The sequence below is a fragment of the Mesoplodon bidens genome (genome assembly GCF_964165515.1).
Source record: "Mesoplodon bidens genome assembly, chromosome: 2".
Classification (NCBI taxonomy): domain Eukaryota; kingdom Metazoa; phylum Chordata; class Mammalia; order Artiodactyla; family Ziphiidae; genus Mesoplodon; species Mesoplodon bidens.
Window position 1 is genome coordinate 90,635,972 of NC_138177.1, and position 144,179 is coordinate 90,780,150.

Consider the following 144,179-nt stretch of genomic DNA (forward strand, 5'->3'; position numbering starts at 1 on the left):
TGGAGCTCACAGGCTGTTGGGTGGGGTCAGGTCTCAGTGCCAAAATGGTGACCTCTAGGAGAGCTCACGCCAATGAATATTCCCAGGGGACTCCACCACCAGGGTGTTTGCTCCCACAGTGAGCCACAGCTAACACATGCCTCCCCAGGAGACCCTCCAAGGCCCACGGGTAGGTCTGGCCCAGGTTCCTATAGAGTCACTTCTTTTCCCTGAGTTCCAGTGCACGTGAAACCTTGTGTGCACCCTCCGAGAGTGGAGTCTCTGTTTCCCTGAGTCCTCTGGAGGAGCTCATGCACTCAAGCCCCACTGGCCTTCAAAGCCAGATGCTCTGCAAGCTCCTCCTCCTGATGCCAGACTCCCAGGCTGGGGAGCCTGACATGGGGCTCAGAACTCTCATTCCTGTGGGAGAACCTCTGTGATATAATTATTTTCTAGTTTGTGGCTTGCCCAACTGGTGGGTATGGTATCTGATTATATTGTGAAGGCTTCTTGTTTGTCTTTAGATGTAGAATATCTTTTTTGGTAGGTTCCACTCTTTTCCGTCAATGATTTTTCAGCAGTCGGCTGAGATTTTGGTGTTTTTGTGAGAGGAGGTGAGCTCAAGCCCTTCTACTCTGCCATCTTGTCTCCTCCGGCCCTCAAGTTTTATTCTTTAAGAAGTACATTTCATAAAGTTATAGCTGCCATAGATGGTGATTCCTCTGATGGATCTGACAAAAGTAAATTGAAAACCTTCTGGAAAGGATTCACCATTCTAGATGCCATTAAGAACATTTGTGATTCATGGAAAGAGGGCAAAATATCAATATTAAGGAGAATTTGGAAGAAGTTCATTCCAATGCTCATGGATAACTTTGAGAGGTCCAAAACTTCAGTGGAGGAAATGACTGCAGATGTGGTGGAAATAGCAAGAGAACTAGAATTAGAAATGGACCCTGAAGATGTGACTGAACTGCTGCAATCTCATGATAAAACTTGAACAGATGAGGAGTTGCTTCCTATGGATGAGCAAAGAAAGTGGTTTCTTGAGAAGGAATCTACTCCTGGTGAAGATGCTGTGAAGATTGTTGAAGTGACAACAAAGGATTTAGAATATTATATAAATTTAGTTGTTAAAACAGCAACAGGTATGAGAGGATTGACTCCAATTTTGAAAAAAGTCCGATTGTGGGTAAGACGGTATCAAACAGGCTTGCATGCTACAGAGTAATTGTTCATGAAAGGTGGAGTCAATCTATGTGGCAAACTTCTTTGTTGTCTTATTTTAAGAAATTGTGACAGCCACCTCAGCCTTCAACAAACACCACCCTGATAAGTCAGAAGCCATTAAGATAGAGGCAAGACCATCCACCAGTAAAAATATTATGACTTGCTGAACGCACAGATGATGGTTAACATTTTTTTAAGCAGTAAAGTATTTTTAATTAAGATATGTACATTTTTAAAGAAATAATGCTACTGCATACTTAATAGACTACAGTATAGTGTAAACATAACTTTTATATGCACTGGAAAACCAAAAGACTTCTGTGACTTGCTTTATTTCAATACTTGTTTTATCATGGTTGTCTGGAACTGAACCCACAATATCTCCAAGGTATGCCTGTAATACCTTAGTCTAAATGCTGAGCATATTCATCTTTGTTAACCATAGTTGAAGGAGATGGAAATTTCTGGATTAGAAGTCCCAGTGGGGTTGGTAGGGGAGGCCAAGGTAACTTTTCAAGTTTCATAGCTCAGGGGAACAACTTAAAATACCTGCCTTTGTATAGTCATATCTCCTCTTGCTCTCAGAAACCAGCTTAGTTTAGGACCCCTGGGCTTCCACACATTCTTTATAGGTTTCCATCACCAGGAAACAAGGTAATCACCTTCCAAGATGCTGCACTCACTTTTAGAAATTTTGGTGTGTGGGAACTTTGTGAGATCTGCCCCTTCAGAGCCTCAGTCCACCAGCATTTTCTGAGCATTCTCTCTTCACCTCTCCCCCTGGTGTCCTATCTAGTTTCAGTCTTGCTCACAATAGTTTATTCTACACATAGGGCCCTCTCTTAGAATACAACGTTTTGTGGAGATTTCTGATATCTCCTACTGCTGAGTCCTCTCTTCTTCCCTAGGACATGTGTTATAAACACCTACGCCAACTTCTTAGGGAGCTTAGGGCAGCACTCATGCCCATTTTTGAGTTTTCAGATTTTTGCTATCTCCTATTTCACTGAAATGTATTTAAGGGATTTTATTTCCTCTTCCTTCTCCTCGGGTTTCTAGGAGAAGTAGGACAACTAAAAACTTAGTATCTACCTCATTCCAATGGAATCCAGAACTCCAAATAAGACAAAATATATTCAGTTGAACATTTAGACAAATTTTCCTTGTATTTGGCATTTGAAATAAAGGAAAAATAAGCATATTTGTATACATACATAGAATCCCTCTCCCTCCTGTGCAAATGTGATAACAACAGATGCACAGTAACACAGAGATGTTGCTTTGGCAGCTCAAATACCACAAGCAGTGCTACCATCAGTGACATTATTTTCCAAAATGGTAAACATTGCTTGGTAACATTCTGAACAAAAGAAGTATAATTTTTCCTTAATTTACATGATAGTTACATTCTTGAAATGTTTAATGAAAATTATAACTGTAGAAATAGATAATAAACAGGTTTTACTTGAATAGATGGTCAGTGGGACATTTAAAAGTCATATATGCAATATTTTGTGAGAATTGTGCATTGCATTTCAGGACATTTAGCATTCCTGAGTCCTTCCTTGTAAATGTCAGAGCCACCCTTACAAACATTATGACAATCAAAAGTGCCACCACAAGTCTGTTAAGACTAAAGAAAAAAGGAACTGCACATGAGGACAATATTATAGTTGATGACAGTTGCTTCCCACAGGGGTACAGTTTAACAATTCTGAAACCACTATACCTGTATACTGAAATTTAACAGTTAAGTAAATGATGGCAGATGGTGGGAGCCATCTTTGTCACTGTTGGAGTGAGAGGTTACAGATAAACAAGGGCAGAAGGCCTTGTACTGTGCAGTAAGGACTACTGCTGGAGACATCAGTAAGAACTCATGTTTATCTTAATATAGATAGAGATAGTTACATATAGGGAACATTTGTAGTTAGGTGTATTTACACAGGTCAACATACACATGTATATTTCTTTGCATTGTCAGCTGAAATGGCCTCAAAGAAACAACACCCCAGTAGCAATCAGCACACCTTATGCCCAAATCTTGGTTTCTAATACCATTCTCCAATAAAGGAAGCAGGACTCCTTGTGGAATTAACTGATACTAGGACTGGAGAAGTAAATACCTATGATTATCCTGAAGTGTCTTGTAGTGCCAGAAAGTAAAGTGCTCACAAATCCAAATAAAACAAAAAACCCACCCCCCCCACACACATTGAAGGAGATATGTCAAAGGGGCACAAGAGCCCATAGAAAGTGTTCCAAATCACCAAAGCTGGAAAAATTTGAGCAACAAAATGAAGTAGTATTGGATTCTAACCCAATATAAGATATTCATGAGTCCATACTAATGTAAATTAATGATTGAATAAATCAATAAATGGAGGAGAATAGGCAAATCTCCTTTGCAGAAGAATTCCACATAATTTATGTAGATACTTCTCCCTCAACTCCCCACTCATTAAGTGTGGGCTATGCATAGTGTGTTCCAAGGAGAGTAATATGGAAAGGGGGAAAAAGTTACTTAGCTTTATTGGAGAACTCTGACAAACATTGCCTCAGCCAGGTAATCAAAGTCAACATAGACTAAGTTATATTAATACGATGTACTACTGATACCATGTGATGAGAATGGCACTTTACCTCTGTGTCTTCCTTCCAAAAATCCCATAATTATGAGAAAAACATCAGAGAAATCCCAATTGAGAGGCAGTTTGCAAAATTCTTGTTTAGTACTCCACAAAACTGTCAAGGTCATCAAAAACATGGAAAGTCTGAGAACTCTCACAGCTAAGCCAAGAGAAAGTTAAGGAGACATGATGACTGAATAGAATGTGGTATCTTGGGTGGGATCCTGGAAACTAAAAAGGACAGCAGGTTAAAAACTAAAGAAATGTGAATAAAGTATGGGTTTTAGTTGATAGTAATTTATCAGTATTTCTTCTCTGTGACACATGTACCTTACTAATTGCAAATGCTAATAATAGGGGGAAACTGGGCTTGGGGTACCTGGGTATTCTCTGTATTATCTTCACAACTTTCCTGTAAATGAAATACTATTCTAAAGTTAATATTTTATTAAAAAATAATTTAAAAATTCTCTCACAAATTTCCAAGTTGCTTCCTAGGAGCTGGTATTACTCTTATTGAACAGCTACTGAGTTAGTCCCATGCTTTAAGCTCTGATGTCTTCCCTCTCTGTGCTCACTTAGAAAAATTGAAGGTAAGATGGAATGCATACACATTTTTTAAAGGAATATCTAAGGACACTGTTTCACTTGCCATGGGGTTTGTGTGAAATATTTTTACTAGATAATTTGATTTTCTGCCCAGTACATAATTGTAATGATGATGATACTAATTATATTAATAATATTGATGATGGGATATTAATAACAAACTACAGAGTGAGGTAGGGAGCAACTCCTGAATAGTTGAGAGTAATACACTTGGGGTAGGATTCTCAGACCTATTACTGGAAAGACAAGGGAAAACTGTCATTGGTGTGATTTTCCTGTAAGCAATTAGTGTAGTTGACTTTCCTTGCTGTCTAGAGTAGAAACTGAGCTTTAAGAAAAGTAAAATTGTTCTGTTAGAGTACATACTGATGCCAGCCCCAGCAGATTTTTTTTCTTAGCAAAGGTAGTTGATCTGTAATCAGAGAGGAAAAGCCTTAAGAGGAAGGAATGAATTTCTGACCTGACATTTGCTATATCTCCTTTAAAATAGCTATAATCACTGAAAATATCAGGAAGGAAAGGATAGAAGAAAGTCCCTTCTATAAAAGCTATGGGTTCTGTGAATGACTAAGAAAAGTCTGGTTAAGGAAGACACAGGGCTGTTTGAAAATGTCAAATTTCACCTTATCACTGGAAAAGTCAAACCAATAGAACACTGGCATAAGAAAGTAAAAGATTATGTCAAGGGAAGGACCATATGAGTGTAATAACCTCATAGTACAGTAGCCACACCAGGGAAGGATAGAATAAGCATACCAAGAAGTAGTGGTGCAGCAGGCTCATACAGGTGATCCTAGAAAGAAAAGCTTACTCTAAATTTTGTGGGTCTCTAAAGTTTTTTTTTTTTTTTTTTTGCTTTACGCGGGCCTCTCACTGTCGTGGCCTCTCCCGTTGCGGAGCACAGGCTCCGAACGCGCAGGCTCATCACGGGCCCAGCCGCTCCGCGGTATGTGGGATCTTCCCGGACCGGGGCACGAACCCGTGTCCCCTGCATCGGCAGGCGGACTCTCAACCACTGCGCCACCAGGGAAGCTCATTCTTGCCTTTTTGATAATAGCCATTCTAACAGGTGTGAGGTGATATTGTAGCTGAGTAGTTTATGTATGGAAACAAGCATAACTTGTGGGATGCAATTACTAGGGCTTTGTAACTGTTTCCCAGAGTCACTCTGAACTCATTTTGTGAGGCTGGTTCTTCCCTTGTTCTAGATGAAATTCAGGGCAGATTGCACAACTTATCACTTTCAGTTAATGAAAGGTTCTTCAAGGAAGTAATTAGTATGTTTGGCCCAGTGTAGTCATCAAAACTTCAATCTCTATTTAAAGCTAAAATTTCTTCCTCCACCTCTGCTCAGGCCTGTTGCAGACAAAAGGCCTGTGAGGAAAGAGATGGGCATTTTTGGCTTTTCTTTTTTTCCTTCTAGGATTCATTTTTTCTAGTTTGCTAATCCCATCAGAGTCACAATAGAATGGAAAGGAGAGGAAAGGGCCAGTGGGCCAGTTCTTACCTAATACCGTTGTGAGCAGCACTGAGTTTTCTGCCTTGACATCTTGTGAAACTCTTTCTTTCTCTTATCAGGTCTTTTGCAGGTTCTTTGGAGACCCAGCCAGTTACTAGGAAACTCTTTTCTGTAGTTTCTTGGTGGATATGTATTCTCCCTGGTTGGTCACTTATGTCTCCTTCTTCAATCTCTAGACTTCTGTTGGTGCCTCCACCATTTTTTCTGCTGAAGTTCATTTATCTCTTCAGACAGCCCTTTAACCCTTTTAGACAGGATCTAAGACAACTCCACCTTGGCATTTTTTTCACAGCCCACATCTTATCACAGGGGAAATATTCACATATTCTTTGTTTCAACAAACTCTGAGAGTGTAACTTGCCTAAGGCAGCAGCAGCTTCTCTTTCACTTTACTGTGAGAATGGTTAGCACACATTTCCTAAGCATGAATCAGATACCAGTTCTCTGTGTCTTCAAAACCGATGAGATTTATATCAAACTTTTCAGGTAGTCTCACTAAAGTTCCTTGCCCTAGGCTGCAGGTGAGGGACAGGTACCCTTTCCCCTGGGTAGGAGGTGGGGCTGGGTCGAAGGGGCACTCAGTACAGCAGCAGCTGTCTCTAAAAATCCTCTTCTAATTGAACCCCTTTTACCCTCAGTGTGCGTGAGAGGGGTTCAAGGGCCACAAAACTGACTTCTACTACTACTTCCTTTGAAAATTCTGCTTTATGGCCTTGCATTTCATTTTGTCTTAGGATATATGCTGTCTTGGTATCTTAGTTAAATTTCTATTTAACAGCCTGTTAATTCTGCATTACTTTATATAAAATGTATGTTCTTACAAAGTTGCTTATAAATTTGGTTTTTAATTGAATCCCATTTTGCCATTGACTTAAATAAGTCAGTTTCAGAGACGCTTTATTTTTCTGATTTGTTTTCAAGTGGAACTGACTTTTTTTTTTTTTTGCTGTACGCGGGCCTCTCACTGTTGTGGCCTCTCCCGCTGCAGAGCACGGGCTCCAGACGCGCAGGCTCAGTGGCCATGGCTCATGGGCCCAGCCACTCCGAGGCATGTGGGATCTTCCCGGACCGGGGCACGAACCCGTGTCCCCTGCATCGGCAGGTGGACTCTCAACCACTGCGCCACCAGGGAAGCCCTGGAACTGACTTTTGAACATTTGACAAATTATATATAATCTGATACACTGAAACCTAAGTCAATTAAATTTAATAAGACAAACCTATTTGTACATCTAGATCCTCTTCCAGAAAATGCACTTCTCTACTTTCTTATTTGTATTCACTGGGAACTGCAATGCATTGACATAATCCTGGGCCCACGGACATTGTTAATTTCTCCAGTGGTGAGCACCTAACCTAACATAAGTCAAGGAGTCCCTCATGAGGATTTAGAGAACTTAATACCAGAAAGAGCATTACAAAAGGCTGTCTCTGGTGCCTGAGGTAGTAAGATATAAAACTGGGAGCTGTTAGTTACAATCATGTTTCCTACTATGTGAGGAAAACTGATCTGCATTGTGGGAGAAGACAGAAATAGGAGCACAGATGGGAGCAGAGACACAACATTCAGAATCTTGAGGCTGTTCCAGTTCATGCTTCTTGTTTTACCTGAGTTCTAGCTGTAGTCCTTCTCTTCTTGCATAAGTTAGCTCAGACTGGGCTTCTGGTAGTTGGAGTCTCCAAACACTTTCTCTTTAGAGCCTACTGAGTTTCCTCAAATATTTTTTTTTTTGAAAATAGAAAATATGAAATTAGGGTATAATATGACTAAATTCATGTACACACACATAATATAATGACTTATACAGAGTCAACATCTAGAAGACATTTGAAGACATTAAAGGGGAAGGTTAATTAAAATGAACAACAAAGAAGAATCAACAAAGAAGAATCAACACTACAACAACTTTAAAAAGCAGTACATTTTGACAACAGAAGGTTTCAAGGTTTACAAAATGAACTTTAACCATCACTTGCCCTTTTTTTTTGTAGTACGAAGTTACATTATATACTTCAGGGCTTAGATAGATGATTGAGTCACTGAGAAATCATTCACAGGGATTATAAAGTTCCTGACTCCATATGAAACTTTGATTTTGTTATTGATAGTAGGTTGCTGATGCAATAGATTGTGTGTGCAACATATAAAATAATTTTTAAGATAAATATATTACATTTTTTCTGTTGATTTACTTTAGTTTTATTGGAGAGCATAGTGAGTGAATATGGACAGAGAATATTTTTTAAAAAAGAAAAAAATATGTTGTGTTATACCCAGGTTTTAAATAATATTTTTAGTTCTGTATTTTTTTTGTGAGTATATTTTAGGAATCCATAACTATTATATTGATTACTAAAAAAATAAAGACCCACTAATCTTCCTTCTTTCCTTTGATCTCCTCCTGCCTGCATTTCCCTCTGTTTTTACTAGTGTTTATCCCAAAGCTATTCTTCATCTTTAAGTTGCAGCACCCTCTACTGAGTTGGTAGCAACATTACATTGTGGCGATTTTTCCAATAGTGGATCCTTTTCCTTGGAAAGGAAAAGTAACACTTTGAAAATGTACTAAAAAGATGGACTTTCTGCAAATTGAATTGCTTGCAGACTTTCAAACTTATTAAAAAGATACAAGTACAGTCACGTTACTACAAAGAAACAAGTGATCATGAGTTTGAAGGTATTATGAAGACACAAGCAAACAATGTAAAAGACATTTAATTTTTGAGTATATATAGCAAGAATGTATGAATGAAATTTAAAAAGTCCCATTTTAAATATGAGTTATTAACACTTTAAAATGAAAAATGTGCATTTGAAATTTCTCTCTGCACAGTAAAACTGTTAAAATGAATGTTAGAGGAGCAAATTTTTATTGTTCTGTAGATTCTTAGTTTTATTGTTATTTACATGGTCCAAATTTCTTCCAGTTACAGTATCCTGGAGGTATAGTTAAGTTATTTTGTCTCCTCTGACTAAATTGTATGCTGCATGAGTACAGACACCCCTCTATATATCTGTATCTAAAAATATTTAAAACCATGAATTCACACCAATACCACTAATTCAAATCCAACACTGTAGTGTTCATTCTAGCTTTCCTCTTGGCATATTTGTAACTCACTTCCCTGACAACAAGAAGCCTAGCTCTCATTATCCTCAGTATATTTATTTATTTGCTCTATCCTCTTGTATGTAACTAGTCTCCCAACCATTAGACTGCTGCCCTGCTCAGCTTCCTTTTTTCCTTAAGTTTTGATCCATGCTGGGCAGCTTTCCTCAAGCCTGCCTAATAGCTTTTAACTGGTGATTCCAGGAGGAAGAGAGGGAGGGAGGGAGGGAAGTAGGGAGGGAGATGGAGGCTTTACATACAAAAACATAAGTATAGAATATTGATACAATTTCCATGATTATTGATTCTTCAATAGATGTGCAATTTTTTTTCCCTGCATTTTCAACCTATTGGTCTTCAGGACAAAATTTACACAAATGTTCACAAACTGAAGATGGTCTGAGCACAGTCTTTCACATAATTATTTTCAAAGTGATGAGGTATGTGGTTTTGAATCCAGTTTGAATTTGACACAACTGGTTTGAAATGGGAATTATTTACATGATTCAATAATAATGGCAGTTTTTCAGTAATTAAGTGCCATGTTTTTGTGATTGAGAGTTGTCTGCATTTACCTTTTGGGGGATTGGAGATAGTGGATAGGCTGAGCAAGAGACAGAATTCACCTCCTTATCTGGATTTCTGTCTCCTAAATGCCATGGAAAACCTGGGGAGAATATCCACTTATCTTAATGTTATAAATGAGTCAAAACTTAAAATGATTATTGTTCCCCTAAAGACTACAAGAACATTCAAATTTAAAACTCATTGTATGATAAAATTGTCTTTCCAGGGATGGTTTTACAGTGAGCCAATCAAACTCTTAGCCCACTTTGTGATCACTTAAATTTGAAACAGCAATGACTAGGATTTTGAAATAGGATCAGGTCTTTGTGAACCAGCTGAGACTTTGGTCTTTTTGGAACTAAGTGTTCCAGTAAATAAAAAGGGTAAACTTGTTTACCAGCTAAAACTCTGAAAATCTAGAATGATTATTCAAGCAGATCCCCCTAACTATATGGTATTCAAAGTAGGTGTTGAAAGAGGTCTTTGAAGACCAAAGTAGATGAAATTAAGCTCAAAAGTTGTTCCAGTGGAAGACAGTAGTACTTGAGAAGGCTAGATGCTGGGAAAAATGGAAGCAAGCTGAACCCCAGACTTCTCTCCTGACCATGGAAATAAATTGGGCTAAGGAAGAGAATGAGTTCAGTGTTTCTGCTCTTGACCTCTGTAGGAACACTGGTCTTTGAGAATTACCAGCATACAAGTGGGTAGGGATGCCCTCTCTCATGCAGATGTTTAAATATCTATGTAACATTTTCTTTTCTCATGCTTGAAGTTGCTATTGTTAATTATACCTTTATTAGGTGTGGTAACAGTGTTTTCTTAACTCATTGCAGACAGATACTTTTATTTGAAAAATTAAAAATGAATTATTAGAAAATTGGAATAAAAAGACAAGCCTTGAGGTTTTCTTTTTATGTACTAGATTCAACAAATAGGAAATTACTCTATCACACTGCTGTAAAGTTTCTAAATGCTTCCTCTTAATCTCTCATTTACCTTGTTGTGAACAGGTAACAGCCTGCAGTCTGGCACCAGTGTGCAAACTACACTTTGAGTGGTAGCAGAGCTTCTTAAACCTGAATGTGTGAAGGATCACCTGAGGCTCTTGTGTAAGTGCAACTCTTATTTAGTAGACCTGGGGTGGTGGTGCTGAGATTCTGTATTCCTAACAAGCTCTCAAGTGATACTGATGCTTCTGGTCTGCAACCACGCTTTTCTGTAGCTAGTCTTGAAGTTTAGGTACTTCATAAGCTACTTTGATTTTCACAGTGATCTTTTGAGCTAAGAATTCTTATTCCATTTTACTTATGTTTAAGTCAGATTTATTGAGGTATATTTCCAGAGAGTGCACAGTGCTGTGCATTTTAACAAGCTCATACAGTTGCATAAACACCACCATAATCAAAACACAGAACAGCTCCAACACTCCCTCCCTGTCCCTCAGCACCTGACAACCACTGATCTGTTTTCTGTCTCTATAGTTTTGCCTTTTCTAGAATGTCATGTATTGTATGGTTGCATGCATCAGTTCATTCCTTTTTATTGCTGAGTAGTATTCCACTGTATGAATGTAACACAGGTTGCTTATCTGTTCACCCATTTAAGAAATTTTGCTTATTCCTGGATTTTGGCAATTATGAAGAAAACTGCTAGAAACACTCTTGTACAAGTTTTTGTGTGAACATAAGTTTTCTCAGTCAAAATTTTGAAAGGTAATTCCTCTATTTACTCCAAAGAAAGAAAAGAAAGAAAGAAAGAAAAGACAAAGAAGAAGAAAAACATTTAAGTCTGAGATGACCATTTCAAGCAGCTTCTCTTCAAGTACCGATTGTTCATCGCAGGGATTGAAAGAGGTTTTTAAAGACGGATAGAAAATTTGATGACGTTTGAAAGCCTTTCCAAAGGAAGAGGATAATTCTTAACAAAACTGGAAATTGTAAGTAAAATAAGCAAACAAATTGGTTTCAAGATGATTTTACTAAACAAGCAGTCCTCAGTTTACAAACTGTAGATTTGCATATGTCTTAAATATATAAAATAGTATGAGGGGAAGTAAATTCAAGGTCTGAGTTCCTGGATTTTGTTGGAACTAGTTTTTGTTTAGTGTTTCAGAAAACGTGGGCAGATCCTTATTTATAGTACAAATACAGATCTGTATCTCCTGCAGGTAACAGGAACACTGTGATAGTTTCTATAAGCAGCTGTGGATGAACAGAGAATTATTACAATTAATATCTCATCTGATTTGCACTTGAGAGTGTTAAAATCTTTCACATACAATATACAACCTTGTTGTTATGAGGCAGATATTCATACTCTCATTTTACTGAGGAGAGAGGCTACCCAGGGAGGTTATGCCACATCTCCAAGTTTACACAGCTGAAGGATTAGGACCCTGTCTGGTATTTTCTTTGGAGATCCACTGTTCCTTTGCTTATCCCATGTTATGCAGTAAGAAGTTCTGTCTTTCCTGGGCAATAAACCCCAAGCCTTGTAACTGCATCCGTCTTGAGAGGGAGGGGCCTGAGGTTTTCCTAATAAGTGCTGATGGCAGATGCTCCCTTAGATTTATCGGGGCAGATCACACTAACTAAGCTGTAGAGCAAAGTAATCCCTCTTTTTACTGCTGCCCACCTGGATGGATGTTGATAGTTTCTGCAAAAGACCCTTGAGTGCCCCCCAACCCCGCGCCCAGTTTTGTGGAGCTATAATTATATGATACCGTATTAGTTTTAAGTGTTCTTTTTTGTTTCTTAATTGCTTTCAGATTTAACTCCTCTGCTTCTTAAAGCTTAATTCCCATCCCAGGTGAGCAGCCACCCAACTCTCTCATTTTTTGTGAATAGAAAACAGTCCCACATATACACACTACCAAACGTAAAATAGATAGCTAGTGGGAAGCAGCCATATAGCACAGGGAGATCAGCTCGGTGCTTTGTGACCACCTAGAGGGGTGGGAATAGGGAGGGTGGGAGGGAAGGAGACGCAAGAGGGAAGAGATATGGGAACATATGTATATGTAAAACTGATTCACTTTGTTATAAAGCAGAAAATAACACACCATTGTAAAGCAATTATACTCCAATAAAGCTGTTAAAAAAGAAAAGAAAAGAAAACAGTCCCAGAGATGTGTAGTGTCCGTGGAGTTGCACGAAAAAGTGCGAGATCTGTGTGAGACAAAGCCCGAGAAGGCCCAGTGTCCCTGCAGAGAGGACTGTTTCTGGGCAGTTCGCCAGGGTTCCAAGCCCGAAGGGAAGGGAGCTTGAAGTTAAGTAACCTGAGCTTCCAGCTGCTCCCTCAGTCCTCCAGTTCACAGCCCCCCCCTCCCCCCTCCGTCCCCCGCTCCACCTTTAATACGCTGATGCAGAATCCCACAACCTCCCGGGACTGGCTCCTCGGGCCGCACCCCTGACAGCTCCACTAGGGACGCCGCAGAGCTCACCCCCCCAGGTCCCACAGCCCCTCCCGGGCCGCACCCTGCAGCCCTTTCACTTCCTGCCCGCTCCAGGCAGCGCCTGGCCCGTCCCCCGCGCCTCTCGGGGAGGCCGGCGCCGGGCGAGCTCCTCCCCAGGCAGCAGCGGGAGCGGCCACTCCCCGTGCACCAAGCCGAGTTCGGGTGGAGACTTGGCTCTTTTCAGCTTGTGCGCCGCGGTCCCCTTACAGCCAGGCCTCGCGCCCGAGCAGCCCTCGGCCCCCGTGACCTCCCTCGGCTGGGCCGGCCCGCGCCTCCGGGACCATGCTGCGCTGGCTGCGGGGCGTCGTGCTGCCCGCGGCGGCCTGCCAGGACGCGGAGCCGCCGACGCGCTACGAGACCCTCTTCCGCAAGCTGGACCGCAACGAGGACGGCGTGGTGGACATCTGCGAGCTGCAGGAGGGGCTCAAGAGCCTGGGCATCCCCCTGGGCCAGGACGCCGAGGAGGTGGGTCGCTGCGGGGCCCGAGGGCCGGGAAGGCTGCGGGGACTCCGGGCGCTGCCAGGACGGAGGGCGGCTGCCCGCGGCTCTGCAGGAAGTAGCTGGAACTGTGGCTTCCAGCCCGCGAGTGGTTTCAGAAGCTCGGAAATGGGGCCAGGTAACCCGGAACGGATACGCGTCAGGATCTGAAAGGCTACCGGTACTTTTCAGAAAAATTAGTGCAGTGGACCCTCTGACTCACTCTAAGAATTTAAAATCCTGTCCCCAGTACTTTTGGTCTGGATACATCCAGGCCTTTTTAAGCCTATGCAAAAATTTAGCCACTGTTGGTTTTTTTTTTTTTTAGCTCTCACACTTCAGTGGGCCCCAAGTTCTGTAAAAAGTCTCACATTTTGTATCTCTTCGAAGCTGCTTTCTTACACCAGCTAGTTTGTCTACTGTTTCAAAACTGTTTGAAAACCAGTGGTATGTTTCCCCCAACCTCCCGTTGAGGAGGAGAGGCGACATTCCATTGTTTAAGACATTCTTAATGCCCTAAGTACATAAGTTGACCTGAAGGGTTGGCCCATCGTATGAGCAATTTCAGCTTCTCTGAGTCATTTTAATTGTGTCCCTGAAGTGCAGCCCCTATCAGCAGAGATATTTAGAACCTCTCCAACCCTACTGAAACGTAGGAGGACACTTTGGCATTCCCTATCCCAAGAGGGAAAGTGATTAATCTATAAGAGCCAAAAACTGTTTTATAGTAGTTATATTTTAAGCTACTCATTCAATGTCTTTAGTAGTTACAGGCCTCTTCAGGTTACTATTTCTTCTTGAGTCAGATTTAGTAAGTTACAACTTTTAGGAAACTGCCCTTTCTGTCCAAGGCTCATAATATTTATATTCACCTGTGATTTTTTAAAAGTTCTGACTGTATCTGTAGTTATGTTCTCTGTTTTATTCCTGATATCTCCCCGCCACCCCTGCTTCCTCTTCAATCTTGCCAAATCTTTTTTTCTTGCCAATCTTTTTTTTTTCCCCTTCAACCTTTGTCTTTTTTCTTCATACACTGAAAGAACCAACTTTTGGTACTTTTTGAAGATTGTCTCCGTTTTTAAAATTTTCTTCCATTAACTTTTGTTTATTTCCTTCTACTTCCTTTGAGTTTACTCATTTGTCCCTTTTATAATTTCTTGAGTTATTAATAATTGCTTGATTTATTAATTTTGAGCCACAATATCACTTTAATCACTTCTTTAGTTGCATCCCATAAGTTTGTACTTTTGTTGTAACTTAGTTCTAAGTATTTTCTAATTTCCAATATGATTTCATCTTTGACCCATGAATTATTTAAATGTGTGCTTTAAATTTACAACTATATGCTTTTTTGGTTGGTTCTTTGAAAATATGAACAAAATAGACAAATCTCTGGCAAGACTGATTAATAAAAAGAGAGAGGAACTCAGGAATAAAAAATGTCTTTAATTTTCCAAAATTTATATAAGAACAAATTATAAAATAAGTTGTATAAAACTGTGTGTATGCAAACATATAGAAAAAGATGGCGTATATTTGTCACACACACAATATATGTATTCTATACATATACATAAAATATATTTTATACCTACATACATATACATATACATAGTATCACTCTGTGCTCATGCCAGATATTATTAACTGTTCCCAGCACTCTTTTTTGATGGGTATATTCTTCAGTTAAAGGTTAATAATGATTACTTGTGGATGGTAGGAGTTAAATTACCTTGTTACTTTTTCACAATTTTTGTATTTCAGTTTTTTTAAATGATCATACATTATTATTTTTATGATTAGGAAAAAATAGAGTTTTTTTTTTTTTAATAAATATCACCTCCTCTGTGATGAGCTTTTCTGGACCACCCTCTATAGGAGAGTTGGTCTCACCCTACTATTTGTAGATCTTTGGCTCCTATATCACTACTGCTATAATTTTCAAAAGGTACTATTTTTATTTATTGACTGTGCCCTCCACTAAGACCAAACATCTTGAAGATGAGGGTCATTGTCTCAGTGATCTAAGCACAGTGGTACAAAAAGATTTAAGGCTGTGATTTGAAATACCCTAAACAAGACAGTAGCTCATTTGAAATAATTAAAAGAAAAAAAAATTAACTGTAAAGCAGTTGTTAGTGCTTTTAATTCCAGCATATGTAGGACAAGAAAACCAAAAATTCTCCTGTTGCTAGATACCTAGAAATGTTGGTTAAAATAAGATAAATATATAAAAGACTATTTTTTAGAGCAGTTTTTTGTTTACAACAAAATTGAGGGGAAGGTACAGAGATTTCTCATACACCCTCTGCCTCTAAACATCACGTACATAGCCTCCCCCATTGTCAACATCACTCATCAGAATGGTACATTTTTTTACCAAAGGTGAACCTACATTGACACCTCATTATCACTTTAAGTCCATAGTTTACCTTAGGGTTAACTCTTGGTGTTGTATGTTCTATGGGTTTGGACAAATGTATAATGACATGTATCCATTATTATAATATCATATAGAGTATTATTACTGCCCTAAAAGTCCTCTGTGCTCTGCCTATTCATTCCCACACCCCTGACCACTGATCTTTTTATTGATTCTATAGTTTTTCCAGATAAACATCTTTTTACATACATAGATGAGCTTGTAAGAAAATAAGAAATATCTAGTCAAACCACCTGGGTTTAGATCTTGGTTCTGCTACTTACTAGTTAACTTTGGGCCATTAAAAATATCTTTTTAGCTTCAGTTTCCTCATCTGTGACAGAGGTAACATGAGTACTTATCTCATAGGGTTATTGTGAAGAATAGATGAAGTAAAATATGTAAAGTATTTAGAATAATTCATGGTACCTAATAAGCAATCAATTAGCCTTTAAATTATCTAAAACTGTTACTACCATCACTTTTGAAAAAGGGGTGTCAAAATTTCCTCTATGATTGTACATTTGCTAACTTTCCTTTATAATTCTCTTGATTTTCCCTTTTATTTTAAAAACAGACTATATAATGGACTATACTGCTGGTGTATTCAAATTTAGCATCGTTTTAGCTTCCTGGTGAATTGCTCCTTTCATCATTATGCTTTCTTGCCTACCCTTATAACATCGTTCCCCCCATATTTTACAAATGCCTGAGTCATTGTACTAGCCAGGGTGTTCCCCTCAAACAGGTTGTTTTTCCAGGTCACCGCTGGGAAATCTTCAGCTTTGGGCTCCCACCTTGTACAAGGCATCATCCTTGCCCCATGTTCCACTCAGGGCTCTTTGCCTGTTGGGCAGTGAATGAGCCAGTTCCCAAATCCCATGTTCTCATCTCTTGACTTGGGCTACTGCTGGTGCTAACTGCGTCATTTCTGGTTCTCCTAGGAGCAGAAACCAAGATGGGATTGGGTGTGCAAAAGAAGGGTAAGGGAGAGGAAACAGGAGTGTTCGCCTTTAGAGCAATCTGACCTGGCCTCCACAGGCCACTCCATGGCACCCACAGATGTGCTTCTCAGCATAGGTTTGGGAAGTGCTCCCTTATTGTTCTCAGCCTCTCTTCCTCAGGGAGGACAGTGGGACAAACTACAGTCCCCATTGCTTCACTTGGTCACAACTGGTACTCATGATTTCCCTTCTTGACTGTATTTTAAATTCCACTCACATTCAGCTAGACTCTCTGCAGGTCTTTGTGACTTACCTGGTGGTGTGACCCAAACTCTCCTTTCTGCAGTGTCTGAGCTTCTCAGGCCAATGTTGCTGCATGTGCCCATTCACAGTTATAACTGGGCATCCCTGGAGTCCACATGGATCATCTGAGTTCCGTAAGTATTCCTCTCTGTTTCGGTGGTGTAGAAGCAGCCCTGCTTCCTGCTGATCGGGGCCAATTTACACCTACTAAGAGGGTGACTTCTTTTCTTGCCTGTTGGTCCCTGGACACAAGGAGCTACAAATGTCCAGGTGGAAGCTATAGCTTGTAATTCAATGGGACCCTCATTGTGTTCCCTGACAAGAGTATATCTATCCTGCTTGGGGACCAGAAGCTAGCCCTGCAGAGCCCAGGGGACGGGAAGCAAAAAGTCCCCATTGGGTCATTGGGAGTGATAGTAAGTGTATTCTTCCTTTTGGGGGCACAGAGCTACATGGTAGGTCTCTGATTTAGTGTATATAACGGCATCCCGAAGGGTGGCAACCCATTTTTGCCAAATATCGTCTCCTAGGTGGTGCTTCGGCTGTGCTTTCAGTAGGACATTCCAGCATTCTGTGAGGTTGGCTGCTTCCCGATGGTGTGGGGTGTGAAATGGCCAGTGGATCCAGTGGTCTTGGGCCCATGTCCACACCTCTTACACTATGAAGGAATTCCCTGGTCAGATGCTGTGTTCTGTAGGGATTTCATGCCTGTGGATCAGGCATTCCACAAGCCCCCAGATAGTGGTGCTATCTGAACCTTTGTGGACAGGAAAGGGAAGCCCCTACCTTCCTTTGAGGGAGACCCAGTGCCCCTTACACCACAGGAGGCACCCAATATAACTGACTTTCCACCGAGTGACCAGTTGGCCTTCTTGAGGAATAGTGTCATGTCAGGGCCAGGCAAGGGCCAGATCATGAAAGGCATTGAGGACCTGCCAGGTGGTTTGGACTTTTATCATTTGAGTGATGGGAGCACTTGGGAGATTTTAAGCAAGAGGGGACACAGACAGACTTATGACTTAGGAAGATCACTCTGGTGGTTGTGCAAAAACAGGAGGAAGAGAGGGTGTGGAGGGGAGCCTGAGTGACAGTAGCCAATCACATACTTGGAATTAGGGTTACATGGTCAGTCTTTATGGGGGAGAATTTCAGAGGCATAGGTCAAGGGTTTGTATAATGTCAAGGATTGGGGAGATTACCCACTTGAGTATCTAGAAATGAGAACTATGGGGTGATTCTTCAAGAGAAGGTTTCAAGATAATTTGCATCTAAAACAAATACTCAACCTAAAGTGAAATCTATAAATTTCCGTCTGACTTGATCTCATCTCCACATTGCCAAGCTTTTGTAATGAATTTAGCATGTAGAAGAGAGCAGATTTCTGTTTAAGTTCCTTTAGGCTTTAAATGGAAAGAATGTGGAACATAATAAGGAATACAATAACTAATTGTTACTAAGTGTTCCAAAAGTATACATGGAAGGGAAAAGACATCAAGGCAAGTCCTGAGACAAAATTAAGAACTAGCTAGAGACGAACTCACTCTGGTTTCTTCTGATATGAGTGACCCTGCTTTTCTATGTGTTTACAAATCTCCTCATTATGAAATTAGTGTTTTAGGAGAGATAAAATTCACATTAAGTTCTCCTATGACTCAGGAATTGAGAGTAGAAGGTAGTATGAGGGACAAGGAGATACAGTAGTTATTACTAATTTTCCCACAAGAATCTAGTAATTCTGTCTGCTTTTTGGAGTATTTTCCATCGTTTCCTCCCTCCTCCCTCTTTGCCTACCCCTCCTCCTCCTCCTTGTTTTTCATCAAAGACCACGTTAGAACATTTTTAAAAAGCAATCCCAATGTTTGGATGTCATTTGAGGTACTCTGAGGAAAAAAATTTCAGAACATCAAAGAGCAGAAGAAATAATCTGAATTTTAATTTACTGAAATGGAAATCAGAAAAATAAACTGATGATGAAGAGTCAGCAGTTTTAGCTGGAAGTATGCTTATTTTGGTTCAATTTAGGCTTGGAAGACTTCAGAATAGTATAGAACCAAAAAAAAAATCTGGATTTAGAATTAAGGCAATAAAATGATGAGATGATCAAGTCTATGTTTTGCTCTCTTCTATCAGTTGTATAAAATGCTGTTAGTCTGTTTTCTTTATTCAGAAATCTGACTGTGACTTCTATCTTTTCTACTTGGTCTTTAGATTCTTGCGCCTTCCTGGATGTCTGTCTTCTATGACTCTTTGTGACTACTTGCATTCTCTGTAATGCCCAGGGAAGGATCATTCCCTGTGGACTGTAAAATTCTCTTTTGTTGGAGAATTCCTTGTTGATTGGGCCACAGCACATCTTGTGAAACAACATTAGATGTTTGTCACTGCTCAACAGCTCTGGGGAGAAACGTTTATTGCGAAGCTTGCAGTAGTACTTATGACTAACCATGGCATAATCTCTTCCTGGCAAACCCGTGGGTAGTTCAAGGACATGGGATGGTCCTCTTTGTGTTTTCGGTACTTGACATGATGAGTAAATAGAGCAAAAACTGACAGATAATGGCTTGATTAGATTATCTTTATGAATTAAAAAAAATTTATTTTGGGGGAGCAGTTTTATGTTCACAGCAAAATTAAGAGGAAGGTCTAGAGATTTCCCATATCTCACCTGCCCCCACGCATGCATAGCCTCCCCCATGATCAACATCTGACACCGAGTGGTAACATTTGTTACAGTTGATGAACCTACATTGACATATCACCCCAAGTCCATAGTTTACCTTAGGTGTTGTATATTCTATCGGTTTGGACAAATGTATGATGATGTGTATCCATCTTTACAGAATCATACAGGGTATTTTTCACTGCACTAAAAATCCTCTCTGCTCTGCCTATTCATCCTTCCACCCATTTCTCCAACCGTCTGGCAACCACTGATCTTTTTAATGTCTCTATAGTTTTGCCTTTTCCGGAATATGATATTGCTAGAATCATACAATATGTAACCTTTTCAGATTGGCTTCTTTCACTTAGTAATATGCACTTAAGATTTCTCCATGTCTTTTCATGGCTTGATAGCTTTTTTCTTTCTAGCACTGAATAATGGTCCATTGTCTGGATGTACCACAGTTTACTTACCCGTTCACCTACATCTTGGTTGCTTCCAATTTTGGCAATTATGCATAAAGCTGCTACAAACATTTGTGTTTAGATTTTCATGTGGACATACATTTTCAGCTCCTTTGGGTAGATACCAAGGAGCATGATTGCTGGATTATATGCTAAAAGTGTGTTTAGTTTTGTAAGAAATTGCCAAACTGTCTTATAAAGTGTACCATTTTGCATTCCCACCAGCATGAGAGTTCTTGTTACTCCATCTGAATTTTAACATTCAAGTTTTTAAAGAGTACTCCATATTTTTATAAGTAACTTATGTAAAAAGTGGAATTTTGACTGTGAAGCTACACTTCCACACTTCCAGTGGCGCCAGATGAGGGACCACAGGTATGTGTACAGGGAAGCCAGAGCTCTCAGTGGTTACGGAAAGTGGCGATTAAGAAGATGCCATAAACGTTGTTTATGAGTATCTCCTGGACCCCAGTTGACTTAACTTCTGCCCATTTTGAGATTATCCTCCCAAGTGTGCTGCCACAATCTGTGTAGATGGAGATGGGACTCCTGTTCAGCAGCCTTGCTCTGGAGCCACTGCAGATACTGAGTGAAGATAAGGAACTGGGGGAGAGGATCACAGAAGGAAAGGCCCACATAATCAGATTTTCATTCTGGTCCCAAGCTTCATTACAATAATTCCCAAGTGCCTTAACCTTAGAAGAAGAAGTCTTAGGTGTGACCAGACAACTTAAAAAAAAAAAAGTTGGACCAACACCACCAGTCATTATGGCCTCATAGTCCATGTCTCAAAACTCCCCTACCCACTTTTCTCTAAAAAGTTCTACCTTTAGAGAAAGACCTGTGCGGAGGTCTCTCAGGAAGCTTCTGGAGAAAAGGCTCTTCCTGGAGTGAGGTGGGAAACAGGGAGTCTGATTGGCTGATCTGGGAGTGAGGCCAGAACTCCATGGCCTCACACTCCAGGCCTGGCCTCAAGCACCAACCGCTCCGAGGCTCCCAGCGCATCTCGTGCTTCTGCTCTGGAGCTGTGGCGATGAACCGTCCCCTTTCCATTCTGTACCTGGCCCAGGGGCTTTGGCTTTGGTAGCAGAGAGGCGGCTGCTACCTTAGGTCTTTTCCAACTCGGCCTGTGGTGGGCAGAGATCATCATCCTCCCTCTCACTTCCACCTCGGAGAGACTAACGGGGGTCACAGTGTGGACCACCCGAAGCACTTCTGCTGCCAGAGACATCCCAGGTGGACACCTTCTATGAAGAACTGTTTTCGTACCTAGACCATAATGAAGATGGGACCCTGGACATCCTTGAACTTCAGGAAGGCCTGCAGGATATAGGGGTCATTCAGGATGAAAGGATGAAAGGAAGGTGGGCTTCAGTGGGGCTGTGGTCGGAGAGATGTTGGGTCTGAGAATTCTGGAGGGGCCTTGGGCAGAGAAGGGTAAAGCCAAATTTACACGTTCCCAAGCTTGATGCTGGGCCCCACTATAGTTTTCAGGTCTATTACCAACGTTACTGTATGAAGAATAACAACGTTACTAATACTCCTCTCAAGCATTTTTCTCAATTTTCTCCCTGGCTTTAATAACACTTCTAAATTCAAATTGCTGTCAAGATGTTGGCTGAAACCTTGTTTTTGGAGTCACCTTGTTCAGTGTACTCACCTGTTGTTAGTAGCCTAGATGTGCATTTAGGCCAAAGATGCTCTCTTCCCACTTTGGGGAACTGGCATAATCACTGTGTGTTTTGGGAGTTGTGTGGTAGTTGGAAATTCTCTAATAGTGTATTTTGGTTTCTGTTCTTGGAAGGAGGGCAATCAGTCTGAGTGGCTTGTACTCTTGGGGTTTCTCCCATGCTAATGTTTCCTCATAAGGTGCCTTTATCATCAGACTTTTGAAGAATGAGCTTGGGCATTGTTTCCTTTGCAAATCTTTTCCCCAGCAACCTAGATGAGAGGATCCTTCTCAGTATGCAGTGCCTAATGCATATTTCTATCAGTGTATTTCCAAGTTATCTTCTGTTCAGAAGTTATTATTGAGTATAATTATTACTTTCCAATGATCTTTGCTCTTTGGATGTTTAACCCAATAGATGGAGGTCCATGAGAGTTAAAGACTGGCAAATTCATTTAAGATAATTGGCACTTCATGCTCAGAAAACTGTCAAATGAGTTCTGTCATGTTAAGATTTGGTAAAACTCTTCCTATTAGCCATGTGAACTTTGGGAGTCTTTATTTTGATCATTCACTTAGTCATTGATCAGTTGTATTTTGAGCACATTCTATATGCCAAGCACTGTATCCTGGTTTCCTCATTTGTAACACCAGAGGCCTGGACTGGATGTTGTCCATGGACCAGACCAGTCCAAAATATTATCTCTGTAAAGTTTACTTGGATTTTTAAATTGTGTTTTTCCTTTTAAACCTAAATGTCCTTCATGCTTTTTTAAACCTACTCTTGTACTTAGATTTTCACATGTGACTTGTATTGATATTTGTTTATTTGATACAAACTAACCTTTCATAAGAAATTCAGGATTATGCCATAAACAAGTTTAACCCTTTAAAACATATTTCTTCTTTATCAAAACAAATTTTTTTGCATATTTGTCTTTTGTTTTTGGTAAGAGGTGGTGTGAGCCATATAAAGGCTTTTTATGACTGATGATGTCTCACATATCAAAACTCTGGGAGTCTCTGCACCAGCCACATAAAACCTTATATTTCAGGGAAACTGATGTGGCTTTTCCTCAGGTGATGGTGACATCTCTAGGAAGTTTTTTTTTTTTTTTTTGCGGTACGCGGGCCTCTCACTGTTGTGGCCTCTCCCGTTGTGGAGCACAGGCTCTAGACGCACAGGCTCAGTGGCCATGGCTCACGGGCCTAGCCGCTCTGCGGCATGTGGGATCTTCCCGGACCGGGGCATGAACCCGTGTCCCTTGCATCGGCAGGCGGACTCTCAACCACTGCGCCACCAGGGAAGCCCTCTAGAAAGTTTTGATGTGAGTTTTCTTCCCCATGTCTCCAGCTTCTGTAGTAGAAGTTTATTTATATAGATTGAGAATTCAATTGATTTTTTAAATATAGAAATGGTACTTACATACTGCTAAGAAAGAAAAGATACAACTTTTTATTCTGATAACAGATTTTTTGAATGATATTTGATTTGGTTTGGTTTTTTGCTGTGAAAGGTGAGAGACTGAATATGCAAATAGACAGTGGTTAGACCATATTTAAAATTGAACTTTGAATTTCATAATGTGTGCAAATGTCAAATCACTGTGTAGTACACCTGAAACTAACTTAATACTGTATGTCAACTATATTTCAATTAAAAAAAAATTGAACTTTGACCTAAGACCTACCCAGAAAACTACCTCTTGTCTATAATAAACAATCCAGGAAGCCAACCCGCTGTAAGTCAGACTTACTGGAAGCCAGAATGCTATCTCTAGTGACAGTCCAGGAAGCTAAACAATAACTTGTGTAACCATCAGCCCCAAATGGCCAGAAATTAATTGATAACTGACATTTTCCCCATTTTTGTCCCTGCTTCCAACTTAGGACCAACCAGAAAGAGCCAAATATGCCCCCCTAACCAATCACACAGGATGCCCCACTTTTGCTTTAGCCCGCCTACAGTTTTCCCAGGCCAACAGTCTCCAATCAGGGCGCACCCCAAAGCTCCTTTTTTTCCTACTATAAAGCTTTCCCACTCTTCTTCCTGCCTTTGAGCCAAAATACAAGTGACAGTGGTTGACTTCCTTGCTATAGTAATCTCAGAATAAACAGCCTTTCCTTTTCTCCTTTGACTGGTCTTTATTTCCACAGAGGAATAGTCAAGAAAACTCAAAAGTCAGAGTCGTTAGGGCTTCCCTGGTGGCGCAGTGGTTGAGAGTCTGCTTGCCGATGCAGGGGACATGGGTTCGTGCCCCGGTCCGGGAAAATCCCACATGCCGCGGAGCGGCTGGGCCTGTGAGCCATGGCCGCTGGGCCTGCACGTCTGGAGCCTGTGCTCCGCAACGGGAGAGGCCACAACAGTGAGTGGCCCGCGTACCGCAAAAAAAAAAAAAAAAAAAAAAAGTCAGAGTCATTAGACAGTTGTAACTCTGGGAATCTTTATTTACCGTAACAAAGGCTAATGAAATATGGGTAAAAAAATCAGGCTGTTCAAAGATAGCGTTAGAGATGTCCTTTAACTTGTAATTTCTAAAAGGATAGTTGTTCACTGTTACTTTCATTGACCAAAATATAAACTTCTTAAATGAAACTTCAGTACGTAAATGGGGCCCCAGAACGCTGTGACATTTTCTCTTGGATTATACAAATCTCAGTGTATGTGTTGAGTAATCAGAAAATAATTTCCAGATGAAAATCATCCTCAATCTAATTTGTAAAAGTAATTAAATAGCAATAATTATTTTTCAGTGACACTACAAATGTATTTGCTTTTAAAACTGTAAGTAATAATTGATGGCATTTAGGTTGCAGATAAGAGAATCCTAGTCATACTAGTTTAAACAAAAAAGGCTAGAATTCTTTGTAGATACCCTTTATTAGTTTGAGGAAGCACCATTCCTAGTTTGCTCAGAGTTTTTAGTCACAAATGATATTTAATCCATCAAATGTTTTTCCACATTTATTAAGGTAACCACATGACTTTTCTTTTTTATTCTGTTACTGTGGTAAATTACAAGATTAAAAAAAATATGTTAACCTAACCTGGGATTACTGTAATACATTTATCTTGTGTATGTATGTGTGTCCATATATAGTGTTATGTATATACGTATTATGTACATATGTATATATAATATATAGTATTATACATGTACATATGTGTATGTATAATACATATAGTATTATATGTGTATATATATATAGTATCTGTTTATATATTGTTGTATTCATATAATTATATATATAGTATTATCAATTTTATATATTGTATCCATATATATTATGTATATATATATTATGTGTGCGTATATATTAATACATATATTTGTGTGAAATAATATTATTTCCTTCTCAAAAGGAATGATTTTTCTTAATAGAGATAGTTTGATATGACAGCTTTTTATAAGAATCATCTTTAGGAAAAGATTATTTAATTTTGGAAATTAAAGGGAAAAATACTCTTTTAAACATTTAAATTTAGGTCAAGATTTTGTCTTATATCTTGGGATTTATAAAATACAAGTCTTAATAGGAAAACAGCCAATCTGCTTGACGTGTTTGTACAAAAAAAATCTAGTATTTTTAACCCATATAAAAATATCTCTAATTTTTTTCTTTTTTGTAGAAAATTTTTACTACTGGTGATGTCAACAGAGACGGAAAGCTGGATTTTGAAGAATTTATGAAGTACCTTAAAGACCATGAGAAACAAATGAAATTGGCATTTAAGAGTTTGGACAAAAATAATGATGGTGTGTCTTTCTTTTCTATTTATCACCAGCTATGAAGAAGCACATTTCATGCTTCCAAAACTCTAAAACAATGTATATTTAGTCAGTCTATTTTTAGATGATAATTATTACTTGTGTTAATACTTGTTTTTCTTAGTAATGTGATTTTTGTATAGAATGTTTTTAGTGAAGAAAAGTTATATGTAGCTTTGCCCAATGAATCATAAATTGTGAGTAGGGCCTTTGTAAAATATTAATTATGGAACCTTATACTGATTTGACTTAAAGCTATGGGTTAAAAATAATAATTATGTTTTTTTGCTCTCTGGGCAAGAGAGTTATTTTTATTCATACTAAGCATGAGTATTATATATTCTAAAATTTAAACAACTTTCAGATTATCTTATATTTGATAGTTTTTTTGAAAGAATTACATGTGATCAAAGAAGATGCTCTGATTCTGAAAGTTAGAAAAGAAAATAGCAGATAGACGTTTAAATATATACCTTCTGATTGGGATTATAGTTTGTCTATTTAGATTAATAGCTTGGAGTTAGAGTCCCAGTCATGTGGAGCAAGAAGTAAGGGCCACCGTAAGAGAAAGGGAAGAGCTATCAAACCCTTATCACCAGAGGCAACCTTTGATAGGAAGAGGGCATTTATTTAAAAAATGTATAATGCAGCCTCAGACCCCTCCCCACGCATGAGTGGTCAAGGCCATTTCATTCAAGATTTGTTATTCAAGAAACAAGTTAAACAAATAAATTGAGAGAAAATATGGTTCATACCAAGGATAGGCAAACTTTTTTTTTCTGTAAAAGTCCAGATAGTATTTTAGCTTAGTGGGCCGTGTGATCTCAGTTGCAGGTACTCATTTCTGCTGTCACAGTGCAGAAACAGTCATAGATAATATGTAAATGAGTAGGCATGGCTGTGTTCCAATAAAACTTTATTTACAAAAGCAGGCAACTGGCCTTATTCGGCCAGAGGGTTATAGTTTGCTGATCCCTGATTTTTACTGAACATTAACTTCAGTTAGACTCAAGGCAAGTTCAAGAAACAACTAAACCCTTTGAACGGTTTTGATGATCGTTCAAATCTGAGACTTGGCTAGGAAGAGCTGAGTTTGTGGTGGAAAGTAGTACTGTTAGAATATTTGTTACCACCCATAAACCTTACATTGTATGTTTCAAGTCTACCTTAGTCCAACCGTGTAGCAAAATTCAATTCTTACAATCAAATTTATTTCTTCCCACAAACTTTCATCCCACCTGAACCCTCTAAAGTTCAGTTGCAGAGAAGGGACTGTCTATATAGTGTTAGGGCAGGCAGTAGCGGGAGATGAAGCTACCTCAGTACCATAAGTAGAGGCTAAGCAGATAAGTAGAGGCTGATCGTTCAGTACGTCCAGTATGCACGTATCAATGGTCCATTTCAGAAAATTCTAAATGAACCAGAAGAAATAATTAAAGGTGAAATATTTTTATTTTTTATTGAGGTATAGTTGATTTATAATGTGTTAAAGATGAAATTTGTAGTAAATACAAACAGTTTCCCCTCAGTTTATCTTGTTTTTGTATTTAAAAACACTTTTTCATTGTAGGTTCATACTTTTGTTTATTAGACTTTCTTAAAGCAAAGCATATACAGTCTATCCTCATTATTCATGAATTCTGTATTTGAGAATTTTTCTACTTGCTAAAATTTAACTCCATAAATAACCCCCAGATCAATACTCACAGTGCTTTTGCAGTCATTCATGGATTTGCACTGAGCAGCCACAAATTTCATTTTCTTGGTGAGCACATTTCTAAAGCTGAGATAGAAAGAGGCGATGCGCTGCATTCTTGTTTTAGCTTTTTTATTGTAAACAAGTCCTTCTGCAGTCTACTTGGTGCTATGTTTTTTGCATTTTTGTGTTTTATTGGTGATTTCACTATTTGCAATGGCTCCCAAGAACAGTGCTGAAATGCTGTCGAGTGTTCTTAAATGTGGGAACGCTGTGATGTGCCTTTGGAAGAAAATACGTGTGTCAGAAAAGCTTCACTCAGGCATGAGTTATAGTGCTGTTGACCATGAGTTCAATGTTTATGAGTCAATAATATATATTAAGCAAGGTGTCTTTAAACAGAAACACACAGAAAACAAGGTTTTGTATTGATTGGTTGATGAGAATATTGTGGCCAGAGGCACAGGAGCCTAACCCTGTATTTCCCTTAGGAACAGTGGTTCGGTTCTTTAGTTCTGTGTTCATGGTGACCTTATAGAAAGTAACTACAGTGAATAATGAGAATGAACTGTACTTCTTTGAGAGTGCAATCATAAAGGAGATTATTCAGAGCGATATTTGAAAAATTTCATCGTTAACAGGGTGACACCTCTAACTGCTCTTACATTGTCCAGATTCTCATGCTGCTCCTTTCTTCTCCCTGGGAGAAGTCTCTCCAAATCCTGTCATTCCTTCAAAGTCCTTCCCTTAAAGGGAGTCTTTCCTTTCACCACTAACGGTAATTTTTGTCTTCCCCTTTTCCTGGAGAACTTTGCTGTTAATCCTGGTTTGGCATCAGACCCTTTGGTTTGTTTACCTGTTCCATGCATCTTAGTCTTAGAATCCTCATGGGTCTGTGGGATGCTTGAGGGAAATGCAATCTTACATTTATTGCTTATGTTTTCTCTTTCTTCTTCTCTTTGATTCTTCTCCTTTCTACAACATGCTCTAATTGCTCTTATAATAATAATTTTCCTACTTCCATCATCCTACTATCCCGCTTTATTTTTATTGCCAGATTTCTCAAAAGAATATTCCAGACTCTTTGGCTTCATTTAGTCATTTTCTACTTTCTTTTAACTCAGTGCCTTACATCTTTATGTATAATAAATGCTTAATCATTTATTAAAATGTAGAAATGCATGCTTTAAAATTAATAGATCCTAGCTTAATTGAATTTACCTCAAAGTCAGAGTATCTTGATTTGAATCTCAGTTCTGCTGCTTCTTAATGTCATTTCTTGGTAAGGCCATGTAAGCTCTCAATCTTTTCTTTAGATGGAATGTCATTATTTACCTACAAGGCTGTTATGATTTTTGAATGAAGTAATGTGTGTATATTTGTTTAATGTATTTGTTGAAATTTGAGTTGGTGTTGCAATATGTACTTAAGCAAATCTATAGCTCATCTAAATTCACAATTTTTTTTAGTTTTTATTTATTTTTTTACATCTTTATTAGAGTATAATTGCTTAACAATGGTGTGTTAGTTTCTGCTTTATAACAAAATGAATCAGTTATACATATACATATGTTCCCATATCCCCTCCCTCTTGCGTCTCCCTCCCACCCTCCCTATCCCACCCCTCCAGGCGGTCACAAAGCACCGAGCTGATCTCCCTGTGCTATGCGGCTGCTTGCCACTAGCTATCTACCTTACGTTTGGTAGTGTATATATATCCATGCCGCTCTTTCGCTTTGTCACAGCTTACCCTTCCCCCTCCCCATATCCTCAAGTCCATTCTCTAGTAGGTCTGTGTCTTTATTCCTGTCTTACCCCTAGGTTCTTCATGACATTTTTTTTTCTTCTTAAGTTCCATATATATGTGTTAGCATACGGTATTTGTCTGTCTCTTTCTGACTTACTTCACTCTGTATGACAGACTCTAGGTCTATCCACCTCATTACAGATAGCTCAGTTTCGTTTCTTTTTATGGCTGAGTAATATTCCATTGTATATATGTGCCACATCTTCTTTATCCATTCATCTGATGATGGACACTTAGGTTGTTTCCATCTCCGGACTATTGTAAATAGGGCTGCTATGAACATTTTGGTACATGACTCTTTTTGAATTATGGTTTTGTCAGGGTATATGCCCAGTAGTGGGATTGCTGGGTCATATGGTAGTTCTATTTTTAGTTTTTTAAGGAACCTCCATACTGTTCTCCATAGTGGCTGTACCAATTCACATTCCCACCAGCAGTGTAAGAGTGTTCCCTTTTTTCCATACCCTCTCCAGCATTTATTGTTTCTAGATTTTTTGATGATGGCCATTCTGACTGGTGTGAGATGATATCTCATTGTAGTTTTGATTTGCATTTCTCTAATGATTAAAGATTAAATTCACAATTTTACCTTAATCAGTTCAAGGCTCTCCCTTATAAAGTGAGGGATTTGAAATTCATGATTTCTAAGGTCCTTATCAGTTCTGAGTTTATAATTTTTATTTTAATTATTTTTATTTTAATTTTTTTTAATTTTTATTTTTTAAAGGAAAAATTGAGGCTTCTGAAATTGTCCAGTCTCTCCAGATACTAGGTCTAACTATTTCTAAACAACAAGCAGAGTTGATTCTTCAAAGGTAAGCTCTTCCTCTATTGACAGTTTTTTTTTTTTTTTTTTTTTACTTTTAGTATCCTGTATTAGAGATCTGCCTTTGTAAGTGTGGCTTAAAACAAATCCTTGTACCTTACCATTCCTCACTATGTGCTTTCAATATCTTTCTCCCCTTTTTCTCGCTTTTTATTTTGTGTGTACACGTATACCTAAAGTGTAGGAATGGGAAAACTCTTTCAAGGCCTCCAGGGCTGGTGCAGTAGAAGAAGCTCTGTTTTCCCTTTTACATGACTCCTTTACCACTCACACAAAACCCTTCACTTCTGAAACTTCTGGTCACTGAATATGTGGGGGTTTTTCCCCACAACAAGCAATTCTAGCTGACACTAGCTGGGTGTTCTACAATGTAATTCAGTTCTAACATTGTCTACCTGGAGGTAGTGTCAGATCCCAAAGATTAAGGACTCAGTTTCACAAGACTGCTCTCCACTTCAGATGCCAATCTCAAGTAGTAGGTACCCAGATTACCCACATCTGCCTGACTTGACTATACATCAGAGGTTCCCGTGACGTTCTCCCCCTTGGGTTCAGTTACTTGCTAGAGGAGCTCACAGAACTCAGGGAAACATTTACTTATGCTTACCAGTTTATTACAGGATATTATAAAGGATACAGATGAACAGGCAGACAAAAAGATACGTAAGGAGAGGCCTGGGAGGGTCCTGAGCACAGGTGTCTTTGTGGAGTTAGGTGTTTCACTCTGCCAGTGTATGGATGTGTTTGCTAACCAGAAGCTCCCTAAATCCCGTGCTATTGAGATTTTTATGGAGGCTTCTTCATGTAGGCATGCTCAATTATTAACTCCATTTTCAGTCCCTCTCCCCCTCTGGAGAATTGGGGTGGGATGGGGGTGGGAAGGGGGCTGAAAATTCCAAGCTTCTAATCATGGCTTGGTTTTTCTGGTGACCAGCCCTCATCCAGGAGCCATCCAGGAGCCCACCCGGAGTTGCCTCATTAGAACAAAAGATGCCCTAGTGCTCTTATCACTTAGGAAATTACAAGGGCTTTAGGGGCTCTTGTCAGGAATAGGGAACAGAGACCAAATTATATATTTTCTATTATCTCACAGTGTTTTAAAAGGCAGAATCTGATTGTGTTTTCAGTAGTGGAAATCACAGACCTTCCCTTGAGTGCTCGGCCGTCAGTGTGACTCATAATATCTCCAAATGTCAGCTTCATTTCTGCCATTTCACTGTCTCTTAGTATACTCAAAACTGAATTCATGGGAGAGAAGTCTGAAAGGTGCTGATTGAAACAGCTGAGGCTGAGTCATCAGAGTATGAGAATAGGAATCAGTTGGTTGAAATAAGGCCTCCTAGTTCTACTTTTTCAGTAGAAGATATGGGTGGGGAGTAGCTGAAATAGGTAGGCAGTCGCTCCCAAACATGTGTGTTTCATGTATCTTTATCTTCCGCTCTCAAGTAAAATCCATTTTCCATTTAGGCTTTCATCTCCACCCCTCTTTCCTCTAATTTTCTTATCTCTAGTTCCCTCTCCACATTTATTGAGGACCTTGGCACTTGTCAAATAGTCATTTTCTCTTTAAGTCCTAGGAAACTTCAGTATTCGTGCTGGTGACTCCTCTTTATAGCGTCAGTGTTTCCTGCCTTCCTCAACACACCTGAGACTTTTATTCCATTTTGCTTCAGCAGCCCACTCCCTCTCAGGATTGTATCATAACTTGAAGCCACTCCTCATCTGAAGTCTTAAAAACCTGTATCCTACCTTTTGACCCTTCTTCCTCCAGATTCTACACTGTCTTGCTCCTATGGTACTTGCATTTTGACTTACAGATCTCTGGCCCCTTCATTTCCACCAGTCCGTCAATCTTCTCTTGATCGATTCCTTCCACCACTCCTACTTACTTTCCCCCAATCCTGAACCACCCTCTCAGTTGTTCTCTTTGCCCCAGCATTTGGGCTATGAAACATTTCTAGAGAAAAATGAAACCATACAGGCCCAAGAATAACCAAGACATTCTCGGAGGACCCTAAGGAGCTGGGGGCCTGCCCTATCAGATATCAAAGAGTTGTTATAAGCTATAATTAAGACTTAGTGGTATTGCCACACAGATAGACAAGTTGACAAGTGGAACATACCATCCCAGAAACAGACCCATCCATATTTGGGATTTGTCACATGAGAGAAGTAGCTTTGCAAATCCCTGGGAAAAGGAGAGACTATGCAATAAATGGTTCTGGTGCACCTGGTTATCCATGCAGACGGAAATACAGTTGGGTACCTGCCTCACGCCATGCACAGAAATCACAGACATAGAAAACAAACTTATGGTTACCAAAAGGGAAAGGGAGGGTAGGAAGGATAAATTAGGAGTATAGGATTAACAGATACAAACTACTATACATAAAATAGATAAGCAACAAGGATTTACTGTATAGCACAGGGAAGTATATTCAATATCTTGTAATAACCTATAATGGAAAATAATCTGAAAAAATTATGCATATAACTGAGTCACTTTGCTGTACATCTGAAACTAACATAATATTGTAAGTCAACCTTACTTCAATTTTAAAAAATCAAACTAAATGTGAAAGTTACACTGCAGTACCTTTAGAGGGAAAAGAAGCAAATGTCTATATCTCAGTATAGGGAAGAATTTATTTTAAAAAAATACAGAAGTCAGTAACCATATATGAAAAGATTGATAAATTCAGCTGTATTATAATTAAGAGCATCTATTCATGGACACTATAAATAAAATGAAAAGACAAAGAGAAGGTACTTGCTAATTTATAACTTGAAGGATTAAATCAACTATATAAAGAACTATACATATTTAAGAAAAAGACACAACCCATTAGAAAAATGGGCAAAATATATGAACAAGCATTTCACAAGGGAAAAAACATGAATAGCAGATGAATATGATGAGATGCTCAACTTCGTTAGTAAGTTGAAGAGAAACGCAATTTAAACCCACAGTGAGACTATCTTATTTAAGAAGTTTGTCAGCACTAAGTGTTCTGTGGCTTTAAGCTGCAGAGTTTGTAATTCATTTATTCATTCAACAAATATTTGCTCTGCGCCAGGCACTGTTCTAGACACTTTGGTCATATCAGTGAATAAAATAAAAAATCCTTGCCTTGTGGAGGATGCTTGCATGCGTGTTGGGGGGGGGTTGAGGGGTAGGGTCAGACAATAAACAATTGCATTAAAATAGAAAATAGTGATTAAAAAATAGGGCTATAGGGCTTCCCTGGTGGCGCAGTGGTTGAGAGTCCGCCTGCCGATGCAGGGGACAGGGGTTTGTGCCCTGGTCCGGGAAGATCCCACCGCGGCTGGGCCCGTGAGCCATGGCTGCTGAGCCTGCGCGTCCGGAGCCTGTGCTCCACAATGGGAGAGGCCACAACAGTGAGAGGGCTGCGTACCGCAAAAAAAAAAAAAAAAAAATAGAGCTCTAAATATTTTAATCCAGAAGAATAGTGTCATAAACATCAGTAGTAACTAGGACTCTTATGCAAATATGGAATGTTAACACCTGTGTGCTGGGACAATTGAAAGTTTAAGTGTAATTTCATGTATGCAATCAAAGTTAAAAGTGGCACTGGAAAATATAATCATAAATATCTGAAAATAGCATTTTATCTGACTGCCATCTTTATGCATCACTTTCACACGTCATAGAATAAATGTAAAATTCAGAGGAGACACCAAAACTTTTTTTTCAGATATATTCATTAATTCAATAAATAAATGAGCACTTTCTTTGTACTGCCCACTTTAGATGCTGGGTCTACAGTAGTGAACAAAACTATCAAAATCCTGGGCAGTTTAAAGTTGCTTTTAGGAAAATAAACAGGTACAAATGACATTATTGCCAAGAACCTACTAAAATAAGCAAAAAGTTAATGAAAAATATCCAAGGCTACAATATGTTAATTTTAAATGTTGAAGATAAGGTACCAGGATTTCTTAAGACTCAGAAGGCCAATCACCAAGTTTGATTTTATTTTTTACAATCATTGGTAATTTTCTTAGCTTAGAGAAAATTGGAGAAGGAAATTGATAGTGTATTTTGAGTATATTCTGAAGTCACATCCAAATGTTACAATAGAACATTAAGAACTATTTTCTTGAGCCAGTGTAAGAAAAAATGGATCATAAATTCATTCATTGCTACCCCCCAATTTTATCTTCCAGCATTAGTGTTTGATAGCTCATTGACTTGGAGTTTGACAGAGCACCAAAAGTAGCCTTTAGTGAGACCTGTAATTTGGGGGTCTATTTTTATCTAAACGATTAAAACAGATCATCAAATGCTTGTTGCCATTTCCAAAAACCTTTTAAGAATATTAAGTTGGAAGAGAAAGTTGTTGTTCTGCAACATGGCCAATAATGTTAGTTTTATTTACACATTTTATTTTGTTCTTTAATTAGCTTCTTTTTATTTTCAGCATTGATGCTGATGGGACGATGACAGTGGACTGGAATGAATGGAGAGACTACTTCTTATTTAACCCTGTTACAGACATTGAGGAAATTATCCGTTTCTGGAAACATTCTACTGTGAGTATGCTTTATGTATTAATTTATACTTATTTGGAGCTGTAAGCAATTAGTATGATTATCATCCAAGAGCACTCTATAACACTTATGGGCCATGGTACCCATCTCAATAGCTCTTTAACTTGTAGAGTTCTACATAGTCTGTTAGGTGTATACTCGGAGTATATTAAAGCTTTTTTTAAAAAATTAATTAATTTAATTTTATTTATTTTTGGCTGTGTTGGGTCTTCGTTGCTGTGGGTGGGCTTTCTCTAGTTGCAGCGAGCGGGGGCTACTCTTTGTTGAGGTGCGTGGGCTTCTCATTGCAGTGGCTTCTCTCGTTGTGGAGCATGGGCTCCAGGCACGTGGGCTTCAGTAGTTGTGGCACATGGGCTCAGTAGTTGTGGCTTGTGGGCTCTAGAGAACAGGCTCAGTAGTTGTGGTGCACGGGCTTAGTTGCTCCGCTGCATGTGGGATCTTCCCAGACCAGGGATCAAACCCATATCCCCTGCATTGGCGGGAGGATTCTTAACCACTGTGCCACCAGAGAAGTCCCGGGGCTTTTACTTGTATAGATAATATATTGCCTAAATAATCTCAGTACCTCGTGGTTGATAATGACCAAAGATCCCTTCTGAAACTTGCTTGTTCAGTCAACCACCTACATTTATCTCTGGCTTAAGGCACCTATAATAATAGTCATGGAAGGTTAAAAAATCTTTGGCTCGGGCTTCCCTGGTGGCACAGTGGTTGAGAGTCCGCCTGTTGATGCAGGGGACACGGGTTCGTGCCCCGGTCCGGGAGGTCCCACATGCCGCGGAGTGGCTGGGCCTGTGGGCCATGGCCACTGAACCTGCGTGTCCGGAGCCTGTGCTCCGCAATGGGAAAGGCCACGGCAGTGAGAGGCCCACATACCACACACACAAAAAAAAAATCTTTGGCTCATCTGCTTAGTATTGCACACCTATCCATCTGTATTCTTTTAAACTTTCAAATTTTAATTAAATTTCATTAATATCCTACTGAAATATCCTGGGGTAAATGAAATTCATTTCATTCTGCAATCTGTTCCTGAAAACAATGGGAACTCTTTGAGGGAATTTTTATTTTTCTAATGGGCTTGACTTCTATACGTATTCCTGGATTTCAGTACATTTTATATGCACTAAATGAAGCCTGGGGTTCACATTGTTACTAGTAACAGTGCCTAAACTTACCTAGAGCATTGTAGAATTATTGGTGACTAATGCCTTTTCAACTATGAGTATAAAATAATACTATATTTGTAGTTCAGTTGCCTTGATAAATTTTATACTTATGTAAAATCATATTTACATAATCAAATTCTTATTGTATCTTTGGAGATAGTAATAGTTGAGGCTACAATCATGTATCCATTTTATTGATAGTAAAAAGAAGAAATAGAGGGTTACTACTATAGCAAAGCTCCTTACCGTGACACTCTTACCTATAAAATCTTTTACATTAGAATCATTTAGATAATAAAGTTGTAAAAATATTATTATAGAATTTTGTTTCTGTCAAGCTATGTTTGTAACCTATAGTAATATTTAGAGAAGATTGGAAGGTAGATCATTTTAAACAATACCTCTCTGTAAGCTAAATTTTATATAGAATCTGTTGCATGTTTTAAATGACAAGTCAGATTTATAAAAATATTTACAGACAGTCTATATAGGAAATGAGTTTAGGGGTACTCAAATTACAGTTTTAATTTAATTTTTATTTACATATTTAGAGCACATATCATGTTATAAAGTATAATGTGGATATAATTTTGAGATAAAGTGTGTATCTTTGAAGAACTGACAAATTATTTTCTTTCTGTAGCTAAGGATTCACTACCTCTGATCAAATGCTGCTCTTTCATTCTGACTTAGGCCTAGAAGAGAAAAGTTATTCTGAATCTATTAAGAAAAATGTTGTAATTGTTGGTTTTGTAAATTTGTAATTACTGTTAATTTTCATTTCTTGCGGACTGATACTGTACTTCATTTAGCGTGAATAGGCTACTTATAATTGCCTATATGCTCAGATTGGTTCAGTATAGTACTTTCTAAGGATTGAAGCTGATCTTAATTATAAAATAATATGTAATTCTTCTTTCAAAGAAGCAAACCTTCTGGAATGATCTGCCTTTAATTGATGGAGCCTGGGGCTCTTTCTTCCATTTTAACAGGGTATTGACATAGGAGATAGTTTAACTATTCCAGATGAATTCACGGAAGATGAAAAGAAGTCGGGGCAGTGGTGGAGGCAGCTTTTGGCAGGAGGTGTTGCTGGTGCCGTCTCTCGAACAAGCACTGCCCCTTTGGATCGTCTGAAAGTCATGATGCAGGTGAGCTTTGCGATCTTCTAAGTTTGTCCAAAATATTCTGAAACAATGAGAAATACGGTGCTTTGAAAAAAGTTTTAAAATTTCGCAGTGATAGTCATACCTTTAAAAAGAAATCTCTCAATTTTATTGCTATTAATCCTAAATTCAGTCCGTGTTAAGTATTTCAGTGTTTGACCAAACCTTAAATTGTTGGCACATGTGTGTGGTGAACTTTTAATCTTGGCTTTCTGTGACTATTCAAATGTTTAATTAGAAAAGGAAATCTCTAGCCATTATTGTAGGGTTCTCTTTAAATTACTTATATTTTCCTTATATTTTATGTTCTTTCTCAAAAGAAGGTTTTTCTGAAATCTAGAATCTTGGAACAAGGATGTAACTTAAAAAATTATTCTAAAGCTGAGGTTGGCAGGCAAGACCTGGGTTTATAAGCTGACTTTCCTATTTACTAGCAGTGTAGGCTTGGCTGGTCACAGTGAAAAGAAAGAGGGAAAGGAATGGATTAATATTTATTTGGTGCTCATTATGGTAACCCATTTAATCTTCTAGTAACCCAGCATGAGAGGATTTTATCCTCATATTATCTGTGGGGAACACAGGGCTCAGAGAGTTAAATAACTTTTCCTTTACAACAAATTAGACAAGGAATGGAGTATTTCTGCCTCTAAAGCTCATGGTTCTCACACTGCATGAAACCCCTGAGGCCTCATTTTCCTTCATTCTAGAATGGGAATAGGAATATCTAACAAGGGTGGTTGTAAGAATTAAACAGTGTAAGGGATGTGAAAATGCTTGGTAGGCTGGAGCACCCTGCTAGAATATACTAGCTGCTTAAAAAAGGTTTTTAAAAGTTGTGTTGTTATACCTGTGGTCAGCACTTTTTATATTTGCCATTAGATTTCTGTACAAAATGATTTCTGACAATATTTTAAACTAGCATCCATTGAGAATGTACCTGCATCTCAAAATATGTTTAGGGGTAAAGATACTGCTTTAAAAAAAAAGAAGAGGGAATTGGGCTGTATGTTTTTCTTTAGGAACAATAGTAAATTGACGTTGAGAGAGCTTGAATAAGCATTCATCTTTTCCTTTGTCATATTTTATTGTGAAGTTTATTTAAAATAAAATGGATATATTTAGACTTTAGTTCCTGAAAGTTCAGGGGTTTCCCCAAACTACCTTCAGATTCATTAATTCACAGAACTCACTGGAAGCTTTTATACTCATGGTTATGGTTTATTACAGTGAAAGATATACATTAAAATCAGTCAAGGAAAGAAGAGCATAGGGCTTCCAGGGAAGTACCAAATGCAGAGTTTCTGTTGTTTTCTCCCCAGAGAGTCAGAATATATTATTTCCTGACATTGGCATGTGACAATATGCACAGAGTTGCACACCAACCAAGGAGGCTCACCTGAGTCTTTGGTGTCCAGAGTTTTTATTGTGACTAGATCATATACTGCCCTCATGGCTGACCTTTAGTCTTCAGCCTCTCTCTTCCTCCCTTCTTGGTTTTTTTTAAAAATAGTAGTCACTCATTTTGTGTAAGCAGAAACAACCAGAAGAATAGCTGACTTCTTTAATTACTTTTGGTTTATTAGATTTAATCAGTTTTATATAGAGGCAAGCATAAGGTCTAGTTTATTTAAACAACTATCATGTCGGAAGTGTGAGCCAGGTAATTCATCAGTATTCACTGGGTTAGGCAGTTGGTACATGAAACTTCGAGATAAGCTGTAGAAGTTACAATTTTTATTTTTGGTGTCAGGCTGTGTGTATTCTATTCTCTATAGCTCTGATAAACATAACATCCAGATTGTTTTGAGTCCCATTTATATTTCATGTCAGTATTACTTCTCAGGGGGAGGGATAATATATTACATTCAGTATATTTTTCTAATTTTTCTTATACTGAACTTGCTCACGTTCCAAAGCGTGTTCCATAGCGTGTTCCATAGCCTAATAAATAATAAGTTGGTTCATTTTATCTTATGAACGTTGTTCATAATTTTACTTTTGATCATGCCTTCTCTGTTTGCTTTCCCACACTGAGGGTTACAATTTTTCTTAGTTTTAGATTCAGTCAGGCTTCTAAAATGATGGTAATAGTTCTTCCCATTATATATTTTCTCAACCTTCTATATTCTATTTTCAAATACATCTTCATGCAGTAATAAATAATACTGAAGAAAAGAGAGTGGATTGTGTGGTTACTTTAGAAATAGTAATAATAACATCCCACCAGTATTTAATATTGTTTTGCTTTTGTTTTTAGGTCCATGGTTCAAAATCAGAGAAAATGAACATATACGGTGGCTTTCGACAGATGGTGAAAGAGGGAGGTATCCGCTCACTTTGGAGAGGAAATGGTGCAAATGTCATTAAAATTGCTCCTGAGACAGCTGTTAAGTTCTGGGCATATGAACAGGTAATAGTTATCACCTGTGGAATTTGTTAACAAAGGGGAGTTAAAAAACTGATTCAATAACAATTATCATACAATGCTTTTTAGATTATTATTTTAATACATGATAACTTTCCACATATACTCCATGAGGAATTTCTCTTATAGGAGATTAGACCAGATAACCTCAGAGATCCCTCATGACTCAATTCTAGGATTCTGAATTTCATATTACTTAAAAAGACTTCTGTGTTCTTTTCTAAGTAGCTCTTTTTTTTGTAGATAAAACTGCTTTTTATTTTTTATTTTTATTTATTTATTTATTTTTATTAGTTTCTGCTTTATAACAAAGTGAATCAGTCTTACATATACATCTGTTCCCACATCCCTTCCCTCATGCATCTCCCTCCCTCCCACCCTCCCCATCCCACCCCTCCAGGTGGTCACAAACAACCGAGCTGATCTCCCTGTGCTCTGTGGCTGCTTCCCACTATCTATCTACCTTACGTTTGATAGTGTATATATGTCCATGCCTCTCTTTCGCTTTGTCATAGCTTACCCTTCCCCCTCCCCATATCCTCAAGTCCATTCTCAAGTAGGTCTGTGTCTTTATTCCTGTCTTACCCCTAGGTTCTTCATGACATTTTTTTTTCTTCTTAAGTTCCATATATATGTGTTAGCATACGGTATTTGTCTGTCTCTTTCTGACTTACTTCACTCTGTATGACAGACTCTAGGTCTATCCACCTCATTACAGATAGCTCAGTTTCGTTTCTTTTTATGGCTGAGTAATATTCCATTGTATATATGTGCCACATCTTCTTTATCCATTCATCTGATGATGGACACTTAGGTTGTTTCCATCTCCGGACTATTGTAAATAGGGCTGCTATGAACATTTTGGTACATGACTCTTTTTGAATTATGGTTTTGTCAGGGTATATGCCCAGTAGTGGGATTGCTGGGTCATATGGTAGTTCTATTTTTAGTTTTTTAAGGAACCTCCATACTGTTCTCCATAGTGGCTGTACCAATTCACATTCCCACTAGCAGTGCAACAGTGTTCCCTTTTCTCCACACCCTCTCCAGCATTTATTGTTTCTAGATTTCTTGATGATGGCCATTCTGACTGGTGTGAGATGATATCTCATTGTGGTTTTGATTTGAATTTCTCTAATGATTAATGATGTTGAGCATTCTTTCATGTGTTTGTTGGCAGTCTGTATATCTTCTTTGGAGAAATGCCTGTTTAAGTATTCTGCCCATTTTTGGATTGGGTTGTTTGTTTTTTTGCTATTGAGCTGCATGAGCTGTTTATAAATTTTGGAGATTACTCCTTTGTCAGTTGCTTCATTTGCAAATATTTTCTCCCATTCAGAGGGTTGTCTTTTGGTCTTGTTTATGGTTTCCTTTGCTGTGCAAAAGCTTTGAAGTTTCATTAGGTCCCATTTGTTTATCTTTGTTTTTATTTCCATTTCTCTAGGTCTGAGTAGCTCTTAAAGGAAACGTAAGATTTTAGCTTATTCATTTTGAATTCAGAATAGAAGCTGCACACTCACATAAGTTTTTGTGAAAGTATCCCCATCCAGCATCTGGAAGGAAAACTTTTAAGTTGAAGTCCTTTGTGTAATTTGACATTGCAATAAAATTGAGTTGAATTTAGAGTGAAAGCTCCATGAAGGCAGGGGCTTGGCTTCTTCTCCGTGCACTCCAGCATTTAGACAGAGCCTGGCGTGTGATAAGTGCTCAGTAAGTGTAGAATGAGTGAGTGAATGAGTAAATGAATGAATGCATTTACCTCTGAATCAACTTCTCTGTTGACTTAGATTGTTTAGGATGCTTAGATATTAGGATGCTGCTTCAGCGTAACTTGATGTTAAGAGGAAATACAGTAGTGGATTTTAGAGTTTGGCTTCTCTTTGTCATTAGCAGAATTGTCTAATTAAGCATGCACAAAATTATTCTTTCCACTATTTCTTCCATCATTGTTAACCATAGACGATAAGAACCTTGAAATTGAACCCCACCTTATATTTTGTATTATTTCAAATAGAGTTTTGATAATTTTGGAGAACATTTTGTTCTTGAGCAGCAGAATACTCTTGAGAAGATTACAAAGTCTAGTGGTGTTTTTTCTTGGCTTAGGAAATAGAGAAGCAAAGAAAACAATGAAGAAAATCTAGCCTCCATGACTTTAATTACAGCTTATCTTTGGGAAGTATATTTTCCTTCTGTGAATGTTTGAGGATACATATCACGACTAGTAAGGGCCAGCATTTTAGATACCTATAGGTTATTCTGATCACAGACTTGGATTTTATGATAGGAAAACCAGACCCTAAAATAAATAAGTACTCAAGTATAAAACCATTATTCCATATGCAGGAAGTCAGTATTTTTGAAAGTCTGTATTATTGCAAGCAAATGTATGTATTATACTTTATGCTACTTAGCAGATTCTTACCTTGAACACTACCAACAGGCGTCCAGCTAGGCTCCTTTCTCAGGCCTCTTCACAATATTTAATTACTGCATGCTAACTTTTCTTAGAGATCAAGAGAAAGCGCTCTGCACAGTGTGGTATAGTGTTCTTGTGGTCTCTGGGACCTATTATGCCTGTCCATTTTCTGCCCCCTGCTGAAGGTCCTTTCATCCCTCGGGGCTCTCTTAAGCCCAAAGCCCAGCTTCCTATGAGAAGCATTTCCTAAGCATCCCAACCAAAACTGATGCCTCTCCTGCCTGGTTTCCTTATAGTACTATTTTACAGAATATCCAATTTTCCATCGGATAATGGAAAATCCATTGTTTTTCCCAGTGAGTTGTAAACTACCTTGGCATAAATGTTATGCTATATATATTCTCAAATTTCCCAGAGTACCTAACTAGCTCACTTCTGTATTCAGGTAGGTCTTGTTCATTGAATAACTAATAGCTTAGAAAACGAAGAAAAGAATATTTTCAGCCTGGTACGTAGCTCTCTTAAACACATCAACATGGGATAAAGCTGCAGTCCATTTGGGTCCTCACTGCCATAGCAGTTCAATTATATCAGGAACAGGGTGGCAGTACGGTGTTGTGTTCTCATGGTTTCAGCTGCCATCTGCATTCTAACTGCTTTCCATTCTAACATTTTTCTCTTCATCTCTATACCTGCACATCCACCTGAACACTGCATATCTGTGCATCTCCACTTACATATCCCAAGGGTACTTTACAGTCATCCCTCCCCCACCCCTCACTCCAGTGACACACACACCATTCCTCTTCCTATAGGTCATATCGTGGTGAACATCTTTCAAGACTTTGCTCGGGAGTTATTTCCTCCAGGACACCTTCCCTTTGTTTCCCTCTGTTAGCACTCTCACACTGAATTCTGGTGATCTCAGTACTTATCTCTCTTCTTAACGAGACTGTGAGCTTTCTTAGGCAGGATCTGTTTTCAGGTGTGTGTTCCCAGCACCTTCCCCAGTGCCAGTAAATCCTCACTAAATGAGTGTGAGTCTTAAGTCCATTAAGATGAAGGGGAAGACGGGTATTTGAGCAGAAGCAGCAGCCTGTGGACAGAAATGTTGGCACAGGAGAGCATCACTCACTAAGGAAGCTGAAGGTGGTTCACTAGGCTTAAGTGTAGTGGAGTGTGTGTCCAGGAAGATGATGATGAAAGCAGGCTGGACAGATAGGCAGGAGCCAAATGTGATAGGAGTCTAGATTTTATCCTGAATGTGGTGAGGGGGTTATTGAAGCATCTTACGTAGGGAAGTGGAATAAGTATATTTACATTTAAGAAAGATCAATGTGGAAAAGAGTGAAGAGGTATTGGAAGAGAGTGAGGCTGTACTTGAGGCAGGGAGACTATTTAAGGAAATATTTCAGGAATTCAGGTAAGAAATGATGAGTACCAGTATAAGGAGACGGCTGTAGTGATGGAAGAAAAACTGAAATGAACTGAAAACTATTTTGGGAAATAGAAACAACAGAACTCACTGAGTGAGTGTAGAGATGAGAAAGAGGAATCAAGGGTGATACTCTGGTTTCTAACTTGAGCAACTAAGTATGTAGAGAATACAATAAGAGAAACAAGAGGAACTGATTTTGAGGTAAAATGACAGGTTGCATTTTGGACATGCTGGGTTTGAGCTATTTCTGTAACACGTACAAGGAGCTGTCCAGTAGGACAGGGAGGTTGTGATTGAGGTGAAGCCTTTGGAATGGAGCCCTCAAGAAGGCTTATAGAATAACAGTTCTGGGGATATGCCCAGGGAGAAGTAGGAGAAAGTTGTAGAGGAGACTGAGAAGGAGCAGCCAAAGAGACAGGAGGAAATCCAGAGAAAGCGATGGCCTAGAAGTCAGAGGAAGAAGAGGGTTCCATGAAGGGTCAAATACTGCAGGGTACTAAATACAATAAACAGTTTATCTTTCAGAATTTACCAGCTCCGAGATAGGAAAGCTTGGTATAAATGTTTCAGTGAAGTAATGAGATGAGAAACCAATTGAAATGAACTAAAGTGAACAGGAGGTGAAGAAAACTGGACAGTAGACACCTTTGTCAGGAGCTTGACTTCAGTGAAGGGAAGGAGAAAAGAAGAGGGAGAGAGTGATAGGTTAGAAGGATGTTGGGTTTTGATACGTTTCATTTTAATGACATGCCTATGGCTGAAGGAAGCATGTCAATACAAAGAAGGAGGTTAAAAAATATAAGTGAGAGAGACTGACGACAAGTGCAGCAGGTATTCAGAAGAAGTATGTGTGTGGAGTAGGGAGTGGAGGTGGAGGGGCTGGGGGAGAAGTGGGTACTAACCGGTCTGCTGGCAGGCTTAGCCTTTGACTGTGTGGAGGACTCTTCTCATGTCAGCTCGGGAAGAAAAAGATATAAGTGGATGCGGGTGATTTTGTGGGAAGTGGGCAGGAATACCAAGATATCCTTGCCTGGTCGCCTCTCTGTTCTTCCTTGAGTTCCCAAGAAAGGACTTTTTTTGAGAAGGAGGGAGGAAGTGGTATTGGAAGCTGGAGGAGAATGGAGAAGGTTGAAATAGGTATTCTAACAAATGGAGAGAGAGTTGAGATAGATAGGATGGATGGAAAGAAAGAAAAAGAAGCAAAGAAAATAGAAAGAAAGGAAGGGAGGGAGGAAGGAAGGAAGAGAAGGAAAGAAAAGAAAAGAAAAGAAGGAAGAAAGAAAGAAAGGAAGGAAGAAAATTGAAATCCTGGAAAGGATTCCAGGCTGGCTTTGAGAGCACAGCTTAGTCATCTTTGAGAAAGTCAAATTCTATGGCCTTGAGCAAGCCACTTAAAGTCTCTGTGACTGTTATCTCCTTTCTGGGGTAGGAATTAAGCTTGGTGACATAGTGTTAAGCACCTGTCCCTTTGCCTAACCCTGTACAGGCTCTCTGTCCTCAACTCTTACCTTTGTGCATTGTATGTTCTGGGGTGCAGGAGCCCCAAACCCCTACACTTTAAATATTTATTCACCAATCACTAAAGAATACTTTTGATGGGTGCTTTTGGGATGGGGGTACACAATGTAAACGATGTCTCCGAGGTTCCTGTTCATATGCAGGAAGGTTTTCAATAAATTATATTTAATGATTGTGATAATCTGACATGCAGGAAAATTAATAGGGCCTACACAGAAGGGAGTTTTGGTTAACATTCTGGTGCAGTTCAGGAAATAGAGCCTGTGGAAACATTGATCTTTGGGAGTAAGCAGATATCTGCTATTTGGGGAACTTTGTGAAATTATGATATATTTAATTTTTATCATGAGCAGAGAAACACAGTTTTACTAGGAGAAAGTATTCCTGTGTTTTTGCATTGGGCTCTTTGGATCCCAAGGAACAGAGACTGGCTGGCTCAGGGAAGCAGGCTGGAGGTGGGGGTCACTGTGGAAGTGCCTGCGGCATTAAGGGGAGGAGCCTCAGGAAGTGCAGAAAGTAGAACCTCACTGACCTGTCCCTTCTCCATGTGTCTGCTTCTCTATTGCTTTATGTATTTCTCCCTCAGGTGTCAGTGCCTAATTATACCTGTAGACCCACCTCACAGTTCTAGGAGAAGGAATCTGGTTTGCCTGGCTTATAACCACAGTCTGTGTTCAGACAGAGATTTTCTCTCCGAGTTGTAGAAAGAAAATATTGAATATATTAGTAATAATAATAATAACAACAACAACAACAATAACATTTACTGAACATTTGCCATTTGCCCAGCACTGTGCTGTGTTACGTGTATTATCTTATCAAATTCTTTCAACAACCCCGTGAAGCTGGTGTTATCACAGATGAGGAAACTGCATGTGGACATGTTCATAAACTTGCTCAGGGCCACATAGACCTAGGGTTCAAGCCCAGGTCTGCCTGACTGTAGAGCCCATGATGTTAACATCCTGCCCTATCGGTATTTTGGCTGCATTTGTGCCAGATTTCCCCCTTTGGCCAGATCAGCCATGTCGGTTGCTTTAGTACTGGTGGGCCAGGCAGGCTCTGGGGTCGACATGTTAGTATAGTTAAATGTATTACCTACAAAAACTGTTTTTCTAAGTTGTTTTGTTAATATTTGTCACTTATTTATTAGTTTTACTTATACTGGTGAAAATAAACTCATCTTAAAAAAAGGAAAACTCAAGGGCCTCCCTGGTGGCGCAGTGGTTGAGAGTCCGCCTGCGGATGCAGGGGATACGGGTTCGTGCCCCGGTCTGGGAGGATCCCATATGCAGCGGAGCGGCTGGGCCCGTGAGCCATGGCCGCTGGGCCTGCGCGTCCGGAGCCTGTGCTCCGCAACGGGAGAGGCCACAACAGTGAGAGGCCCGCATACCGCAAAAAGAAAAAAAAAAAAAAAAAAAAAAAAGGAAAACTGTGGGGAAAATATTTAAAAACTGTGAACACTTTATTAACCTGTGCATCTGAGGAAGAATGTTGTGATGAATCTGTTTTAGCAAAGGAGCTACTGGGTCCCCTCTGTGGATCATCTGTGTTTTGTGGAATTCTAACTTGAAAATCACTGTCCAGTAAACTGAATGTATTAGCATTCAAACCTTGCTTTTCTGTTAGATATTGTTAATGCAGTGTGTGCATTTTGAGAAACATCATATTGTCAGTTGATTTCTAGGAGCTGATTTGTATTTTTGTATTGTCTTAGCTTGGCCTGCCATAACAAAATACCATACGCTGGATTGTTTAAACAACAGAAGTTTATTTCTCACAGTTCTAGAGCTGGGGAGTCTGTAATCACGGTGCTGACCAATTCAGTTTCCAGTGAGGGCTCTCTCTCCCTGGCTTGCAGATGGCCACCCTCTCACTGTGTGCTCACATGGCCTTTCCTTGGTGCATACATGCTGGGGGGAGAGAGAGAGAGGGGTGAGGGGTAGGGAAGGAAGGAGGGAGGGAGTGAACGTGTGTGTGAAAGAAAGAGAGAAAGAGAGAGAGGCCCCACCTCATGATCAAACCATAATTACCTCCCAAAGGCCCCAGCTCCAAATACTATCGCATTGGAGGTTACAGTTTCAACATATGAATTTGTGGCGGGGGGAGGGGGGGAAAGAACACAGTTCATTCTGTAGCAGGTATTAATGTGCATTTAAAACTTTATTTACACAGTACAAGAAGTTGCTTACTGAGGAAGGACAAAAAGTAGGAACCTTTGAGAGATTTGTTTCTGGTTCCATGGCTGGAGCAACTGCACAGACATTTATTTATCCTATGGAGGTAAGTGCCATTGTGAAGTCTGATTGCATTAATGGTGTTTGTATTATTATCTATTACTGTGTAACAAGTTATCCCAAGATTAACAGTTTAAAACAACAAGTATTTATAATCTCACGGTTTCTGTGGATCAGGAATCTGGGTGTAGCTTAGCTGGGTTCCTCTGGCTCAGGGTTTCTCACAGCCTATAGCAGGGTGTCAGCCAGGGCTGCAGTCACTGCAGGGTTCAACTGGGGATGGATCTGTTTTCAAGCGTATTCACGTGTTTGTTGCCAGGTTTTCCTGGCTATTGGTTGAAGATATCAGTTCCTTATTGCAGGGTCCTCTCCATAGGATGCTTGAGTATCCTCACAACATGGTAGCTGGTTTTTCCAAATCAGTTATCAAAGAGAGCACCCAAGATAGAAGCTGCAATCTTTGGTCACATCTGCTCTATTCTGTTGGTCACAAAGACCATCCCTGGTAGAGTGTGGAAGGGGACTACACATGGTGTGAATACCAGGAGGCAGGGATGGTTGGGGGCCATCTTGGAGGCTGGCTCCCATAGTGTTGATAAGAATTATAGCACCCATTCCTCTCCAAAGAGTTTCTGTACCATAAAGTTCATAATGGAACCTTAGAATTTGATTAGGTGATGGTAATCCTAACTGGACATCCTTTTATTAGAGCATAGGTTAGCAAACCATGGACCTGTGGACTGTTTTGTACAACCCTTGAGCTAAGGATGGTTTTTATATTTTTACCTTTTTAAGGTGGTTTAAAAACAAACAAAAAAAAACAGTACCAAAGAATATGCAACAGAGACCTGGTATTTCAGTCCTGCAAAGATGAAAATATTTACTTTATAGAAAGAGTTTGCCAACTCCTGCTTTAGAGCAAGAATAATATTGTAGATGTAGATATCTTTATTGATATGACAAAGCGTTTTTCAATAACTGATAAGACAAGAAATACTGTTAGTTTTCACCTTTGTGGTATGCATATTAATATAGCTTTCCTTGCAGGCATCTTAATATGATTGTTCAATTACTCCACACACCCCTCAAAAAATATCCTAATTCAATAGCTAGGCTTCCTCTTATATCCTCCATCTCAGTAAATAGCATCACCTTCCCTCTTCTCTGCTGGCCCCATCCCGAGTTCCAAGCTAGAAACACTGGGATCATCCTTTACACTACCATTTCCCCCACCCTCCATATCTAATACATCACAATTTTGTTAAGATGTCAATAGATTATCTTCTCTCTATTTCCTCTCCCACTGCCCTAATTCAGATCATCTTTACAGCAAAAGGGATCTTGTTGACTCTGGTCTTAGACCCTTAAGAGAGATAATATGTGAGAGAGAACACATCAACAAACTGGACAGTCATTTGAGTGACAATATATGCTAGATATTTGTTCTTTGCAAAGTTACTTCTTTTGAATTCTGTGATGATAGCGTTGATGTGAATAATAATATTCATTATATTCTTTCATAACCAGGTTCTGAAAACCAGGCTGGCTGTAGGCAAAACTGGACAATACTCTGGGATGTTTGATTGTGCCAAGAAGATTTTGAAACATGAAGGCATGGGAGCTTTTTACAAAGGTTATGTTCCCAATTTATTAGGCATCATACCTTATGCAGGTATAGATCTTGCTGTGTATGAGGTGAGTTTGTAGCAATCTTTTGAATCTGAAAATGTAGTTAAATAGTTCTCATTGTTAGAATTTGACTTTATATAGAGAGGTACATATGTACCAGGAAACAGTTTGTAACCAAAAGTAGATTCAAAGATGTGTTCTTTTATCTTTCTTTTCAAATTCCTTGAATATGACACCCCATATGCCTGTGGTCACTTTTGTATTAGATTTCACTGTTAATTATTTTTATTAATGAAGAGAATACTTTCACATTCATATATAGTTGTTCACTTCTCTAGCACCATATACACAAATAAAATCAAAATAGATTAAAGACCTAAATGTATAACTGGATGCTATAAAACTCCTAGAGGAAAACATAGGCAGAACACTCTTTCACATAAATCACAGCAATATTTTTTTGGACCTGTTTCCGAGAGTAATGGAAATAAAAACAAAAATAAACAAGTGGGACCTAATTAAACTTAAAATCTTTTGCACAACAAAGGAAACCATAAACAAAACAAAAAGACAACCTACAGACTGGGATAAAATATTTGCAAACCATGCTACCAACAAGGGATTAATTTCCAAAATACACAAATAGCTTAATATCAAAAGAACAACCCAATCAAAAAATGGGTAGAAGTCCTAAATAGACATTTCTCCAAAGAAGACGTACAGATGGCCAACAGGCACATGAAAAGATGCTCGATATCGCTAACTACTAGAGAAATGCACATCAAAAGTATAATGAGGTATCACCTCACACCAGTCAGAATGGCCATCATTAAAAAGTCTACAAATAATAATTGCTGTGGAGAAAAGGAATAATAATGGTGTGGAGAAAAGGGAACCCTTCTGCACTGTTGGTGGGAATGTAAATTGGCACAGCTACTATGGAGAACAGTAGTGAGGTTCCTTGCCAAATTAAAATAGAACTGCCATATGATCCAGAAATCCCACTCCTGGGTGTATATCTGGAGCAAACTCTAATTTGAAAAGATACATGCACCCCAGTGTTCATAGCAGCACTGTTTGCAATAGCTAAGACATGGAAGTTAACCTAAGTGGCCATCAGCAGATGAATGGATAAAGAAGATGTATTTATACACAATGGAATATTACTCAGACATAAAAAAGAATGAAATAATGCTATTTGCAGCAACATGGATAGAACTAGAGATTATCATATTATGTGAAAGACAGAAAGATAAATATATGATATCACTTATATGTGGAACCTAAAAAAATGATATAAATGAACTTATTTACAAAACAGAAATAGACTCACAGACACAGAAAACAAACTTATAGTTGCCAGAGGGGATAGTGGGAGTGGGAGGGATAAATTAGGAGTTTGGGGTTAATATATACATACCACTATGTATAAAATAGTTAACAACAAGGACCTACTGTATAGCACAGGGAACTATATTCAATGTCTTTTAATAACCTATAATGGAAAAGAATTTGAAAACAAGAATGTATAACTGAATCACTTTGCTGTATACTTGAAGCTAATAAAACATTATAAATTAACTGTATAGTTCAATTTAAAAAAAAAGGTTATTACAGATACAGTTGTTCAGCTTAGCAGATGATACTAGGGATTTTTTTGAGGAGAGAGAAATAAGCAAAAATGGCACATTTTCTTTGGTTTGTTAAAATTTAACATTGATAAAACCAAGACACTGATGTGGGTAGTACAGATTCATTCCTTGTACTTGTCAACCTGAAGAAACCTAGGAGGCAATAATCAAACACAACGCATTTATTTGGGATCAAAGAATTGCAATTCGGTACACACAGATTTGGGTATCAATCTGAACAGTGTCTGCTAGGGAGTAAAAGTCAGGGTTTTTTGTTTGTTTTTTGCGGTATGCGGGCCTCTCACTGCTGTGGCCTCTCCCGTTGTGGAGCACAGGCTCCGGACGCGTAGGCTCAGTGGCCCTGGCTCGTGGGCCCAGCCGCTCTGCGGCATAGTAGGGATCCTCCCAGACCTGGGCACGAACCCGTGTCCCCTGCATCGGCAGGCGGACTCTCAACCACTGCGCCACCAGGGAAGCCCAAGTCAGGGGTTTTTAATGGCAAAGAAGGGAGGTTTGCATTACAAAGAATTTTAGTTGGAGCTGAAGGCAGAACCTAGTTGGCTAAACATGATTGATTGCTAAGGCTATCATTAGAGGGAGGTAAGAGTTCGTTACTGTGACAAGTTGCAGGTGTTCTTGCAGAGTCCTTGGACTATCTGTGGTGTGGCCCAGTTCATATGTTTATGGTTCCACCTGGTGAGACAGGCATAAGGTCCACCTCTTGAGTGGCCTTCCAGCTTCATTTTAAAACCCCTTGATATAAGTGACTCCATCTTATGTCACATATCCCCCTTTTGATCAAGATCATTCTCTAAAAGCATTGCCAATCAACTTACAGATTTGCTTTGTCTCACATTGCTGGGATGGACCTGTCCCAGAAAGTCATGTCCCATGTTGGGGGGAATTTTTAATTTCCAGTGGTTATTTCAAGGAGTCAGTGTCATAGGGTTAGACCATTGGGCAACAGGGAGGCACAGGAAATGACTCCTAGGAGATTTGGTGGCTTGTAAGGCAGTTGTCCTTGTGGCCTGATTAGCCAAGTTATTTCTTTTGGTTTCATCTGAATTTAATTTTGGATGCCCAGGTACCCTAATGATGGCTAGGACAGATGGAAATTGGATCGATTCCAACAACTTATTGACCCAATTTTCATTCTTAATCTGGCTTCCCCCTGAGGTTAAGAATCCTCTTGGTTTCTAAAGCATGCCAAAGTCATCAACTACCCTAAAGGCAAAGCGACAATCTGTATAGGTATTCACAGTTTTACCTTCTGCTAGGGTGCAATCTCTAGTTAAACCATGGAGTTCTGCCTGCTGGGCTGAAGTAGCAGTCAGCAGTGGAGCTGCCTCAGTTACTTCAAAGGAGCAGATGATTGCATACCCAGTACAATATTTTCCTTTGCCATTTTTCAAACAAGAACCATCAGTAAGCCATGAAATCTCAATGTTAGCAACAGGGGTTTCTTGTAAGTGAGCTCTAAGGGTTAATAACTGATCAGTCAGGGTCAGACAGTCACGAGGAGTTTTGTCACTAAGTAAAGGGAGAAGGGTTGCAGGGTTGAAGTTGTTGTTGCGGGAAAGGGTTATGTGAGAAGTTAGTAATGATATTTCATGTGGGGTAAGACAGCTTGCAGGAGGGTGTTGAGAGTGATGAGAATTGTGCAAGCCTCCTACCGCATGGGGGAACATAGATGGTGAGTGGAGAGCCCATAACTATTTCCTCAGTTGATGCTTTAAGGGCTGTTGCTGCTGAAATAGCTCTCATGCTGGAGGAAGGCCTCTGGCTACAGGTCTGATTGTTGAGTGTGATATCCAAGGGGTTGGTGTTGACCTCTGTGCCTTTGAGTAAGCGCTCCTAAGCCATTTCTCTTCTTTCGTACATGAAGTGGAAAAGGGAAAGCTAATAATTAGTATGTCCTAAAGCAGGGGACTGCAAATTCCACTTTTCAGGTTCTGGAGCCCTAAAGACGTTTTCTTCCCACTCTAAAGGATCTGATCTTTAAGCTTTGAGAGGCTGGGCAACTAAAAAATTAAGTATCCAGTTTCTGTAGTATCCAGTCAGCCCAAAATATCTTTAAAGTTGTCTTTTGGTCTGTGGCTAAGGGAAATTTAAGACACTTTGAATCCTATTAGGGTCTTAAAGGAGTCCTTAATCCGAGATCAAGGGTCCTAGGTATTTGACCTGTGTTTGAACAAGTTGTAACTTCTCTTTAGAGACCTTTATGACCTTTAGTTGCTAACAGCTTGGGGAGATGGATGCTATCTTGCTCACTTGCCCCATTGGAAGAGGAACAAAGAAGGTCATCAACCTATTAAAAAAGGATGAATACTTACAGAAAAATGACACCTGCTAAATCTGCTTTTAGGATCTGTAAAAAGTAGGAAGGGCTTTTAGTCTAGACTTGCGGCATGACAGTCCAGGTGTATTGTCCCTCCCACATGAAAGCAAATAAAATTTGACTTTCACAATCCACAGAGATGCTGAAAAAGATGCTACAGAGGTCAGTTATAGTGAAAAATTTATTCTCTGTAGGTATTGCCATTAAAAGAGTATGAGGGTTAAGGGCAACTGGATGATGATTGATGACAATGTTATTAATAGCCCTCAAATCTTGGACAAATCTCCATCCTCCTCTGGGGTTTCTTAATGAGGAGAATGGGTGTATTACAGAGACTAGTGTAGGGGACTATGAGGTGTTGTGTTTTGTATTCCTCTATGATTGGTTTAATTCCTGCTAAGGTCTCAAGATTTAAAGAATATTGTTTAATGTTAGGAAGAGGCTGACCGCGGTCAATTTGAATTTTAATTGAGGGAGCCAAATGAACCTGCCCAACGTGGGTTGTGGATTTTGCCAAGTCTCTCAGGGACTTTTTTGAGTTTTAAGTTTATGTTACCTTCCAAGCTTGTCTTAAGGGCAAAAACTGCTGATAGGGTTGAGGAGCTTGGAATGCCATCAGTTGTTGAGGGGTTGAATTAATTTCAAGGATACTTTCCCCTCTTGGGAAAAAGGGATACAAGTATTGATCTCTCTTCAAGTCTCTGCTTTCTGTTCCTTTGGGTGTATACCTATCAGTATACAAAATTGCTGGGTCATATGGTAATTCTGTGTTGAGCTTTTTGAGGAACAAACTATTTTCTATAGAAGCTGCACCATTTTTCATTCCTACTAACTGCGTTTTTCTGCATCCTTGTTAATATTTGTTCGTTTCTGGTTTTTGTTTTTTGATAGTGCCCATCCTAACAGGTGTGAGACAATATCTCATTGTGCTTTTGACTTGCATTTCTCTGATGATAAGTGATGTTGAGCATCTTTTCATATGCTTGTCCATTTATTTATCTTCTTTGGAGAAATATCTATTCAAGTCCTTTGCCCATTTTTTAATTAGGTTATTTTTTATTGTTGTTTAATTGTAGGAGTTATTTATATATTTTGGATATTAAATCCTTATCAGATATATGGTTTACAAATATATTCTCCTATTCCATAGGTTACCTTTTCACTCTGTTGGTTGTTTTCTTTGCTTCACAGAAGTTTTTAAGGTGATGAAATCCATTTGTCTATTTTTGCTTTTTTGCCTCTGCTTTTAGTATCATATCCAAGAAATTGTTGCCAAAGCCAAGGTCCTAAATCTTTTATCCTGTGTTTTCTCCTAGGAATTTTATAGTATTAGGTCTTATGTTTCGGCCCTGGATTTATTTTGAGTTAGTTCTTTGTATATGTTGTAAGATAAGGATCCAACTTTATTCTTTTGCGTGTGGGTATCCAGTTTTCCCAGCACCATTTTTTTTTTTTTAAATTTTTGGCCCCACTGCACAGCATGTGGGATCTTAGTTCCCCGACCAGGGATCGAACCCGTGCCCCCTGCAGTGGAAGCACGGAGTCTTAACCACTGGACTGCCAGGGAAGTCCCCCACAGCACCATTTGTTGAACAGACTGTCCTTTGCCCAGTGTGGGGTCTTGGCACCTGTGCTGAAGATCATGCGCCCATGTATTCAAGAATTTATTTCTGAGCTCTCTATTTTGTTCCATTATTCTATGTATCTGTCTTTATGCTAGCACCACATTATCTTGATTGCTGTTGCTTTGTAATATACATTGAAATCAGGAAGTGTGAGGTCTCTAACTTTGTTCTTTTTCAAGGTTATTTTGGTTAGGTGGGGTCCCTTAAGATTCTATTTGAATTTTTTTTCTATTTCTTCAAACAATGTCATTGAAATTTGAATAGGGATTACAGTGAACATGCAGTTTGCTTTGTGTAGTGTATTAGTATGTTTGGGCTACCATAACAAAATACCAGAGACTGGGAGGGTTAAACAAAAGAAATTTACTTTTTCACAGTTCTGGAGGCTAGAAGTCCAAGATCAGGGTTCTGGCTGATTTGGTTTGTGGTGTGGCTCTCTTACTGGCTTGCAGACAGCTGCCTTCTTGCTATGTTCCCAGAGGGAGAGGGAGAGAGAGTTGAGTGAATGAATTCTCTGGTATTTCTTCTTATAAAGACATTAATCCTATTGGATCAGGACCCCACTGTTATGACCTTGATGTTACCAGAGAACCTTCATAAGGTGATAGAATTTTGAGAATATCTATAAATTGAGGGGTACAAAGCCAATAAAGAGGGGGAGACAAAAATAAATAAAATAAATAAGTAAAAAAAAATATAGTGAGATCTGAGAGGCAAGGAATAATAATGGATCCTAGGCTGTAGAAGAAAATGATTATGGGACACACAGAGAGGACTTACAAGATCATGTATATTTTATAGGATTTTAAATTAATTGTTTTAAAAGTGCATTTTCCTACCCCCCCCCCATTCTGGTGTTAATAGTGTAAATAGTTGCTTAGTTTCTAGTGAATCACTTCTCTTTTCTTACTTTTGTAGTTCAGACATGGTTGTCTTTAGCCTTATTGACTTTATTTCTTGTCATATTACAGTACTAAATGGACCTTAAATAAGACACTTAAATATAATCTTTGTTTTCAAATTTATAGAGATATTCTCGTTATATAATTGTAAGGTCCAAGTATGCAGTTAAATTTTATCTTAAAATATTTAAACTAGTATATAATTTCCCACACATATTAGCATATATTTTAATACTTCAGATATTTTTTATTTAAAAAGTACATTATACATTTCTCTCAATTAATTGCCTTCTAATGGAACTACAAAGACCTAGGATAATAGGGAAGAAGCATGGCCTGAGGATCCATTTACTTGATTCAGCACCCTTGTTTAGAAAACCCCACTGAGACTAGTTTTCCTCATTTCTAAAATCAGAAGAATAGCTCCACCTCAGAGCTTTTGTAGAGGGACTGAATGAAATAACATATGTGTAAAGTACAAAATGAGATGCAGTTTGTAGTATTATATTATTTTTATTGATAAGCACCGTAGGAAATGTTTAGATCCTAGTCTGGTGTGCTGTTGATCTTCACATTTAGTTAGAAGAAGATGAGCACCCAGTCACACCTCTCATGTTTTGAATCCCCTGTGGCTTCCCCACCTCTCTACAGAGCTGCTGCTTCCTACAGTGGCTGTGCCGCCCAATCTTGCAGAAATGTGTCCTGTCTCATAAGGATGAGAGTAGCTGTGAGAACGTTCACGTTGAGTGAAAGCATTTGTAAAGTTAGTTGTTTATTATTTTTCTTCTTTTCTGTTTCTCTGGCAGCTCTTGAAGTCCCATTGGCTAGATAATTTTGCCAAAGACTCTGTAAACCCTGGAGTCATGGTGCTGCTGGGATGTGGTGCCTTATCCAGCACCTGTGGTCAGCTGGCCAGCTACCCCTTGGCTTTGGTGAGAACACGCATGCAGGCTCAAGGTGAGTTTTGGCTAAAAGGATGACACTGATAAAGTACTGCATCAGTAGCATGCTTTTGGAACTTCAGGTTCCACTGAGACAGCAGAGTGTGGTTTTAAGATAGTATTTCTCAACCTTTTTTGCATTATTGCCTCCTTAAGGAAGCTTTTTAGAAATTCTTTTCCAAATCAGTTCCTCTTCATGAAATTTTAATACCACGGATACTCTGTGCATATATTGTATGTATATCTGTGGTTTATGCACAGAGTAAGATTTTCATGCTCCCGTTGAGAGTGCATGTTTTAAGAGTACAGTTGGCCCTTCATATTCGTGGGCTCTGCATCCATGGATTCAACCAACTGTCGATCGAAAATATTCAGGAAAAAGACTCCCAAACTCCAGAAAGTTCCAAAAAGTAAAACTTGCATTTGCCATGCAGTCCACTCTTTACTTTTTTTTTTTCACTCTTTACATTTGTATTTACAGATCATCTACATTGGAAGTACTGGCTAATTAATGATTGACTGCTTGGTTGGGGGAAGGAGGTTGGTACTTGGAAGAGAGATGGGGATAGAGGCGTCTCGATGCTCAGGGAGTACTGTTTAAAGAAATGGTAGTGGGTGAGATTGGCCAGGGATAAAGCAGAAAGTGAAAGAAAGGCACAGAATGAATACTACTTTAGCATAGCAATAAAAGCCAGCAAATCATAAGAAAAGAGAATACTCAATCAGACGGCAGGAGAGCCAGGAGGGCGCTGTGTTATCAAAGTCGAGGAGACAGTGTCACAGTGGGGAGGAATCACAGTTCAGAAGTTGTAGGTCCCATAATAACAAACAACTCCAGCCACCATTTACTGACAATTTGACAGATGCCAACTGCTTTACATATGTTGCTACTGATTCTTTCAATGCTGTACAGTTTTCATTCCATTTACAGAGGAGAAAGACCATCAGCTTTTAGCTCTCCCACTTGGCTAGCTAAGTGTGTTGGGACAAGTTTCTCTATCTTTCTAAACCTCCGATTCCTTACTTATTAAATGGGTATAATAACACTTACCTTAGAGGATTGGTATATAAAGTAATTAACTCAATATCTAACACAGAGTAACCACTCATATTTGTTATAATCAGGGCATTCACTGTTAGGTGCCATAGAGGGAGAATTATATAAAGGGGCACTTTCTTGGGCCCCTTGGAATAAATTTTATCCTTTTATTCTGTTCGTTCTAGAAAATCATTCTGAATCGTAATTGCATAGTCATAATAAAACATACATGAATATTAAATTAGCCTGGTTTCTTTTTTAATTTTCTAGCCATGGTAGAAGGAGCCCCACAGCTGAACATGGTTGGGCTCTTTCGACGAATCATTTCTAAAGAAGGAATACCAGGACTTTACAGAGGCATCACCCCAAACTTTATGAAGGTGCTCCCTGCTGTAGGCATCAGTTATGTGGTTTATGAAAATATGAGACAAACTTTAGGAGTAACTCAGAAGTGACATGCTGAATTTTTTGCTTTAGCATGATTATTGAAACTTTCAGCCATCTCCAGAGTGACCTTTTCTCCTAGAACTGCAACAAGTGCATGGCAAAAAGAAGCTGTATTTTTTTTTCACAAAAGGGAAGAGCATATCAATGGTAACTTCAAACATTTGGACTCAATTTTATACATTCAGAAATGCTAAAAATCATTGTTTTGATAAACTCATACAGTTTTGAAAAGGCAATAAAATTATATTTTTTCTTATTAGTCCTTTCTACAAATCTCTGCCTGGAATCCTAAATCTGAAAAAATGTACTTGCTTGAACTAAATTTGCTTTGTGTGAATTATAAATCTTTGATCTTTATTTTGGTTGGTTCAAGATTATGCCAATTCCTTTATACTTAAATGTCTTTTTCTTAAAAACAAAATGATTGGAAAACCTAGAAACTTAAATTGTTTATATATTTTGAATGTCTTTATAAACTTCTTAAAATTTCCTTGTAGAACCATTCATGGAGAATCATTGCATGAAAACATAATCTTACAGCAGCCAAATAGGTATAAGGTCTATATTCTTTTTTTAAGCTGAATAAGAACGAACATAAGCAACAGAACTTCAAGACATGTGAATACCCTAGTCCACTTATATGATTTTTGTGTAAGGAAGAGTGATAAAATAATATTTATTTCAGTGAACACTTCTCCATTTTTCTTGTACTGTTATTTGGTTCCCAGGATGACACACTGATTGTCAGTATATTACTGTTAAATTATCAACACAAGTCAACTTACTTGAAAAATTCTGTTTATTGTCATTGCTTTGAAAAGCACCAGGAAACAAAACCCTTTTACTTGTATCAGTTTCTGAAGAGCATCTCTCTTCTCTTTGTCCTTTGTTTCCTACTTGAATCAGACTTCCATTTTAATCAGGAAGGCTTCTGGGGACCATTCTTGGTTATCTGAAATTTCTTAATTACATGAAGTAGGTTGATCATGGGTAAATGGCATTCTCATTTCCCCCTCACTTTTAATTTATTTGACCCTGCAATTCTCAATTTGGGCACCACAAAGCTAGGAGAATAGTGTATATTAATAGTAGTATATATTAATTTTATATATTTGGTACTATAAATGAAAGGCCCAATTTACAAACATGTACATTCATATTTTCTCTTGCCCCCAGCTTAGAAACACATTATGATATAGAAAATTTGATTTATAATATTGATAGCATGTTTTTATTTTACCGAAGCCATTTTTTGTAATCAACTATCTTTTCTGATTTGTGTGATTAGGACTTAGAAAAATATTTATTAGTTGAAGTTATTCTTATCATTTTTCAATTTAGTTCTTTTTTTTTTTAACATCTTTATTGGAGTATAATTGCTTTACAATGGTGTGTTTGTTTCTGTTTTATAACAAAGTGAATCAGCTATACATATACTCATATCCCCATATTCAATTTAGTTCTTAAACTCAAGTTTTATTTCTAGTAATTTGTTATAAATTACCAACATTTTAATGGGAATCTAGTGACATAATAGGCATTTACTTTATTTGAACCTACCTCTCATATTTTCTGAACCAGAGAGAAATGTTGGACTTGTGTTTGTGAAACATATCCTAACATATAGTTTTTATTATATTAATTATACCTGATAAATGTCTCAGTATTTTTATAATACATATGATAAGAATGGGACTCTATCTTCAGGGTGTTTGTACTTTTGAGTAATACATAAATGACAATATTAAGGTACATGATTAGCTCTTTTTTCACTTGTAAAATTATGGAATGAGTAAAATTTCAGCTACTGAAAAATATTCATTGTTCATTATGAATTTAAATTGTTTGCTCTTTAACATTTGTAAGGAATGAATGTGGTTTATCTGTGTATCTTGTATCTTTTGAAAAGAGCCTGGAGTTGAAGATAGTTTATTTCTGGCATTACTGCGTATTTACTTTCTGTTTATATTAAAAATACATATATGTTTGTTTTTGAAATGTCTTGTTTCCTCATTTAAAAAAAATAGTGTAACTAAGGCAAAAAATGGCTGTCATGCAGTTTATATCTTTGGCAGCAGTTTGAATAGTCTGTGTAATATTACTGAATAAGACTCACTGTAGTCTTTCCAAATATTTTGGCCTTTTCTGAACAGCCATAACAGTTATTACCTCTGTCATATATTTTGGTATAAGATGATGTTTTTCGTGATGTCCAAATTCCACATTTACCATTTAGGGTGATACCCCCGGGCTCATAGTGCCAAAGAGAGTCCGAAGTCACAGGGCTCCTTGGCACATCTTCATGGAGTACCAGTTTGTCTTTTTTTTTTTTTTTTTTTTGCGGTACGTGGACCTCTCACTGCTGTTGCCTCTCCGGTTGTGGAGCACAGGCTCTGGACGCGCAGGCTCAGCGGCCATGGCTCACGGGCCCAGCCGCTCCACGGCATGTGGGATCTTCCCGGACCAGGGCACGAACCCGTGTCCCCTGTATCGGCAGGCAGACTCTCAACCACTGCGCCACCAGGGAAGCCCCCAGGGAAGCCCCCAGTTTGTCTTGAAGTTGTGGGAAACAAAAGCTAAGTAAGTTTACTGGTAGGTAATTAAAACAATTTTATAATGTAGATTTTACAACTATAAAGATTATAAAATTTGATTTAAAAAAATAAAACATAAGACTGCAAAGAAATTCTGCTTTCCAACTTGAATGCTACCCGGCCTCCAGGAAAAATGTATTTGCCCTCCTTGGCTCTCAAGGACCCTTTATTAGAAAAATGTCACCATTTTGTTTCTTACACATTTGTCTTGTATCCCCATCCAGAGGGTAAGCTTCATGTGAACAGGCATTGCATTTTATACTATTTTGTTTTTTGAGCTTTACATCAGGTCACATGTATAAAAGTATGGCATAGGTTTCCTATGCCCAAATAAGAATTTTCCCAGCTCTTTTGTTCTCATGGAATTTCTTTGTTTTGAGAAGAGCACCAAACGAGTAATGATATGTGTGAAGAGGAGCAACCAATAACCCTCCTTTTCCTCCTTTGCCATATTCCCTGCTTGGGAGAAACACAGAGCAGACTGAGCTCATCAAATCGCTCTCCGGGAGAGCATGCCCTGCAAAATTCCATCTGCCCTCCTGCTTCCATGTAGGACAGAGCTGTGCTGAGGTCCAAGCTGCCTGGGCCTGGACCTGGACCTGCTGCAGCCCTCTGACCACAGTGCAATTGAAGACACCTGTTCACAGCCTCCTGTTTTTTTTGTTTTTGTTTTTTGCTTGTTTTGTTTGTTTGCAAATTGGGCTCCACAAGCCTATACTCAGATGCTCGGGCATGGCCACTGCAGCATTGTTTGTTGTGAAAGCAGAAGTGCCCCAAGCCTGGGCCACTTGGCATTTATTCTGTAAACATTCACTTGCTCATTGGTTCTTTCAGTGAGAATTTATTAAACACCTACTGTGTGTCAGATACTTTTAGGGGCTGAGGACACAGCACTGAACAGGACTCCATACTTTTCCTAATGGAGATTATCTAGTGGAGACAGACAACAAACGAAGTAAAATATGTAATAGGTCAGATGGTGATAAGTGCAGAAAGCAATGCTGGGGCCGAGGTGGCAATTTTAGGCAGAGAAGACCTTGCTGAGAAGGTGCTGTCTGAATAAAGGGCTGAAAGGGGCACAGGAATAGGCCACACTGATGTCTGGGAAGGGCATTCCAGGCAGAGGGAATGCAGGTAAAGGCCGTGGGTGGAGGGAACATAGGGGCGGTCAGTGTGCCTGGAGTGGGGTGAGCAAAACGGAAGGTATTAGGCGATGAAGCCACAGAGGGCTGGAGGGAGGCCTGTCTGCTGAGCACTTCCGGTACTGCAATAGCCACAGTTCCTTGGTAATGTTTCCTAACCAAGATTCAGATGTCTCTCCTCTGTGGGTGGGAGTCTCATTATTGGAAACATCATTGGAAAACCTTGCAGTTTCTGTAACTGTCGTGTCCATCACACACACAATGGTTTTCCCTGAAACTGCTGTCCCAACGTAGTGGCCCTTTCCCCAGGTGGCATGTCTATAGGCTACTCTTTGCCTTTCCTTCTCTGGGGAGGATTTTAATTTTCAAAAAGACGAATTAACTTAGAGACCTTAAAATCTTTCTAGATATTTTCCTAAGAATTAGAGAACTTGAATCTTAGCAAACCAACAAAGCTGTCATTGTGCTCACTTCCTTCTCTGACCACCTTGTAACTGCCCAGGATTTATTTGTTTGTTTATAATTTATACAAATTGTACAATATTGAAAACAATCCTTTTATTTATTTTTTGTTAGTTGATATTGTCTTGCTTTGAATTTACTTCCACCAAGTCAAGATAATAGTAACCGAAGAAGTGATTTGTATTTTGTTACTTTTAAAAGAGGGCCAGGGGGCTTCCCTGGTGACGCAGTGGTTGAGAGTCCACCTGCCGATGCAGGGGACGCGGGTTCGTGCTCCGGTCCGGGAAGATCCCACATGCCGCGGAGCAGCTGGGCCCGTGAGCCATGGCCGCTGGGCCTGCGTGTCCAGAGCCTGTGCTCCGCAACGGGAGAGGCCACAACAGTGAGAGGCCCGCATACCGCAAAAAAAAAAAAGAGGGCCAGGGATTTTAAAGCATTATGAATTACTCTCAAACCGAACCTTATCGCAGATCCTTGGTATTTGCTAATCAGGTGTGTTCTCCAAGAGTTTACACTCATCTTTTGACACAGCTTTCTACAATACAGTCATGACCATGGGTTCAGGATGAATTAGCTTAAATTCCAGCACCTGTAATCAATGTCAGCCGCAGATATTCATCACTCAACCCCCAGGGGAGGTCTCCACATGAATCTTAGTGTGCCAACTGGGATGTGCAAAAAATGTGACATTTCTGAATTTTCTTTAAATTAGCTTAAATCCAGCTGGAAGCTCCTATACCACTCAGTGTTGTGCCAGTGACCTGGGATCTTGGCCCCTATGGACACTGGTCATGGTCTACCAGTTGCTGCTAAGGGGCCCTTTGTTGCAGCCTGTATGGTACCTTGGACCCCATGGCTGTGCTGTGCTTGGCATGGGGGTAGTTGGTAAGACATGGGGCATCTGTACCTGGGATCTGGCCTTTCCATTCTGCAAGGGTTAGGAGTTGAATATGAATCTCTCCTTACCTTGGGACCCACCAACCTATGTCTCCTTTCCAGGCCCTGGGTTTGTCCCTTTTTCTTTTTGCTCTTAAAGGCACCCATCTGCTCATCCCCTGGGACTCCTGGCATCCTCTCTGCAGGTAGCTTAGATGCTTGCAAAAGACAGAAGAGCCTCTGATTGAAAGTGACTTCTGTTTTCCACTTTTAAAAATCACTGAGGGAAGGAGATATTAAAGCCCTGCCTTCTTGTCTGAAATGAGATGAAAGGGAACATATAAGGGGAATAAATACAAATTAGTCTTTCACTCAGTTATCTTGCTGTAGGCTCTCAAAACACCTCCTTCCCCTTGTACTCTGTGTCTCAGGAATGAGCATTATTGTGCTGCAGAGTGGTGTTCTCTGCTCACGTGAAACAACACATCGTTCAGCCTACAGAATCTCTAAATGCCCAGAACGTTACTGATATGTGGCAATGTAGCCTCACCACCAGATGGTTCGGTAAGTAGTGTCCTGAGTGAAAAGTCAACAGTATCATTGAGAGCTGACACTTTTCAAGGAGATGGAAGGAGATGGGAAGAAGAGGGTAAAATTGATTGTAATGTGGAAAAGGATGATAAGATTCCTCAGAGTTAGAACTGTTTCTAAATCTGTTTTGTTTTTGGATGATTTAGGGAATATGAGTGTAAGCCCTCAGAAGACATGGGTGATAAGGTGCAAGTGTAGACTTACAGGTAATAATGACTCGGGTGCTTGAGGCTTTTACAGTAGAAGAAACTTCAGGCAAACTAAAGGTGAGGAGAAGTTTTTTTTTTTTTTTTTTTTTCCGGTACACGGGCCTCTCACTGTTGTGGCCTCTCCCGTTGCAGAGCACAGGCTCCAGACGCACAGGCTCAGCGCCCATGGCTCACGGGCCCAGCTGCTCCGCGGCATGTGGGATCCTCCCGGACCGGGGCACGAACCTGTGTCTCCTGCATCGGCAGGCGGACTCTCAACCACTGCGCCACCAGGGAAGCCCGAGGAGAAGTTTTAAAGTCCATCCGTTTGTGATTTGTTCCTCCTCAGATTTTGTTCCCTTCCCTCTTTACTCTTTATAAAGATGTCCCTTCTGGAGAAAAACGAGAAAATCTTTCATAAGGTAATAAAACTATATCAATCAGAGGAAAAAGTCAGTAAACAACTGAAGAATTTTGCTATAGTTTGAAAATTTTGCTATTTCATATGCTTGTTTTCTTTAACTAGTATATGGCTATTGTTTTAGAGAATTCTGACCAGATTAAGAGAGATGCTCCTCTCTTTGCCAAGCCTTAATAATTCACTTATTTTTCTTATAAGGCAATGAGCACAAAGATTGAGAACATCAAGAGCCATACATTGGCCAAGATGATGTTATTCAGCAAAGTTCTTTCTATGTTTTTATGGTACTATTAACTTATAAGCAGATGGTGACTCCTGGTGAGGTATTTACCTCCCCTTTTCAGAATTCCCAGCAGTGGAGTTCCCCTTGGTCAGGAGGGGCAGGAAGAAGGACCTGGAGAAGAAGGTTCAGTACAGCGCTGTGGACATGCCCTCAAGGTGAGAAATGGACCGACAGCCTTATTTATCACCATGATAATTGCTCATGATGTTATTCAACTATAGATTTGCCCATTTGGGGCACCACGGGCCATAAATATGGTTCTCTAGTCACTAATACAGACTTTCCAAGTATCAAGCATGCCTAATTTCTGAGAGAGAGAGGGGGAATTGACTGATGAGTTTTGCAGCCCACTTCATGCCTTCCCTTGTTGAGCTTGTATAAATTCTCTCTTTAAAAACAAACAGCACAGCCTTTGGGAACACTCGTACAATCAAGCTCTTCCTTTCCCAGGTGGTTGGATAGTCATATAGCAAATGGCTAGGAGCCTCAGCCCAAAGGAACAGTATTTTCCAAGGATTTCTTGCCATAATTTACCTTTTGTCTTACTGACTGGGAACAGAGGAGTTACAAAACTCTTTAAGTAGATCCTTGTATTTGTTCCATCATCCAATCAATGCAAAGTGAAATGGGAAGGCTGGTTTTTACCTGTGGTGGTGATAGCACAGGACCAGTAAAGTAGTGACACCTGGCCCACAGAGCAAGGCTTCGAGGGTGCTGGTCATGGGAGCTTTACCCACAGCAGCCCAAAGACCACCATTCCCAAAGTATAAACTGTTAGTGCCTAGTTATTGATTTAATTTTAAAATTTTAACACTATGGCCTATCTTTTTTTTTGCGGTACGCAGGCCTCTCACTGTTGTGGCCTCTCCTGTTGCGGAGCACAGGCTCCGGACGCGCAGGCTCAGCGGCCATGGCTCACGGGCCCAGCCACTCCGCGGCATGTGGGATCTTCCCGGACCAGGGCACGAACCCGTGTCCCCTGCATCGGCAGGTGGAGTCTCAACCACTGTGCCACCAGGGAAGCCCACTATGGCCTATCTTGCCTTAGCTTTTCACTTAGGGCCAGATACGCTTGTTCAGTTTCAGATGATTCAAATTAAGATGATCTACAAAGTGAGTTAAGACCAAGTTTACTTCAGCCTGTTGGGTCCAAAGTTTATACTCTTGACTCTCATAAAGTGTAATCCAAATCGTATATGCTCCTTCTGAGGGGCATCATTTTTTGCCAGGCAATAGAATGGTGACTTTAACTGGGGTGGGGGATGGTCTCTGTATCCTTGTTGATTGCGGCCCTCATGAGGATACTGACAGCTTTGGCTGGGTAAATTAAGTGGACACATGTACATAATTGCCAATTTAATGTTAGAATGAACTGTCCAGGCTTTTCCCTGCTGTGGGAGGAGTCATCTATTGCAGTGCATATTTCTTAGAGCAAAGCCAGGTATTTTTATGGAAACTCCAGGATTTCCAAAGTGAGCCAACAAGTATGTACCTCATACCAATTGCATATATAATATGTACAAAGTAGTACAGATTAAGAAGGAAGTTACAAATTTAATAAACTTGTTTGGAAGAACAAAAGTAAACTAATTTTTAGTAAGGAGACATTGTAACTTCTCAAGCAGATCTTCTTAGACATAAGTTGTCTTCAAAAGTCATATTTTTTTTTACATCTTTATTGGAGTATAATTGCTTTACAATGGTGAAAGTCATATTTTTTACATAGCCTTCTTGACGTATAACTGACATTCGATAAACTACTCATATTTAAAGTGTATAATTTGATGTGTTGACATATCTATTTACCCATAAACACAATCAAGATGATGAACATACCATCACCCCTAAAAGTTTCCTGTTGCACAGGAAATCACTTGTTATCACTATAGACTAGCTTGCATTTTATAGAATTTCATATAAATGTCTGGCTTCTTTGACTCTGCATACTGGCTCCTTTGTGTTGTTTTATGTGTCAATAGTCCATTCCTTTTTATTGCTGAGTAGTGTTCCATTATAGGGATATTCTACTATTTGCTTATGGACACTGACCTATTGATGAGCATTAGCATTGTTTCCAGTTTTTGGCTATTACAGATAAGCCGCTATGAACATTTATGTACAAGCTGTATATGGGCATATGTTTTTAATTTCTCTTGGGTAAATACCTAGGAGTGGCATGATTGTCGCACTTGTTCCACATCCTTGCCTTTGTGGATATTTCTCAATTTTAGCCACTCTAATAGGAGTTATGGTATCTTATTGTGGTTTTAATGTACATTTCCCTCAAAATATGTGCTTTTTTTTGCCACCAGTTTTGGTAAAAACTGTGTTTATGAGTGTATACATATGTCAAGGCTTATCAAATTATAAGTTTCATCATGGTTAAGTGTCTTTTCAGATATTTTGACCATTCTGGGGGGTTGTTTGCCTTAATTTGGAGTAGTGAAAGTTCTCTCTCTATATTGTGTATGAAAGTCCTTTTTCAGGTATATCCCAATCTGGTGATTGTCTCTCCGCTCTCTTAGCTATGTCTTTGAAGAGCAGTTTTTAATTTTGATGTAGTCCAATTTATCAATTTGTTCTTTTTGAATCATAGTATTATATCTAAGGAAAATTTCTTAGCTTTTAAAATTTTCTTAAAATTTTAAGAACATTTTCTCCTGTGTTTTCTTCTAGAAATTTTTTAGTTTAAAGGCCTTGAATTTAGGTCTATCATCTGTTTGGAATTAATTTTTGTGTATGGTGCAAGGTATGGATTGAAGTTCTAGCTTTTGCATATGAATATTCAATTGTTCTGGTACCATTTGTTAGAAGGACTATTCTTTCTCTACTGAACCACCTTTGTACCTTAGTTGAAAATCAGTTGTCCATATATATGTGGGTCAATTGTTGGACCCTATTCTGTTCTGTTGATCTATTTGTGTATTTTAATGCCACACTGTCTTCATTACCGTGGCTTCATAAGTCTTGAAATCAAGTACTGTAAATTATCCAAACTTGTTCTTCTTTTTCAAAGTTGTTTTGGCTATTCTAGATCCTTTGCATTTCCATATGAATTTTGGAATCAGCTTGTCAATGTCTACAGTGAAGCCTGCTGGAAATTTGATTGGGATTACATTGAATCTATAGATTAATTTGGGGAGAAATGACATCTTTCTTAAGATGTCAGAAGAGAAGGTATCTCTCTCCATTTATGAATTAAAAAAAATTTTCTTGATAATATTTTGTAGTTTCATAGCAATATGCGTGAATCTAACAAAAAGTCATAATATTGAGTAAAAATTGAAAGTTGTATAAGAATACTTATGATATGTCACCTTTCATATAAGTTTAAAAAACCCACCACAATTAGTTACCAGTATAGTATTTAAAAATAACATATAGTTTAAAATATAGTTTTAAGAAAAGCAACATTCAAATTAGTGGTTGTTGTTGGGTGGGAGGGGGTTATAATTTACGGGGGCTTTCTGGATACTTCAGCAATACTGTTACATCTTAGGCTGAGTAATGGAGACACCATATTTTATATATACATATATATTTTTATATAGAATATTTCATTGAACTATTTGAGTCAAAACTGTAAAATAGCTGTATAATTTCTAATCTACTTAAAGAAGAGAAAGGAAACATGAGAACTTAATCAGCCTGACAGAATTGAGCAAAGGGGATGTAAAAGAAACAGTGAGAATGTGTTATGTACATATCACATGTGCCTGTGTCTATAAAGCTTGTAAATGCACAGATAGGATCTCTACTGAAACCCACAGTGTTATTCTCTGGGGCAGGGAGTATCATGGGTGGGCTGTGCATGAGGACTTTCACTTTTTAATGGAGACCTACATATTGTTTGAATTTGTACAACTAGTATGTTTTACCTTTATAACCTTTAAAACCATAAAAAGCAAAGTGAGATTGTATTCTATATGACATTTTGTCATCTTAATTGCCCTGGTCCTGGGCTTGTCTGCCTTCAGATTTATCCCTTGCCCTTCCCCTGCCCTGCTCTGTATTCTTAGGTGTGACTCCTCCAGGTAATGTTTCCCAGGCTCTCAGGTCTGCTGCTCCAAGGGGGAGCTGGCCAGTGGGGGCACTGGCAAGAGGCTGGAGGGCAGAGGAAGAGAGAAGCCAGGGTATTTCTCCCCGTGCCTCTGCCTTTGGAAGCACCTCTGGCAGCACACACATCTAGACCCACCATTGCAAAGTTCAGAACACCAAGGGTAAAGAGAAAAGATCTGAAAAGCTTCCAAAATGGAGGAGGAAACACAGACCATCTGCAAAGGAATAAGAATCAAAATGCATCAGATTTTGCAGCTGTATCCCTAGAAAGTAGAAAAGTGATAATCTAGAGTCAAAATCAATGCAACTGTTTACTAAGCTGAAGATGAGAACAATAAATTTCCAAAGTGAAAGGAAGTTTACTTCCCACACATTATTTCTTAGGATATATTCAAGTAAAACTAGGGAGTAAATATACCAAGAAAAAAAGGAGAATGGGATATAGGCAACAGTGGATCCAACCAGGGAAAGCAGTGTCAGGAAGTCTGATGCTGACAATAGGTGCAGAGAGAGTCCAGACTGGAGCAGCACCATGGAGGGCACTGGAAAGAAACTCTACAGAGAAAAGGGGTTCAACAGAACACCTGATCCCTGATGGGTAGAAGAGGTTAAGGAAAAATGTCATTATGAAACAAAGGCAAAAAGTGCAAGAACATTAAAAGACAGAAACTTCAGGAAAAATGGAAAAGACTGAATACAAAAGAAATGTAATTATAGTGAACACCAGCTCTGCAGTGAAAAATACTGTGTAGTCACATAAATGCACTTTTTTTGCTTTAAAATATGCTGTTTATTTTCCTCTCCAATTATAAAAATAATACATTATCCAAACAGATAGTTTAGGAAGCACAAAAATCCACCCAGGAAAATGACAACAAAAGCCCCTCCATCCCACTAGCCAGAGATAAGCGCTGCTGGTGTCTGTGACGAAGGCGCATCTGAGGCCGTGCGGTATGTACAGATGATGCCTTTTAAGTCCAGCAGAAGACAGAAGAACTCACACTAAAAGGAAGGCTGCAGTAAGGCCCCTAAGTTTCTGCACATAGAAAAGTGGCCTTAAAGTCTCCTCCTCTTGACCATTTTTGATGCTGCAGAGCCCCACCCACCTGGGGACACAGGAAGAGCACGTCCCGGCTCCCTGGGGACAGGGCTGGCCTCTCCTCTCAACCAGATGCCCACGTCCATGGCCACAGGGGATGACGCCCCAGGACTCCACGGGGCACAGCGGGGACCTGCAAGCAGGGACCCCAAGCCTGTGGGTTTGACTGTGCGTTCCAGAGCAGGCACCAGGAGACAGGGCTGGAGTACCAGCTCTACTGCCCAGTGCCCTTGGACCAGGCAGTCTCTTGGGCCTTGGTTTCCTCATCTATAAGGGGAATAACGCCCACCTCATGGGTTCCTGAAGGGACTAAATAAAACATGAGAAGCAGGTCACAGCACTGGCACATCTCAAGGGTCAATAAGTGTCACAGAACCCATCACTCCTTCCCATTAACCTGCTTCGTGTCAACCCTGTGGCTCTCATTTTTTAAAAAACTGTCCCTCTGAGCAGTGACCAAAGCCCAGGGGGTAAAGGGGAGGTTTATCCTATCCAGGGCCAACCCGAGTCTAGATCCAGCCAGGCCTGCCAGGTGATGAGAACCTGTGAGCCGGCAGCCTGGACCCTGGACCAGAGAAGAGCAGCCCTGCGAGGGCTCTGTCAGGGCCATGTTCACACTGCAGAGCAGACAGGGCCAAACAAAGGATGGGTTTGTGTGGAGGGGCCCCATGGGGGGCACCGAGGCGATCCGGCAGACCTCGGGGGAAGGAAGCCTGTTCACAGGCCAAGCTGGAACCCTCCCTACAAAACAATGAATCCCCCATCATTGTTTTGCCTTTAATCACATTTTTCAACACTTAATATACGAACATCTTGATGTTCCTTGATGTTTTCGTCTTTGTGCATCTGTCATCCTCAACATGAAAGTCTGGAACCTTCTGCACTAATTTTAAAGTCGGATGAACGTTTAGTAATGAACAAAGGTGCTTAAATTTCCCTCTAATTCTGTCTAAGTCTTCGTGAAGTTTATCATAAGTAGGGTCATCATAAGGGAATTTCTGAATCATTCCAATCAACGATTCTAAGACCTTCATCTTTTTGCTGTCTTTCTCAGTGGCAGAACCGTGCAGGAGACATCTCCGAGCAAAAGCAAAACCTTGGTAGCACCCGATCTCAGATCCGATTTTAGCTCCATGTAACATGCCATACTGTCTTCCTTCAATCATACCCAAACTACTTCCTTCTTCATAGCCTTCCTGATACCCTTCCCCGTGAAAACTCTCATCCGCCATTATGATGGCGTCGAACATGTCCTGACTCCCGGGCCGGCAGCTGGCCCGACCCCAAACCGCCCCCCCTTGAGCTCCGGTACCTCGCGCTGCGGCCGCAGACCCCACAAGGCTTGGGCACGGACGCCTAAATGCACTTTTAAAATTAAACTATAGACTGAACTCCCAGGACTTAGTATAGCTATAGAACAATGCAACTGAGAAAGAAAATATAATCAGAAGTTGAGAGGTGGGAGGCTGGGTGGTGGGGTGATGTCTGCAAGTCTTCATCTTAGAGGATGAGATGCTGCCTATTGTGGATGGAACAAAAGAGAAAGCTGTTAGTATATACTGAAAGTTGCAAGGATTTCCAAAGAAGGATTAAAAAATGGTGGTATTGGGAGGATGGGAAGGGGAAGTAGGGTGTATGCTAGGGACTTGCTCATCTAGGTACAATGGCTGTAGTGGGTGCAACCAATGCCCTGCCCAGACAACCTGGTCCTGACCATGGCAGCACACAGCGGCTCTGTGTCCAGTTGCCAGCTTCTGCATTTCTTTGCTCCAGGGTTTTTCCTGCCAGAACTCACTTTGCTGACAGGAGCAGCCCTAAACCAGTGATCCTGGGCTCCGTTGTCCACTGGCTCCATTTTGCCCTGGGATCTGGCTCCAGGTGCCCACAGTGGCAGCTGGTTTGGTGGTGTACCCTTTCCTGGCTGCCTTCCCCACCTCATCTTACTTCCCCATCCTGTCCTTGAATCCTTGTCTCATGGTCTACTTCTGAGGGAACCCAAACTAAGGCAGTCTGCCCCCCACAGATCTGAAAATAGCAGAAGCATTTTATTCAGAGAAACAGCTGACAGACGTATGGGGAGTTACCGATACCTGGACCAGGACTGGAGGTGGGAAGGGGTGGAACTGATGCCTTCAAATAGATGCCTGTATGTGTACCTGAAAAACAATCATTTAAAACATAAAGCAAACTGGAATAATGTGACAAAAGAAGAGAGCACAAATATATGTGGGTGGCCTGGCCTGGGCTCTAGGTCCAGATCCCTTAACTTTTTTTTTTGTTTTTTACATCTTTATTGGAGTATAATTGCTTTACAATGGTGTGTTAGTTTCTGCTGTATAACAAAGTGAATCAGATATACATATACATATATCCCATATCTCCTCCCTCTTGCGTCTCTCTCCCACCCTCCCTATCCCACCCTTCTAGGTGGTCACAAAGCACCGAGCTGATCTCCCTGTGCTATGTGGCTGCTTCTCACTAGCTAGCTGTTTTACATTTGGTAGTGTATATATGTCCATGCCACTCTCTCACTTCGTCCCAGTTTACCCTTCCCACTCCCCGTGTCCTCAAGTCCATTCTCTACGTCTGCGTCTTTATTCCTGTCCTGCCCCTAGGTTCTTCAGAACCTTCTTTTTTTTTTTTTAGATTCCATATATATATGTGTTAGCATACAGTATTTGTTTTTCTCTTTCTGACTTACTTCACTCCGTATGACAGACTCTAGGACCAACCAGCTCACTACAAATAACTCAATTTCGTTTATTTTTATGCCTGAGTAATATTCATTGTATATATGTGCCACATCTTCTTTATCCATTCATCTGTCGATGGACACTTAGGTTGCTTCCATGTCCTGGCTATTGTAAATAGGGCTGCAGTGAACATTGTGGTACATGACTGTTTTTGAATTATGGTTTTCTCAGGGTATATGGCCAGTAGTGGGATTGCTGGGTTGTATGGTAGCTCTATTTTTAGTTTTTTAAGGAACCTCCATACAGTTCTCCATAGTGGCTGTATCAATTTACATTCCCACCAACAGTGCAAGAGGGTTCCCTTTTCTCCACACCCTCTCCAGCATTTATTGTTTGTAGACTTTTTGATGATGGCCATTCTGACTGGTGTGAGGTGATACCTCATTGTAGTTTTGATTTGCATTTCTCTAATGATTAGTGACGTTGAGCATCCTTTCATGTGTTTGTTGGCAATCTGTATATCTTCTTTGGAGAAATGTCTATTTAGGTCTTCTGCCCATTTTTGCCACTCCCTTAACTTTGCTTGAACATGTCAGTCACTTTTGAAAGAGAGCCATAAACTGAGGTACATTATTGCATGGATCTGAACAGATGAAAAATATTCTCTGCAGATACTGAAAAAGTACAACTTTAATCATAGTAATGGGGGATAAATATCCTTCCCACCTTGTTTTTGCTATTGAGTAGGAAAAGACACACAGAATACATTGGTAATCACTGTAGAAATGAGACAGGATTTGTTAAACACTCAGTACTTTATGTGGCACTACTTTATGCTCTTTTATAGGGCACTATTGCATAGTTGTCATTTATAGAACATTTTGTGTCTTGGGTTTAAATATGGCTGCTTGTTGTTGGCATTTTCCCGATAGTACACCATGCCTCGAATGGAAGCTATGACCCAGGACTCTGTAGAAGAGTTCTTGATGCCCCAAAAGACCTGCACCAAACTATTACAAGTAACCGTCATGGCCTCCATCCTCCACTGGGTGGCCGACTTCTCCCAGCTCTGCGGACTGCAGATACCCGGAGCTTCTCAGCTTTCTCCCTTTGCCTCCTTCTGGAAAATCACTGGGCTGCCTCCGGCCAGATTTGAATTTCCTGCATGAACCATCATTGCCTTGTTTAGAGGAGGGAAGGTAGGGTTGGCTTGTTACCATTCCAGGAGAGAAGGTGACAAAGAAGGTCCTTTATGTGTAACATTGAAGAGAAAGGCTTGTTCTTATTTTTTTAGACAATTTTTCAAAAATAGAAAAATTCTGTGTTTTACAAGTCAAATTAGAAATGATTGAAAAAAAAACAAGCATACTGGTCAAACACAGAGTTATATTTAAATGTTCAGATATGAAAACTGTGATCATAGAAGATATTTTGGGGTATTTGTTTTAATAGTGTGATGAATATTTTTTCATTTGCTTAAAATATTTCGAGAAGTGTACTCATAATTCAAGCTTGGAAGTACAAGGAGGGGTAAAATAAGTGTAAAAATAAAATAAAACAAACAAGTAAAATACACCACAGAATTGTTTACTCACAAAATTGAATTTATTCTCCTTTGTTTTTTGTTTTGCTTTGTTTTTTTTAAACAAAAAGTTGTTTTCCTTGATTACACTCTGGTTGACATGTTTTAAAAGAAATACAGTTTAGGTTTCAGATTAAGACAAGCTTGCTCTGGTATATCCCTGGAATAATTAGCATCATGGGAAAAATTTAATATTACTATTAGGCAAATCAATCTGTATTTTTGGATTAATCTAAAGTATCCTTCAATTCTAGTAAACAGGGTTTTTTTTTAATGCTAAATTCTTGTTTCAATGTTATGCAACTGCATAAGTATAAATATTTTTTCGATGTACAATTGTGACATCCATAGGGAATTTCTCAGGAGAAATAAGACTGCAAACACTTTATTGCACAGATTCTAACAAACATAAATTTGAATCAGAGGAAAATAGAAATTAGGATGTGGAGGAGAAATGGTAGGTTCTGATGTAATGATGCCCCACCACCACCACCACCCCACCCCCGTCACAGGGTCCACCAGCTGCTCACCTGTTTTCCCAACTTCCTCTGATAGCAGGAACTGAGAAGTGCCAGCCTTCACCTCCTTTGCCTCTTTTTTTCTCCTTCCTCTCACCCACCACTCTTTGAGTTGTTTTTCCCTATCATTTTTTAACTTCTCAATTGTCTATTTCCCCTTGTTTGTTAACTTATCATTAAAAAACTGCACACTGGTCACCCCAGAGCCTGATGCCTTCAGAGGGAAATGCTTGAGAACTGAAAAAGAAAATCAAGGTAATAAAACTGGCCTTCTTAAATTGTTATAGTCCTTCAACTGCCTAATATTGGGATAAGCTTTTCAGCTCATTTCCCTCAAGATTCAGAGAAATGTCAGTGCTTGAAAAGAAAACACAGAGAGGATCCAGAGCTGAGATCTGGTGATAATCTGGCCAATTTTTAGCCGGGAGTACAATTTTCTCATCAAATGATCAGTATATAGAACTAATAAAAAAGATTCTTATAAAAATTAGAAAGAAAAGATTATGAAAGTAAAGATTGAAATTATAAGGCCTATTCAAAAAGAATAGAACATATTGGTATAGATTTCCAGTTTTAATTATTATTATTGTTTATTTTAATTTGGGAGATATTGTTTTTAGTGTGTGATACTGATTCTGAAATCTACTTGACATTTAAACACTATTTAATCCTAATGATTTTCAACAGGTCTCTCTGGGTCTCCCTCTTTAAGCCCTAAAACTTGACTGCACATTAGAATCACCTGGGTGGGGGCCAGGAGCGGTATGCCATACCCCAGACCAATTAAATGAGAATCTCTGCAGATGGGATACAGGCACTGCCTCACCCCCACCCCCACCCCCGCCCCGCAATGATTCCAGTGTGCAGCCAAGGTTGAGAACCACAGCAAACTTGTTTCCTTCTGACCACTGCATTTAAATGATGTCATTAATGGTTGAGATGAAAGGACTATAATAAAGGGTAATGTTCTCCGGCCTCCTACATAGAGGAGAGCAGGATAGAGAGCTGATAGGATTAGATGACAGATTAGACAGAGGTTTAAAGGAAATTGTTGAGTCAAGGATGACTAAGTTTTTGACTTAAGAAAGATAGAACGATGAAGTTGCCTTTTATCGAGATGGAAAGACTATGTTAATACCAAAAAAGGTGGGGCTGAGTGGGCAGGTAGAGAACTGGGTTTGAAGCATTTGAAATTTGAGATGCCTCTGAGATATCTAAGGCAAAATTCAAAAAGGCCTATCTGGAATTCAGGGGAGAGGTAGACATAGACATTGAGAGTCAACAGCATCCAGGTGGTATTTAAAGCCAGAAGCTAATTATCAGAGAAGTGAGTAGAGATAAGGAGGAGATGACAAGGGATGAAGACTGAAGCTGGGTGCTCCTGTCTAGTAAAAGGTCGGAGAGACGAGGAGGAAGCAGTCCAGGTGATTAGAAGGAGTAACAGTGAGGTTAGAGGAAAATCTGAAACATGGGCTGTGTTAGAAGCCAAATAAGGTGAGTACTGAGGATGGACTGTTAGCTTTCCCTTCATGAAGGTCACCTGGACAATGAGAGGAAGAAGATAAGTGGGTGACAGAAAAGAAAATCCTGCCCTCCCACACGTGATTTTCTCCAGTATTTATGTTCCTAATGTAAGCACCAAGAAAGCACATAGCTTGTTCACCACGTAGGGTTTAACTGGGCAGGTGCTGTGAAAGTGCAGACCAGAAAGGAAATTGCAAATACTGGAGAGGGAATTGTTGATGTCAGGAGCGTGGAGCCAAAGCAGAGAAAGGGGAAAGGAGGAGATGGATGCATAGCAGTGTGTGGGTTGTTGGACCAGAGGTCCTAATGAATTTTCAAAACAAAGGTGGTGGAAATGATTGGCATATAAATTGAGAGGAGAGAGGGTGGGTCAGACAGAGATTTTGAGTTATAAATCTGAGAGAGAAACAGTTTGGAGAGCTGACAATTTCTCATGATCCAGCTACCTAAAGTCTTTAATGAATGAGAGCTAGTGAATAAGTTGTCAGATGGCAGGGCCTTCGGTGGGATGGGGTTTAACAAGAGGTGGATGTGGGAGAGAACTTCAAGATGGCGGAGGAGTAAGACGTGATCACCTTCCTCCCCACAAATACATCAGAAAAATATCTATATGTGGAACTACTCCTACAGAACACCCACTGAATGTTGGCAGAAGACCTCAGACTTCCCAAAAGATAAATATATTTTTTCTCTTTCTCTCTTTTTGTGAGTGTGTATACGTATGCTTCTTTGTGTGATTTTGTCTGAATAGCTTTGCTTTTACCATTCGTCCTAGGGTTCTGTCTGTCTGTTTTTTTTTTTTTAGTATAGTTTTTAGCACTTGTTATCATTGGTGGATTTATTTTTTGGTTTGGTTACGTGGTGTCCTCATGGGAGAGAGAGGCTGGAGTAGGAGAGGGGAGGATGGGAGAGGCTGGGGGAGGTAGACTTTTATGAGGCTACGGTTTGCAAGAAGGTGATGAGGGGGGAGTTTAAAAAGTGTGCAGGTAGGACTCAGCAATGTGCTCAGCAATGACACCTGTCAATCTTCCTCCCCTGTTGGGGTGGGAGAGGTGCTCCTTGAAGCTTGTGCTTCCAAGGGTGCTTCTCTGTGACCTGAGGCAGGGCACTGCTGGGGGCTATCATGGGGGGGAGGGACAGCTGGTCCAAACAGAATCATCGATTCATGGTTGGTAAGAAAGTATGAGGCCATGGTACAAACCCCAAATGTGGGAGTGTGAAGGAACCTAAACACTGAGTGGGAGAAATAATGGGATGCACAAGGGGGCAGGGGAGGGGACAGCGTCCTGGAGGCAGAGCAATGACCTGCTTTCTTGTGCAGTGACTTTTTAATTCAATCCCAGTGAGGTCTAGTGTGTGGGCGTGGTTCATTTACAAGGGCAGGAATAGGATGAGCAGAAGGCACGATTTTCAAAGAGGGGTATGTAGTAATTACTACACAATGACAAAACTAGAAAGAATGAAAGGAAATTAAACATTGTGAACTATAGAGGCTGTGCTTTTTAAATCAAGAATAGCCAATTAAGCTGTTTTGTTATGTAATATCTCACTCATTAGTCATTGCATTTCCTCTGGTTGTATGTACCACTTCCATGAAGTTGATCTTTATTCCATTATGAAGGAATAAATCAAATCCAGTGAAAGGAAATCTGTCCTCATTGCTATCTACAGGAGGAGGGGCTTGAACCAAAAGTCTTTTGTGGTTTAAGAAGTTTGGTTTCAATTTAATAAAGAAGAGGAGCCTGAGGGATAAGAAAAGATGTCAGGTTTTGCCTTTTCCTCTTGAAGTACATAAATAGAAGAAAAAGAAGTAGTGAGATGTAGACAATGGTAAAGAACATGAAATCAACCCAAGACATATTAAATGTTGATGGGATGCACAAGTACCGAGGATTTGTGGTACCACTGAAAATAGAGTAATTAATTCAACATGTTTTTGTTGGTGTCTGTGTTAATAACTGTCTACCAGGGACTTTGCTAGGCATTAGGCATGTGTGAAAATAAATAATATGTAGTTTTTGTTCTCAGAGCTCACAGTCTATTGAAAAGGCTGACATGAAAAAACAATTTCAATTTAAAGTGATAAGTGATTTAACGACTTTGTACAATGGGAACAACAGATGGGGTGTTGACAAGGCATCATAGGGGAGATGACATTTTTGCTCAGTGTTGAAGGATGAAGCGAATTTTGCCACACAAAGAAGATAAGTAAGGGTGTTCTAGAGAGAGAGAGAGAGAGAGAGATAGAGGCAGAGTATATAAAGGCAAAGAGGCATGAAAGGGTGTGTGTGTTTGGGAAATTGTGAGTTGTTCTGTGTGATTGGAGTGTTCGCTGTGGAGAACGGCTAGACAGATAGATTAAAACCAGATATATGTCATGCTGAGGAGCTGGGCTTCAAAAGAGAGCCAGCCATTGGAGTGATTTCATCAGAAGGGAGTGACAGGACCTGCCAGATCTTTCCAGAAGATGGATGGGTTGGAGGGGAGTGAATTGGAGGCCGGTACAAACTGGAGGCAGAGAAACTACACTCTCATCTTTCATAGCTGCATCCCCAGGGTCAAGTACAGTATTTGGCATATGGTTGGTGCTTGACAAATACTTGTTGAGTGAATCAATGAAGGAAGGAAAGGCAGGACTACTGAGTTGGGGTGGTGGCTGCAGGATGTCGAGAGGAGCTGTATCTGAGGATGGTTGTGTCTCCCTTCCGCTCCTTGCCAGGTCCACTTACCCATGCCTCACAGCCCTGCCTACTCATAAAAGCAGAGCACCCATGAGGGAGACTGAGAAGGAAGGAAGGAAGCACTGAAAAACTGGCATCACAGAGCCCAGGATGAGACAGTTTTTCACAAAGGAAGACATGGCCAACACCGTCACGTGCAGCAGGGACGTCCAGCAAGGACAGGTCCTTGGGCATTGCCAGGTGTGAGATCCTGAGTGACTGCAGTGAGAAGAGTTTCTGGGAGTAGCAGCAGCAGGCTCCAGATGGCAGTGGGCTGAGGAATGAATGGGGGGAAGGAAGAGGAGAGCGTGAGTGTGGACCTTCGCTCAGAAAGCTGAGCTGTGAAGGGAGGAGGGAGCTTGAGGGGGAGGCAGGATCAGAGGCATGCTCTCTCGTTTTTAAGGGTGATAAGTTTATGAACTTTAGAAAAACCAGTGGAAAGCAAAGGTTAAAGCCAGTGGGTAGAGATATTATAGAATAAGGGAGATGGGTTTGGCTAACTAGGGATAATGAAAACTTTTTAGTTTTAAAATTGAAACCTGCATTTTAAAAGAATGAATAGTTGTCAGTAATGGAAATAGGATGAGGTGGAGAAGAGAATGCTAGATGGATGATAGAAAACCTGGAAACTAGTCCTTTCTTTGCTACAACTCAACTGTGTGAACTTCACTAAGCTATTTATCTGCTCTGAGCCTTTGTTTCACCTTTAAAACAAGTGATGCTCTCTGGAATGGTCTATTTCAGCCACAGAACTCTATAATTCAGTGTTATAAGTTTGGTAATATACACATATAAAAATAAGACTTTTCCCCAAATGCAGTTTGCCTCACGTATAACTTAGCTATATTGTTTTTGGAATTTTTGCTTTATATTATCTTTAAGAATAAATGAGATAGTGTGTGAGAAGGAACTTTAGAGTTTTAAGAAGTAAAACAGCTAAATTTCTACTCATTAATAATCATACTAGTATTCTTGACACAGAGACCTCACATGTTTTCCCTTTTTTGTATATATTATCCCAGAGTATGAAATCTTAGCAGAAGGGGGACTAAAATTAAATTAGCTCCTTATCTAAAGATTTAGATGCCCTGGTACAAGCCTCTTAAGGATAATAAGCTAATAATTTCCCTGTGCATGGCAAAATTATGGTTTGCATAACTATTTCCTCATGATTTAATTGAAAATATTAAACATTAGGCACTCGGATACCAGGAACTTTAATACAGGATAACCCATTTCCATCTTCTGTCTCTGCAACCCTGGCAGCTGATGAGGTTTAAATGAAAACAGAAATGCTCATGAATGACAGAGCTGCATTTAGACGTGAGTTGGGCCATTCTCAGACATATTTAAGCACTTGGTCATGGGCCATGAGGTAGATGCCATTTCCAGGGTTCAGTGGAGAGCAGAGGCCAGTAGCTGCCTTGTCCAGCATCACGCTCCAGTATCTGGTGATGTCACCCAAGCATGCACACCCTCAGACCTGGCAGCGCAGCAATCGGCTGGCTTGTCCTTATGCCGAACTTATAAATAGACCTGCTGCACGGCTCTCTCCTCCACCTCCTGAGCTCTGTGTTTTAGAAACACAACCAGTCATGCTGGCTAGAAACCGGACGGCCATCCTCAGCTTCTTCCTTTTTCTTTTCCCCCATGTCCAATGCATCAATTACTTTGTATTTTGCTGCTTCTATAGCCTCTCTTCTGGGTCCCTTTTGCTCTTACTGTGTTCATTGCTCTAATTTCAGCAATAGCTCCCTCCTTTTTCTCCTGCTTCCCAGCTTTGCTCCTTTCATATCCACCCTCCATCCTGCTGCTAGATCTTAAAGACGGCATTCAGGGCCTCCCTGTTTGGGCCTCTGATACCTCTAGAGTCTTCTTTCTCACCCCTGCTACTACTTTCATGTCTAGATTCCAGCAAACGGTGGTGGTGCCCTGTTTCATCTGTTTGCACATGGCTTCTGCTTGCCCATACTGCCTTGTCCTGACTTTTTCTGCCTCTGAAACTTCTATTCATGTTTTCTATTATCTTCCCTTTGAAAGCCCTCCTATTCCAGTCTCTCCAATGAACTATAGAAGGCACGGCCAATTTCTCTTTTTGTGTAGATTAGAGGTTCTACATCATATTTACAGGTTTAGTTTCATCTGTCTCCACAACTAGACTCTGAGCTTCTTAGGGGCAGGAGACTAGGTCGTACCCCTCTAGCACATAATAGGTGCTCAACACATGCACGTGAATGGAACTAAATTTTGTTTCTGTCCTTCATTGCCAGCTATATAACCCTTTCATTTTTATTTTCACAAATATGTTTCTAGTAAATCAGAGAGCTCTTCTTTTGCTTTTCACACATATCCTAATAATAATAATAGCTTCGATTTATTGAATGCTTTCCAAATGACAGGCACCGTTCTAAGAATTTTACATACTTTATCTCCTTTATTCCTCACAACAGCCATGTGAGGGAAGCAGTATTGTCCTTGTTTTGTGCCTGAAGAAACTTAGTCTCAGAGATGAAGCAACTTGACCAAGGTCCGGCAGCAGACTTTGGAACGTGCCTGCAGACCTGGCTCTCCTGAGAACAAGGTGTACACTCTCAGTTACCTTGTACCTGCCTCTTACCAACAGTAGTTACCATTTGTTGAATGGGTTTTGGCAACATAATCTTGGTCACTTCTTTTAAAAAGATATCTTTAAAAATGCACAGTGTGTGAATACCTTCTCTTATTTAAAATAGAAACATCTCAGAAAGAGTTCTTTGACCATTGATCTCAAACCCATCCCCCAGCCCAGAGGAAACTACTATGAGCTTTGTGTGTAGTCTTCCAGATCTTTCTCTGTGCTTTTACACACACTGCACACACCTACATTGTACAGTTGACCCTTGAGCAACCTGGGTTTGAACCACACGGGTCTACTTATATGTGGATTTTTTCACTAAACATGTACCAGAAAATATGTAAATGAGTACATGAATCCCTGGATGTGGAACTATGGATGTGAGATCCTGCAGGGGGGTTGGCCCCCTTAACCCTCATGTTGGTCAAGGGTCAACTGTGTTAGTTGGGTAAAAGCAAACTACTTCAGCAAAGAGGACCCCAAATACAGCTGATTAAAGAAAATAGACATTTATATTCTCTCACGTAATAGTTGCAAGGTGAATAGTTCAGGTAGAAAGATGGCTTTATCCACATGGCCAATCACATGCCTTCCTTCTGTTTTATTCTTGTCTGCATGGTTGAAGTTAAGCTAAAGAGAGCTCCAAATCCCATCATCAGGAAGATGCCAAGAGGCGCTCACACCTGTGTTCTCAGGAATGGATCTAATAAAGGCACACCTCACATTTGCTGATGTTCCATTAGTGGGATATCAACATTTCAAATCTGAAAAATATTCTGTCAAATAACTTGCTGTACTGGGCAGCTGTTTACATGGTTGCCAGCTGTATATGAGAGTCTTCCTAAATTCTCATTATCACTTGATATTGTTAGATTTTTAAAACTTTTACCAATTGAAAGGATGAGGAATATCTCATTTTTCTGTTGACTTTTTTTTCTTATTGATTTGTAAGTCTCTCTCCATAGTAGACTCTAATCTTTTATTGGGGACATATATGCCAAACAGCTTTTCTCTGTCTTTAACTTGTCTATTAACCTTGTTTATGGTTGGGTTTCTCAGCCTTGGCACTACTGACAGACTGGGCTGGATAAGTCTCTGTTGTGAGGGCTGTCCTGGACATTGTAGGACGTGTAGCAGCATCCCTGGTTTCAGGGCGTTAGATGCCAGTGGTATCCCACCTCACTTCCCCAGTTTGGGCAGGGAAAATATATCACCAAATGTCCCCCGAGAGGCAAAATTACCCCCAGTTGAGAACCACTGTTTATAAAAAGCTTAATTCTTAGTACAATTGATAATGATTTTTCTTATGATTTTTCTTTTTTCATCTTGTTTAAGCAAGCCTTTCCTACTCCCAGATAATACAGCTATGCTCTTTTATTTTCCTCTAGTATTTTTGTAGTTTATTGTTCTTTGAAGAATAGTTAAGTCTTTAATGCCCTGGGAATTATTTTTGTGTAAAATGGGAGGCGAAGATTTGTAGCAGAGCCAGTTTATGTGCCATTTCAAATCTCCTTGGCTCTGCCTGGATCTGGCTACCTGCCCTGTTTCCTGGCCAGAGTTACCCTGGCAATGGTTCTCTTTGCTCTCATGGTTATAAAGCCATGGCCACTGAGGCCATAGATTAAGGAGCTCTTGTGTGGTACTGACTGAGAAGGAGAGTCCATCATACCTGCACCCTGAGTAGATGGGACCTGGGGAGGCTTGGAACTTCTGCAGAGGCTGCCTGGAGGGACACACAACCAGGGAGTGTGAGGGAGTCAAGGGGAAAACCAGCCTTTATATTGCTTGTCCGTGCTCCTCTGTGGAGTTCCAAGACACAGTGCTTTCATGTTACCTTTTTGGAGGCGTCCTGCGAGACCAAGCAGTGAGCTGTTTTGGTTGCAGGGCGGTGGCTCAGTAACTCACCTCCATGCATTTGCTCTCCCTCCTTCCTGCAGTGCAGGTTTAGCACGTAGGCATTTACCCAGGCCTGTCTAAAGTTAGAACTTCACTTCAACATTTACCTCGTATGGATAACCAATTTCCTTAACAGCTTTTATCAAATTCTGCCCCCCCTTTTTTCATTCTGATGATGATTTTTGTTGTGAGTAACAAAAGTTACAACAAAAAGTAGCAGGGCCAGGACTAGGGTAAAGTAACTGAGGGACTCGCCTTGGGTGCAAATTTGGGGGAGGGCACCAAAAAAGTCAGTAATAAAGACTAATACCATTTAAATGCAATGTTTAAAAAAGTCAACATTAATGCAAAAAATTCACAATGAGCAAAATATTGAAATTTTAAATAAAGCCAGAATCTGATCTTACATTTGCTTGATTTACACACTCCCCCTAATCCTGGGGGAATTTAGTAATAAGTAATACAGTAATAAGAAATTACTGTATTACATGACAAGAAATCTATAGGAAGATAAGGGCAGGCAGGCTCCAGGCATGTCACAATCATCAACTCAATTATGTCATCGAGGACCCAGATTCCTTTCTTCTTCTATTCTGCTATCATCAGTGTCAGCTTCAGTGCAAGATTAGTGTCCCATGGGATTGCAACTTGCTGCAACATCCCAGAAATTACATTCAGAGGTGATCACATGCAGAGGCAAAGAGGGGACACACCTGCGGGGAAATTCTACTAAATTGTGTTTTGGACCAAAAAAGGGGAACCTTTGTGTAAATTAACTCAATGATACGTTTTCTCCCTAATATCTAGTGTAACTTCCTTGAGGGAGATTGAATTTTGGGAATGGGAATAATTATGGGAAAAGCAGAGACTTAATTTTGTGATTTTTGGGGACACTTCAGGGAGGGCAGGTCTGGGTGGGCTCTGGGAAGCCAGAGGTACAAGAGCACTGGGAAACTTAGGCAGAGAGATGAGGTACCAGAAGGAAGGGAGGGGAACGAGGGGCATTAGAGAAGGAGGCTGAGGACTGACTTGCTGAGGACTGACTGAGTGTGTAGGCCCTGCCTGCTCCCTGCTCCCTCCATACCCTTCAGGACCTTGGAAAAGGGTCTCATTTCCAGACAAGCCTGAGCAGTCATTTGACCTTCAGGCTGTGGCCACTCTCTCATCTGCTCCAGTGAGTGGCTCCATTGACATTTACACGGGAACCTGTGGACATTTCCCAAGCTGGCTAGGCAGTGCCCTAGGAGCTGTGGTGTGTGGCCTTTCTGTCTCCAGTGGCACTGTGGAGGCCATCAGCCTGGTTCACAGCATGAAGACATCTTCCCTGTCTCCTGATGTGGCAGCTCAGGCCAGGTCTGGAGGGCCCTCTCTTGGTCACCTGTCACATTGAGCTGGGCTGGCCCTTTGTAGGCTCAGCATCATGACCCCAGCCTGGGGCTCACCAGACCCTTGGCTAACTGATGGCTGATCTGCTGGAGGTGGGTCTTTCCAGGATGAAATGATGCATCTGACCTGTACTTAATCCATTGCTCAGCTCATTCCTCCCCACGTGTGGGGAGTGGGAGAAAGCAACTTATTTGATTGACTTTGGGAGGACCTGAACACGTGTGGCTCAGCCAGCCCGCCTCCACTTTTTTTTTTTTTAAAGAAGAGGTTGGGGTAGGAGTTTATTAATTAATTAATTTATTTTTGTTATGTTGCATCTTCGTTTCTGTGCGAGTGCTTTCTCTAGTTGTGGCAAGTGGGGGCCACTCTTCATCGTGGTGCGCGGGCCTCTCACTGTCGCGGCCTCTCTTGTTGCGGAGCACAGGCTACAGACGCGCAGGCTCAGTAGTTGTGGCTCACGGGCCTAGTTGCTCCGCGGTATGTGGGGTCCTCCCAGACCAGGGCTCTAACCCGTGTCCCCTGCATTAGCAGGCAGATTCTCAACAACTGCGCCACCAGGGAAGCCCACTCCCTCCACTTTACTCCTTTTGGAGTTGCCTGTCCATAGAACAGGCTTATTTTGATCTGATTTCTGCCATACATGATGTGGCCTGACCCAGTCAGGGAGGCCTCTGATTATTCAGCTGGGGATGAGGGGTGGGTGCTGGTAAGTCTCTTCAGTCTGGGAGCATTAGGAAGTCCATGTAGTTACACATCCAGGCCACATGCTCTAATCCAATTACATCAGAAATAAAGCTGTCTGATGCCTTCCCCCTCACCTCAATGGCCCCTAAAATCCTACCCCAAAAATGGAATTTATTCCAAAGGAGAGAGAGGGACATAGAGAATCTTCTTCCACAGGAAACTTTAAATTTGCTCATTTATTCAACAGATACTTATTAAGTGCACACCAGGTGCTAGGTGCTGGATATGTTGCAGTGACCAAATCCAGCATCATGGAGGTAATATCCAGTGTGTGCATGTTGGGTGCAGGAAGGGGGGAAGGTCAGTAAACAGAGAATCCGCAAATTAGTTAATGACAAATGTTAAGGAATTTTACTATGAAGGAAAAGTGCCATAAGAGTCACTTGCTCTCATCCAGATCAGCCTGCCCCAGCTTCAAAGTCACCCTCCCACACCCCGTTTCCCACAAGGCATGGGGCACCGGGCAGAGTGAACCTTAGAAATACCCTTATGTGTCCCCAGGGTAGATATGCAAGTTACACTCATAGTAGTTCTGGCTTACAGAAGTATCTTTAACTAGAGATGTTAAATTGCCAAATTAAAAGAAGAGGGAACAACTGCCAAAAAGAAAAATGTTGAAAAAGGCATTGTATCAAGGAAATAATTGCTTAATCACCCCCACACTGTTCTACTCCTTTAAGAATATGAATAAGAACAGTCTTTTGGTCTTGGAGGGTTCAGAGCAGGCATCAGACTCCACTTAGAAGTCAGGGGCAGTTCTTAAGCTGTGCTCTAAAGTGTGTGGGTATGAAAAGAGGGCCCAGAAAGGCAGGGAGATCCTCCTGTTCAAAAGTATCTCTCCAGTATTCCCACTAATGAGAAATTTTTCTTGATTTATGAATAACTGATTCTGAGGGTTAAATCTGTTAATAATCTTTTTCTTTTGTATAAATTAAGATAATCTGTATTGGGATACTAGCAATTTGAGTTGAGAAATTGAGGAAGTAATAATAATGACTATTGTTTATCGATAATTGAACTGACTGATTTCTTTGAATTATCTGATAAGGATTTTTTGAGGTTGGTACTATTATTCCAATGGGTTTTGAAAAGGTAAGTGAGTTGCTGAAGGTTGTGCCTCTGTCAATTGGCAAAGTTGTGATTGGAACCCAGGACATTCGGACTCAGAGTCAATGCTTTAGTCTATGGAGCATTTCTGGGAAGGAAAAGAGACAGTATCTCTGGGAGGCCAGGAGGCAATGTGGGAGGGAGATGGAATAATAATGATAATATTGAGTCAGGTAGCTGTAGTTTATTGGTTTACTCTATGCAAACCATCCAATATATGTCATAGCATTTACCCTCTCAACAACCCTAGAAGGACAGCATGTGGTCCTCATTTTACAGATAAGAAAAGGGAGGCTGAGAAAGGTTGCACAACATGCTCCAAGTTATACATCTTCAGGGTCCAGAAGGCAGCTTGGATTGCCAGACAAAATGATACCATTTCAGTCCATCCCCAAGGCCATAAACTGCTGGTGCTGCTTAGAGATGGACATGCTGTTAGCAGCAGGAAGTACCCTCAACTCCATGATTCTGGGCATAAACTACCTTGGGAAGCAATTGAGACCCAAGAACTAGAATTCTATTAAGTTTATTTTCCTACTCTGAATTTGTTATATTTATATATCTAATTAGCTCAGAATCACACGTAGAGTTTAATCTGCATGTCTTCCTTCAGGAGCTTTGGGCCTATTGCAGGAACTCCGTTTACATCGGGAGTCCTGGACCCTGGAGGTAAGTGTTGGGAGGAGTAGCTGGAGGAGGAGCCTCTGATAGACTCAGGTGATCTCTGTGGCTGCCTGAGAGTGGGCTAGTCTGGATGTGTGTCAACTTTGCCTCACATTCCCCGGGCCCCCAGTTTCTCCCAAAATGGCATGGAAACCCCCAAGTTGCTTGGTGTTACTCTGTCAAGGTCATCAGAAGACACCCCATCCCAGAGCCACTCACGAGCATGAGCCCCTAGGAAGTATGGAGGGGACCATCAATCTCTTTTTTTTTTTTTTTTTTTTTTTTCTTTTTGCGGTATGTGGGCCTCTCACTGCTGTGGCCTCTCCCATTGCGGAGCACAGGCTCCGGACGCGCAGGCCCAGCGGCCATGGCTCACGGGCCCAGCCGCTCCGCGGCATGTGGGATCCTCCCAGACCGGGGCACGAACCCGCGTCCCCTGCATCGGCAGGCGGACTCTCAACCACTGCGCCACCAGGGAGGCCCCAATCTCTTTTTTAAAATGCAGTAACCTTCTGGGGAGAACTAATCTGTGTTTTGGCAGCTTTTCATGGGAACTGATCCCAGAACCCTGAGTCAAGGTGGGCTCAGGAGTTTGTTGCCAGAGACTGGAGCAGATGGGCTCCTGCCATTATTGCTGCCAAGAGCTGAGCCTAATCTACGGTGTTCCAACTACCACCTCAATTCCTTCTTTGTGGACTCCCCACAAAGCCCCAGGTGCTCTTGCCATGCTACTCAAGTCCCAGGAAATGAAGTATGTTCCCCAATTTCCTTTGGTGTGTAAATGCAAACTAAATGTGATGCAGGGCTACATTCACAGATTTGGCAGGTTAATTAACTGTGTTTTCAGGAAGTAGAATTAGGCATGCTAATAAGACCTTAAGTGAAACACAAGCCAGGCTGTCTAATGAAAAAGGGCTTTGCTGACAACTTCATTAAACATATATGAGGAAGTGAGTCACGCATTTCAGCAGAGCAAATCCAGTAGACAGTGGGTAGGAAATAATAGGAACACCAACAAAGCTTAGAGATACGTGAACGCAAAGCATAGTTCTTAGGAAAAGAGTAAGTGGTGTTGGGATGGATGCATGCCATTACAGAGAATTAATGAGGCTTCATTTATTCACTCATTAAAAAAAAGTTTATAGAGCTATTTTTTTTATCCCAGGTACTGTACTAGACAAGGGAAAAGGTATGAAGAACAAGATTTAGGGCCGACCCTCTTGGTACTTACGAAGTCTAATGGGTTAACATTATCAGGAGTGTTTTAGGGAACTATAGGCTAGTGGACAATTTGGGCAAATTATTTACTAATATTCTTGCTTTTTTGAATTTTGAAACATAAGTCAAGTGTGTATAAAATGCAAATGTACAGTTTAATGAAAAACAAGAAAACAAATACCTGTGTAGCTGTGCCCCAGTTTAAGGAACTGAACATTATTAAAACCTCAGAAGGCTCCAGTGAATACCTTCCCAACTTAATGCTCTTCTCAGCGCCCCCAAAAATAGCTACCCTAAAATTTGTGTTAAGTATTCTCTTCCTAGTTGTTTTCCTTTTGTATGTTTCTCTGAACAATATTTTGGAAATCTGCAAAGTGTATAAGTGAATCTAAAGGTCACTTTGATAAGAATTATCTTCAGTATGATATTAAATCTTTCTCACCAAGAATAGGACATGTCTCTCCATTTGTTTAGGTCTTTCACACCCTTGCAATAAAGTTTTATATTTTTTTTCTGTAAAAGGATGTACATCTTTTGTTAAGATTTTCCCTTAGCTAAATTTTTTTTTTTTTTTTTTTTTTTTGCGGTACGTGGGCCTCTCACTGTTGTGGCCTCTCCCGTTGTGGAGCCCAGGCTCCAGGTGCACAGGCTCAGTAGCCATGGCTCATGGGCCCAGCCGCTTTGCAGCATGTGGCATCTTCCCGGACCGGGGTATGAACCCGTGTCCCCTGCATCGGCAGGCGGACTCTCAACCACTAAATGTATTTTTTTTAAGTGTCTTAAAGTATACCTATTAAAAAATTATGATCTCTGACTGGTTGTTGAGGGTGTAGAGCAATGCAAATGACATTTTTGTAGGGACTTTGTGAACAGCAACTGCTAAACTCTGATACTAACTCTAATGATTTGTAGCTGCTTTTGAATTTATATGTGGACCGTCATACAATATACAAATATTGGCATATTTATTACTTTCAAATCCTTTTTAAAAATATTTTTCTTGTCTTACTGTACAGGCTAAGATCTCTGGTACAATGTTAAATAGAAGCTGAGGTAAATAGGCATCCATGTCTTGTGCCAGACAGTGACTGACAGTGAACTGCTGAAAGCACTAGGTTTTAAATTTTTATTTTTATTTATGTATTTATTTTTATTGACATATAATTGACTTACAGTATTGTATTAGGTGTACAACATAATAATTTGATATTCTTATGCATTACAAAATGACCACCATGATAAGTTTAGTTACTATCTATTACCATACAAAGTTATTACAATATTATTGACTATATTCCCTATGCTGTACATTACATCCTCATGACTAATTTATTCTATAACTGGAAGTTTGTACATCTTAACCCCCTTCACTTGTTTCGCCCATCCCCTTACCATCGCCCCTCTGGTGACTGTTCTCTATATCTATGAGTCTGTTCCTGTTTTGTTATGTTTGTTCATTTGTTTTATTTTTTAGATTTCACATATAAGTGAAACCATACAGTATTTGTCCTGAAAGCACTGTATTACGTACGGTTGGCTATTGGTTATTTTTAGATACCCTTCAATAAGTTAGGGACTTACTCTTTCTAGTTTCTTAAGGTTTTTAAAAAATAACAAATGGATATTGAATTTTATTAAATTCTTTTCTTATATCTATTGAAATAATCATTTAGATTAATTAATGTTTAGTTTTAGGTCAAACTTTTATTCCTGAGAAGGAAAATCAACTGATCATGTTATATTATCATTTTATAAATTTTGGGATTCAGGGTTATTTTATTTCCTTAGGATATTTCCATTTGTGTTCATGAGTAGAGCCTAACTTGGTGATCAGTTTCCTTTCTTGTAGTGTCTTTGTCTGGGTTAGGTATGAAATTATGGTAGCCTGAAAATATGAGTGTGGGGGGGGATGATTCTTCTTTTTATGTTCTCTGGAAGAATTAATGTAAGATTAGAGTTATTTTTTACTAGAATGTTTGGTAGAATTTGACTGAAGCTCTCTGGGTCTAATTTTCTTTGTAGAAAGGTTTAAAAATATTGATTAAATTTATGTAATGGTTGTAGGAATATTCAGATTTTCTATTTCTTCAGTTATTGTTGATAAGGCGTTTTCTCCCCCGAAGGATTGGTATATTTCATCCGGTTTTCAAATTTACAAAAAGCTGTTTATCATATTCTCTTTTTAGTATCCGTGTTTAAAAATTAGCCCCAAATCCCAGTTAAACTTATTATCTTTTCCCTGAGCCATTTTTCCAGTGAGAGGATTTATTGGTTATTACACTACTAATTCAACCTCTACTCCCAGCCACCATTATCATTTTGAAGGTATTGATCACTAATTCAGGTATCTGCACCTTGACCAGATATTTTCCCCAAAGCTGAGTTTTAATTGGCCTTTTTTGTACCAAAACTTCCTCAATTGTTATATTACCCCAAGGTTGAGAGACACTGTACAAGTCCATCAATTTGTGGACTCTCTTCTTTCTTGCCCTTTTCTGCAAACGAGCCAAATCCTCTGTGAGCTCCTATCTTCCCCGTGGCAACTTGTTGAATGCAGCCAATTGTAACTAAAACATATAACTGACATTTTGCTTTCTGAACTCTTTCCCTAGGGTTATAAATTCACTAGATATATGATCTGCCTTCTGGGTTACTGTGGTGATAGTTCTACCAAATGCTTCCCACTGTATAAAACCAATTGCCATTCTAGCTTCTAATTAATTTCCCTGCTGCTGACCAGCTGACCATTAAGCCAGTGTCCCCTGTTGAGGGCTTTTGTTATTAGCAGAGTCCTCCTTCTAACTGGTAAAATACCAATTTCCATGTCTTTCAAGGTAAACCTGGGTTGTGCTGTAGTACTAAATGACTTCAAAAACCTCAGTGGCTTCACACAACTTTGCAAGGTAAGTGTAGATGGGCAGAGGCTCTGCCCTGCACAGTCGCTCCTTGACAAAGCGCTGCCAGGATAACAGCAGTAAGGGAAGGGGTGGCTGTGCTGGCCGCTTGCTTGTTTGCTCATGACCCTATTCTTCGTCCCTCCCCTGTTTTGCTCTGTAATGTAGGAAGCTGACACTTAAGGCCCTGTTTCATGGGTTCCCATGTCAGCTGGCTTCCTCGTGGGTTTATCAATTGGGAGACTCTGGAGGGAAATTCCTGGGTATCTGAGATTCTGAAAGGCTGAGACTATTGTCCTCTCCCATCCCCATGTGTCATTTTTGAGCCGGGACTTGGAGCCTTTGAGGGCTTCTCTCAGTTACACGGGTTCTCAGACCTGCTTTCTAGCTTTCTACTTGGGTGGGGTCTCTTTCTGGTGGTGAGCATTTGCCAGCATCTTTAGGTTGTTCAGTTTGGTTTCATGATGAGTTGTGGAGATTCAATAACTTCGAGCTGTTGCCATCATTCTTTTTCAGGAAGTCCCCTGGGGCCACTTTAAATTCTGTTTGAGTTTTTGGACCACAGAATTGGTGTGAACTTAGAGTTTGAACCCGTGAGAGAGAGCCCTCTGGTTATGAGATCTTACGGGGAATATTTTTTCCCCTTCCACCCAGCATCCAGGTAGAGGCTGACTGCTCCTTTCAGCATAGAGGAGTTTTTCATTACTTTTTTCTGAGGGTGTAGCCCTTTGCTATCTGTTTGGTGCAGGGGTCTTCTATTCGAAGCCCTACCTTAGGTAGTATCTAGTATTTCCCCCATGCATCCTGCAGTTTAACTAAATGTTTCTCCAGGATTAACACAAACCCTCCATGCAGAGTTTTATACTTGCTTACCACTCAGAATTCCTGCTCTCATTTCATTTCTGGATTCTGTAGATTCCTTTGAATGCAGCTCAGTGATGCATTCAAAATATTTTAAGAAACATTTTATCCTGCATTTTAGTTGATTCAATTTTGAGGGTTGTTCAGAGTATCTAATCTGTGCATAATGCCAGAAAAGGAAGCCTACTTCTTTTTGTTTTTTCTTTTTTTCTTTTTTTTCTTTTTTATGTTTTTGCTTTATAACAAATTTAATCAGTTATACATATACATATGTTCCCATATCCCCTCCCTTTTGCGTCTCCCTCCCACCCTCCCTATCCCACCCCTCCAAGCGGTCACAGAGCACCGAGCTGATCTCCCTGTGCTATGCGGCTGAGGAAGCCTACTTCTAGTCTTTACTTTTTATTCCTTCTGTAGCACAGAAAGCAAAAGTCATTGGGACAATAGTCCCCATTTTAAAGTACCATGACCACACTAAAAAGACATGAGAAATAGATGACTGGTTTAGTATGGATTACTAGCTAGTAACATGGTAAATGGATACGTTTACATATTAGTCACTTGTCTGGAATTCCTCAGATCCTCCTGTAGGCTGGAAGGTGGGGGAAAATGTTTAATCATCTCAACTTAAAAAGAAAAACACATACTTGCTACAATAGATCTAAAGATTCTTGGGTGGAGGAGGCTTGCATTTGGGATTGCCGGATTTAGCAAATAATACACTAATTTTTAAAATATATTTCAGGCAGTCTTTGAGATATCCTTAGTCCAAAAACTGTTATCTGAAATTAAAATTTGACTGGGTATACTTTATTTTATCTAGCAACCCTGCTTGCATTTCTCTTAGTCACCTCTTGCTCACATTTTCTGCTCACAAATTCTTCTTCTCTCTGTTTCACCTTTCATGGATATTCCCTTCTCTTTGCTCTTGGTTAACCTGAAGGGAAGAGTTCTCTGATTTCTATGAAATATATTGTAGGCGTTTATTCATGATTTGGAGGTTGATGTCATGTTTGTGTGATGTTGCAGCAGAGCCTAGAAAGCAATTTAAAATAGAATATTAGCTATCCCTGTTCTTCAAGATCAACAGCTATGCCCACAACTTTGAATTTCTGCACAGACATCTATTGTCTGGTCTCTTGTTACTTTACTGGCCTTCTGTCTCTCCATGATGAAAGGAAAATAAAAATGAGGTTGGTGTTGCTAAGTGAGCTCTCTAAAATGGAGCAAGGTGCCATTAAGGAAGCATGACTTATGCACATCTCAGCCTGGATGGAATCTGACCTTTGACCCGATGAAGTCATCAAAACCTCTGCCAGAAACTCAAGACACTTATCAGACCTAAAATAACATGCGAAAGTCTATCAACTTATTGGACCCATACCCTAAAACAACTTGTGATTCCTTAAGGACAAATATTTTCTTTCTTTTTCTAAAATTCAAGTGTAGTTTTTACAGTATTGTGTTAGTTTCAGGTGTACAGTAAAGTGATTCAGATATACACATATTTCAGATTATTTTCCATTACAGGTTATTACAAGATATTGAATATAGTTCCCTGTGTTATACAGTAAATCTTTGTTGTTTATTTTATGTATAGTGGTGCGTATCTGTTAATCCCATACTCCTAATTTATTCCTCCCTTTCCCCTTTGGTAACCATAAGTTCATTTTCTATGTCTGTGAGTCTATTTCTGTTTTGTATGCAGATTTATTTGTATTATTATTATTATTTTTTTTTGCGGTACACGGGCCTCTCCCGTTGCGGAGCACAGGCTCTGGACGTGCAGGCTCAGCGCCCATGGCTCATGGGCCCAGCCGCTCCGCGGCATGTGGGATCTTCCTGGACCGGGGCACGAACCCGTGTCCCCTGCATCGGCAGGCGGACTCTCAACCACTGCGCCACCGGGGAATCCCCTGTATTATTTTTTAGATTACACATACAAGTGATATCATATATAATATTTGTCTTTTTCTATCTAACTTATTTCACTTAGTATAATATTCTCTAGGTCAATTCATGTTTCTGCAAATGGCAATATTTCATTTTTTTTATGGCTGAGTGATATTCCATTGTATAGGTATACCACATCTTCTTAAGCCAATTATCTCTTGATGGGCACTTGGGTTGTTTCCACATCTTGGCTGTTGGAATAGTTCTGCTATGAACACTGGGGTTCATGTATCTTCTCAATTTAGAGTTTTTGGCTTTTCTGGATACATGCCCAGCAGTGGAATTGCTGAATCAAATGGTAGCTCGATTTTTAGTTTTTTAAGAAACCTCCATACTGTTTTCCATAGTGGCTACACCAGTTTATATTTCCACCAACAGTAGAGGAGAGTTCCCTTTCCCCACACCCTCTCCAGCATTTATTATTTGTAGACTTTTTGATGATGGCCATTCTGACTCATATGACGTGATACCTCATTGTGGTTTTCATTTGCATTTCTCTGTTATTAGTGATGCTGAGCATCTTTTCATGTGCTTGTTAGCCATTTGTATATCTTCTTTGGAAAAATATCTATTTAAATCTTCTGCCCATTTTATGATTGAGTTGTTTCCTTTTTTGCTATTGAGTTGTAAGAGCTGTTTGTATATTTAGAAATTAATCCCTTGTTGGTTGCATTGTTTACAAATATTTTCTCCCATTTTGTTGTCTTTTTGTTTTGTTGATGGTTTCCTTTGTTGTGCAAAAGCTTTTAAGTTTGATTAGGTCCCATTTATTTATGATTGCTTTTATTTCTTTTGCTTTGGGAGACTGATCTAAGAAAATGTTGCTATAGTATATATCTGAGAATGTTTTGCCTATGTTCTCTTCTAGGAGTTTTATGGTATCGTCTTATATTTAGGCCTTTAAGCCATTTTGAGTTTATTTTTGTATATGGTATGAAGGAGTGTTCTAATTTAATTGACTTACATGTAGCTGTCCAGTTTATCCAATACCACTTGTTGAAGAGACTCTTTTTTCCATTGTATGTTCTTGCCTCCTTTGTCATAGATTAATTGAGCATAGGTGCGTGGGTTTATTTCTGGGCTCTATTCTGTTCCATTGATTTGTATATCTGTTTTTGTGCCAATACCACACTTTTGATTACTGTAGTATTGTCTGAAGTCTAGAGGTGTTATTCCTTCAGCTTTATTCTTTTCCCTCAAGATTGCTTTAGCAATTCTGAGTTTTTCTGGTTCCATATAAATTTTAAGATTATTTGTTCTAGTTCTGTGAAAAATGTCATGGGTATTTTGACAGAGATAGCATTAAATCTGTAGATCGCTTTTGGTGGTATAGCCATTTAACAATATCAATTCTTCCTATCCAAGAGCATGGGATATCTTTTCATTTCTTTGAATCATCTTCAATTTCTTTTATCAGTGTTTTATAGTTTTCAGCATACAGGTCTTTCATCTCTTTGGTTAAGTTTATTCCTAGGTATTTTATTTTATTTTTTGACACAATTTTAAATGGAATTTTTTCTTTTTACTTTCTCTTTCTGATATTTCATTGTTAGTGTAAAGAAATGCAACAGATTTCTGTATATTAATTTTGTATCCTACTACCTTGATGAATTAATTTATTAGCTCTAATAGTTTTTGTGTGGAGACTTTAGGGTTCTCTATACAGAGTATCACATCATCTACAAATAGTGGATACCTTTTATTTCGTTTTCTTATCTGATTGCTGTGGCTAGGACTTCCAATACTATGTTGAAGAGAAGTGATGAAAGTGGGCATCTTGTCTTGAACTTGAAAGCTTTCAACTTTTCACCATTGAGTATTATGTTGGCTGTGCATTTGTCATAAATAGATTTATTATGTTGAGATATGTTCCCTCTATACCCACTTTGATGAGAGATTTTATCATGAATAGATGTTGAATTTTGTCAAATGCTTTTTCTGAGTCTATTGCAGGGGCCCTGCAATAGATGTGAGTGGCGGGTGAGTGAGCAAAGCTTCATCTGTATTTACAGCCGTTCCCCATCACTGGCATTACTGCCTGAGCTCCACCTCCTGTCAGATCAGTGGCAGCATTAGATTCTCATAGGAGCACAAACCCTACTGTTAACTGCACATGCAAATGATCTAGGTTATGCACTCCTTATGAGAATCTAATGCCTGATGATCTGAGGTGGAGCTGAGGGGGTAATGCTAGCACTGGGGAGCAGCTGCAAATACAGATTATCATTAGCAGAGAAGTTTGACTGCACAGAGACCATAATAAATCAACTGCTTGCAGACTCATATCAAAACCCTATCAGCGGGCTTCCCTGGTGGCACAGTGGTTGAGAGTCCGCCTGTCAATGCAGGGGACACGGGTTCGTGCCCCGGTCCGAGAAGATCCCACATGCCATGGAGCGGCTGGGCCCATGAGCCATGGCCGCTGAGCCTGCGTGTCCGGAGCCTGTGCTCCTGAATGGGAGAGGCCAAAACAGTGAGAGGCCCGTGTACCACACACACACAGAAAAAACCCTATCAGTGGGCTTCCTAGGTGACACAGTGGTTGAGAGTCTGCCTGCCGATGCAGGGGACACGGGTTCGTGCCCTGGTCCAGGAAGATCCCACATGCTGCGGAGCGGCTGGGCCCATGAGCCATGGCCGCTGAGCCTGCGTGTCCAGAGCCTGTGCTCCGCAACTGGAGAGGCCACGGCAGTGAGAGGCCCGCATACAGCAAAAAAAAAAAACAAAAAAAAAACCCTATCAGTGAGTGGCAAGTGAAAATTAAGCTTCGTCTGGTGGCAGGCTTTATAGTGGCAAGTGAGTTGATGTACTTCAGTTGTATAGCTGCATCTGGTGGCAGGCGTTAAGTCAGAATCCGACACTTATTTTAGTCTGCACTTGGCCCACCCATTATTTTATTTACTACTTCCATCTGCACCTCTTTCCTGCACTGTGCACTTGCTCAGTCACAGTTTTGGTAAGCCCACAAGCTAACCCTAGCCAAAATGAGTAAAAAACAAATGTCTCTGGAGAGCTTCTTTGAAAAGGGGTAAAGACCCAATGATGAGACGGCAGAAGACTCTAAGACTGCCAGCAAAAAGAAAGCTGCATTTAAAAGAAAATACCAAGAGTCCTACTTAAATTACGGGTTCATTGCAACAGGTGATTCACATTCTTCAAGCCTGCTTTGTATAATATGTGACGACCGGCTATCCAACGAAGGCATGAAACCTTCAAAACTGCTTTGCCACATGGAGACCAAGCACCCTGCTTTAAAAGACAAACCTTTGGAGTTTTTCAAAAGAAATAAACGTGAACATGAAGAACAGAGCAATTATTGAAGGCTACGACTTCGTCAAATGTGTCTGCACTGAGAGCATCGTTCTTAGTGGCTAACCGCATGGCTAAAGCTATGAAGCCCTTTACTATTGGTGAAGAGTAGATCCTGCCTGCTGCTAAGGACATCTGTTGTGAACTTTTAGGAGAGGCTGCATTTCAAAAAGTGACACGTGTTCCTCTTTCGGCTAGTACTATAACTAGACAAATTGATGAAATAGCAGAGGATATTGAGGAGCAATTGTTAGAGAGGATTAATGAGTCACTGTGGTACACAATCCAGGTTGACGAGTCTACCGATGTTGACAACAAGGCAACAATGCTTGTTTTTGTGTGATATATTTTTCAGGAGGATGTGCATGAGGATATGTTATGTGCATTCTTGTTGCCAATCAACACCACAGCTGTAGAACTATTCAAGTCTTTGAATGATTACATATCAGGAAAACTGAATTGGTCATTTTGTGTTGGTATATGCACGGACGGAGCAGCTGCCATGATTAGACGGCTTTCTGGTTTCACTACTCGGGTCAGAGAGATCACTTCTGAATGTAAGTCTACATACTGTGTCATCCATAGAGAAATGCTGACTAGCCAAAAAATGTCACCTGAATTTAACAACGTTTTGCAGGAGGTGATTAAAATTATCAACCACATTAAAGTACATGCCCTTAACTCACATCTGTTCACGCAGCTGTGAGGAGATGGACGCAGAGCACACACGTTTTCTCTTATACATAGAAGTGAGATGGCTTTCTAAAGGCAGATCACTGGCCAGAGTTTTTGAGTTATGAGAGCCACTCCAGAGATTTCTTTTAGAAAAACAGTCACCACTGGCAGCACATTTCAGTGACACAGAAGGGGTCACAAAATTTGCTTACTTGTGTGACATATTCAACCTGCTCAACGAACTCAGTCTATCAATTTAGGGGAGAACAACAACTGTTGGTTCAGTCAGCAGATAAAGTGGCTGCACTCAAAGCCAAACTGGAATTATGGGGGCAATGAGTGAATATTGGGATTTTTGACATGCTTCAAACATTAGCAGAGATTTTGAAAGAGACTAAGCCAGGGCCTTCTTTCTCCCAGCTGGTGCATGATCACTTATCTCAGCTTTCAAAAGAGTTTGAGCATTACTTCCCAACCACAAAATACCCCCAAACTGGGAAGGAATGGATCTGTGACCCATTTGTGTATAAGCCAGGTGAATCGACTTTGTCCGTGCTGGAAGAGGATCCACAGCTTGAGATCACAAATGATGGTGGCCTTAAAAGTATGTTTGAGACAACTTCAAATCTCCATACGTTCTGGATTAAGATCAAGGTGGAATATCCTGAGATTGCCACAAAAACACTGAAAAGCCTGCTTCCATTTCCAATATCCTATTTTTGTGAAGTATGGTTTTCTGCAGTGACAGCAACCAAAACGAGATTACGGAGTAGACTGTACATAAGCAACACACTTCAGGTGTCACTGTCTCCTATCAACCCCAGATGGGACCATCTAGTTGCAGGAAAACAGGCTCAGGGCTCCCACTGATTCTGCATTATGGTGAGTTGTATAATTATTTCATTATATATTACAATGTAATAATAATAGAAATAAAGTGCACAATAAATGTAATACGCTTGAATCAACCCCAAACCCTCCCCCACTCCCGGTCCAGGGGAATATTGTCTTCCACGAAACTGGTCCCTGGTGCCAAAAAGTTTGGAGACTGCTGGTCTTTTGAGATGATCATGTGGTTTGTCTTTCATTTTGCTAATATGGTGTATGGCTTTGATTTGCATATGTTGAACCATCCTGGAAACTCTGGAATGAATATTTTCTGACTCAGGTCAGATTCAATCACCATTCTCACTGGGCACCTTAACAACCTCGTGGCTTTTTGTCTTTATAAGCCCCTGGCTCTTTCTCTTCCTTGGAATGCTCTTCTGGGGTAAACCAAATGTGTGTCTCTGGAATTATAATTCTTAAGATCCAAAATGAATTCTATTCTTATTTGCAGCTTCCTGCATTATTTTTTTGGTTGATACCATCTTCTTTTAGCTCCTCCCTCGGTTTCTACCTTATTCTCAGACGCCCCCCCACTTCCCTTTCCACAAAAACTTCTTACTTATTACATAGGGAAATTTAATTCTCTTTTCTTCACTCTTCCCCTATCCTGCACCCATCTTAAGGGATATCTTTCTACAACCAAGGGCCAATCAGGATGTTAAAAGTAAAAGGTACTTTTCTCTTAGAAGGATTCTGCCACCTAGTTTTTTAAACCAATATCTTTTCTTACCTTCCTCCCCACCCTGCATGATTTTTAGTGTTTATAGATGTGAGCATAAAAGAAGAGAGAGGAAAGAAAAATCCTTAATGGAAGTATTGAGACTAAGCTGTGTTGAAAGGAATTAGGAACACCAAGTGTTGTGAAATTTAGTTTTATTGATAGAAGAATTATTCAAAGAGATTTATAGCTTTGGTGGATCCAACAACTGTACTCATATATTCTAACTGGTATCAAAACAGTGATTACAAATATAATATACAACATCAAATTATACAGTTGCTTTTCATGAAGATTTATAGTTAAAATGTCATGTTTTCATAATAATGTATGGTTAAAACATTTTTTGTTAGTAATTTTTTTCGTTATAGCATCAAAAATTCCCCAAAATTTATAGCACCCTATGTACTCTAGTTACATATTATTACCAGTAAGTTATATTTGCTTTTTTTTTTTTTAATTTCAGATTTTTATTCTGGATGTAAAGGATGTCTTTAGGAGATTGGAGAATTCCCAGCAGGGGAGGGCCGTGATCCAATTTACATTATAAATATTCCACTTTGGCTCCTATATGGACAATGATTGTGGGGTTATTGTCCAGGTAGTTAATGGAAAGCAGAATCACAGGACCAAAAGGAAGTGATGCTGTCCATCCCCCCACCTGCAGGAAACTCTACCCACAAACCACTCCCAGATAAATGTGAATCCATCATGCTTCCAGAATTCTCAAAAGGCCAAGGATCCAGGGAGCCAGGGGCATCTCTGTCCATGGAAAAGTGACAGGCCTAAGGCAGGATGAACAACCAGTAAAGCCCCACTAGGCAGCCAGAGAATCAGGCTTCCCCAGAAGGCCCAGGGCTCAGTCACAGAGTGCCCAGAGATTTCTTAATCACAGTCTGAAAAGCAGTCATCTGGAAATATAGCCCAGATTGACTCCATGGAGGTGAAGGCATCAGGCATGGACAAGCTGCCTCTTCTAGAAGCACAAAGCACTTGAAATAATTCATTTTAATCCAGTTATTTTCAACCTCAGCTCTAAGAAGCAGTTAAGATTTGGCAGGAATATTAATATTAGTTAATATTTATTGAGCACTCACTAAGTGGCAAGAGCTAACCATTATTAACCCCAGTTTACAGATGAGGAAATTAAATCAGGGAGGCAAATCATATTTGTTGAGCCCCTCCAATGTGAAGTTCTGGCCAAGAACTTTCCCAACATCATCATTTGCAAGGTTCCACAATAGCCTTCCAAGATGGGCAACACTGTCCCCATTTCACAGGTGAAGAAGCCCAGACTCAGGGGCATTAAATTACTTGTCAAAGCCCAAGAAGCAAAAAATTGGAGGTGAAAGGGTTCTGCCTAGACTCACTGTACTCTGCTTGCCCCACTGCACACAAAATGGAAGCTGGGAGAATCAGGGCAAAAGACAGGTCCTCTGGCTCCTTGACTGTTCTACCCATTAGATGACTCTACTTGCAAGTGGCAAATAGGAAGTGTCACATGGTTTCTGCTTGCCAAAGTAATGGCCTGCATACAACCAAGCCATGCTAGGGCACAGGGACCCCGTGTTTCTCAGCAAGGTCCCATTTCCCTGCCATTAGCGTCACTGAACTTCTTGCTCATGATGACAAGCCCTATATGTCATGACTGTTTCATCTTCCAGGAATGCCCGCAGAGACCATCACAGCCATTTGCTCCATGATCATGGGTGGAGTGTTTGAGAAGTTTCCTAAGCTGAAAGTATGTTTTGCACATGGAGGTAAGACCCTATCTCTATTAGTCAGCTTGGGCTGCCATAACAGAATATGACCACAGATTGCACAGCTTAAATAACAGAAATGTATTTTCTCACAGTTCTGGAGTCCCCAGATCAAAATGCCAGCACAGATGGGTTTTGGTGAGGTCTCTCTTCCTGGATTACAGAAGGCCACCTTCTTACTGTATCCTCACATGGCCTTTGTGTGTTCACAGGAAGAGAGAGAGAGAGTTCCTGTGTCTCTTCCTCTTATTAGGACACCAGTCCTGTCAGATGAGGGTCCCACCTTATGACCTCATTTAACCTTCATTATCTCCTTAAAGGCCTTATCTACAAATACAATCACATTGGGGGTCAGGGACACAATTTTGGAGGGACACAATTTAGTCCTGGTAGTTGTTCTAGTTGTAAAGTATATGATGGTTCAAGGACCAAATTCCATTTCTGCAGACAAGTTTAGTTTGGTTGGCACAGTTTACTTGATTTTGTTTTGTTTTTCATTTAAATCTCTCATCAGACCACAAACTACCACAGGCTCTCCAGTTTGCAATAGTCCCTACAATTCACTATTGTTTACAAACTGGCCTGTTTCATTCATTTCCATTTCCTGCTTGGTTCCTGTAGGTAAGTGAGTTTGTGACTCTTGAATACACACACACAATATCAAACTATACACATTGTTCTCTAATCCACTTTTCCTTCTCAACAGCACGTGGAGACATCTTTCCATGTCAGTGAGTACAGAGCTTCATCATTTTTGATGGTTGTATGCATGATAATACATTTTATGGATATGCTGTCATTATTTAGATATTCCCCAACTGAAAGGCTGCCTCTGTATTTTTCTATTATAACCACGTTACATTTGAAAACCTTGACCACACATCTTTATATATTTGTCTTCTCTCTTTAGGATAAATTACTTAAATCTGAATTTCTAGATGAGTTAACTTTATTCTTTTTGCTGGGTCATCTTTCGCATTTGGAATCCAGTAGATCCTTTGTAAATACAGTTAACTAGCTGGGCTACAGTAACTTCTCTTTGCACACAACATGAGGGTTGAAAAGAATCCTTTTCAATTAACACTAACCCCTCAGGAATGGGCTTTACTTGAAGGTGGTTCCTTCCCCTTCACACAAGGAAGAATCTCCCATGGATTCAGCATGTGTCCAGATCTGTGTGCCCAGGACAATCCAACCAACCCAAAGAAATACCTTGGTTCCTTTTACACTGACTCCTTGGTTCATGATCCTCTGGCCCTCAAGCTATTAACAGATGTCATAGGAAAGGTAAGCCAAGGCTGCCATTTGGATGACTTACGGGGAGCAGAGTGCAGGATCAACAACCAGTTGCTTGGTCTCTCCTCAAAAGCCACATCACATCACTTCTGCTGCATTTTATTCATTAGAAGCAAGTCACTAAATCTGGCCCACATTCAAGGGGAGTGGAATTTGGCTCCACCTTTTTTTTTTGTTTTTTTGGGGTTTTTTGGCTGAGTTGGGTCTTCATTGCTTCTTGTGGGTTTTCTCTAGTTGCAGCGAGTGGGGGCTACTCTTCATTGCAGTGAGCAGGCTTCTCATTGCAGTGGCTTCTCTTGTTGTGGAGCACAGGCTCCAGGCACGCGGGCTCAGTAGTTGTGGCGCGTGGGCTCAGTAGTTGTGGCTCACAGCCTTCAGTAGTTGTGACACATGGGCTCAATAGTTGTGGCTCACGGGCTCAGTAGTTGTGGCTCACGGGCTTCAGTAGTTGTGGCACGTGGGCTCAGTAGTTGTGGCTCGCGGGCTCTAGAGCTCAGGCTTAGTAGTTGTGGCGCATGGGCTTTGTTGTTCTGCAGCATGTGGGATCTTCCCGCACCAGGGCTTGAACCCGTGTCCCCCGCATTGGCAGGTGGATGCTTATCCACTGCGCCCCCAGGGCAGCCCGGATCCACCTTTGGGCGCCTCCAAATGACAAGCGGAGCAGAGCACTGTGGTCCCGGGCGCGAGAGGGAGGCCAGGGGCAGGAAAAAGAAAGCAAAAGACTAGGGCGAGCTGTAGGGCGGCCCCCGCGCACACGCATGGGTGGCGGCGGGGGTGAAAAGGGCTATTTGCTTTTTAAGATTATCAAAATGACAAATTTAAACATATTCCTTCATAAGTAGTACTGAGTAATAGAAGCAAATTGGTGCCTTTACATGAAAATGATTGTTGTCACATGCCTCTGATGTTATGATGAGTGACTTGCTGAGAACAAATAGAGCTGCTCCAAGTACACATGGCCCTTATCTTGGTCACTTTACTATGACCACCACTTGCTGCAGTTCTTTGTGCTGGTTTAGACTTCTAAGGATACCACTTCCTCAACCAGCAGATTTCATGCTCACTTCAATGCTCCTAAGCTCCTAATGTCAATCTGAACTTCTCTGTGGATCTCTATTCTTAATTGACAAGGACCAATGTCTTGCAATGTAAGGCAGGATTTTTCAGCAATGTTGGCAATGAAAATTAGAGATTACACACAATTTTATTTTGAGATGATAACGATCCTTGATGAGGACCTGTGATAGTTTGCATTTTTATACCCAATTCTTCACCACTCCTTGCTTCCACACCCTTGCCATGGCCTTACTGTGGCTGAAAGGTGTTTCCCTACTCTTGACTTTGGGCTCAACTTAGTGATTTGTTCTTGCTAATGGCATGTGCACAGAAGTGGTAGTGTGCCAGTTCCAAACCTAGGCAGTGCGTTTCCACAGCCCCTCTTGCACCCTTGTCATTGACATGAGAAGAACATGCCTGGCTAGCCCACTGGTCCAAGGAGGATAAGGCACTTGGGGAGCAGAGCTGCCCCCGCCATGCCTAATCTAGATCAGCCAACATGCAGATGCATTAACAATAATAAATGAGTGTTGCTTTAAACCTCTGAATTTCAGGGAGTTGTTTGTTCTGTTTTGTTTTGTTTTCATATCATTTTTGTGGCACTACATGATAGACCAGAGTTTCCTAAAATTTTTAAAGTAAAATGTTACGACAATAGAATGAAGGATGACAATTTTCAACTTGCCTGTTAATTCTGATTGATGTTACTAGCTGCCTGTTGCATTGTTCTGAAAAGGAATTTGAAATTGAGTCTAGGTTTAACACAAAAGTAATGGGATTGATTATTAATGTCTGCCACAGGAGTGGAAAGGGAAAATGAAAGAACATATGCTATACATCTTATTTTTCCTTAATGAAATTACTATTTTTTTAAAATTTATTATTTTTTTTACATCTTTATTGGAGTATAATTGCTTTACAATGGTGTGTTAGTTTCTGCTGTATAACAAAGTGAATCAGTTATACATATTTCTATACATCTTTTATCCTAACTCAGACTCAACTTAACTGTGACTGGCTATTAGTGATTGGTAGGGTAAATGGATCACCAGGAGCTTCCTGAAGTAGATTATAACTTGTCTTTGAACCCCACTCAACTCATTCTATTTTGTATTTTGTTTTCTTTCCAAAATACCTGTTTTCTGTAGGTATTGTATATGTGTGTGTGGGATACTGTGGTTTGTTTGACCTTCTCCACACCCACTGTAATTTCCTTCTAGTGTGCCTTCTTGTACAGTAGAGGCTAGAAAGCTAAAAATCACATTTTTAAGACCCCCTAAGGTTATGGTTGTAATTTAGGTTTTGCCAATCAGATGTATTTGCGTAACTCAGAGCTGAGTTAGGTGGGAAGAGGGTCAGGGTCTGAAGCATCATTGGGCTGACAGGGATTGTGATAGAGTAGCAGTTTCTTCAGTCGGCAAAGAAATTATTTTTCTTAATTTCTTCCTGCCCTTCTTCCTGCCACTCATCTTTGGCTCTGAATGATTCCATTCCATGTAGCCTCTCTGGTAATTCTGGTGACAACAGGTATGTCCTCCTAACATGCCCTTAGACAGTGACTGGCTTTGTCCCCTTCCAGCCCTCCTTAAATTATTGATGACAGCATTCCTTTGAGACAGTAAAGTATTTGATTTTTATTTTCCCTGGAAAAAATCAGGAGTAGCTTAAGTTACACGAGTCTTGTAGATGCATTTCTGAAAGGAAGCCACACAATTGGGCATGGTATTGGAGCTGGGCAGCTCTCAGGGGTGGGGTGGGGGGAGGACTGGGTTTCTTGCCTAAGAGAGCTCTTGTAGTCTGATCCTGGGATTGAATGTAATTGACTTCAGAAGTAGTTTAATCTAACATCCCACTCAATGGAGAAATTTTCTTTTACATCATCCTTAAGAGGGCTAATCTCTCACAAAACATGCCAGCAAAGGGGGGATCACTAGCTCATTAGAAAATGCTAACTCACCTCAACACAGGGTGTTTTTTATTTTGGGAAGTGATAATTTGCAGGAAAGAGTTCTGAGGTCAAATACATTAGGGAAACATTTTATAAAATTGCCCCCTTTTCGAGAGTCATCATATAAATTAGCATAATAAGAGCTCTGCAAAAATCAGAATGGGGAAAACTTTCTATTTTGTTTAAGCCAGAATTTTGCAAACATTTGGCCATGGAACATCCCCCACCCCTCTTCACAGAAGTGATATAAGGTCACATTTGGGGAAAACCTGCAATAATTTTAAAGCTCTTTCTAATGAGACAATTTTTTGTTTTTGTATCTTCTCTCACACTTATACCAATTTGTCTTAATTGTAACCTGGAGCCATAGAGACAAATGATTAACCTCCTTCCCACACAAGAACCTGATGCATGGTGGTCGCCTCAGGACTGGGAGTGGATGAGGGGTGGAAGGTGTGGGTGGAAAGAGAGGGCATCATGAAGGACAGAAAAAAAGTCAGTCTATCAATTTGTCTTTCTGTCTGGCTTGTGACACACGTATTCTTCCCCAATTCCTTCTTCACTTTACCCCATAGAGTGGCCTTTCTAATCTAATCATGTTCTTCCCTTTAAAACTTTAGTGCTTCCCATCATGGAATGGATAAATTTCAGCTTCCTTGACAAGGCATACAAAGTGCTGTAGGATCTGGTTCTTGCTTCTTGCATTTTTTTTAGGTCAATATTTTCTCTCCTCATTTCACTTGCATTTGAAAGACAGCAGTAGTGAGCTACTTGCAGTTCTTGGAGCCACAATACCATTTCACACCGTCTGGGCTTTGCACAGGCTGCTCCCTGTGCCTGGAAGAATATCCTCTCATTCCCCATCCCCACCTTGTTCAATGGCCTTCACATAGCCATTATCCACTCCCCAAACCAACATCACTGTATCTGTAAAGTTTTATCTGAATTCTCTCCAACATAGATTCCTAGTAGAGTTAACCACTACTTGTTACTACCCTTGAATGCTGTACATAATTTTATTTTTTGGTCTTATTACTCCATGGTGGAAATATTTGTATGTTTGTCTCTTATTAGATACAGGTTTCTGAAGATAAGGGTTGTGTTCATTTTCTAGGGCTGCAGTGGTAAAGTACTACAAACTGGGTGACCTGAAAACAACAGAAATTTACTGTTTTATAGTTCTGGAGGCTAGCAGTCCAAAATCAAGGTGCTGGCAGAGATGTACTCCCTCTGAAATCTCTGTAGGAATCTTTCCTTGCTTCTTCCAAGCTTCTGGTAGTGGCTGTCAGTCCTTGGTGTTCTTTGGTTTGCAGCTGCATCACTCCAGTCTCTGCCTCTGTGTTTACATGGCATTCTCTTTGTGTGTCTCTCTACTCTTTTTATAAAGACACCAGTCATTGGATTAGGGACCCAACCTAATCCAGTATGACCTCATCTTAACTAATTATATCTACAATCACCCTAGTTCCAAATAAGGTCACATTTTGAGGTACTGGAGTTTAGGATTTCAGTATGTTTTGGAGGAGGATACAATTGAATCCATAGCAGGGACTGTATCTCATTTATCTGTTGCTACTGTGTAGATGCTTAATAAATGTTTGCTCAATTGAGGTCCGTGTTTAAAATTAAACATTTTGGTTGTCTGGTTACCTGCATCTTTCCTCTCTATTATTGAAAAGATTGTTGTGAACATCTTTGTGTATCCATTTTTTTTCTTTGCCTCTGCTGTATTAGGCCTATCACATAAATTCCTGAAAGTCAAGTTCTCGAGTAGGGGCTGAGCATTGACTCAGGCCAACTAAAGAGATGACAACAAGGGTACAGTCAGGTGGGCAGTTGATTCATTAGTGGTTCATTGCTCCTTCATCAATGTGCCTACTAACTACCAGATGCTGGCTTACTGAAAAATGGTGCTATGATCCATTCCTTCCTGGAGTTTATAATCTAAGAGCCCTAAGCACTGTGTAAATTGTTGGGGATTAGATAAACTATGATCCCTACCCTCAAGGAACTCCCAGTCTAGTGGGGGAGATTGACACACTGAGTGATAATTACAACACAATTTTTAGTATAACACAAAACTATGTGCTGTGATGGCTTTAATGAGGGGCACCTGAGCCAGCCAGAGTGGAGAGTGGGGATCTAATGGGGGTTTCACTTTATTTTTGCTAGAGCTTCAGAATCAAATGTTTATTTAGAGTAACCTTATTTTTCAGAGTGAGTTGCTGAAGTGGAATGTGAATGAAGTTTGTTACAATCAAGAATATTAATAAATTTTGAGTCTAAATTGTTGAATGGATGATCACATGGAGGTGAAAGTTGTTCATGAGGATAATAAGATTCTGAAGTCCTCAGTATAAGATAGGGGGTTGGTGATCCTGGCCATGAGTAAATAACAGCATGAGGGAGGGATAGAATGTAATGCAGCTCGCATGTATGTCCTCGGAGAAAAAGTTTGGGGAAGATGGTAGAGAGGAAATGGTATGAATATTGCAATGGAGAGCTAGAAATTGTCCCAAGGAATATGGATTGTGGGAGTTAAGTGACAAAGTAATAAAAAGAGTTTGAGTATGTGGGTAGGTGTGGAGGAGACTCAATGGAGTATGGGTACTCAGAATATGAGAAGTGAGAGCTGACTGGGCGTTGCCTGAGAACGGGATGGAAGTTATGGGTTATTTATACTATACAAGGTACATCTATGCTATGTGTACTATATCTAGACTAGACTAGATTAGACTAGGGGTTTGGTGTGGGCAACTGAGGTAAGGAGTAGCAGAGGCTTTGTGTTAGCAAAGAACAATCTTTATTGGTGAGAGTTTTCTTAGTTATCTCTTGAGGAGAATCTTCCCAGGTAGTTAAGGGGAAGCATTAGCTGGTCATCCATATACCTTATTTCTAATGGAAACATGAGGACTGGAGGTGGCTGGGAGACTTAGAGTGGGTTAGGGAAAGTAACTGTTTGTCAGTATTCTCCCCATTTATTTGGAGATGGGATTGATGGAATCTAGGATTCTTGTCTGGGTAGAGACAGATATGGGTAGAGGAGTCAGGGTAGCTAGTGGTATATTCAGGTCAGAACCCATTCCTGAGATTAGACTGAAGAGGGAAAGTTTTGTGGCCAAGAGTACTGAGCCATAATATAGAGTCCTCCCTCCAAGTTGACATCAATCTTAACTTATGTGCCAACTGGGATTGAAAGAAGAAAAATAATAATAGGCTGGGGCATAAGGAGGAACAGGAAGAGAAAGAGGAGGAAGGGGAGGAGGAGGAGGAGGGGGAGGAGGAGGGGGAGGAGGAGGAAGAGAAGGAGGAGAGGAAGGAGGGGGAGGAGGAGGGGGGAAGAGGAGGAGGAGGTAGTGAGGGATTCCAACATTAGGATATCTGTCTCTTATTACTCTATTCCTACCTCTGGCTACCCACTTTAACATGTAGTTAGCTGGCTAAATGAATAGGAAAGGGTTCTCTTAACTTTCCACGTATTGGACTTTCACATTAAGGATGAAGAAAATGCATACTACTAGAAAACATTTTAAAGAAATACTCTGGCTGAAGTTTCAATAGCACTCATGTGATGCAGACTCGGCATTCATTATTTTAATAGCTGTGTGATAATTTAGAAACACTTGCCTCCTGCATGTTTGGTTAGTTTAATTTTCCAAAATAAGGGGTCACTGGAATAGTTCCTGATCAATGTGAGGAAGAAATCCTAAAGGGTTAGGGACTTGGAAAAATTACTTGCAGATGATATCAAGACATCATTAGCCTCAAAGTAGAAGTTACATAAACAGTTACTGAGAGAAATGACCAGATATCACCACTACCTCTTTTTTTTTTTTAAAAAAAAAAGCCTGTTATATTAAGGACCTTGTGTTATGGACCTCATAATGTAAGAGGAGATTTGAATAGATGATTTTGTGGGAAGTAATGTAAGTTTCTTGAGGACAGTGATTATGTCTTTTTCATGGCTGTATCTCTAATATCTAGCACTGTGCCTCACACTTAGAACATGAGTTTTTGTCTGGCTATAGTTTACATCCTACTTTTTCCTTGATTTTTAGGCAATAGTCTTATGAATTCAACTTTCAGGCATGGGAGTCCCCAAGTAGAGAAATGGAGTAAGTAAAACTTTCTGTGATACCATCAGATATTCTTGGTTTTGTGGGGTGGAAAGTTTCTTTCCAGATCATTCCTAGGTTGGTTGATAGAGGGCCCAGGGTTATCGTTAGGATGTATCAGCTTAGATAAACAAGACCATGCCACACATCTACTCATGATCATCCTTTCCTCTATTCTTTATAAAATAGAATTAGATTAACATGAACATCAAGAGCAGTTATGAAAGAGAAAAAACACAAAAATGAAAACAATGACAACCCCCCTCCCCTGCCCAGGGGCATATGTTTGAAAACATAGTTTTGAAGAGAGAGGTCGTCTCCCTAGTGGAAGTAGCGTGGACTTTGGCTTCAAGTCCCAGCTGTGCTACCTACTAGCTGTGGGGCCTTAGACACCATCTCTGCTTCTCAGGTCCCTCACCTGAAGAATAGGGGTGATAAACACATACTCCACAGGATTGTAAGGATGAAGTTCCAGAATGTTGATAAACACTGTCCACCTGTAAAACTCCCACTCACCCTTTAAATAACAATCCAAATTCTGCTTCCTTTAAGAAGTGTTACCCAATTTCCCAAGGGCAAGGTTAGGTACTCCCTTCCTCTATGCTCCTATCATAGTTTGTATATACCTTCAAGAAAACAACCATTCATTGTATTGTAATTGCATATTTGCCTATCTGTCTTCTAATGTAAGCTTCTTGAAGCCAGTCATTATATCTTTTTCATGGTTGTATCTCTAATATCTAACACGTGCCTCACATTTAGAACATGCTTTAAAATATTTTTGAATAAATGAATGAAGCACTTACTAGAATTTCTGGCACTTAGTAGATGTACAACAAAGATTAATTCTTAACTTCCTTCCACTGTCCCTTTTTACATTGGTGGCTGTATCATACAGGGGGTAGGGAGGGAAGAGGAAAAGAGAATTCAGATAGAGAGGTGGTTTAGGTTAATTTATACCTAAACAAAAATATTTTGGTTCCCCTGTCCTTCCAGCTGCCTCTCTGGGTCACCACTCACCTGCATGATGAAAGAAGGGTGGGTCTTCCCCCTCACTACCCCTGAAAACAGCTTTGATTTCACTCCAATCTTGCATTCCCTTCCTATAGGAATGCTGTTTTATTTCCCTAAGATCAAATGTTTGTGGCAGGCATTGAATACAATAAAATATAGTTCATTTATCTATTGATTTATTTTGTCTTAAATTCTTGATTTTGAGGAACTTCTTGAATCCAATATTCAAACAGATGCAGAGGAAGCCAGACTATTGGGGTAATTGGAGCATGTAGTTCTATTTGGCAGGAGAATTGGGACTCATGCTGGCTTCCATTCTAGATTTCCAAGGGCAACATCCAGCTGATGGCTTGTTGCCTTCAGGCCCTGACCTTGCACTGATATTAAACAATCCCTTGGAGTCCTATTTGTTGACCCAAGCTCTGAGCCTTGTTATTTGCTAAAGTGAGAAATGGTGTAAGTTTCTTCTCATAAGGTCAGTGCCCTGGGTTCCTAATATCACAACCAGATGTGTTTCCTGGGAAAGTCTTCCTGCCAGTTCACCATCTCTGGAGGATTCCTGTATGTCTAAGTACACTGATATCCAAAAATGATTCATTCATTCTCAGTTGATTTAGTCTACTAGGGTTGAATGAATATGTCTCATTTCTAGAAACCTCTTATTGTGAAAGGCATAAAGAACTTCCTCTGTACTATTTGACCATCAGGTTCGGCATGGTCCAGTGAGGAATGTGTACATTTTTTTTTGGTATAAGAGAGTTTCTGCTCTCCGATAGCATGAGAACAGAGGGTTTAGCTGTGCTGCAAAGCAGTGGAGGGGTTTGGAATGGTGCGGGGCTAGGAGATAGGAGACCAGAGTTACAGCTTTTTCCTTTCATTTAATAATCAATGTACTCTGAGTCACATTTTAAAAACCCATTTCTGATAAAACTTTTGTAACTGTCAATATTGAACAGATAACATTCAAAGAGAAAGGCTTCTTTTCCTTTAAGAACAATTGTTTCTCACTTAGATGTACATCCCTTTTCCTGACATATTTGAAGATAGCATCCAATATTTAGAGGACCGGGTGGGGACACTCACTGAGATATTAGTATATAATCAATTGCCAAATCTGACATTTTTATGGAGAAAGTAATCTTTCTAAAGAGTTCATATTTCTAAACTGCTTTGATAAAAGATCTCTGAATAAAACTTGTTCTGAAATATCAGTGACTCAGAACTATCATGACTAGAAACATATAAAGACAATAAATTTTGATTTTAGATATCATATGTCTCTAAGTTTTAAAAACAATTCTTTCTTTCTCTGTATCTTACCTTTTAGTTTTTGTCCTTACGCTTGCATATTTTTAGATAGTTGTGTTAACAGTGCACATACCGCTTTGTATTCTGCCTTTGTTTTGGCAATAGGAGATAAAATAATCAAAACAGGATTCTTTTGACTATAACTGTAACTAAAAACATTATTCATAAAATCACATAACTAGGAGGAAAAAGAAAGAAAAGAGTGTCTTATTTGTAGAACCTGTATTAACCAAAGCACATTAGAACAATATTTAAAATTTACCCTTCTTGCTCTTTCTGAATTTCTACTGTTGGAAAGATGCTTACATCTGTTTGTGGAGCCCGTGGGACATCTCGTAGATGTTTGGGAACCCAGCAAACTCAGGTGCCTCATTCCCTGTCTCAGTCCATTTGGACTGCCGTAACAACATACCACATAACTGAGTGACTTGTGAACAACAGAAATTTATTTCTCACAGTTTTGGAGGCTGCAAAGTCCAAGATCAAGGTGTGGGCAGATTCAGTGTCTGGTGAGGGCCCACTTCCTGATTCATAGATGGTTGTCTTTTCATTGTGTCCTGACATGGCAGAAGGGACAAGGGAGCTTTCTGGGGTCTCTTTTATACGGGCACTAATCCCATTTATGAGGGGTCTACCCTCATAACCTAATCATCTCCCAAAGGCCCCACCCACAAATACCATCACTGTGGGGATTAGCTTTCAACATCAGAATCTGGGGAGGACACCAATGTTCAGTCTATAGCATTCCCTATGCCATTTTCTTCTGCTGCCCTGGATATAACTTCCCAGGCTGCAGTTGACCAGCAAGCCCTGGGCAGATACTTCCCTGCTGCTGTGGTGAGGTCTCCCATGACTGTCCGTCTCCCTTTGACCATACATACTTTGTTGTGCTGAGGTCATTCATGTGTCCTCGAAGAGGCTACAGTTCATCTCATCTAACACGAAGTGGAGAGAATCGCTTCCTTGGCTGTGGCATCATACATTCTTAACAGAGTCCTAAAGCAATTTTTAGGATTCTGCCTTCCGTTTTGTGTTCTACCACTTTCCAGTAATATCCAGTTTGACACTGGTAATAAGTTCAGACATTAGGAGATTGTCATCATTCCATATCCAGAGAAGCACTCCGTAAACACAGTCCTGACTCTCAGCTGTACTTGTACTTTGGCAGCAGGAAAGTTAATTTATGATAAGTGTATTGAGTTTCAATCCGAGATGAACTAGTTGGCAAAAACCTTGAGCTTCTTCTCCTTTAAATTATCTGGACAAAGCATTGCTCCTAACCCTCAGAGACAGAGCGAGGGTAAAAAATAAAAGATTTGGGGGAGGGTGTGTCAGCAAATGCTGGCTCATGAACTCAAATTTAGAAATTTGTTGAGGCTTTAAATGCATGTACACAAATCTCTCTCCTCCTTCCAGGAGGGCTGAGACAATAGGGTTCCTCTAGGAGCTCCTGTCCTTGGGCTGCCCCTTCTGTCTGCCTTTCCACAATAGTGCCACAGTCATGACCTGATCACTCCCACTCAGACCTCTGAACTTGAAGCTTTTTAATTCTCTATCACTGATGAACCTGAGCTGACAGCAGTGGCAGAGTTGTTTTCATCGCGGCTGCAATTCTATTATTTCCTACATATTTTTTTAAACTGAAGACCTAGCAGGGCTAATATTTGTCATGGTGTAACTATAAGCTCATATCTCCCAGATGCAGAATAGTTATGTTCATGAACCTCCAAGGTCTTGCCAAATAAAATTAGGTTATAAAACAAACCTTCATATAATTTATGTCATTAGTCATTTTACCATTAATTTCTAGAAAACAGCAGTAGCTCCAAGATCCCTTGGGCCATCCTTTTAAATTGGACCCTTATGAGATGAAGAATATTATCTTTTATTTATCCTGATAAGTCCTATGCATTTGATAACAGCCACTTCTTACAACAGTTCTTGAAAACAACTGGCTTCCTGGCATTTACTCTGGAGTATCCTGGATTTATGGCTTTGGTACACAGATCTATTTTGGTACATCTATTTAGAATGCAGTCATTCATATGACCTTTAAATTTTTCCTTGATTTTCTGCAATCACCCAATGGGAGCATATGGACTGTAAGACTTAGAAACAATTAGGTGACCATACATTCCAGTTGGTCTAAGACAATCCTGGTTTTATGCCTATTATTTGGGTGTAAATATCACTAGGGTCTCCTTTCATGCTCAAGTTATCCTGATCTGGACAATGAAGTAAATGATCACCCCGGAGGTGATGTCATTAATCACTGGCTCTAACCAGATGTTGACTTAAGGCAGAGCACTCTTTCTATGGTGTTATTTTCAGGGTCAAGTTTCTTATATCTCTGGTATATGCTGTTTCCCTGAACACTAATTCTATTACACTCAGGAAGGACATAACCTTACTCCTTGCTTGTGTGTTCCTCCTCCATTCCATCTCTTCCTCCATTCTCTGGGGATTGAAGAGTCTTTAAATCAAAAGTTTTCAAGAATTAACCAAGGTGTCCCAGTTGTGAAAGCCTCAGGAGAGGAAGCTGTTTCTGCCCTTTGGCAGAATCTGCAGTCAAGACAGGGATGAGAAAAATATCCAGAAGCTCCCCAGCCTCTCACCTATAGTATTGGCAAATACTTCAGATGGGCCGGGGTTGTCCTCTGTTGGTGAATCACCACTTAACACACCCATCCCCAGCCCAGGCATACAGTTATTGCTGTGACCATGTCCTCGTTATCCCCACCCCTTCTTCAGGAGATTCCACCCTGAAGAAGAAGGAAGCATTTGGACTTGGGCATGGAATCCCAAGCCCCACCTAAGGGAGGGGCTTAGGTGATCATCCGGATGATTTCAACGTTATGGTCACTTGTCCCAGTTAAGACCTTAGGAGTACCAAATCCCTTCTATTTTTCTAATAGGGCTAAATTCTTGTTTCTCTTGAACCTCGTATACGTAAACATTTGAAAGCCATTCCTTTAATTTCATTCACTGGAGTCCACTAGTTACCTCTGAGAGTCCACACTTTTTCCGTATACTAAAAGCACGTACAATTGTTCCAAACATCAAACAATTCTTGTTCTAGATAGAGTAATAAGTGTGGGGAGCAAGTGTACACTGGACAGAGATTCGTCATCATCTGGACAGTGCCCTCCCTCCTCCCCCCACCCCCATCCTGGTCATCCTCACGTTGATACCTCAGAAGATGACTCCCAAATCCCATTAACCAAACTAACAAAAGTCCAGCTTTTCCCAGTGTCTTTCTTCTCTGGTATTTCTGGAATTACTGTGGGGGATTAGAAGCACTGACCCTCTGCATAGTTGAATATCTGCGTATAATTTATAGTCAGCCCTCTGACTAGGCTCTTCCTCTGAATCTGGAGTTCTGAATCTGTAGGATTAAACCAACAAGGGATCTTGTAGCACTGTAGTATTTACTATTGATACTTGTATAGGTGTACACCTGTAGTTCAAACCTGTGTTGTTCAAACGTCAACTGTACCCACAGGTAGTTTAGGATTTCAGGCGCCCCCTTGTGGCTCCCACTGGCCATGGGAACAGCCTCCAGAGAGTTTACCACCAACTGAGAATAGCTTGCTCTGAAGTTGGCAGAGCAGGAATGGGTGTTGCCTACTAATCCAGAGATCCAAATTTCACTCTCATGGGGATAGCTCCTTCTATGATAGGCTCAATTAAATGAGATCCAGGTGGCGGTAGAGAGAAGCCTCTAAGCAAGTTTGTTTGTGCCCGATGAGTCGTGTTTCTGTAGCGAGGTGGCTGTTGCTCCTACCACTGGGACAAACTGGGTGACCACTGAGAGCTTTGTGGAGGCCCTGGCAGCCCTGCAGGGATCTGGCCAGCTGGACCCCCACTCCTGCAGGCCCCATTGCCCTGCTCTGTTATCCACCACCACGGGGATAAATGACAGCCGTGGTGCCTTTTGGGAAGAGGGACTCCTTGTCTTCTCTCTGCCTTGCCTTTTGTGCCCTGCAGAAACATACCCTGGGCCCCAAGGGTTAAGACCCTTCTAATACAAGTCCTTCTCCAGGGTGCCTGAGTTGGGGAGGAGTTCTGAGACAGAGGCTACTACCCAGAGCCTTAGCCCTTGATGCCAAGACCAAACCACTGCTCTGGATTCCTTCCACCTACACAGTAAGTTCCTTTTGGGATTCTCACTAGTCTTTCCTAATTCAGACTTAGACCCTCTTACTCCCAATCCATCAGACAATTTACAAAAACTTTGAATCTCAAAAAGAAGGATTTGGGGTCTTTCAGAAGTCTTTACTCTCTCTTTCTTTCTTTTTTTTTTTTTTTTTGATGGTTTGCGGGCCTCTCACTGTTGTGGCCTCTCCCGCTGTGGAGCACAGGCTCTGGATGCGCAGGCTCAGCGGCCATGGCTCACGGGCCCAGCAGCTCCGCGGCATGTGGGATCTTCCCGGACCAGGGCACGAACCCGTGCTCCCTGCATCTGCAGGCGGACTCTCAACCACTGCGCCACCAGGGAAGCCCTACTCTCTCTTTCTTAATTTATAGGTACATAAAGATTATGGTCAGACACTCATTAACTCTCAAACTTTAACACAAATGGACATATTGGGTGAGACATAATGAAAATCAGCCAGATTCCTGAGTCTGGGTCAGCATGTGCTCAGCCAATGCATGTTGTAAAATACGATCACACTGAATATTCTTTTTTATAGCCTTCATGTTTTTACTTAACTTCATGAACATCCTTCCATGACAATAAATGTTTTTCTATAGCATCATTTTTATGGCTACAGAGTATATTTTGCCAATCCTCTAGTATGAGACATTCATTTCCATTTTTTCACTATCATGAACAGTGATGAGATGTATACCATTTTATAAACATCTTTGCATACATCACTGATTGCTTCCTTAGGATGATTTCCTAGAAGTAGAATTTGCTGGGTAAAAGGGCACTCTGGTTACACCAACACCAGCAGCTTATGGGGCTTTGTAAAGGGCTGTCAGTAGTCATCTAAAATAATTCAAGAAACATTCTCTTGTGGCTTTTCTTTTAAATGGTCCATAAGAGAATGCAATCAAGGCTTAGAATTGTTCACACACACGCACATACACACATACACATGGCTACTACTGAATCTCTGAATAACAAGCTAGGATGGTACAGTTTAGTCAACTGCTTTCTCTCAAAATATCTTTAATTGAATATATTTTTAATATTTGCTTTTCAGCAAAACATAATGACAGCTGTAATACTAATAATTGCCAGAAAGGGTTTTCCCTAATGCTCTGAGTATTTGTGTGTCAAAGGAAGAGCCTTTATATCCTTTCAAAAGAACAGCAAATATGATGGGGTGAGGGTGGTGACAAAGCAGCATCTCAAAGGCCTTCCTATTGGGGAGATGTCTTAGAGAGGCCAGGAAATATTTACTGGTGGGGGTAGGGCTGGCTATCTCCCCATCAGATTGTATGTAGCCTTAAGAATACTATGTCTCAATGATGAGCGATGTTTGTCATTTTGGCTTTTAGTTTGTCTCCTGGGACCCTCTTCTAGCCTTCTTAAACTTCCTGTAGCATTTTGGCTCTAGAATTGTGACATTTTGTCTTTTTCCCTGAGGTCTCAGGGAGAGTGAGGGAACCATCTGTGCTTGTCCTCAATCCTGTGTTTAAGAGATAAAGAAGCAATTACTTCTCTCCTCAGGAAAGCTCTTTTTTTCTGTCCAGCCTCTGCCTTGATCTCTCTTCAGTAAACAGTAAAAGCAATGTAGCAATCCACAGCCTTGTAAGCCTGTGGCTGGCTGCTGCCCCCAGCTACTTTAGACTGCATTAATAAAAATACAGTATATGGGCTGAATAAAATACCTATCCCTTTGTGCCCTGCAAGTCTTCATTCCGCAAACATTTCCTATGCATTATGCACTGGACACTGGGACAAATATTGAGATTCAGGGCTGAAAAGACAGTCCCACATTGAAGGAACTCAGGCAAGGGAGACAGATGTGGCAACAAACAATTGTCATATGATGATACAATTATTGTAATGAGTATTTGTTGAAAGGGCAGGAGGTAGTTCAGGAGGTGGGACACCTGGGCAAGTAGCCAATGAGGTCTTAGAGGATAAATAGGTGGAGGATAAGTAGGCGAGAGGAGGAGGGAATTCCAGGCAAGGGAACATCATGTGCAAAGTCATGAAACTAGGCTAGTTCATGGAGAGTTGGGTGGAACATCAAGTATTCTAGTTTTGCTATGAAAATATGCGTGGATGGGCAGGAAATGTGGTTAGAGAAATAGGCAGGGGCGGGTGATGGGAGGGTTCTTATATGTCACATGTGAGAGAAGCTAATTGTCCCCCAATATTTGTTTTCTTCTGTCTTCAACTAGCAATAGACATTTTTGCTGGGCACGTAGCTGCTAGGATTAAAGACAACATTTCTTAAGCTCCCTTGAAGCTAGGTGTGGCCAGAAACTAAATTCTGTAAACTGTGTCACCTGGATCCAGGAATTCTACTCTTAGGACCTTAAAGACAGTGGAGTATGAGTGCATCCTTTTGGTTTGTTTAGTCTTTGTCCCTTTCTCCATCTAAATTTTGGAAAGAAGATTATGTCAACCATACAGAACAAGATAGAAAGCCTGGTCCCTGGTTTCCTGATGCCATGGAAAACGGTATAGCCCCAGACCACCTACCCAGATTTCTACCTGAGACAGAAATAAATTTCTGTTTTCTTTAAATGAAAATTATTTTGAGCTTTTGTCTCTTTCAAACATACCAGATCCTGACTAATACGTTATGCAGACAAGTTTACATTCTGTGTTATTGCTGATGGAGAGGCAGTGGGAAATTGCTGTGGCTCAGGGAGCAATGTGGTTGGAGGTGCATGTGAGAACCATCTCCTGAAGACCCTGTGAAGGGTGGATTAGAATGGGACAGATGAGAGGTTGGTGGAGCCATGCAATTATGTAGTGGCTTTGTACCTAGTCAGCTGAGTTAAACCGGAATTCGACTTCCCAGAATTCCCTTCCCTGTGTGGTTCTCAGTTAGCATTGGCTTCAAGATAAAGATTTGAAAGGGTAAAGTAAAGCAGCAGCCATGTTTACATGGAAAGTTGATATAGGGTCGGGCGTTGCTGCAGCTCAAACACATAATCTGGAATCTGCTGGTTCACCTTCTTTGCATGAGGCAGCGGCTGGGACCACAACTAATTCAACTACTGCTGATCTCCTCTTTCAGCTCCTCTGATTTCTCGGCCAACCGTGGTTTAGATTCTGGATAAAGGCTGAAGGCTTGGAAGTGATGGGAGACTGATGAGCATCCCAGTTTTCCTCTTAGGTTCCAACTTACTCTTGGGGGTTCCAGTTTATCCTTGCTCTCCCACTACTGGTCCATCTTTCCTCCCCAGCTTTCTGCCCTGCTGACTTCAAACCAGCACCAAATGAAGGAGCAAACTGCACGTAAACTCTTTAGTCAGTTCCCCAGGCTGCATACGGTCAAATCCATAGGAATCTGCCTTATTATAATAAGTCTCTTATTACTCTAACTGGTTCTGCTTTTCGTTCTTTCTTTTTTTTTAAATTTTTAAACATCTTTATTGGAGTATAATTGCTTTACATTGTTGTGTTAATTTCTGGTGTATAACAAACTGAATCAGCTATATGTATACATATATCCCCATATCCCTTCCCTCCTGTGTCTCCCTCCCACCCCTCTAGGTGGTCACAAAGCACCCAGCTGATCTCCCTGTGCTATGCGGCTGCTTCCCACTAGCTATCTATTTTACATTTGGTAATGTATGTATGTCAATGCCACTCCCTCCAGCTTACCCAAAGCTGCCTCTTCATCCCAACATACCCTTCCCCCTCCCCGTATCCTCAATTCCTTCTCTACATCTGCATCTTTTTTCCTGTCCTGCCCCTAGGTTCTTAAGAACCATTTTTTCCCCCTTAGATTCCATATATATGTGTTAGCATACGGTATTTGTTTTTCTCTTTCTGACTTACTTCACTCTGTGTGACAGACTCTAGGTCCATCCACCTCACTACAAATAACTCAATTTCATTTCTTTTTATGGCTGAGTAATATTCCATTGTATATATGAGCCACATCTTCTTTATCCATTAATCTGTCGGTGGACACTTAGGTTGCTTCCATGTCCTGGCTATTGTAAATAGTGCTACAGTGAACATTGTGGTACATGACCCTTTTTGAATTATGGTTTTCTCAGGGTATATGGCCAGTAGTGGGATTGCTGGGTCATGTGGTAGTTCTAGTTTTAGTTTTTTAAGGAACCTCCATACTGTTCTCCATAGTGGCTGTATCAATTTACATTCCCACCAACAGTGCAAGAAGGTTCCTTTTTCTTCACACCCACTACAGCATTTATTGTTTCTAGATTTTTTGATGATGGCAATTCTGACTGGTGTGAGAGGATACCTCACTGTAGTTTTGATTTGCCTTTCTCTAATGATTAGTGATGTTGAGCATTCTTTCATGTGTTTGTTGGCAATGTGTATATCTTCTTTGGAGAAATGTCTATTTAGGTCTTCTGCCCATTTTTGGGTTGGGTTTTTTGTTTTTTTGATATTGAGCTGCATGAGCTGCTTGAATATTTTGGAGATTAATCCTTTGTCAGCTGCTTTGTTTGCAAATATTTTCTCCCATTCTGAGGGTTGTCATTTCGTCTTGTTTGTGGTTTCCTTTGCTGTGCAAAAGCTTTTAAGCTTCATTAGGTCCCATTGTTTATTTCTGTTTTTATTTCCATTTCTCTAGGAGGTGGGTCAAATAGGATCTTGCTGTGATTTATGTCGAAGAGTGTGCTTCCTATGTTTTCTTCTAAGAGTTTTATGGTGTCTGGCCTTACATTTAGGTCTTTAATCCATTTTGAGTTTATTTTTGTGTATGGTGTTAGAGAGTGTTCTAATTTCATTCTTTTACTTGTAGTTGTCCGGTTTTCCCAGCAACGCTTATTGAAGAGGCTGTCTTTTCTCCATTGTATATTCTTGACTCATTTATCAAAGATAAGGTGACCATATGTGCATGGGTTTATCTCTGGGCTTTCTATCCTGTTCCATTGGTCTATATTTCTGTTTTTGTACCAGTACTATACTATCTTGATTACTGTAGCTTTGTACTGTAGTCTGAAGTCAGGGAGCCTGATTCCTCCAGTTCCGTTTTTCTTTGTCAAGATTGCTTTGGCTATCGGGGTCTTTTGTGTTTCCATACAAATTGTGAAATTTTTTGATAAGGTTCTGTGAAAAATGCCATTGGTAGTTTGGTAGGGATTGCATTGAATCTGTAGATTGCTTTGCGTAGTATAGTCATTTTCCCAGTGTTGATTCTTCCAATCCAAGAACATGGTATATCTCTCCATCTGTTTGCATCATGTTTAATTTCTTTCATCAGTGTCTTATAGTTTTCTGCATACAGGGCTTTTGTCTCCTTAGGTAGGTTTATTCCTAGGTATTTTATTCTTTTTGTTGCAGTGGTAAATGGTAGTGTTTCCTTAATTTCTCTTTCAGATTTTTCATCATTAGTGTATAGGAATGCCAGAGATTTCTGTGCATTAATTTTGTATCCTGCTACTTTCCCAAATTCATTGATTAGCTCTAGTAGTTTTCTGGTAGCATCTTTAGGATTCTCTATGTATAGTATCATGTCATCTGCAAACAGTGACAGTTTTACTTCTTCTTTTATGATTTGGATTCGTTTTATTTCTTTTTCTTTTTGATTGCTGTGGCTGAAACTTACAAAAGTATGTTGAATAATAGTGGTAAGAATGGACAACCTTGTCTTTTTCCTGATCTTAGTGGAAGTGATTTCAGTTTTTCACAATTGAGAATGATGTTAGCTGTGGGTTTGTCATATATGATCTTTATTATTTGAGGTAAGTTCCCTCTCTCCTTACTTTCTGGAGAGTTTTTATCATAAATAGGTGTTGAATTTTGTTGAAAGATTTTTCTGCATCTATTGAGATGATCATATGGTTTTTCTCCTTCAATTTGTCAATATGGTGTATCACATTGATTCATTTGCATATACTGAAGAATCCTTGCATTCCTGGTATAAATCCCACTTGATCTTGCTGTATGATCCTTTTAATGTGCTCTTGGATTCTGTTTGCTAGTATTTTGTTAAGGGTTTTTGCATCTATGTTCATTAGTGATATTGGCCTGTAGTTTTCTTTTTTTGTGACATCTTTGTCTGGTTTTGGTATCAGGGTGGTGGTGGCCTCGTAGAATGAGTTTGGGAGTGTTCCTCCCTCTGTTATATTTTGGAAGAGTTTGAGAAGGATACGTGCTAGCTCTTCTTTAAATGTTTGATAGTATTCGCCTGTGAAGCCATCTGGTCCTGGGCTTTTGTTGGAAGACTTTTTTTTTTTGTGGTACGCGGGCCTCTCACTGTTGTGGCCTCTCCCGTTGCGGAGCACAGGCTCTGGATGCACAGGCTCAGCAGCCATGGCTCATGGGCCTAGCTGCTCCGCAGCATGTGGGATCTTCCCGGACCAGGGCATGAACCTGTGTCCCCTGCATCAGCAGGTGTACTCTCAACCACTGTGCCACCAGGGAAGCCCTGTTGGAAGATTTTTAATCACAGTTTCAATTTCAGTGCTTGAGATTGGCCTGCTTATATTATCTATTTCTTCCTGTTTCAGTCTCAGAAGGTTGTGCTTTTCTAAGAATCTGTCCATTTCTTCCAGGTTGTCCATTTTATTGGCATATAGTTGCTTGTTGTAATCTCTTATGATCCTTTGTATTTCTGCAGTGTCAGTTGTTACTTCTCCTTTTTCATTTCTAATTCTGTTGATTTGAGTCTTCTCCCTTTTTTTCTTGATGAGTCTGGCTAATGTTTTATCAATTTTGTTTATCTTCTCAAAGAACCAGCTTTTAGTTGTACTGATCTTTGCTATTGTTTCCCTCATTTCTTTTTCATTTGTTTCTGATCTGATCTTTATGATTTCTTTCCATCGGCTAACTTTGGGGTTTTTTGTTCTTTTTTCTCTAATTGCTTTAGGTGTAAGATTAGGCTGTTTATTTGAGATGTTTCTTGTTTCTTGAGGTAGCAGTGTATTGCTATAAACTTCCCTCTTAGAACTGGTATTGCTGCATCCCATAGGTTTTGGTTCCTCATGTTTTCATTGTCATTTGTTTCTAGGTCTTTTTTGATTTCTTCTTTGATTTCTTCAGTGACCTCTTGGTTATTTAGTAGCATACTGTTTAGCCTCCATGTATTTGTATTTTTTACAGATTTTTTCCTGTAATTGATATCTAGTCTCATAGCATTGTGGTCAGAAAAGATACTTGATATGATTTCAATTTTCTTAAATTTACCAAGGCTTGATTTGTGAGCCAAGATATGATCTGTCCTGGAGAATGTTCCATGAGCACTTGAGACGAAAGCGTATTCTGTTGTTTTTGGATGGAATGTCCTATGAATATAAATTAAGTCCATCTTGTTTAATGTGTCATTTAAAGCTTGTGTTTCCTTATTTATTTTCATTTTTGTTGATCTGTCCATTGGCGAAAGTGGGGTGTTAAAATCCCCTGCTATGATTGTGTTACTGTCGATTTCCCCTTTAATGGCTGTTAGCAGTTGCCTTATATATTGAGGTGTTCCTATGTTGGGTGCATAAATATTTACAATTGTTATATCTTCTTCTTGGATTGATTCCTTGATCATTATGTAGTGTCCTTTTTGGTCTCTCGTAATAGTCTTTATTCTAAAGTCTATATTGTCTGATATGAGAATTGCTACTCCAGCTTTCTTTTGATTTCCATTTGCATGTAATATCTTTTTCCATCCCCTGACTTTCAATCCGTATGTGTCCCTAGGTCTGAAGTGGGTCTCTTGCATATATACGGGTCTTGTTTTTGGATCCATTCAGTCAGTCTATGTCTTTTGGTTGGAACATTGAATCCATTTACACTTAAGGTATTTTTCAATATGTATGTTCCTATTACCATTTTCTTAATTGTTTTGGGTTTGTTATTGTAGGTCTTCCCTTCTCTTGTATTTCCTGCCTAGAGAAGTTCCTTTAACATTTGTCATAGAGCTGGTTTGGTGGTGCTGAATTCTCTTAGCTTTTGCTTGTCTGTAACAGTTATAATTTCTCTGTCAAATCTGAATGAGATTCTTGCTGGGTAGAGTAATCTTGGTTGTAGGTTTTTCCCTTTCATCACTTTAAATATGTCCTGCCACTCCCTTCTGGCTTGCCCAGTTTCTGCTGAAAGATCAGCTGTTAACCTCATGGGGATTCCCTTGCATATTGTTTGTTGTTTTTCCCTTGCTGCTTTCAATATTTTTTCTTTGTATTTAATTTTTGATTAGTATGTGTCTTGGCATGTTTCTCCTTTGATTTATCCTGTATGGGACTCTCTGCACTTCCTGGACTTGATTGACTATTTCCTTTCCCACATTAGGGAAGTTTTCAACTATAATCTCTTCAAATATTTTCTGAGACCATTTCTTTTTCTCTTCTTCTTCTGGGACCCCTCTAATTCGAATATTGGTGCGTTTAATGTTGTCCCAAAAGTCTCTGAGACTTTCCTCAATTCTTTTCATTATTTTTTCTTTATTCTGTTCTTCAGTAGTTATTTCCACTATTTTATCTTCCAGGTCACTTATCCATTCTTCTGCCTCAGTTATTCTGCTACTGATTCCTTCTAGAGAATTTTTAATTTCATTTATTGTATTGTTCATCATTGTTCATTTGTTCTTTAGTTCTTCCAGGTCCTTGTTAAACATTTCTTGTATTTTCTGCATTCTGTTTCCAAGATTTTGGATCATCTTTACTATCAGTACACTGAATTCTTTTTCAGGTAGACTGCCTCTTTCCTCTTCCTTTGTTTGGTATGGTGGTCTTTTACCTTGCTCCTTCATCTACTGCATATTCCTGTGTCTTCTCATTTTGCTTAACTTAGTTGTTTGGGGTCTCCTTTTTGCAGGCTTCATAGTTCTCTTTGTTTTTGTTGTCTGCCCCCATGGGTAAGGCTGGTGTAGTGGTTTTTTTAGGCTTCCTGGTGAAGGAGACTGGTGCCTGTGTTCTGGTGGATGAGGCTGGATCTTGTCTTTCTGGTCAGCACGACCACATCCAGTGGTGTGTTTTGGGGTTTCTGTGAACTTATTATGATTTTAGGCAACCTCTCTGCTAGTGGGTAGGGTTTTGTTCCTGTCTTGCTAGTTGTTTGCCATGGGGCATCCAGCACTGGAGCTTGCTGGTCATTGAGTGGAGCTGGGTCTTAGTGTTGAGATGGAGATCTCTGGGAGAGCTCTCACTGATTGATATTATGTGGGGCCGGGATGTCTCTGGTTGTCCAATGTCCTGAAGTCAGTTCTCCCACCTCAGAGGCTCAGGCCTGACACCTGGCCAGAGCCCCAGGAACCTTTTGGGGAGTCTGAGGTCTTCTGCCAACATTCAGTAGGTGTTCTGTAGGAGTTGTTCCACATGTAAATGTATTTTTGATGTATTTGTGGGGAGGAAGGTGATCTCCATGTCTTAGTCCCCTGCCATCTTGAAGGTCCTCCTCAACTTCCTTAATTTCTATAAGCCCATCTGGTAGCCAGGGCAAGGATGCAAACTACAGGCTTGGCTAATCAGAAGTGATGCAAAGAAGAAAGGACAGAGGAGAATCCTTTCCATCACTGGCAATGAGGATGTTTCCAGAGCTAGTGGTGGGGTCACTGGGAAGAGACCCACACTTGTACAGAGACTGACTTACTTTCTTTTTTCTGTGCCACAGTCCGTTAGTCTATGCCCACTTCTGTGCTTGCTTAACAGAAACTAAGGCAGAAGCTACATACGCAAAACTGCAGAACCAGCCAGAGCCAGAACAGGCTAAGTTAGCAACAGTCAACTGCCCTGGACCGGTTCCAGCCTGACCATGAGGGTAGCACCTGCGCCCTCTGATTGAACCCAGACTGATATTGTGTATGAAGATGGTGAGGGTAGGTCTATGACTTTCTTATTTACCACTGTGTCTCCAGAGTCTAGAATAGTGTCTGGAAGATAATAGATGTGCAATAGCTATTTTTGGATGAAACGGTGGAGAGGATGAATCCGAGAGAGCCTGGGGAGGCGAAATTAATAGGACTTGGTGATTGCTTGGATGAGGAATTGACAAAGAAGGGTGAAATCAGCAGACTCTCGATGTTTTTGGCTTTTGGCAACTAGGTACAGATGATGTCATATGTTAAGATAGAGGACCCAGGAGAGGGATCAATCGGGGGTGTATTTTCCAAAAGGGCTCTTCCTAGGATGATATTGAGTTAAATGAACCACCAGGTAGCTCTTCTGTACTAATGCTTGTATTCTTAGAGAGTTCTTGAAGTTGTGGGATTGGAGATTGAATCAGACAGACTCTGCAGTTCCTTTTGGCCTTAGAATCCTGATATAGTGGGGAAAACATAATAAGTTCTGCTTTGAATATACTGAATTTGAGAAAATGGTGGGGTATTGCTTTTAGAGGTATGTAGTAAACTGAAATTCAATTCATACATCAGGAAAAGGATCTAGGCTGGGGATTTAGTTTTGGGAGTTGTGTCAAAGCAGTAGTTGAAGCAATAGGCATGATTAAAAGAGTTTAAAGGTGATTAAGAGACCAGACTGAAGCATTAGGGACTGGCAATGCCAAGAGTCTGGAAGGAGAAGAGGAACCTGCAAAGGACACTTAAGATAGTTGTCAGTGAAGTAACAGGTAGGCCAGAGAGTGTTCAAGGGACTGAGGGAGGAAATGGTTTTAGAGAGAAGCACCAAATGCTGAGAACCATCACTAAGCACCAAATACTGCAAGTGAATGAAGACTTAGAAGTATCCCTAGAAAGAGTAGTTCCTGTGATGCATTGGGATGAGAAGCCAGAGTGAGGTGAGTTGGGGAGTAGATAGGTGTTGGTGGGTGAAAACTATGCTTTTTTGAAGCTTGGCTTTGAACGAAAAGAGAGACTGGGATAGGAGTTAAAAAGAGTACAAGAACTGGACAGAGAATTTTTAGGATAAACTCCACTCTAAACAGTGGAGTTTAGAATTTCAGAGGGGGAGCTGTTGTGAATGACAACAAAGTCTGAGTGTGGACCTGGGTGGCTGAGGGGGAGTGGAGATGAAGTCATCAGAATTGAGATCAAGGAAGTGTAGGCCAAGATGTAGAAACACAGTCAATGTGGGCATTGGTGCCTTGGCAAATGATGATGAGATGGTGAGAAAAATGATGACCCCAAGTTCATAATGGATATGAGGGACCTGACAAGAGATTGGCATATTGCAAGGATGAAGAGGAGAAGAGGTTGTCATTCTCAGAGGGTGTGGGCCTCAGAGAAACATGAGGTTATTTGTTCATTCAGTATTCAATATTAAGTGCCTACAGTAGTGACCTGGGAGCATGGGTGAAGCATAACTAGGGGAACCACCTACTGAGTGATCAGTGGGGTGGGGGAGATAAAACATCTACACATAGGAAGGAGTAGCCTTTGGAAGGATCCAGATTTCCTTAGCAATTTTTCACCCTGGTTGCACATTCAAACTCCCTGGGGAGATTTTAAAAAGTACCATGCCTAGGTCCTATGCCAGTCCAATTCTATCAGAGTCTCTGACAGCATCATCAGTAGCGCAGCAGCAGCAGTAGTTTTTAAAGGACCCCAGGAATTTCCATTGTGCAGTCAGGCAAATCACTGATGAGCAGGCAGTCCTTGGGAATAAAGAGGTTTCAGTGCTGAAGCTTACAAGGGCCTGCGGGAGCTGGAGGTGGGGTTTGGTGGGAAGTGAGTGCTGAGTAGCACCTGCCTTTGGGACCCAGGGGGCAGGATGTATAGTGGGGCCCCAGATATGGGGAGCTCTGATCATCTGCAGCTGAAGCCCTTGGCTGGAGGGCAGGAAGCAAAGCGGGGCCCAGGTGCAGAGCATCTTATCGTTGCCTGCAGCTGGGCGCCGGTGCCAGAGAGAGGACAGGAAGGGAGGTGGGCCCCAGCCTTATTTCCCACTGGGAGGATACTTCTAGCAAGTTCTGTCATCAGTCCTCAGTACTATATTTGAAAAGTAACATGAGAAATTGGGGCCTGTCTTGAGAGGACAAACAGGAAGGAGACAGTTCAGGAAATCATGTCACATTAGGAATGAAAGAAGGAACTGAGGAATAGGAGAAGAAAAACCTTTGAGTGGCTCTGACAATTGTCATCAAGGAGTTGAAAGGCTGTCCTAGAGAAGAGTGATTAGATTTACTGTGTTTAGCTCCAGAAGGCACAGCAAAGAGTTGGAATTCAAAGGAAGAAGACTTCATCTCCATTTAAAGGAAGATATTTCTAATAAATACCTTCCACCACACTTGAAAGGGTCACCGTATGAAGTGGAGCTTTCTTCTAGACTTTACCAAGAGGTTGGATGGTCAGATCTATAAATGGTTTAAGAACATTACAGCCCTACTTTGGGTAGGAGGCTTGATATCATGATCTTTATGATCAATTCCTAGTCTTAGATTCCAGAAAATTCTTCGATGTGAACATTAAACATTTAAAAAAATCTGAAAAAATCCTTGGTGTGTATTGGCTATTTTCTTGGGGAAAACAAAGTGTTAGGTTTTTCTTTATCTTTTAATCTAGCATTGTACTTGGGAAATATAGGTAACAATATTAAACTATTCAAGCTGACAGGTTTTTTTTGAAATTAAAAAGCAAATTCTTTCTTCATTGTATATATTTATAGCTTAACACATTAACAAAAATATTTATAGGCCCTGACGTTTTCAGAACAATTTTTCAGTTAATCCTCACAATGTTTCTATTTAAGTGGGTCAGTATTTTTACAGGAGAAACTTGAAAAAGAGAAATATCTATGTGACTTGAGGAAGGTCATAGCTTAAGTCAGCAATGCAGCCAAAAATAACCAATTGCCATAATTTGACAGGTATATATACATCTCTGACAGTGAGCCCAACTGAATATATAATACAGAGCATACAGATAAATATAGTTCCTGTTCAAATGGATTTCCACATAAACGAAGGCAGATGAAAATTAATACAGAAAGAAGATAGCTTACGTTCTTTAGGGAGAGTCAGTAGATATTACCTTGTTTTCCATTGCTGGATTCTTCAAGACCTTGTGAAGAAACTACATTATAACCCTTTAAAAATGGCTTTACTGTAAACATGTTTAAAATTTTGGAGAAATTTAAAAAAAAGGTTTTAAGGAATAACTCATCAAAAGCTGGAATAAAAATGACAACCTAGGGGTGGCTTCAGGAGGAGGTAATAGGGCTAATTACTAAATAATTTTAAGGAATTAGATGCAAAAACTCTCACAGCTGTCCAGAGCTGCAAAACATGGGGGATGGTAGCTGGAAGAATAGGCACTTGGTCTCCAAGTGCCTATTCTTCCCTCTTTGGGGGTGCAAGGAGAAGGCAATTAGTGACACCTGCAGATTTTAAAGAATGCATAATTATTTTTGTTATGCAAATTATTATTATTATTTTGGTCTGTCCTGACCTTTTAAAGAGAGTAAATAAACTGCTAATCCTCTCTGAGAGGATCTGGGCAGGTATGAGAATACCCCATTGTAGATTAGGAGAGGTAAAGAGGTGAAGGGCCCCTTCTCTAGGAAAGCGATAATGCTCTCTGAAGCTCCTGAGAACATGGTATGAAATGATAAGTCTCCAGGAGGTCTGGTTTGCACAGGCCCTGACTTCAGAATTTAGAGAAAGTAGAAAGTTTCTTCTTCAAATAAAAAATAGAAACAGTGTTGGATTCAATGGTCATTGTTTAAGAATTGATGTTCATAGTGTGAGAAGAGAAGCTATCTGCTTATACTTAAGTTTTAAGCCTTATTGTAATTTGTGCATCACACTGTTTACAAACGGACTTACGTGTTCCATTATATTTCCACAGAAAGAACATGTGTCCTGAATTGTGAACTGAAAGCTGTGGCACCAGATATCCCCACCTGGGGGGATCCTGGACAGATGGACCAGGTGATGATGACCCATAGCATCACACTTCCCTGGGTACAAAGTCATCAAAGTATAGAAATTAGTGTGTCTCTAAGCTGCGAGTGTAAACCAAGAGCCCATCCACAGGCACAGGCACATTCACATTTACCTCCATCTGAGGCCTTTGGGTGCAGATCACTTTTCAGGTAAGTGGTGAAATTTCGAAGACAAAACATGTTTAGCTGTGAAATCAGGCAAAAGGAAAAATGTCCCTGCTGTTATCTAGGATGACCATAATGTAGACAAAGAATTAAGTCGAGGCGAGTGGCAAATGATGGGTGTGGAATAATGGTCCTCTAACTTTGGTCTTCATCAGAATCACTTAAAATTCTTGTTAAAAAAACACACATTCCCAAACACTACCTAAGAAGATATGCAGATGGCAGAGAAGCATGTGAAAGACGCTCAACATCAATATCATTCATCATTAGGGAACTGCAAATTAAAACAAGGAGATATCACTACATGTCTTTTAGAACTGTTAAAATTAAAAAAAAAACCCGACAACACCAAATGCTGATGAGGATGAGAAGCAACAGAAACTCTCAATCATTGCTGATGGGGATGCAAAATATACAGCCACTTTGGAAGACAGTTTGGCAGTTTCTTACAAAGCTAAGTATGGTCTTAGCATATGATTTAGCAACCACACTCCTAGGTCATTTACTCAATTGAGTTGAAAATTTATGTGCATACAAAGCCTGCACAAAAATGTTTGTAGCAGCTTTAATTATAATTGCCAAAAACTGGAAGCAACCAAGATGTCTTTTAATAAGTCAATGGATAAACAAGCTGTGGTACATCCATACAATGGAGTATTACTCAGCAATAAAAAGAAGTGAGCCGTCAAGCTATGAAAAGACATGGAGAAACCATAAATGTATATTGCTAAGTGAAAGAAGCCAATCTGAAAAGGCTACATAATATATGATTCCAATTATATGACATTTTAGTAAGGGCAAAACTATATAAACAGTATATAAGATCAGTGGTTGCCAAGGGCTTGGAGGGTGGAGGGACAGGATGAATAGTTGGAGCACAGGGGATGTTTTGGGTGATGAAACTATTCTGTATGATACTGTAATGATTTATACATGATATTATGCATTTGTCAAACCCTGTTATAGCTTTACAACACAAAAAGTGAATCTTAATATATGCAAATAAAAAGATTATTTAGGAGGTCAGTGATCCCAGGAAAGACTGCAGACTGTGATGAGAGAATCTAACTGTATTACAAGCATAAGAAACACTCTCATTGAAGGAATCAGGGAAAAGGTGCTGACCTGAGTAACGCTGGAAATGGGTGGAGTCTGTTAGACCAAAGGCAAAAGGGAGTGCATATACTTATTGAACTCTAGTCAGAGAAGTTGTTTCTCATGGGGGCTAAGTGTTAACAATTCTGACACTGCTGTACATGTATGTTGGAATCAAACAGTTAAGTAAATGAATGGTGTATGGTGGGTTCCAAGTTTCTTTCAGAAAAGGGAGAGAATGATCTATATGGTAATGGATTAGAATTGGAGGCTTCGGTAAAAACTCACATTAACATTGATACAAATGGTTAATATAAAAATATTTATAGATATGTACACACACATACACACACTAAAGGGGTATGTCAAATGTGCACAGAAGCCAACTGAAAGAGCTCCCAATGGCCAAAGCTTGAACATTTTAGCAACAAAATAAAATGCCTTTAGATTATAATCCAAAGTATAAAATAGATTAAAATGAATATCCCTAGATCCATACTGATATAAATAAATTATTGAATAAATTAATAAATTGGGGGGCTTCCCTGGTGGCGCAGTGGTTGAGAGTCCGCCTGCCGATGCAGGGGACACGGGTTCGTGCCCCGGTCCGGGAAGATCCCACATGCCGCAGAGCGGCTGGGCCCGTGAGCCATGGCCACTGAGCCTGTGCGTCTGGAGCCTGTGCTCCGCAATGGGAGAGGCCACAACAGTGAGAGGCCCGCGTACCGCAAAAAAAAAAAAAAAAAAAAAAAAAAAAAAACTAAAAAAAATTAATAAGTTGGGAAGAGGACAGATTTCCCATCCAGACAAACTCCAAATAAATTATGAAATCCTCCATCATGAAGGAGGGGGAGTATAACCCCCACTCCTGCCTTATAGGCTGCTAAAGTGACTTCCTTCCAAAGAGTGCAATGTGAAAAGGGGGAAAAAGGTAACTTTTCACTGGAGAAAACTGACAGACACTATGTAAGCCAGATGATTAAGGTCAACAACAGTCATAAATCATGTTGATAGTATATACCCTTGATATGCTGTAATGAAAATGGAACTTGGCCTCTGTGATCCTCCTCCCCAAATTCATAATCCACGGTCTAATCATGAGAAAAATATCAGACAAATTCCAGTAGGGGGCCTTCCTGCAAAATACCTGACGAGCACACCTCGAAACTCTCAAGGGCATCAAAAACAAGTCTGAGAAACTGTCACAGCTAAGAGGAGCCTAAAGACACGTGGCAACTACATGCGTAATGTGGTATCCTGGAATAGAAGGATGGTAATGATAATGGTAACACAGGTACCAAACTGTGTTAGATGTTAATAGGGGAAACTGTGTGTGTGGGGAGCACGTGTATATTGTAACTTTCTGTGTTATCACCGTTTCTTTTTTCTTTTTTTTTTTGGTCGTGCCGCGCAGCTTGAAGAATCTTAGTTCCTTGACCAGGGATAGAATCCGTGCCCCCTGCAGTGGAAACGCAGAGACCTAACCACTGGACTGCCAGATAATTCCCTATTATCACCTTAATTTTCTGTAAATCTAAGACTGTTCTAAAAAAATAAAGTCTATTAATAAATCAGTTTTTAAAATACACATTCTCAGCTTCCACTCCCCAGGTAATTCTGATACACATCAAAGTATGAAAGCTACTTATCTCAAAAATGCTTCGAAGACAAGAGAAGCCTTACATTCTAGACCTCTTAGTGAGTCAGTATTTTTTTTAGTATACTAAAAAGCAAACATAAGATCTTAGTGAATTTTGCTTATGTGGTTTTCTGACGTCTGCCCGCTTGGCTAGATAGATCAGGTGCAGCAAGAAGCTGTCTGATGCTGGAGTGGGAGGCGGGTTCCATGGTAACAAGCTCAATCACAGTTACCATGATGCATTTTTGTCCATTTGGAATATATTTAAAAATTATCGGCCAACTAGATTTCTTTATAATATAGTTGTCAAGATGTTTATCAGGGTTAGATGCAATTAAGTATTGATATTTTTAGGTAAGTGCCATTACATCAGTGATAAAATCATTTTGGATTTTAGGAGCAGCTGCAAATGGCTTGAGAGAACCGTCTGGTTACAGCTGAGTGTGAATTACAGTTTGTGTGTGTGTGTATGTGTGTGTCGGGGGGGTGCCGCACACTCAGCAAGCAGAAACAGCTGTTTGGTTGCAGGATGAAGCAGGCCAATGAGGAATTACAGAATTATTATTTCTTTGCCCAGACCTTACTCATAACTTGCTGGCTTATGCAAGATTGGCCTGTGATGAGTGGAAAAGAGCGGACAAGATTCTACCAGATATAAACAAGGCTCTTTTGACATGGTCTCTCCAGTTGGACTGAGCCACATGTGGTTTTGAGTATGCTTTTGATCTCACCATGAAAGTTGTTCTTGAAATGCTGAGCAAGGCCGCCCATTGCATTTGCGGCATATCAGGGGATGGTTACAACAGAAGTTGGGTAGGAGAAAGCATATGCACACCTGGATACCGACAATGATCATCTCTAGCCTGCAATTAACTAAAAACTGGGTAATCTGGAGCATATTAATGACCCTGAGTCCCAGACCCCAGCCAGGACCCAGTAAAGACAATCCCTAGTTGTGGGACTCCAGCATCAGTCATTTTTTAGAAGAAACCAGGTGATTCTAATGTGCATCCAGGCACAAGAACCACTGACCAGTCACTGATCTGTAAGTTCTCTTCCAGACCTGGAGTACAAACTGAACCTAAATTTTGGCATATGCCCGACCATCAGCTATCCCACCTCCTTCCCCTTGTTACATTATTTTTTTCTTAATTATTTTTCTAATTATGATCATTAGCTCCTGCAACAGCAGACTTCTGCAGCCTTCGGTCCAGGATCTGAAATGATACATCCAGCCCGGGGCTGGCACATCCCACCTCCAAGGACGTGGAAGAACTAGCTGGAACTATGTGTCACTCCCTTACTGCTCTTTCCTTATTGTTTTAATGAACTTCTTGCTATTTAAAAATCGGTGCTGGCGGTATGCCCTCTCTAGGCCCATTTGCTTGTTACTAACAGCTGGTTATCACCCTAATTAGCCTGTGCTGACTTTCTTTTCAGTCCTATAATTTAGGGTGTAGAAGCTGCCAAGTTGAGGTCAGTTTTGTTTTTGGGATCTGAATCTTACCAAAGTGACCTTGACAGCTAAAACCTAGTGTAGGTTCCTATTTCTATTCTATTAAGGACACATTTTTACCATATTAAGTGACATTTATACCATATTAAAGAATATTTTTTCCTATTACTTAGGTTATCAATTATAATCAGATATGTTAAAAGCTAAAAATATTCCCCAGAATAAATTAATGAATGCATCATATCTCCACTGGAAATACTATTTCATATATTCATCTTATTTTTATTTCATAACATCCAAGGCATAGAATTATAAAATCTTAGGAGGGGAATTATATGGTCATCAATTTCCTATGAAATAAATCTCTTCTTTAATGTCGCCAATGAGCATGGATCTGTCTTCCAAATAGTTCTAATGACTATAATTTGTTACTATATTAATTCCTTAGTGATTTGTTTCTTCTAAACACTTATTTAAACTTTGAAATTTCTCATACCTGTGCTAAATTCAAGGATTACAGATTTGGGGGGAAAAATCATGATTTATGTCCCCATACCTCAGTGCAGGAAACAGACAAGACACCAACTATAACAATACAGTGAGACAAGGACTCTCATAGGTGTAGGATTTTCTGGGAGTTCCCAGCCTGGGAAATAATTTTGCTTCAAACTGGGAGGGGGCAAAATATCAGGGAAGTTTCACAGAGGAGTTGGTATATGAATTAGGTCTTGAAGGATGAGTAGATTTTCAGGCAGAAAAGGAAGAGTGGAAAGAAGTAATGGTGGTACAATAGAATCTCTCATGATTAAAACCTCATTTTATCCCCGGTATTCCTCTAATTAGTTCTATCTCTCTCCCTTTCCCTAAGACAAGGAATGGTATACAGTTTTATTACTCAAAGTATATTCGTGAGCCAGGAGCTTTAAAGAATTGGAGATTCTCAGATCCCACCCCTGATCTACTGAAGCAGCGTTTGCACTTTTACATGATTCCCAGGTCATTTGTATGTATATTAAAGTTTGAGAGGCACTGGGCTACAACTTGTGTCTTCATTTTCTTATTTCCTATTCAGACTTTTAAAAAGCGTTATTGTATTTTATAACTAACTAATGCATGTACGTATATAGTTTTAACAGTCAAATAATTCTACAAGGTTCTTAACAAAAAATGGCAGGCCCCTTTTCAATTCCTCCCTATTCCCACAAATCACTTCCGAGAATCAACCACTTTTACATCTTTTAGCTGTTTCTTCTAATATTTACCTCCAACTCTAAAATTAATATGATCATATTACTATTTATAGATTTATCCATTTTAGAACTAACCTATACATCTTATCACAGAAGGTAAGAATTTAACTTTTTTTTTCTTTAAAGAAGATGTTGGGGGTAGGAGTTTATTTATTTATTTATTTATTTTTGCTGTGTTGGGTCTTCGTTTCTGTGCGAGGGCTTTCTCTAGTTGTGGCAAGCGGGGGCCACTCTTCATCGCAGTGCGCGGGCCTCTCACTATCGCGGCCTCTCTTGTTGTGGAGCACAGGCTCCAGACGCGCAGGCTCAGTAGTTGTGGCTCACAGGCCTAGTTGCTCCGCGGCATGTGGGATCCTCCCAGACCAGGGCTCAAACCTGTGTCCCCTGCATTAGCAGGCAGATTCTCAACCACTGCGCCACCAGGGAAGCCCTAGAATTTAACTCTTTTACACAGCCATTTTGACTTTCCTTCCCTCCCCACCTTCCAACATAATTATATATACAATTTTGATCAAACTAATATTTAGCACTTATAGTTTATGACTATAAATATTGTTCATTAAACCAAGTAGTGCACTTTAAAATTTGTTCCTGGAGTAATTATTGCCTTGCTTTTATTTGTTTAGGTTTTTATGTACCTATACCTATGCCTAATTCTTCCTTATCTTTCCAACAGAACTGTAAAAATCCTCTGAATATAGTCATACTATTCTATCAGTTCCATTTGTTTTCTTTGGAGTCCTTTCTTAAATTCCTATATCCTCCTATTCTAATCTGGGCTGGCTGCTCTATAGGCAGCTAACACAGCTGTCATCCTAGGACTTCCTGTTCCCATTATCTTGGAAAATTTTTGGCTCTCTTTTGTCCTGAATTCTGTTTCTAGGATCTCACGATCTCCTCCTCTGTTGGTTTAATCTTTCATTTTTGTGGGGCATATCCTCCAAAAGCTTCTGGAAAGGGATGTGTGCCAGGTATATGTCTGTTGACATTCAGTACGATTCATGGTCTCCCCCTGTATGATCGAGGCTAGAATCCTGGGAACTACATTTCCCAGAATTCTTTGCCAGCAGTGCTTGTTTACAGTAGGCTAATGAAAGATTTGGAAGGAGGAAGTGAGATAGGGTTTTTCTTCTTCCATCAGAAACGGTGACAGATTAACATGCGTTTCTGCAAGTGGCCTTCTCACATTCACTATTAGACCTAGCAGCTGTAGCTTTACCAGCAGATTTATGTGGTTTCCTGATTGATGGGTAGCTCCTACTCACCCCTCGAGACCATTCAACAATATGAGACCACTGTATTAGATCATTTCCTGCTTAGACTACCTATAATAGTTTTTTTTTTTTTCCTGACTGAACACTTTCCAAGAGAGGCTCTAAGAAAAAGACCTTCAAAAATAGGAATTTAGGCTTTGTTATTGGAGTTGCTATATTTGAAATAGTGATGACCTACTTAGTAGAGATATTATTAATTAATGACAAAATAGTTACATAAATTATTACCTGTATTACATAGAATAAAGTGCCTAATAGTAAAGGTACAGTTTTGGGAAACCAAGTAGCTGCTGCAATATGTGGATATTGTTGGAGTGAGAACCACAGGGACCGTAGGGAAGATTAGATTTTTCTGGGGGCACTGGAGAGATTACAGAAAGAAATGATAAGCTCAGGGTTTAAAAATGTCTGCGTAAGACATTCTCAGAAAACCAGAGTGTTTCTGTGACTGCCCCCAAATAAAATCTTATCTTTTAGAATTACAGGACCAACATAACCAAAAACTAGACCAAATGTTTGCTCTTTTACACACTGAAGAATTGCAAAGCAACTGAATTCATTAGTTTACAAGGTCTACTATGTGAAAGTTAAGACATATTAGGAAAGAGTGTGTTATGGACCGAATTGTGTCACCCCAAAATTCATGAAACCCTAACTAACAATGTGGCTGTATTTGGAGATAGGGCCTTTAAGGAGACAATTAAGGTTAAATGGGGTCATAAGGGTGGGGCCCTAATCCAATATGACTGAGGTCCTTATAAAAAGAGGAAGAGACACCAGGGAAGAGTGGGCACAGAGTAAAGGCCATGTGAGGACACAGAGAGAAGGCAGCAATCTGCAAACCAAGGAGAGGGGCCGCAGAAGAAACCAAACATGCTAACACTTCAGTCTTGGACTTCCAGCCTCCAGAACTATGGGAAGTAAATTTCTGTTGTCACCCTTTTGGTAGTATTTTGTTATGACAGCCCAAGCAAGCTAACACATCCTCTTAGAGGATACTGTCTTTATCAAAACTTGGGGAAAGACATTGGCAATAGGAGCACCAGTTTTCTTGGAAAGCTCTTTACTGGCTGTCCTTAAAGGTTGGAGCTGACAGCTGAAGATGCTGCCAATAGAAATGGACTCCTTGATTTCAAAGTGGATGATGGATCTCAGAGTGACAGGCCAAGTAGATACTGCCAAGCCAAGCCAAGATTGAATAGTGATAATTAGCATGGTTTAATTACAGACATTTTTGAATATGGCCAAGTGATCATACTGTCCCTAAGACTGAAATAGATGGGCAGTTATACTTTTATGTGACACAGTTTAACTTTATATTTAAAATATAAAAAGTTCTAGGTCTGTGATTGGAGCCTTAATTTTAATCACAATGGAGAGTTAATGCTACTTATTCTATTTTCAGACCTGAGCCAGTTCTCAAATCTGGAACCCCTTGAATAGAAGGAAAGACCTATCTCCTGGAGGAAGAATCCTGTGACATTGCTACAACTGCATAGTGGAAGTCTTCTGCAGAAAAATCCCCAGACTTTTCTGGGATTACTGTACACTGCCTCTGAGCTGACTCTACTTCCTAGGGTTCCAGAATGCCACGTTGGTCCACAAGTTAGGGTGGAAGTTCCATGTAGGTCAGATGATGTGTATATTTTACGACTATTTGCTGAATACTCCATTTTCTCTCCCTGCAGTGCCTTCAAGATGGCAGAATTGTAACATGTTGAACTCCAGAGTGGCATGCGATTTGCTTTGACTATGAAATGCAGGCAGGAATGACATATGTCACTCTGAGTAAAAGCTTTAAGATACAGACACATTTTTTAATGCTTTGCCATGTTTCTTTTCCCTCTCTCACAGATAGTTAATGCTCCAGATGGCAGCTACTAGCCTGGGTCCTGGAGTGAAGACACTGTGGGATAGAACCATACCTAATCAATGATTATATGTAAAATGAGTAAGTAATTATGCTTTGTTTTTGTAAGGTACCAATATTTGTGGTTATTTGTTATTGTTGCATAACATAGACCATTTTGACTAATGTAGGTGTTAAATGGAGTTTTACCCCAAGTCTTCATCACAGTGGACCCATTGGATCCACAGAGCTGTCTTGTGGTTATTTCCCCAGGACCCAAATGGGTAGTTGGAATAGATGTATTAAGAAACTAGCAAAATATTCACTCTGATGTGTAGGTTAAAGTTTATTATAGTAGAAAGGACACATTTGTAAACTGAAAGCAGTATTGAATCCCTAGGGAAACTGCAGAGATTAATGCTACCATCAAAGACTTGAAAGATGCATGTGTGGTGATTCCTACAGGCATACCTCAGAGATATTAAAGATTTCAAAATGACATGGTCACTTTCTGGCATAGCCAATCACCAACCACTTTTCCCTTATTTGTCAGAACTAGGTCTGGAACATTGGTTCCCTATGTGGCTTCCTATGTCTTCCAAGAGATGAAATTACCAGCAGGGCAAGTAAAGACTGAATCTGATACTTGATTTTCAGCAGAAGGGGACTTCTAGAAGCTGTTAATGTCATTAGTACAGTTGAACACTACCCTGAATTTTTAATCTCTTTTGGAAAAGCAGTGACTTTCATCTAGCTTGGTGCTCTATGGAGCATGCCCACAGCCATTTAATTTGTGTTCTTTCTATTTTTATCCCCAACTAAATACTTTCTAATTTGCATGTAGTATCAGAATCCTGGATTCCCAGACAGGGCTTTACCAATTTACTCTGGAATGTTGCCATTTCTCTGCCTCCTTTCTTGGGTATTTGTTTTTTATTAATAAGATAAGCCCTTCCAATATTGGGCTATGAGTTCCATCTTTATGTCTCAGATTGTACTCCATGATTTATGGCACTCCATGAAAATTCCCTGTTTACTTGGCCTGTTCCCTATTCACTGTGCTCTTAAATATAGCACCCCCTCCACATTTTTTGTTAAAATATGATAAATCAATAGGCTTGAAGTTACATAGCCATATTACATAGGGTAAGAAATGCTAGTTGCTATGTCAAACAAACCACCACATCTCAGTGGCTTAATAGAATAAAGGTTTAATCCTTGTTCCCACAAAGTCCAAAGCAGATGTTTCTACTTAGTGAACAGGCTTGCACGTGGTTGTTTGGAGACCTAGTCACCTCAATCTTGTGGAATAGTCTTAGAACCATAAGGCTGAAAGCCAAATGTTAAGGGTGGAGAAGCCAAAAATTAAAAGGATCCCAAAGACTTAACATTGTAGATTCACTGTAATCAGTCTCGCTTGCCCACTTTCAGACTCTTTGTGGTGTGAAAACATCAAATGGCTCTATTTGTTTACATCATTGTAATAGCTTTCTGTTACATTCAGACAGCCAGTCCCTAACTGACATAGCCTTCAAAGCCTTTCACATATCTCATCTCCCCCATGAAGCCCTCTCTATTTAATAAATATTGATCTCTCTTCTTCCTGAACACTGCAGCACCCCCATTTATAATATGGTATATTAGTTTCCTATTGCTGTTGCAACAAATTACCATGGAGTTAGTGGCTTAAAACATCAGAAATCTGTTACTTTATGGTTCTGGAAGAAATCTAAAATGAGATGGTAAGTCTGTGTTCTTTATAGAGATGCTAGGAAAGGATCCATTTCTTTGCCTTCTCTAGTTTCTAGAGGCTGACAGAATCTTTGGCTTGTCGCCCCACATCATTCCAACCTCTGCTTCTTTTGTCACATCTCTGACTCTCTTTCTGTCCTCTTATAAGGACCTTTGTGATTACAGCCAGCCCAGCAGCATAACCCAGGATAATTTCTTCATCTTTAATTTAATCACACCTACAAAGTCTCTTTTGCCATGGAAGGTAACACATTCCCAGGTTCTGGGGATTAAGACATGGACATCTTTGGGGGGACCATTATTTTGTCTGCCAGATATGCCTTATATTTGTATATCTGTAATACATTTTACTCCATAATTACATTCAGTTTAGCTCTGCATTTTATATTATTTCTAATTATTTTGTGTGGAAGTCTCATTTTCTTGTCCAAGTATAAATCCCCTGGGGGCATATATCTGCCACACAGCTGGTCACATACTTACTGGTTTTAGAATTTCATTCTATTCATTGACAAATACTGTCTACCTCTTTGGTGCAAAGACAAGCACCAAAACATCTTTATTTTAATTGAGGACAATAAAAATTTATTCACTGTACTTATTTCCCAGGGGTCTCAATTCTCATTATGTAATAAAAATATATAAACTCTTTTAATAAGCCTAAAATGGAAAGTAGTCTTTATTAGTGCCTTTTAACCAAGTTTTAGGAAAAGTCATAATGGTATGCAGTTCTTTTGGCACCAGTAAGGGGGTGTTTGAATTACTTAGCTTTTGTACATTTGTTTTCAAATATTTTTTGTTTGGTTAACTGAGTTTTAGACTTTTTTCATAAAAAATTTTCAATACACAGAAAAGTAGAAAGAATTGTCCAGTGAATATTCACATACCCACAGCCTAGATTGAGCAACGTATACATATACACATGGTTTTTTCTGGATGACCCATTTTAAGGTAAATTACAATAATTAATTTTTATTCAATGCCTTAAAAAAGTGACAATTTATATACATTTCCTCTGTTTCTTGAGACTCATTAAGTTGTGGTTGAAGTTGGTGAACATCTTATTATATTACATGTTTTCCCTTTTTAAAAAAATATCTGGGGACTTCCCTGTTGGCACAGTGGTTAAGAATCCACCTGCCTATGCTGGGGACACGGGTTTGAGCCCTGGTCTGGGAAGATCCCACATGTCACGGGGCAACTAAGCCCATGAGCCACAACTACTGAGCCTGTGCTCTAGAGCCTGCGGGCCACAACTGCTGAAGCCTACGTGCCTAGAGCCTGTGCTCCACAACAAAGAGAAGCCACCTCAGTGAGAAGCCCGCACACTGTAACAAAGACCCAATGCAGCCAAAAATAAATAAACAAATAAAATAAATTTATAAAAAAAAATATCTGGTGTGCTTCAGGTCTCTGTAAACTGAGGCCTTTGTCTCACCCACTAGAATATCTGTAAACAATTGCTTTTCTCTTTCAAACACATGATTGACTTTGACTAAATTTTATTTTAATAACCATAGCCTCCACATTCCTTTTAATTTCTTAACTAGTCTCCTGGAAAAAAATATCACTTAATTCCCATTTAATTTGGGGTCAAATCTCATTCCAAGTTGTTACAACAATGTTTGCATGCTAGGAGACTAAAGAAGTAATTGCTTTGGTCTTGATGTTTTCTATCCTGTCATATTTGTACCACATTTGTACCAGTTCCTGGCTGCTTTGTTTCTTTCTCAGAAAAAAGAATTTGAACATAATTTAACTTAATATCCACTTAAGCAATTCCTTTGCCCTTGCTTCTGCAAAGGGAATTATGGGTACTGTCTCGACTTTCTCCAAAAATTTGTGGCATTATTAGAACCACCCGATGTCAACCTTGAGAATAATTAAAGTATCAAAACCACACTTGTTAGAATGGCTTTCATCAAAAAGACAACACAGGGCTTCCCTGGTGGTGCAGTGGTTGAGAGTCTGCCTGCCGATGCAGGGGACATGGGTTCGTGTCCCGGTCTGGGAAGATCTCACATGCCACGGAGCGGCTGGGCCCGTGAGCCATGGCCGCTGAGCCTGCGTGTCCGGAGCCTGTGCTCTGCAACGGGAGAGGCCACAACAGTGAGAGGCCCGCGGACCGCAAAAAAAAAAAAAAAAAAAAAGACAACACATAACAAGTGCTGACAAGGATATGGAGAAAAGGGAACTCTTGTGTACTGTTGGTGGGATTGTAAATTGGTGCAGCCAATATGGAAAACAGTAGTGAGTTTCCTTGCCAAATTAAAATAGAACTGCCATATAATCTAGCAATTTCACTTCTGGGAGTTTACCTGAAGAAAACAAAAATGCTAATTTGAGAAGATATATGCATTCTAATGTTTATTGCAGCATTATTTACAATAACCAAGATATGGAAGCAACCCAAGCGCCTATCTATAGAGAGGTGGATAAAGAAGATATGGTATACATATATACATGTATATAACAGAATATTACTCAGCTGTAAAAAATGAAATCTTGCCATTTGCAAAAATATGGATGGATCTAGAGGATATTATGCTAAGCAAAATAAGTCAGACAGAGAAAGACAAATACTACATGATCTCAGTTATGTGTGAAATCTAAAAAACAAAACAAAACAAAAACAGACTCATAGATACAGAGAACAAACAGGTGGTTGCCCTAGGGGAGGAGGGTAAGGGGATTAGGGAAATAGGTGAAGGGGGTTAAGAGGTACAAACCTCTGGTTATACAATAAACAAGTCACGAGGATGTAATATACAGCATAAAGGAATAAGGTTAATAATATTATAATAACTTTGTATGAGGACAGATGATTACTAGACTTATTGTGGTAATCATTTCATAATGTATGTCAAATCATTATCTAGTATACCTGAAACTAACATAATATTGTACGTCACCTGTATTTCAATTTAAAAAAAAGAATTATGAAAGTCAGTTTTCAAGTAAAGAAAGCATTGGAATTTTTGCTCTAACTCTCTCATTTCAAAAAGTGACAAATTATCTCCCTAACACACATCTTTCACTTAAAATTTTAAGTTCAGCAAAAATCTCCAAGTTAGAGATTTAGCTATTAGTAAGTCAGATTGTTGCTGTTACCAGAAATTTGGGTTGTCTGGATGAGCAAACTATATTGTTTGAGTAGGAGATAAAATTGGTTAGTATTCTCCCTCTTTCTTCCTGTTTTTCTCCACTTCTAGTTAGGATAAAGATTCACAGAGTGGCTTTACCCGTGCCTAGGTAAGAACTCTCATGGTCATTATTCTAATAAAATGGTTTGTCTTTCTAAATGTAAATCCTTTTCTATGCTTTATCAAAGACATTCTCAAACTCTATTCCCTCTTTCCATCTCAAGACTTTAAATTTCAATTTAACCAATGATTATAGGAAAATTCTATCAGCATTGTCATTTAACATATTTTGCAAAGTAATCTAGAGCTTTTATTGTCTCAGGTAATTCCTGTTATTTTTAGCATAATTCCTGGCTTTAATTAGAGTAAAGACCCTCATCCCTTTCTGTTTTTAAGTGTTGTTATTTTATCTTTATTTTTTTTTTACATTAGATCAACATTTATTACAAAAATACAAGTAGGTTTTCTGATCCAAATGCTTTGGGTATTCTGATGCAAGGGTGTATTTAGAGAAAAATTGAGAGTTTAAGATAATACAATTCCAATTATGTGTGTATAATATGCATTATGTTTTATTTATTTATTTGTATTATTTTCCATTATGGTTTATTATAGGATATTGAATATAGTTCCTTGTGCTATACAATAGGACCCTGCTGTTTATCCATTTTGTATATAATAGTTTGCATCCACTAGTCCCAAACTCCCAATCCAACCCTCCCCAGCCCCTCCTCCCCCATGACAAACACAAGTCTGTTCTCTATGTCTGTGAGTCTGTTTTGTTTTCGTAGATAAGTTCATTTGTGT

The 144,179-nt window shown here is 40.0% G+C and overlaps 1 protein-coding gene and 1 pseudogene across 2 annotated transcripts; one reads left to right on the plus strand and one right to left on the minus strand.

Annotated features, from left to right (window-relative positions):
• Positions 1 to 13,138: 13,138 nt before the first annotated feature.
• Positions 13,139 to 59,632, plus strand: SLC25A24 (solute carrier family 25 member 24). The gene is made up of 10 exons (XM_081224710.1): positions 13,139 to 13,563; positions 25,671 to 25,797; positions 30,040 to 30,127; positions 34,581 to 34,692; positions 36,872 to 37,030; positions 39,303 to 39,455; positions 47,021 to 47,128; positions 48,610 to 48,777; positions 56,014 to 56,164; positions 57,458 to 59,632. The coding sequence occupies exons 1-10, from the start codon at positions 13,381 to 13,383 to the stop codon at positions 57,640 to 57,642; spliced, it is 1,434 nt and encodes a 477-aa protein (XP_081080836.1). The 5' UTR covers positions 13,139 to 13,380; the 3' UTR covers positions 57,643 to 59,632.
• Positions 59,633 to 70,204: 10,572 nt separating this feature from the next.
• On the minus strand, positions 70,205 to 73,262 carry LOC308630204 (protein LTO1 homolog; annotated as a pseudogene). The gene is made up of 3 exons: positions 73,060 to 73,262; positions 71,434 to 71,505; positions 70,205 to 70,714 (listed from the first exon to the last, which is right to left on the minus strand). The product of its transcript is annotated as a protein LTO1 homolog (transcript).
• Between the last annotated feature and the right edge of the window lie 70,917 nt (positions 73,263 to 144,179).

What these genes read in the sequence shown, in the direction of transcription:
- SLC25A24 (XM_081224710.1), top strand. Translation starts at nt 13,381, where the DNA reads ATGCTGCGCTGGCTGCGGGGCGTCGTGCTGCCCGCGGCGGCCTGCCAG. An exon ending in GCAGAGTTGATTCTTCAAAG is followed by an intron (nt 30,128 to 34,580) that starts GTAAGCTCTTCC and finishes TTTTATTTTCAG; the next exon opens with CATTGATGCTGATGGGACGA. An exon ending in GTCTGAAAGTCATGATGCAG is followed by an intron (nt 37,031 to 39,302) that starts GTGAGCTTTGCG and finishes TTTTGTTTTTAG; the next exon opens with GTCCATGGTTCAAAATCAGA.